Source organism: Pristiophorus japonicus, chromosome 5 (assembly GCF_044704955.1).
Source record: "Pristiophorus japonicus isolate sPriJap1 chromosome 5, sPriJap1.hap1, whole genome shotgun sequence".
Classification (NCBI taxonomy): Eukaryota; Metazoa; Chordata; class Chondrichthyes; family Pristiophoridae; genus Pristiophorus; species Pristiophorus japonicus.
The window spans coordinates 159,448,794-159,592,972 of NC_091981.1; the positions used below are offsets into that span (position 1 = coordinate 159,448,794).

Sequence of the window (144,179 nt, forward strand, 5' to 3'; positions counted from 1 at the left end):
ACAGATGGTGTTGCTCAGGTATAAAAGGCCAGCCATTTTGAGAGTCAGGCACTTTGCGCCTAAATAAAGCAGAGCCAAGGTTGTACCTTGCTTAGTTAAACAGTACTCAGTTTGAACCTTTATTGCATACATAACACTACAGAGATGGTGGCAACATCTACCATGACCAGTTCTGCGGTTGATGGTTGTTCACTGTTTGCGAGGAAGGTTTGATCCTTCAGATTGTACTGTGGGGTCCTCTATAAAGGAATCCATTCCATATGTTGCAGTTCTTCCAAGCATTTTGCCATCGGTCATCAAGGCTGAGAGGAGATTGCTGAACGGCTTTGGCGATGGTCCAAAATGGCCATTTAGATTTGAGACGGGTGGTGATAGGTTGTACAAGCTGGCCTGGATCGGCATGTCTTTGCTGGTGTAGTGGTTGTATTCTCTGGAGACTACATCTTCGCAGCGTAGGTGTGGTGGTGCGATGCTTGCAAGCAAGGGCAGCCTATGTGTTGGTGTCGATAATTTTCATAGTAGAATTTAGCTAGACATCAACCTTTTGACATGTGGATTTGATAGCTATACCGGAGAGCAGTACTCTGCTGTAGAGTACACCAAGAGAGTGCTGCCATCAGCTCCTCATGTGGATCCAGCTATATAAATGCAAATTGTTGTTACCTGACATTCTATCACCTTTGGGTGGCATACCATTTGGATACTGTTATGTATGGAGAAAGAGTCAGATTGAACACTGTGAGCTCAAAGTAAAGTGTGACCGTAGTCTTTTATTGCAGGTCTCCAGAGTGCCTTCTTCATGAGGCCATATGTTGGTGCCCCACAGACGGTGAGGAGGATCGCCCTTCGTTTGGCAGCGTTCTCTTCCCCATCTAGCTCGTTGGCTACAAAGTATTGGTCGAGTCGCTCCACAAAAGTTTCCCAATCATCTCCCTCCGAGAATTTCTCCAGGATGCCCACTGTTCTCTGCATCGTTGGGTTCGCTATCTGTATCTCGTCGCCAATTGTTACGTATGGAGAAAGAGTCAGACTGAACACTGTGAGCTCAAAGTAAAGTGTGACCGTAGTCTTTCATTGCAGGTCTCCAGAGTGCCTTTGCGACCTGTGAGGCCTCCTTAAATACCTGTGCTCTCAAGGGATTATGGGATCCCTTGGGACTCCAGGGGATGAGCCCTCTGGTGGCTGTACAGAGTAAATACAAATTCATATATATAACAACACTCCCACCACCCCCCCCAAAGTCAATAGTGTAACTATTTACAATGTGAGTTGATCTGGGGCCCTTCTTGCCCTGGTTGATCGTCTCGGTGTGAAAGCTGGTATTGTTGAATCACTTATTGGGTCCTGTTGGGCTGCTGTGGATGATGGGTTCTGCTTTGTGGTCAATCGTGGTGCCGGTTGCCACCGATGTGTATGTTGGGGGGGATCAAAAAAGGTAGGGTCCAAGGTGGGTTGCTCAGGATAGTCCGTAAATCTGAGTTTGATTTGGTCCAAGTGTTTCCGGTGAATGAGTCCATTTGAAAGTTTGACCCAAAACACCCTGCTCCCCTCTTTGGTCCCGACAATGCCGGGAAACCACTTGGGATCTTGTCCATAGTTCAATACAAATATAGGATCATTGATTTCAATCTCGCGTCACACATTTGCGCTATCATGGTATGCACTTTGTTGAAGCCGCCTGCTCTCTACTTGTTCATGTAGATCAGGGTGAACTAACGAGAGCCTTGTCTTAAGTGCTCTTTTCATGAGCAGTTCAGCAGGTGGGATCCCAGTGAGCGAATGGGGTCTCGTGCGATAGCTAAGCAGGACTCGGGATTGGCGAGTTTGCAGCAAGCCTTCAGTTACCCTCTTCAAGCCTTGCTTGATGGTTTGCACTGCTCTCTCTGCCTGACCATTGGATGCTGGTTTAAACAGGGCAGATGTGACATGTTTGATCCCGTTACGGGTCATGAATTCTTTGAACTCAGCACTGGTAAAACATGGCCCGTTGTCGCTCACCAGGACATCAGGTAAGCCGTGAGTGGCAAACATGGCCCGCAGGCTTTCAGTAGTGGCAGCAGACGTGCTAGCTGACATTATCTCACATTCAATCCACTTGGAATACGCGTCTACAATCACAAGGGACATTGTACCCAACAACGGGCCTACATGGTTGACATGTACCCTAGACCACGGTTTGGAGGGCCAAGACCATAAACTTAGCGGCGCCACCCTGGGTACATTGCTTATCTGCGAGCATGTATTATATCTGTGAATGCAGGACTCTAAGTCCACATCGATACCGGGCCACCACACGTGGGATTTGTCTATCGCTTTCATCATTACGATGCATGGGTGGGTACTGTGGAGGTCATTGATGAAGGTGGGTCTGCCCTTCTTGGGGACCACTACTCGATTGCCCCACAGAAGGAAGTCTGCTTGTATAGACATTTCATCTTTGCGCCACTGGAACGGCTTAATCTCTTCCTGCATTTCCACTGGGACACTGGACCAGCTCCCGTGAAACACACAGCTTTTGACTCGAGATAATAAGGGGTCCTGGCTTGTCCAGGATTTGATCTGCCGGACAGTGACGGGTGATTGCTCACTCGTAAATGCTTCCATAACCATGGCTAGATCTGCGGGCTGCGCCATTTCCACCCCTGTGGTGGGCAATGGCAGCCTACTGAGAGCATCGGCGCAGTTTTCTGTGCCTGGCCTGTGGCAGATGGCGTCGTTGTATGCGGACAACGTGAGCGCCCATTTCTAGATGTGGGCCGATGCATTGGTATTTATCTCTTTACTCTTGGAAAACAGGGATATAAGTGGCTTGTGGTCAGTTTCCATTTCGAATTTTAGCCCAGACATATATTGATGCATTTTCTTTACCCCATAGACACACGCTAATGCTTCTTTCTCAATCATGCTGTAGACTGTCAGCCTTAGACAGACTCCTGGATGCATTAGCAACCGGTTGCAGTTTCCCAAAATCATTAGCTTGTTGCAATACACACCTGACGCCATATAACGACGCATCACATGCTAGTACCAAACGCTTACATGGATCATACAATACAAGCAATTTGTTTGAGCATAACAATTTTCTCGCTTTTACAAAGGCATTTTCTTGGCTTTTGCCCCAAACCCATTTGTCCCCTTTCTGTTGTAAAACATGCAGTGGTTCTAACAGTGTGCTAAGATCCAGTAAGAAGTTGCCAAAGTAGTTCAGGAGTCCCAGAAATTACCACAGCTCCGTCACGTTCTGTGGCCTTGGTGCGTTCTCGATTGCCTCCGTCTTTGCGTTGGTGGGCCTGATGCCGTCTGCCGCAATCCTCCTTCCCAAGAACTACACTTCAGGCGCCAGGAAAACACACTTCGAGATTTTAACCTGAGCCCTATGCGGTTGAGTCGACTAAGAACCTCCTCCAGATGCTGCAGTTGCTCGACTGTGTTCCGACCTGTGACCAAAATGTCGTCCTGGGAGACCTCGGTGTGTGGGACCGACTTCAATATGCTTTCCACGTTTCTCTGGAATATCGCCACCGCTGATCGGATTCCAAGCGGGCAATTGTTATAAACAAAAAGACCTTTGTGCGTGTTGATGCAGGTGAGGGCTTTCGATGATTCTTCCAATTCCTGTATCATGTAGGATGAAGTCAGATCTAGCTTTGTGACCGTCTTTCCTCCTGCCAGCATTGCAAAGAGGTTGTCAGCCTTTGGTAGTGGGTATTGGTCCTGCATTGAGAAATGATTGATAGTTACTTTGTAATTACTACAAATTCTGATGGTGCCATCTCCCTTGAGGACAGGAACGATCGGACTGGCCCACTCGTTGAACTCGATCGGTGAAATGATGCCCGCTCTTTGCAGCCGGTCTAGCTCGATCTCTACCCTTTCTCTCATCATGTAAGGTATTGCTCTTGCCTTATGATGGATGGGACGCGTCCCCGGAATTAGATGGATCTGCACTTTAGCTCCTTGGAATTTCCCGATGTCTGGTTCGAAGAGCGAAGGAAATTTGTTTAAGACCTGGGCCCATGAAGTGTCCTCAGCAGGCGATAGTGCTCGGACATCGTCCCAGTTCCAGCGTATCTTTCCCAGCCAGCTCCTGCCGAGCAGCGTGGGACCATCGCCCGGTACCACCCAGAGTGGTAGCTTATGCACCGCTCCATCGTAGGAGACCTTTACGGTAGCACTGCCAATTACAGGAATCAGTTCCTTTGTGTAAGTTCTTAGTTTCGTGCGAACTGGAGTTAAGATTGGCTTTGAGGCCTTGTTGCACCACAATCTTTTGAAAGTCTTTTTGCCCATGAAGGACTGGCTCGCGCCTGTGTCCAGCTCCATTGACACCGGGAATCCATTTAGTTCAACATTCGGCATTATCGGGGGACAATTCGTGGTGAATGTGTGCACCCCATGTACCTCTGCCTCCTCGGTCTAAGGCTCTGGTTCGTCGTGATCCTCCGTGGATCTGTCCTCCTCTGCAACATGGTGGTTTGCAGGTTTAACAGGATTTGCAGCTCGCCTGCACACTCGTTGGAGGTGTCCCATTGTTCCACAGCCCTTGCAAACGTACCCTTTGAATCGGCATGAATACAAACGATGATCACCCCCACAGCGCCAACAAGGTGTTAATGGCCTTGCATTCATCACCCTTGATGGTGGACTCTGAGACATTTGCGGACGTGCAGCTGCAGGTATGTGTGACCTGCCCTGTGCGTTACAACTTGAAAACAACATCACTTTTTCACAGTATTTGTAGCAGCACTTGTGTGCTGAGAGATTTGCTTCGTACTGTCACTGGTGGCAATGAACGCGTGGGCTATCGCTACGGCCTTACTCAAGGTTGGGGTCTCTACAGTCAAAAGTTTGCGAAGTATGGTTTCGTGGCCAATGCCAAGTATGAAAAAGTTTCTGAGCATGTGCTCCAAATGTCCTTCAAATTCGCAATGTTCTGCAAGTCGTCTTAACTCGGCAACATAACTTCCTGGTCTTCAGACCTTTTGTAGGTGTAGAACCGGTACCACGCTATCAGAACGCTTTCCTTCGGGTTCAAATGCTCTCGGACCAGTGTGCACAAATTGTCGTACGATTTCTCCGTGGGTTTCGCTGGAGTGGGCAGATTCTTCATGAGGCCATATGTTGGTGCCCCACAGACGGTGAGGAGGATCGCCCTTTGTTTGGCAGCGTTCTCTTCCCCATCTAGCTCGTTGGCTACAAAGTATTGGTCGAGTCGCTCCACAAAAGTTTCCCAATCATCTCCCTCTGAGAATTTCTCCAGGATGCCCACTGTTCTCTGCATCGTTGGGTTCGCTATCTGTATCTCGTCGCCAGTTGTTACGTATGGAGAAAGAGTCAGACTGAACACTGTGAGCTCAAAGTAAAGTGTGACCGTAGTCTTTTATTGCAGGTCTCCAGAGTGCCTTTGCGACCTGTGAGGCCTTCTTAAATACCTGTGCTCTCAAGGGATTATGGGATCCCTTGGGACTCCAGGGCATGAGCTCTCTGGTGGCTGTACAGAGTAAATACAAGTTCACATATATAACAGATATCACCTTTAATTTAATTTGCTGCCTTGTTATTTCATTGTTAGCAATACTGAGCACAATTGAATCCCGAGTGTGCTCAATTTTGTATGACTGAAATTGAGAATTTTAAGTCAGTTCATAGAAATTTCAAGCAAATTATTCTAGTTTATTTTGCTTTCTGAGTGCCGTTTCTAAATGAAGTTACATTTTGGAACAAGATATTCATCACATCAATGTCTTTGTCATGTTTGTAACCTCACATAACTGTAACCTTTATGTAACAACACTGTACACTGTATACACCTGAGAAATGCACACCTTGACCACAGGGGGTGAACTTGTGGGAGACACTCCTCACCTGGTCATCCAGGTATATAAAGGGAGCGCCCACGCAGGGTCATCACTTCTCGGTCCTGTGGATAAAGATACAGGTCACAGAGTGACCTTGTCTCCAGTATGTGCCTCGTGTTGATTTGCTGTAGTGTGTAAGGACACAACAGTCTTTGTCATGTACGTACTTTTGGGATCACTAACCACTAAGTGGCGTCACTGTTGGAGGCCATTGGGCTGCATGCACTGGTTTGCAGCCCCAGTATAAAAGGCCAGACAGTTTGTATATTAGTCACTTTGGGCCTTAATAAAGCAGAGCCAGGTTATACCTGTTGGAGTTAAACAGTACTCAGTCTAACAGTTATTGCATACACAACAGTCTTGTTATTTTTCTGATCTTCCAACACAAATGTGAAAGCTTTTCCCATCCTTTCTCACTGTTGTCCCCTTAAAGAGTGAATGATTCCCTCTGTCACTTTACCCAAGTCGCCACTATTCACAATGCATCCAGAGTAGCCAGACTACTCCACTGTCCAGGCCATCACAGTTGAGCCTTATTTTGATGTTTTGCGATGTATTCTAGCAAAGGGCCACTGGGGAAACCTTGGTTACTTCACGGCTATAACCCAGGGCCCTGAAACTAATTAAAATGCCCCAGCCTGCGATCAACTAATGCTCCGAGACTGGCATGGAACCTCGGAACTTCTCTGCCACACACTATCTTGACCATTGGAAGAACAAATGTAAGAGACATTAATAAATGATGAGGATTTAGGTTGCTTCCATCCAGGGACGGCAGACGACGTACAGCTTTGCGACCGAGTGATGGTTTTACAATAGATCACAATCCGGAACAATTGTCGTGGTGGTCAAAGCGCAGGGGATTCTGTTCGGCGCCACACACCATCCGAGCGGAAGTTCCGGTGGCAACAACGGAAAGGATTTCCCGCCAAATTGCCGTTTGGAATTGAGCGGCTCGCCGGGTTCCAGAAGCAAGGACATGGCGGAGATCCTGGCTGTTCCGCGCACGCGCATCAACACCAGCATGGTCCCGGAGTTCACCGGGAAGGCGGTGTGCTTCGTGGGGAAAGTGCAGAAGGTAGGCGGCAGTCCGCGCCTCAACCACACAGGAGCTGTGCGGGAACCAGCCGGCCCGGGCCTCCCCTCCCCGCCTCACTCACTGTGCCTCACTTCCTCCCTCCCTCCGTGCCTCACTCACTCACTCTGCCTGTTCCTCTCCCTCTATTTGTGCCACTTTCTCTTTCTGTCCGCTTTTCTTTCTCTACATCTTTGCTTATCTTTTTCTAATTTTCACAATTATCAAATATGGAATATAATTCTAGTTATTTGAGTGGAGGCAAAATCTCAAATCATTTCAGAAACAATTGGATGCCACGATGTGGGGACATTATCATCTTTGGACCAATTGGACTATCATGGGTCAATTGATTTTTGTTAACTGTCGTTGTCTTGATATCTATAAAGATTGATCTCTTTGCCACTTTTTAATGTATATTAACCATTAAAAATTTTCTGTTTTTGAAAAACAGATTCACCCCACTGGGACCTCCTTTATTCTGTCAGATGGTGATGGGAAGAATGTAACAGTCGAAATGACTGATCCAGTAAGTAACTTTTAAAAATCTATGTATGCAAGATTTGTTCCCTGGAAACTGAGATATGATTTTATTTTCCTGAAACAGTCAAAATAAATCTTACTGGGAAATAAGTACTTAGACTGCATTATTTGGGAGCTGTTAATATGTTACCAGGTGCAAGTTGGTTTGTATTCCAATATTAACAGCTGGTGTAGGGGGAGGAGTATCAACAATGTGATAAGAATTGGGCCAATAGTATTACCTGGGACAAAAGTGTTATTTTCTTAATTTACCCACTCAAAATCTAGATGTGCCAATAAAGCACCGGAATTTGTTTTATATGATTGGTTAATCTTACTGTCATTCATAGAGTATGCCACAACTGTTTGTTCTATCCATCCTGTTCATTATTAATCAGCAGAAGTTTGCAGGCATAGTGTGGGAGTTCTTCATCATGGTGCATGCTGAGAGTTCGAGACCCGCAGTGTGATCTGCATAGTACAATTTGGCTGGTTGGTTGAGCCTCTTCATTCAAACAAGGTGTGGGTACACAATGCAAGTTGAGGAATGCAGCTCGATTCAAACATCAGGCCCCAGAGTATAAAACCTATTTGGAGATAGTATAATGATTTTAAAGGCAAATTTTAAAAAGGAAATTGCATGAAGGAAATCAGAAACTAAAATGTTGGAAATGCAGAGCAGGCCAGTCAGCATCTATATAGAAAAACAGATGTTGACTGACCTGATGTGTATTTCCAGGTCCAGGTCGGTGATTGGAGTGTGGGCAGATGTAGCAGGAGCGGCGAGGTCGAGGCGAATGAATGGCGAGACACTGTAGAGAGGGATGTGATTGGGGCCCAGGGGAGGAGTGAGTCTGTGCCAGGGGCAGCACGGTCCAGCCCACACTGCGATATGTGTGCGCTAGGTCCGTGCAGCAGAGCAGGTCTCCAGTCGTCTTGGGTAATCCTTGCCACTGGACCAAGACCTAGCTCTGTCAAGCCCGTGAGGTGGCTGGTGTGCAACGATCACCACACGTTATAAAAATCCACGCACAGGTATCTTCCACCCTTCAGGATGTAGTTCAGGACCTGGAACTTTAGGTCCTTCATTGGAACACCTGTGAACTTATCCTTTTTTGGCGTGGAAGCGAGTCATCCTCGTTTCGCGGGACCACCTATTATGATGTGTATTTCCAGCTTTTTCTGTTTTTTTTTGGACTTTCGAGCCTGTAATTTACGATTAACAGCGAAGCAAAGGTGTTCGCTGCTGGTCCAGAAGAAAGTGTCCCACAGAGATCTTGCGATCTTGGAGAAGTTTGCCTTTTTCAACATTCAAATGATTTCAACGTCCTGTAATGGGAATTCCTATGGCAATGCTGCTGTGTTGTCAACAAGCTGTCTAAGCAGCCAATAACATTGCAGAATTCTTGCACAGGAAACCAGGAAATGAGAAGCTGCTTTTATCTGGACTTTAAAAAAAATGTTCGAAGGAAAAATAAAGATAAAAGCTGAAATATCATGAAAAAACTTAAATAACATTTTAAAGTTTTTAAAAATTTTAATTTTTATCATAATAGAGAAATTTGACACAACAAATACAAAAATTTGTTTTTTGCGGTTACATAGATGAGCACTTTTGCATTAAACATCACAGCTACATAGATGTACTTGAGCAGTGGAATCAAATCTCAACAGTGCTGCATTGTGCAATTTAGACATAAATCTATTTTCAGACAATTTTCATAAACCAGTTACTCACTCGGAGGTTTTGATTGATTTTTGATTAGAATTATTGTTATGGTTGATGATTCTTAACACTGTCCCAGCAGTACAGCGGGACCTGGGGGTCCTGATGCATGAAACACAAAAGGTTAGTATGCAGATACAGCAAGTGATCAGGAAGGTCTTGGCCTTTATTGCAAAGGAAATGGAGTATAAAAGCAGGGAAGCCTTGCTACAGTTATACAGGGTATTGGTGAGGTCACATCTGGAATACTGTGTACAGTTTTGATTTCTATATTTAAGAAAAGATATACTTGCTTTGGAGGCAGTTCAGAGAAGGTTCACTAGGTTGATTCCGGAGATGAGGGGGTTGACTTATGAGGAAAGGTTGAGTAGGTTGGGCCTCTACTCATTGGAATTCAGAAGCATGAGAGGTGATCTTATCGAAACGTATAAGATTATGAGGGGGCTTGCAAGGTGGATGCAGAGAGGATGTTTCCACTGATGGAGGAGACCAGAACTAGGGGTCATAATCTTAGAATAAGGGGCCGTTCATTTAAAACTGAGATGAGGAGAAATTTCTTCTCTGAGGGTTGTAAATCTGTGGAATTCGCTGCCTCAGAGCTGTGGAAGCTGAGTCATTGAATAAATGTAAGACCAAGATAAACAGTTTCTTAACCGATAAGGGACCTCCAAACAGTAATAGGGATGTTGGGGAGGGCATCAAACAGGAAATTAGGGGTGCATGCAATAAAGGTGTAGCAGTTATAATGGGTGACTTTAATATGCACATAGATTGGGCTAACCAAACTGGAAGCAATACGGTGGAGGAGGATTTCCTGGAGTGCATAAGGGATGGTTTTCTAGACCAATATGTTGAGGAACCAACTAGGGGGGAGGCCATCTTAGACTGGGTGTTGTGTAATGAGAGAGGATTAATTAGCAATCTCATTGTGCGAGGCCCCTTGGGGAAGAGTGACCATAATATGGTGGAATTCTGCATTAGGATGGAGAATGAAACAGTTAATTCAGAGACCATGGTCCAGAACTTAAAGAAGGGTAACTTTGAAGGTATGAGGCGTGAATTGGCTAGGATAGATTGGCGAATGATACTGAAGGGGTTGACTGTGGATGGGCAATGGCAGACATTTAGAGACCGCATGGATGAATTACAACAATTGTACATTCCTGTCTGGCGTAAAAATAAAAAAGGGAAGGTGGCTATCTAGGGAAATCAGGGATAGTATTAAAGCCAAGGAAGTGGCATACAAATTGGCCAGAAATAGCAGCGAACCTGGGGACTGGGAGAAATTTCGAACTCAGCAGAGGAGGACAAAGGGTTTGATTAGGGCAGGGAAAATGGAGTACGAGAAGAAGCTTGCAGGGAACATTAAGGTGGATTGCAAAAGTTTCTATAGGTATGTAAAGCGAAAAAGGTGAGTAAAGACAAACGTAGGTCCCCTGCAGTCAGAATCAGGGGAAGTCATAACGGGGAACAAAGAAATGGCAGACCAATTGAACAAGTACTTTGGTTCGGTATTCACTAAGGAGGATACAAACAACCTTCCGGATATAAAAGGGGTCAGAGGGTCTAGTAAGGAGGGGGAACTGAGGGAAATCTTTATTAGTCGGGAAATTGTGTTGGGGAAATTGATGGGATTGAAGGCCGATAAATCCCCAGGGCCTGATGGACTGCATCCCAGAAAGTACTTAAGGAGGTGGCCTTGGAAATAGCGGATGCATTGACAGTCATTTTCCAACATTCCATTGCCTCTGGATCAGTTCCTATGGAGTGGAGGGTAGCCAATGTAACCCCACTTTTTAAAAAAGGAGGGAGAGAGAAAACAGGGAATTATAGACCGGTCAGCCTGACCTCAGTAGTGGGTAAAATGATGGAATCAATTATTAAGGATGTCATAGCAGTGCATCTGGAAAATGGTGACATGATAGGTCCAAGTCAGCATGGATTTGTGAAAGGGAAATCATGCTTGACAAATCTTCTGGAATTTTTTGAGGATGTTTCCAGTAAAGTGGACAAAGGAGAACCAAGTTGATGTGGTATATTTGGACTTTCAGAAGGCTTTCGACAAGGTCCCACACAAGAGATTAATGTGCAAAGTTAAAGCACATGGGATTGGGGGTAGTGTGCTGACGTGGATTGAGAACTGGTTGTCAGACAGGAAGCAAAGAGTAGGAGTAAACGGGTACTTTTCAGAATGGCAGGCAGTGACTCGTGGGGTGCCGCAAGGTTCTGTGCTGGGGCCCCAGCTGTTTACATTGTACATTAATGATTTAGACGAGGGGATTAAATGCAGTATCTCCAAATTTGCGGATGACACTAAGTTGGGTGGCAGTGTGAGCTGCGAGGAGGATGCTATTAGGCTGCAGAGTGACTTGGATAGGTTAGGTGAGTGGGCAAATGAATGGCAGATGAAGTATAATGTGGATAAATGTGAGGTTATCCACTTTGGTGGTAAAAACAGAGAGACAGACTATTATCTGAATGGTGACAGATTAGGAAAAGGGAAGGTGCAACGAGACCTGGGTGTCATGGTACATCAGTCATTGAAGGTTAGCATGCAGGTACAGCAGGCGGTTAAGAAAGCAAATGGCATGTTGGCCTTCATAGCGAGGGGATTTGAATACAGGGGCAGGGAGGTGTTGCTACAGTTGTACAGGGCCTTGGTGAGGCCACACCTGGAGTATTGTGTACAGTTTTGGTCTCCTAACTTGAGGAAGGACATTCTTGCTATTGAGGGAGTGCAGCGAAGATTCACCAGACTGATTCCCGGGATGGCGGGACTGACCTATCAAGAAAGACTGGATCAACTGGGCTTGTATTCACTGGAGTTCAGAAGAATGAGAGGGGACCTCATAGAAATGTTTAAAATTCTGACGGGTTTAGACAGGTTAGATGCAGGAAGAATGTTCCCAATGTTGGGGAAGTCCAGAACCAGGGGTCACAGTCTGAGGATAAGGGGTAAGCCATTTAGGACCGAGATGAGGAGAAACTTCTTCACCCAGAGAGTGGTGAACCTGTGGAATTCTCTACCACAGAAAGTATTTGAGGCCAATTCACTAAATATATTCAAAAGGGAGTTAGATGAAGTCCTTACTACTCGGGGGATCAAGGGTTATGGCGTGAAAGCAGGAAGGGGGTACTGAAGTTTCATGTTCAGCCAGGAACTCATTGAATGGCGGTGCAGGCTAGAAGGGCTGAATGGCCTGCTCCTGCACCTATTTTCTATGTTTCTATGGGGAGCAGGCAGGGAAGTGGACCTGAGTCCATGATCAGATCAGCCATGATCGTATTAAATGGTGGAGCAGGCTTGAGGGGCCGTGTGGCCTACTCCTGCTCCTATTATGTTCTTATGGCAGGTGAACTTGAGATGACAAGGGATTTGTCAATGGTGATAGACGTTGACACTAGAGAGTTTACTCCAAACTCTTGCAACCTGCATAAAGCTCAATCCATCTTCCAAATGCAGTAAGCAACAGCTGCTGAACTTGGAAAGTGAACAGCTGTGAGATGGGAGCTTTTATAGCATATTTGCAGCTGTCAAGTAATGAGATGATTCCATGATCATTCAACTCCCGACCTGCTTACCTGACGTGATTCATGAGCTACATAGACCCAATTGGGCGACCTGGTAAACTCTGAAGGCGAGTTCAAATAGTTGTTAATGTTATGTTAACAAGGTCATAATGACCTGAATTGCCTCCCTCGTGGCGGATCTGCTTTGCATTGACAGACCCGACATTTGGGAAAGGTGCGCAGCGGCGGGTTGACAGCGGGGTCCCTATCCAACCCACTACCGATCGAGCTCACTGACCCCTCCCACCCCCCACCCAAAAAAAATCCCCCCCCCCCCCCCGCAGTCTCAACCAGGAAGTGCAACTTAGAATATTTAATTCAACGTAAAATCATGTACAGAAAGCAAAATGAAGAAAGAAAGATGGGATTAAGAGAAAGAGATAAAAGATAGATTAAAAAAAAAGTAAAAAAAAAAAATTAAATCTCCAATAATTAAAATCTGAAGAAATGAGACTCCACACTTGTAAAAGTACATTTCCAGTGCCAGAGAGATTGTTCAGCAGTAATTAAAGACTTATCACACCATTAAAAATGTACTTACACCTGAATGGACAAGTCCTCTCTCTTTCTGGCATGTTTAGCCGGTATCTACTGGGTAAGTACTGAAAATTCATGCCCTTCATGTGTTCTAATGTTGAATCTATCAGCAAGGTTCTGTAATAGCACAGCTTCTGCAGGAGCAGGGCAAATCGGACAGAAACGCCCGCCCACATTTCTGCGTTTAACTGCGCATGCCTTAAGTTGCTGATGGCCTTACCATTATTATTACCACCACAAAATCCAGGCCAATATATACTGCATATTTCATTTCTTGATAATCAACTGTGAATTATTGATAGATTTAAACCTTTGCATTTATGTCCACAGTTATTCTCCTGTATGTGTTTTCAAAGAACCTGGCACACAGCAACAATTTGCACCTACTGTGACTTCCATTACTGGCATAAAAGTTGACTAAAAACAGAATAATTCCCCCTCGGCACCATTTTGTCAAAATTTAATACATCATAAAGCTCACTGAAGTTTTCAAAGCTGTTCTTGAATTTGGGAGAACCATACAACACTGACAAATGTTTTGAGTTACACATTTCTGTAAGATTACTATCTTATCCAGGTATCAATTATTTTCTGTACATGTATACAAGCAGATCAGAGTATGCATCAATAAAAACTATTTGGTGTTTTGAATCCTTTCTGCAATAGCACTAATCTAGGGATGGAATTGAGCCCTCTGTAATGTGTGCAATTAAATACAAAGTCCATTTTACCTAATTTTATGCTGTTACCTAGCTCGATGAAGAGTTGAGTGGAATCATTGAAGTGGTTGGAAAGGTCACACACAAAGCCACCATCAAGGCTGTTTACTATGCCCCTTTCCGAGAGGATAAGAACAGTTTTGGTATGTATAACATGAATCTGCTGTAAACCTTTACCAAAAGCTAGAATTTAACCTATTTAAATATGTGCAACTTGATTTTGTGTTTGTCTTGTAAGTTTTATTTTAATCACTTCATGTTGAGAAGATGGGGGAGAATTATTGGTGTCCTAATCATTGTCATATTCACAATAATCAGTGTTAAAGCTTCCCTTTGTTAGAACATTTGTTTTCCCCCCCAGATGTATTTTTTTATTGTAGCTAATCTCAATTCCTTCCATCCTTTGCATGGTTCTACCCCCCTCCTATTATAAAGAAAAACAAGGGACCTTTGTCCCCTCCAGTTTTGGTTTGACTTTTCTCTATCCTAAATTAGATTTCTATTTTGCTTGGTCCTGTGTCGTCCCCCGCCCCGGCCTCCATCTTGATCCCTTTCTGTTTGAGCGATAAGAAATACACATGTACACAAGATTGCTAGAACTGAAACGTTTAAAAAAAAAATTCACATTCCATAAGCATGTACAAGACCCATTTGATAAACTGCTGGATAAGGGGTCTATTCCCAAACATCTAGAGATGTTGGACATATGTGAGATAGGTTGGGGTTTCATCAACCCCTCACTGGAAGCTGCTGGCCTCTAACCTGTGTACATGAAATATTGCCTGTGGCAGAGCCGCCCACTGTATTGGTTTTAAAATGATATGGGATGTTGAAACAGTTTGGGTGGAGATAATAAGGGGAAAAAGTCACTGGTGGGCGTAGTCTATAGGCCCCCTAACAGTAGCACCTCTGTTGGTCGGAGTATAAACCAGGAAATAATGGGGGCTTGTAAATAGCAATAATCATGGGTGATTTTAACCTCCATATTGATTGGACAAATCAAATTAGTCAGGGTAGCCTTGAGGAAGAGTTCAAAGAGTGCATAAGGGACGGGTTCCTTGAGTAGTATGTAACGGAATCAACTAGGGGCCAGGCTATCTTGGATCTGGTCCTGTGTAATGAGATAGGATTAATAAACAATCTCCTAGTAAAGGATCCCTTTGGAATGAGTGATCATAGCATGGTTGAATTTCAAATTCAGATGGAGGGTGAGAAAGTTGGATCTCAAACCAGCGTACTAAGCTTAAATAAAGGAGACTGAAGGTATGAGGGCAGAGTTAGCTAAAGTGGACTGGAAAAATAGATTAAAGTGTAGGACGGTTGATGAACAGTGACATACATTTAAGGAGATATTTCACAACTCTCAAGAAAAATATATTCCAGTGAGGAGAAAAGGGTGTAAAAGAAAAGATAGCCATCCTAACTAAAGAAATAAAGGACGGTATCCAATTTAAAAACAAGGGCATACAACGTGTCCAAAACTAGTGGGAGGACAGAGGATTGGGAAGCTTTCAAAAGCCAGCAAAGACTGACTCAAAAAATGATTTAAGAAAGGGAAGATAGACTATGAAAGTAAAGTAACAAGAAATATAAAAACAGATAGCAAGAGTTTCTATAGGAATATAAAAAGGAAAAGAGTGGCTAAAGTAAATGTTGGTCCCTCAGAGGACAAGACCAGGGAATTAGTAATGGGGAACATGGAGATGGCAGAAACTCTGAACAAATATTTTGTATCAGTCTTTATGGTAGAGGACACAAACAATATCCCAATGGTGGATAGTCAAGGGGCTATAGGGGGTGGGGGGGAGAAACTTATCACAATCACAATCACTAAGGAGGTGGTACTCAGTAAGATAATGGGACGAAAGGCAGATAAATCCCCTGGACCTGATGGCTTGCATCCTAGGGTCTTAAGAGAAGTAGCGGCAGGGATAGTGAATGCATTGGTTGTAATTTACCAAAATTCCCTGGATTCTGGGCTGGTCCCAGCAGATTGGAAAACTGCAAATATAACGCCCCTATTTAAAAAAGGAGACAGACAAAAAGCAGTAAACTATAGACCAGTTAGCCTAACATCTGTAGTTGGGAAAATGTTGCCGTCCATTATTAAAGAAGCAGTAGCAGGACATTTGGAAAAGCATAATTCAGTCAAGCAGTCAGCATGGATTTATGAAGGGGAAATCATGTTCGACAAATTTGCTGCCATTCTTTGAGGATGTAACGAACAGGGTGGATAAAGGGGAACCAGTGGATGTGGTGTATTTGGACTTTCCGAAGGCATTTGATAAGGTGCCACATAAAAGATTACTGCACAAGATAAAAGTTCACGAGGTTGGGGGGTAATATATTAGTTAGCCAATCCTCTATCCATGCTAACAGAAAGTCGGGATAAATGGTTCATTCTCGGGTTGGCAATCAGTAACTAGTGGGGTGCCACAGGGATCAGTGCTGGTGCCCCAACTATTTACAATCTATATTAATGACTTGGAAGAAGGGACCGAGTGTAACGTAGCCAAGTTTGCTAACGATACAAAGATGGGAGGAAAAGCAATATGTGAGGAGGACACACAAAATCTGCAAAAGGACAAAGACAGGCTAAATGAGTGGGCAAAAATTTGGCAGATGGACTATAATGTTGGAAAGTGTGAGGTCATGCACATTGGCTGAAAAAATCGAAGAGCAAGTTGTTATTTTTTAAATGGAGAAAAATTGCAAAGTGTTGCAGTACAGTGGGACCTGGGGATACTTGTGCATGAAACACAAAAGGTTAGTATGCAGGTACAGCAAGTGATCAGGAAGACCAATGGAATCTTGGCCTTTATTGCAAAGGGGATGGAGTATAAAAGCAGGAACGTCTTGCTACAGTTATACAGGGTATTGGTGAGGCCACACCTGGAATAATGCATACAGTTTTGGTTTCCATACTTACGAAAGGATATGCTTGCTTTGGAGGCAGTTCAGAGAAGGTTCACGAGGTTGATCCCGGAGATGAGGGGGTGACTTATGAGGAAAGGTTGAGTAGGTTGAGCCTCTACTCATTGGAATTCAGAAGAATGAGAGATGATCATATCGAAATGTATAAGATTATGAGGGGGCTTGACAAGGTGAATGCAGAGAGGATGTTTCCACTGATGGGGGAGACTAGAACTAGGGGGCATAATCTTAGAATAAGGGGCTGCCCATTTAAAACTGCGATGAGGAGGAATTTCTTCTCTGAGGGTTGTAAATCTGTGGAATTCGCTGCCTCAGAGAGCTGTGGAAACTGGGCCATTGAATAAGTTTAAGACAGAGATAGACAGCTTCTTAACCGATAAGGGAATAAAGGGTTATGGGGAGCGGGCAGGGAAGTGGACCTTAGTCCATGATTGGATCAGCCATGATTGTATTGAATGGCGAAGCAGGCTCGAGAGGCCATATAGCCTACTCCTGCTCCTATTTCTTATGGGATGCTTGATTCCACCCGACAGCTGGGTAGCAATGTGTCATTGGTTGGACCACACCTGAGAACAGTTTCCTCAACGTTCCTTTGTCTCCGGTTGCCTAATGCATTCCCTTTACTTTTAACAGTTTCTAACTTTTTGTATACTTTTACTATGCATGCATTATGCTCTACCCTCCTGTATGTTGGATCTACTTTGGGCTCTCCACTTCAGGCTTTGAACCCTCCAAAATAAAATGCACGTTTGTGACTTTCCTCTTGCAGAGATCTGCGGTGGAAGTATTGGGGCAAACAGTAACTTGAACATTTTTTATTTAAAAAAAAAATATATATTTTCTACATAGAGCAACTGGGACAATTTGTATAAACAAAGTAATTCTCCTAGAAACCTTGAGTGCAATGTCTCCAGCTGCAGAAAGTCTTGGGTATGCTACTTCATAGCATTTGCTAGTTGGAATATGCAATGAACTTCAATTTTCCTGGAATCTTAACTCCCTCTTGATGCTTTTCGTCAAGTTGCACCATCACTGAAGAATAGAAAATCTACTTAACAACTGCCATTTTACATATATTTTATGAACCCTTTGCTATTACAGTTTATAGGCATGGCTTGTCTGTGACTCCAGCATGTTTGCATGCTATTGCAGAGAATCTTTAGCAATTGTGGTTACCAGACATTTAAAATGGTCACAGTTCCTGTAGGGAAAGGGTTAGAATTGTTTTTTTTTTTAAAACCGTATACTATACCAATAAATAAGTAATTGGAACTTGCACTGCTGCTATCACTGAGGTCACTTTTGATCTAGGTAATTCTCAATGTGCTAACTGTCTAAAATGCTGGATGGAGTTATAAATTCAGAAGGTTATTGGAGTGTTTCGAGTACATAATTCAATATTTCAGTTTAATCTAAAAAAAATTCAATCCTAAAGTCTCAAGGATGGTAGCCATTTAGTGATTGATTGCTACAGACCACTTAGGAATTGCTTGCTCCTCTGTCCAACATTTCTTTGGCCATATGTAATCCAGTAAACACTTCAGGCAGAATAATCTATAGGGTGCTCTGTTAAGATAATCCCTCCAGTGATCTGGAATTGGGAAAACAATACATGCTTAAATTTGTGCATGTAAAAAAAAAAGTTGGATTAAAGCTAGTTCCAATATAGCCACTTTTGTTTTTGTCATCGGTGTATCTGCATTTGAGTTGCACTTGCACTTACTTGGTATAATGAAACTATATAGCTTGCCACTCAACAGTGTTTTCCTTCAAAACTTAACTCCATCTAATAAAATCCAGGAGCCAACTGGTCCCATACAAGATAACTTAAATACAATGTTAAAAGGCAGGTACCAGATTTTGTCTGAATCTAAATTGTAAAATAGTCTGAATGTCTTAAAATCAAAAGACTCTGCAGCCAGCAGTGTGAATATTTGTGTATCTATAAAAATAATGGGCTAGGTGTGTGTTAAGGATACAAGTGCAACGTGTGTGGATTGTTTACTGCTCAAGTAAATGCTGAGCACCCTGAAGTTATTGTGATACGAGGCAATGGTTTGAATATTTCCCAAGCTCAGTTTACAGAAAAGGTACAAGTCAGGAATTCACTTGACATTCTAAGAAGAAAATATGTAAATGGGTATTTTTTTTATACCTCTTTACATTTAATAAGGCAGTTTGAAATTTAAATTTTCTGCCTCCACCATCATGTCTGAGATTGACCGGTCTTTTCTGAACTGAGCTTTCTTTACATCCAAATGGTACAGATTGGATGAGATAATATGACAGTAATGACAGAATGGCAGGCAGTGACTAGTGGGGTACCGCAAGGTTCTGTGCCCCAGCTGTTTACATTGTACATTAATGATTTAGACAAGGGGATTAAATGTAGTATCTCCAAATTTGCAGATGACACTAAGTTGGGTGGCAGTGTGAGCTGCGTGGAGGATGCTATGAGGCTGCAGAGCGACTTGGATAGGTTAGGTGAGTGGGCAAATGCATGGCAGATGAAGTATAATGTGGATAAATGTGAGGTTATCCACTTTGGTGGTAAAAACAGAGAGACAGACTATTATCTGAATGGTGACAGATTAGGAAAAGGGGAGGTGCAACGAGACCTGGGTGTCATGGTACATCAGTCATTGAAGGTTGGCATGCAGGTACAGCAGGCAGTTAAGAAAGCAAATGGCATGTTGGCCTTCATAGCGAGGGGATTTGAGTACAGGGGCAGGGAGGTGTTACTACAGTTGTACAGGGCCTTGGTGAGGCCACATCTGGAGTATTGTGTACAGTTTTGGTCTCCTAACTTGAGGAAGGACATTCTTGCTATTGAGGGAGTGCAGCGAAGGTTCACCAAACTGATTCCCAGGATGGCGGGACTGACATATCAAAGACTGGATCAACTGGGCTTGTATTCACTGGAGTTCAGAAGAATGAGAGGGGACCTCATAGAAACGTTTAAAATTCTCATGGGTTTCGACAGGTTAGATGCAGGAAGAATGTTCCCAATGTTAGGGAAGTCCAGAACCAGGGGTCACAGTCTAAGGATAAGGGGTAAGCCATTTAGGACCGAAATGAGGTGAACCTGTGGAATTCTCTACCACAGAAAGTTGTTGAGGCCAATTCACTAAATATATTCAAAAAGGAGTTAGATGTAGTCCTTACTACTAGGGGGATCAAGGGGTATGGCGAGAAAGCAGGAATGGGGTACTGAAGTTGCATGTTCAGCCATGAACTCATTGAATGGCGGTGCAGGCTCGAAGGGCCGAATGGCCTACTCCTGCACCTATTTTCTATGTTTCTATTCCAGTTAATAAACCACGAGGGCTTTGTAATGTCAAGAGATTTAGTGGCACGTGTACACTCGCAGCTTGATTATATTTGAATTCTCCTGTGTAAAATATTTTGGTTCTCTTTTTTTCTAAAATGTTATCTGGTAGAAAAGACATGAAGGGTTTGGAACCTGAAGATACAATATAGGACATTATATGCTGATATAGTGCCATTCAAAGAGCAGGGCGTTCTCTGTCTTCTGACTGACATTTCTTTCTCAACCAACACCACCAAAAATAGATTATCTGGTCATTCATTCACTGCTTGTTGGACCTGTTGTGCACGTTTGCCTACATAACTGTTGCAAAGCACTTTGGAACTTCCTGGCGATGTGATGAGGTGTTTAAATAAAGTTTAAAAAAATTTAATTTTGAGGTGCTGATCTCCACTATTTGGTTAATCAATAAATTGAAATTTAATGTGGTACAACTATCTGCGTACTTCCATTCAGGTGGAAAATACTTTTCCACTTTCCCCCTCTTTCCTTTTCTCTTTCTCCCTCCCTGACCGCTTGCTCCTGTCATCATGCCTCCTTTCATCTTTCCTCTCGGATACTCTGCCCTCCCAAATCCCTACCCCAATCCTTCATTACTCTTCGACCTTCCTACTCTCCTGCTGCCATCCCAGGCTTGACTCCGTCCTAGATAAGCCTACAGCTTCCCTCTGTGCTTCTCTTGGCATCCTACAAAGGGCCCATCAAGGCAATCGTCGCTGCCTCCTTGTGAGCAGCAACCCCAACTGCCCCATCCTACTCTCTCGCCGGCCTTCCCACTTAGCGCTGACCCTGTGGATGCAGGCAGTGGGGCAGCCATCACCGACCCTCTCCTCATCTCCCTCCAGAACGTCCGTTCGTTTGCAAACAAGTCCCTTCCCATCCATGAGCTTATCGTGGATGATGGCATCAACATCATGGCCCTGACGGAAACCTGGTTGAGAGGCGATGACACCTTATCATTAAATGAAGCCTCCCTGCCGGGCTATAATCTTCCACCACTTGCCCCGCTCAGACCACTGTGGTGGTGGTGGTGTGGCTCTCATCAAATCACACATTGATCTGTCCCCCTACTCATCTGGCATTCTTCCCCTTTGAGCATCTCACCCTTCCTTTAAAATTCTCGTTCTCTACCGCCCACCTAAGTACCGTATAATTATTGATATTTCTTCACTACTTTCCTCCCTCTGCCCCGAATGACTTCAGTCTCAGTGATTTCAACCTCCATCTCAATTTGTTATGCTCTCTTCTGAGTTCACTAGCCTCCTATCCTCCCTTAATCTCTCTCTCACCAACCCAAATTTACAGCCACCCTCTTGACCTTGCTATTCCCATCGTGTGAATCGCAGATAAGGCCATCTCTGACCACTTCCTTGAATCGCTCTCCACCCACAGCCCCCTTCCATGCCCCCCCAACCCTACCTCCTGTGTCCGCCCCTGAAAAAAAAACACTCCCGACTATCTTACAATGACACTTATGAACTCCCAACTGTCCAGCCTTTGGCCCTCCATTCACTTTGACATTTCTGCAGATACTGATCTACTCAATCACACCCTCACCATCATGATGCCCTAGTCCTTGTTAAAACAATTACTCTCTCTCACCCTGGCTGTTCCTCCTCGTTCCTTCCTGATCTTCGCTCCCTTAAGTCCAAGTGACACAGTCTTGAACGGATATGGCTGGACCACAAAGATCTATCGGATCCTGCTCCCATCTGCCAAAATTGCTCACTATTCCAGAATGATTCTGGAATGTTAAGATAAACCCCGGCTTCTATTCTACACATGGAAACCGCATATTTAAATCCTTCTGCCCAATCTCCACCCTCACCTCCTACAATAAGTGTGAGGAGCTCAAGGACTGCTTTGTCTCTAAGATTGAAACCATCCATTCGGCGGTCTCTGCCTCTTCCCTTCTTTCCACTAGCTCACCGGGCCAGACTTCCTCTAAGGATCCCCCCTTCCCCAACCCTGACCTCACATCTTTTTCCAGCTTACTCCGATCTCCCCTCATGACCTTTCTGAGCTCATCCTGTCCATCAAACTCACTTCCTGCTCCCTTAACCCTATTCCCACCAAACTGCTGATCACCCAACTTCCGTTTCTGGCTCCCATGTTAGCTGACATTGTTAACGGTCCCCTCTCCCTCAAATCTGCTGTCATCACCCTTATCGTCAAAAAATCAACCCTCGACCTCTCCGTCCTTGCAAATTATCACCTCATCTCCAACCTCCCTTTCCTCTCAAGTCCTTGAACGTGTTGTCGCCTTCCAAATCTGTGCCCATCTTTCCCGCAATTCCATGTTTGAATCCCTCCAATCCGGATGCTGTGCCTGCCAGTATCAAAATGGCTCTCATCAGTCACAAATGACATCCTTTGTGACAAAGGCAAACTATCCCTCCTCATCCTCCTTGACTTGACTACAGCCGTTGGCACAGTTGACCACTGTCCTTCTCTAAAGCCTCTCCACCGTCGTCCAGCTGAGTAGGACTGCACTTGCCAGGTTCCATTCTTATCTAACCGTAGCCAGAGAATCACTTGCAACGGCTTCTCTTCCCGCTCCTGCATTGTTACCTCTGGTGTCCCCCAAGAATCTACCCTTGGTCCCTCCTATTTCTCTTCTGTATGTTGCCCCTTGGCGACATCATCCAAAAACACAGCTTCAGTTTCCACATGTACGCTGACACCCCAGCTCTACCTCACTACCACTTCTCTCAACACCGACAGTCTCTAAATTGTCAGACTGCTTGTCCGACGTCCAGTTCTGGATGAGCAGAAATTTTCTCCAGTTGAATATTGGGAAAACCGAAGCTATTGTTTTCGGTCTCTCCACAAACTCTCTTACCTAGCCACTGACTCCATCACTCTCCCCAACTTCTGTCTGAGGCCGAACCAGACTGTTCGCAACCTTGGTGTCATATTTGACCCTGAAATGAGCTTTCGACCACACATCCGCAACATAACTAAGACCGCCTATTTCCACCTCCATAAACATTGCCCTCGTCTTTGCTCATCCCTGCCTTTGTTACCTCTAGACTTGACTATTGCAATGCACTCCTGGCTGGCCTCCCACATTCTATCCTACGTAAACAAGAGGTGATCCAAAACTCGGCTGCCTGTGTCCTAACTCGCCTGTTCACCCATCACCCTGTGCTCGCTGACCTATATTGGCTTCCGGTTAAGCAATGCCTAGATTTCAAAAAGCTCATCCTTATTTTCAAATCCCTCCACGGCCTCGGCCCCTCCCTAATAATCTCCTCTTCTCTCCCCTCCCCCAAAGTTGTCTGCGTTCCTCTAATTCTGTCCTCGTGAGCATCCCTGAATATAATCGTTCAACCATTGGTGGCCACAGCATAGAAAATAGGTGCAGGAATAGGCCATTCGGCCCTTCGAGCCTGCACCACCATTCAATATGATCGTGGCTGCTCCTGCAACTTCAGTACCCCATTGCTGCTTTCTCTCCATAGCCCTTGATCCCTTTAGCCATAAGAGCCACATCTAACTCCCTTTTGAATATATCTTAACGAACTCACCTCAACAACTTTCTGTGGTAGAGAATTCCACAGGTTCACAATTCTGAGTGAAGAAGTTTCTCCTCATCTCAGTCCTAAATGGCTTACCCCTTATCCTTAGACTGTGTCCTCTGGTTCTGGACTGCCCCAACATCGGGAACATTCTTCCTGCATCTAACCTGTCCAATCCCGTCTAAATGTTTCTATGCTCAAACTCTCCACCTATCTTTCCTCCTTCAAAACGCTCCTTAAAACCTACCTCTTTGACCAAGTTTTGGTCACCTGCAGTAATTTCTACTTATGCGGCTCAGTGTCAAATAGTTTTATCTCAATACTCCAGTGAAGCGCCTTGGAATGTTTCACCAAGTTAAAGGTGCTATATAAATACAAGTTGTTGTAATTATTTAGGCTCTACCGATACTTGGCTAGACTAATTGTTTCCTTCTACCGTTGTTTTTCAGATCTCAGCCTTTACAATGAAGCCCTGCACATCTTGCATGAATTTCCACAGTACTATCCATTTAGTGTTACAAGCAGCAGTTGATTTCCTCATTGTGAAGAATCAGTATGATTTGGAACACTATATGTACTATCCAATAGAACGCCAGTGTGATTTATCCTCAATTACTGGACTTAATTTTTGTTTTAATACATAGAAATTTACAGCGCAGGAGGCCATTTCGGCCCATCGGCTGCCATGGCCCTTGGTCAGCAGCCCTAAAGGTTACATATAAACCTATGAACAATGACGGAAAGGCAGAGCACCCAGGCCAACCAGTCCACCTCACACAACTGCGACACCCCTTATACTGAAACATTCTATACCATGTGATCTCCTGGGAGAGGCAAAAACCAGATGCAAACCCAAGCCAACTAATGGTCTGCTAACTTTGAAGTGAAAGATAAAAGTGCAATGTCAAAGTTTATGCTTTTATATATTTTCTAAAATGTTACAAAACCCATAATTTCAGAAATCTGAGTTTGTTGAATGATAAGCACCTCACTTCTCAATGCATCCAGCAGTTAGGAAGCTGCTAAAAAGAAATACTTCATTCCAAGCAGGTTTAAATGTAAGCAGACAAAAATATTATAAATTGGTTACTATATGCTATTTGTATTGGTACTTGTTCTTGCCCCTTAGCGTAGTTAGAATCCTAAATCAATGTTTGGCAAAGCATGTGATTTCTCCACGAGTAGTGAAGGAAAACAAAATGTAAGTCCTTTAATGGATTTAAAACGAAAACAAGAAAAAATCCTTTTGCAGAATTTTGTATTACAACTGTACAATAATTCTTGCCTTTTTGGAAGACATAACTACGCAGCATTATGCCTTTTGGCATATGAAAGAAAACAGCTAGTGCAAATTGAAGGTTGTAACACAATTAAGTTTAATTAGTGTAATTTTACTTGTATTTTGTTCCCTTATAGATGAGGATATTCAAATAAAATGTATGGAAAGTTAACTTTTTCCCTACAACTTGGTGTATATGGTCATCTTTTGCATTCTGCAAAGCAATATGGATAAAGTGTTCCTGTGTAGTGCTGTTATTTGCTTGCAATGAGTCAGGATGGGCTAAAGTGCAATACAGATGGCTTTAGTCATTTATCTCGTGACATTACTCAGAATATTTCATTTTCTAAATAGGGGTGTGGTGCCATGTATGCATGACATGACCACTAATGTCAAATTCTGTTTTTAACTACACCTAGATCTGTGATTGGTTCCTGGATGGCTGCAGGTTTGTGCTTCACAGCTATCCTTTGTTTTTTCTAGTCATCATTCCAGGTGCCGCTAGTGAAAGCTTTCCCCTTTGCTTGCAAAGTATTCAAAATTCAATTTTATTTTGAACTCATTAGAATGTTTTTCAGCTTTCTGAAATTTAATAATTTAAACACCAAACTTCGATTTGAAATTGATTTTTTTTTCTCAAACAACTTTTAAAATATATATATATAAACAATGCTTACACTTGAACTTTGCCCTGTTTCTGAAAAACAACCAAATAGATGGTGTTAAGGGGCTGAAAAGAAACACTTGCATTTATACTAAGAAAATGCACACTACAGAATCTGCCAACAGTCACTACTGTGCAAAAAGATCAAGTCCAAGTTCTGGCATTTGAAAGGCTGAGGGCTTCAAATGAACAGACAAATGACACCTTTGTTACTGGAATTTTTTAATGTCTTGTTACAAAAACCTTACTTTGGACATTAGAGAGATTTCAGTGATTGAGAAAATTTGGACATTGTTTTTCAAAAAGCATTTGGAATGATTTGAATGGCTCACCCTTTTTTCAGAATTGGTTGATTATCCTGAGCAATCATTTATGATTGGTTATTTCCAATAGGTGGAAGTGGCTAGCGTTTGTGATGGAGTAAGCCTGGTCCACAATTCTATTAGATCCATATGTAATGTGTACCTCAACTTCATTTACTCGCCTTTGATCGATATGCCTCGATACCCTTACTGAAAAAAAGTCTGTCGATCTCGGTTTTGAAAATTTCAACTGTCCGCCAGCCACAGCCTTTGAAAGAGTTCCCCTTTGTGAGAAAATTTTTTAAAATTGTGCCTCATTGTCCAGCAGAGACTTGGAAGTTTGTCTTGGCTGATGGAGGCGTAATTGAACCAATGACAATTAACTTTCAAGACTTATATAAAAAAACTTGAAGCAAAGCTAGTTAATATAAAGAGCAAAGATTAAAATATCCATTGAATAATGTACAAGACAATTTTTCATTTCTGAATCAAAATTCTTCAGATTTTTTTTAGCTGAATAACAAGGATATATGCTGATAGTGCCGATGCACTAGTTTATTGGACGTTACATGTTTTGAGTCGGAGGATATGGCACTTCTTTTTTTTTTAAACTTTCTTCTTTCAGCATCCCAACTACATAGTATATACTGCACAGGCTGTGTCCTCAGAGATCAGTTCTCAGAGATCAAGACTCAGAAGTTTTCTTCGGACCTCAAAATTATGGAACTCAATTTTTGCCTGCTACAATCTTCAAAAAACAAGTGTGGCATACTCATCACTATTTCACTCTCAACATTGATGGACGTCAGTCAGTCTTTCACTTTAGGTTTTTCATTGGAGATTTTTTTAATCAAGTTTACCCACATCAACTGATTTAAATTTAATTAATATAAATTTGGCTAAATTATTTTTAGTTGGCTACAAATTATACAGTGCCATTTTGAGATTATAATTTAGTGATGGACTACTGCTTAATCAACTTTTACTCGCATGAGTGACCCCCATCTCAAAGCACAGATGCTTACTTCATATTGTTGACATTATTCGATAGACAGGAAGAAAAATAGTAAAGAGCACAAAAAACTATATAACTGGGTCAAAGCTGTAGGCTTTTTTTATGCAGAAGGAAAATACTTTTGAGATATAAATGTGCATACTTTATTTACAAATTTATTGTGAAACCAATGAAAATAGAACACCTTTGGTTTTAGGCACACACACAGCAAATATCAAGCACCAATATGAACAGTAAATGCAGTTTACAAATTATGTGCAAGATGAGGGTTACATTTTTTACAACTCCCTTTAAAGTAAATTAATGGCTCAATATTTTTTGCACATTACTATATAATTTAATGAAGTTTCACTGCCAACACAGCCAAGGCCATATTAGATTTCACATAGTTAAATTGTCAAGTTCAATCTGATTTCACGCATTAATTAGCAGTTGCCTAAACAGTTATTGCTTCAATAAGCGACCATATTCAATATATTTACATGGAAATTAAAAGATGGTATGTTTCTATGTATGCTCTACTGAATTTAATAAAAGGTAGTGAATCACAGGAAGGGAGAATTTAACACAAATCAGTACTAATGTAAGAAACAGGGCTAGAGGTGACTGAGGCACTTTAGTAAGTGTACAGATATTCCTCTCTATGGCATTTAGGATTATGCGCCAATTCAGCAGGATGTAGAGAGAAACCAATCATATTGATGCAATAATACTCCAGTCTTTTACTTAACGCCAGGTTACATTGGCATATCCTCCTTGTACATCAATTCTAATTTCCTGGAATTGGAAAAAAACTGAAAAGAGAGTTTTGTCTAATTTTTACAATGTGAATCCAAGCAGTCTGTGTTAAAATCTCATTGAGAGCATCGCATTGTCGAGTTTTTCCCACACATGTTCTAGCTAAAATGGCTTTACTGCTGCAGACAATATAGAAATGAACCAATATTATAGTAGCAGGTTCAAGGACTGTTCAGTATCATCTAGCACATTTCCTGGATGATGCTCAGAATCCCAAGTCAGATCCTGGAACGTCTTGAAATGAACTGGATCAGCCCCTAAAACATGACACACATACAGGCTAATTTCTGCTATACCTGGGTATATCGTGCAGATCAAAATCATTCAGACATCAACTTGATGGAACAATTTATTTTTTCATTACTTTGAGAGCTACAAGTGCTCGGTAGAAGGTGGTACACACTGAGATTTTGAAGGATAATTAGAAAGCAGTATCTTAGATGCTTGTCTCTTTAGCTCTGGGATGTTTCTGCTGGGATTAGATTTCCTGTTGTATCCAACTGCATGCACTTACAGGTACACGCAGACACTGGGCACTCATGGTGATCCCTGTGGGGGGGACAATTACAAAAGCAATAGCAGTAAAGATTAGAATTGGAAATGGAAAGAAAGACAGACTTACATTTATATAGCGCCTTTAGCCACCGCCGGACATCTCAAAAGCACTTTACAGCCAATGAAGTAATTTGAAGTGTAGTCACTGTTGTAATGTAGGAAACGTGGCAGCCAATTTGGGCTCAGCAATGTGATAATGACCAGATAATCTGCTTTTATTATGTTGATTGATGGATAAATATTGGCCAGGACACCAGGGTTACACCCCTGCTCTTTGAAATAGTGCTATGGGTTCTTTTATGTCCACCCGACAGGGCTTCGGTTTAAAGTCTCATCAGGGAAGACGGCACCTCTGACAATGCAGCACTCCCTCAGTACTGCACTGGAGTGGCGACCTAGATTTTTGCGTGCAAGTTTCTGGAGTGGGGCTTGAACCCACAACCTTCTGACTCAGGCGAGAGTGCTACCTACTGAGCCACTGGCTGAAAGGGAGATATTCTACAAGACTGAAAAGATGGGCCTGAATTTGCGGTAGGAGGCTTCCCACGGACAAATGCCTCCGAACCTACTTGATGATTCCAGAGGTTCGTAGACTCGCGCTCCTGGGCCTCTGCGCATATGCATGCGTAAAGGCCCACGTATCCAAGGGGCGCATGCGATTTGCAAGTGCCCTGGGATCATGTGGGCCAGGCCAACCAATCAAAAAGGGGCATCCCCATTATGCTTATGGGGATTCCATTTATGTAAGGAATCCCCCAAGCATGAATAGGAATCCCCCCCCCGCAAAAAACTCAATTACACACCAGTTAAATAAAAATAAATTAAAATGCAATTAAATTAAACATTTAAAACAAAAAATAAATATTTTTCAGTTAAATAGAGCAGAAGGGATAAAGAGGATGAAGACTACAAGAATAAAAAGAAAAACCTAACAATCAATTTAAAGTCTAAATTAACCTTTTACCTTAATAAAACTAGTGGAAATATTGTTGAAAGACAATGTATTATCCAGCTTTGCACCTATGTCAACACTGGAGTACCCTTTGAAGTTATGAAGCAATCAAGTAGCTCATGCACTTGATTCCCAACCAAAAAGTTCAAATCTAAGTTTCTGGTTTCGCAGTATCCAACTAATTAAGTTTCCAACCAAACTACCAGATGAAACATTGCATAGAACAAGGCATTCCAGTATCGCAGGCGCCCCACCCCCATCCATCCCACTGCCCAAAAGTAATGATGTCAGTCTTGTGCCAGTTGCATCATAGAATGTAACAGCACAAACACAGTCCATTCAACCTAAAACTGCGCTAGTGCTTTTCCTCCATGTTTAATCCCACTTTCCTTTCTCTCTCTCCCCCCCTCCCCCCCCATACCTTTTAATCTCTTTTCAAGCAACTAATGCCCTTTAAGAGAATTTAAGACTGCTGCAAGAGGTTTCCAAATCTCTGTAAAGAGTTTTATGTCACCTCCGCTTTAAGTATTTTTATGATCATCTTAAATTTCTGTTCCCTCCTTATTGTCTTGCTGACCAGTGAAAACAAACCATCATTCTCAACAAACTCCACAAGAAAAGTGATCCATCCATGGCTAACTGAAGTAGTTCAGGATAGCATTAAATTGAAAGCAGAAGCATATAATGTTGCAAAGAATAGGAGTAAGCCTGAGGATTGGGAGAGTTTTGGAAACCAGCAAAGGGTGACCAAAAACATTGATATAAAAAGGGAAAACATAGACACAGAGAAAACTAGCAAGAAATATAAACACAGATTGTAAGAGCTTCTATAAGTATGTAAAAAGGAAGAAAGTAGCAAAAGTAAACATTGGTTCCTTAGAGACTGAGGCAGGAGAAATTACAAGGAATAAGGAAATTGCAGAAACGTTAAACAAATATTTTGTATCTGTCTTCATAGTACAATATGCAAAAAACATATCTAAAATGAGGGGGAACCAAGGGTCTAACGAGGGTGAGGAACATAATGTAATTAATATAAGTAGAGAAAAAGTACTAGAGAAACTAATGGGACTAAAAGCCGACAAATCCCCTGCACCTGACGGCCTACATTCTAGGGTTCTAAAAGGTGACTGCAGAGATAGTGGATGCATTGGTTTTGATCTTTCAAAATTCCCTAGATTCTAGAACGGTCCCAGTGGATTGGAAGGTAGCAAATGCAACACCGCTATTTAAGGAAGGAGAAAGAAAATGAAACTACAGGCCAGTTAACCTGACATCAGGAAAATGCTGGAATCCATTGTTAAGGAAGTGGTATCAGGGCACTTAGATAATCATAACACGATTAGGCAGAGTCAACATGGTTTTATGAAAGGGAAATAGTGTTTGACAAATTCATTGGAGCTTTTTGAGGATGTAACTAGCAGGGTAGATAAAGGGGAACCAGTGGATGTAGTATATTTGGATTTCCAAAAGGCATTCAATAAGGTGCCACATAAAAGGTTATTACACAAGATAAGGGCTCATGGAATCAGGTAATGTATTAGCATGGATAGAGGATTGGTTAACGGACAGAAAACACAGTTGGGATAAACGGGTCTTTTTCAGGTTGGCAGGCTGTAACTAGTGGGGTGCTGCAAGGATCAGTGCTGGGGTCTCAGCTATTTGCAATCTATATTAATGACCTAGATGAAGGGACATAGTGTAATGTATCCAAGTCTTCTGACGATACAAAGCTAGGTGGGACAGCTGCGAGGAGAACGTTGGTACTCAGAGCGATTTGGATGTCCTTGTGCAAGAAACACAAAGCTAACATGCAGGTACAGCAAGCAATAAGGAAGGCAAATGGCATGTTGTCCTTTATTGCAAGGGGCTTGGAGTATACGAGTAAGGAAGTCTTGCTACAGTTGTACAGAGTCTTATGGAGACCACACCTGGAGTACAGTGCATGGTTTTGGTCTCCTTATCTAAGGAAGGATATACTTGCCTTGGAGGCGGTACAATGGAGGTTCACTAGATTGATTCCTGGAGAGGTCTATCTTATGAGAGATTGTGTAGAATGGGCCTGTATTCTCTGGAGTTTAGAAGAATGAGAGGTGATCTCATTGAAACATACAAGATTTTGAAGGGGATTGACAGGGTAGATGCTGAGAGGTTGTTTCCCCTGGCTGGAGGGTCTAGAACTAGGGGTCACAGTCTCAGGATAAGAGGAAGGCCATTTAAGCAGAGATGAGGAGGGATTTCTTCATTGAGAGGGTCGTGAATCTTTGGAATTCTCTGCCCTAGAGGGCTGTGGATGCTGAGTCTCTGAATATATTCAAGGCTGAGATAGATAAGATTTTTGGAGTCAAAATCAAGGGACATGGAAATTGGGCGGGAAAGTGGAGTTGAGGTCGATGATCAGCCAAGATCTTGTTGAATGGTGGAGCAAGCTCGATGGGCCAAGGGGCTACTCTTGCTCCTATTTCTTAAATGTAACGGGGGAGGGGGATGGGCACAGGTTAGAAATCTATTCTGATTAACTAATTTCACCAAATATTTAGTAATTTCAGAGATGATATGAAATGGGGTAGCACAAAGGAGGAGTGTAATTTTTACTTCTGATAAATAATAACTACTGGGTACTTAGCCAGTTATATTTTAGCTATTACTTTTCTACTTGGCACAAAGATTTATTTTTCCATTTCTAGCACATCTTGTCTTTCAGTAATTGCTGAAACACACACCACCACCACCGATAATCTCTTTATATTAATACAAAACCCATATAATTTTGAAATGGCTAACAAAGTGCATCTGGCACAATTTAATAGCATCTAGCATATTTCAAGGAAAATAATGGGATTTCTCTATGGTGGCTTTAATATCTACATAGCTGCCAAGTTAAATTAGTCGTAAATTATTAATAGTTGATGCACATTACTGAGCCAATGATCTAAAATTTATTTCCATGTAGTTTACCTATTTCTGTACAACTAAACTCGTTGGGTCTAAGTGGCAAATCCAAATAATTGTAGTTGTTTGTAAAAGTCTGAGGCCAATTATAGCTGCTTTCAAATTTCTTCCTCCAGGTCAGAAGAATCCAGCATGAAATGGCAGGCTTTGACTGCTCATTTTTTTAAAAAGATTGTTATGCAGCTGTGAAAAAGTGCAAAGTCCGGAACAGACAAAGACAGATAAATGGTGCAGAACTCAGGGCCTCGCAGTAATGATGACATGCTGCATCAGAAAATGTTAGAATGCTGACTTTATCTCCCACTTGATTAGGAACTTGACAGTTCGGGGAACTGAACTTGCATTCCACCAGTTTATGCATTCGCAATCCAAAATAGTCCTGAATTGCTACCCAATTAATTTTGGAGAGGGTTACATAATTAAAAAAAAAACTTTAATACAGGTCCTATAGTATATCTCATGTCTGAGAACTATCAATTCTAAAAGTTAGTACAAATCAATAATATCTCAACTCTGCCTGCTATGTAGAAGTCACGTGGATATTGGACACTTACCTGAACCAGCTCAGCATATGACCAGCATGGCCTCCATGACGACAATTTTGGCACCAAGTAAACCAGTTATTGAACTGAGCCAATTTTTTATCTTTGCTGAGATCTACCTTCTCATCAGACTTTCCAGTTCCTATTCCAACAAAAAACATCCATATAGTTATAGTGGAAAAACAGCAATATGCATTAGAGTTCCAAATATACTATTAAAATACTTATCATTCAATGTTTTGCTCCACCTTACCTCCCATATTGTTCCCTTTCCTGACTTTTAGTTAAGAATTTGTCATTTATGAAGGTAATTAGATTTTGCTACTATGTCTATGCCACAAGTATTTCTTTTTTTAAATGCCATCTGTCTTATGGACATGTTTATTTCTCTCCTTTTAGATTGAGTTTGTTTAAAGTTGGTAAGAAAAGTTCACAGTGAAGACATTTTTTGTAAACCTGTTCCTTTTTGTTTACCATCACAAACAAGGTACAAATGGTGTTGATTGACATTGTTGACAAAAGTGGTGCAGGGATTTTCTTGCTGTTCTCCTCTCCCAGAGAATGGTTTGCAAACTTTGTCATGAAGTTAATAACCTTTGTACCAATAATTTAAAGAAAAATAATTACACAGCAAAGACAATAATGATTTCTGCATTTAATTTGTAATAAACCTGAGGATTTGTTCTAATATCAAGAGCTACTTATAATCCAAAGAGGCAAATTACTTAACACTGGGCAACAGCCAGTAAGATAGCAGCTGTATACACATTAGTTAAGGGAATTAAAGTAATTTAACATTGCAGCTCTGTACTGCATCACATTCAAAATTAAACATGTATTAATTTTGGAAAAGAAAACAAAGAGACTGGATAGAACACTCAGCTGGAATGTGCTACAAGGCATCATCTAAATTTGTGGGAGTGAATCTCAAGTAGTTTATCATTGACAACTCAACATGCTACACCCATGAATCATTACAAACATGAAGGTGATGGGTGCCACTTTATAAATGGTTAATTCTCGGGCTGGCAACCAGTAACAAGTGCCTGTGCGTGGATTTTTTTTACGTGTGGTGGTCGTCGCACACAAGCCACCACACGGGCTGGACAGAGATAGGTCTTGGTCCAGTGGCAAGGAGATTGCCCAAGACAACTGGAGACCTGCTCTGCTGCACGGACCTAGTGCGCACACATATCGCAGTTTGGGCTGGCCCATGCTGCCCCTGGGCCCCTGGCCCCGAACTCACGCCTCTCCTGGGCCCCGATCACATCCCTCCAGTGTCTTGCCGCTCCTGCTGCATCTGTCCACGCTCCAATCACCGACTTGGACCTTGCTGACGTCACTCTTCGCTGCTGTCGCCCCCCTGCACCAGCTCGCGCTATACCTTGTAGTGGCATGCCTCCACGCTGCTCCCTGGGCCGCACTGATGGTTTCTCGCAGGTCGGGGCCTCCACGCTGCTCTACAGGTGTGAGGCCACACCTGGAATACTGCTTACAGTTTTGGTGTCCATATTTACGAAAGGATATACTCGCTTTGGAGGCAGTTCAGAGAAGGTTCACTAGGTTGATTCCGGAGATGAGGGGGTTGACTTATGAGGAAAGGTCGAGTAAGTTGTGCCTCTACTCATTGGAATTCAGAAGAATGAGAGGTGATCTTATCGAAACATATAAGATTATGAGGGGGCTCGACAAGGTGGATGCAGAGAGGATATTTCCACTGATAGGGGAGACTAGAACTAGAGGGCATGATCTTAGAATAAGTGGCCACCCATTTAAAACAGAGATGAGGAAAAATTTCTTCTCTGAGGGTTGTAAATCTGTGGAATTCACTGCCTCAGAGAGCTATAGAAGCTGGGACATTGAATAAATTTAAGACAGAGATAGACAAGGAAATAAGGGGTTATGGGGAGCGGCAGAGAAGTGGACCCGAGTCCATGATCTGATCAGCCATGATCTTATTAAATGGCGGAGCAGGCTTGAAGGGCCATATGGTCTACTCCTGCTCCTATTTCTTAAGTTCTTAATTCTGTTTTCAGAGTCAGCGTCTGGTACTATAATGAACAATGACCAATGGCATGCTTCAGCAATTTCAATTGCTGTGATACCACATGATACTGGCACTGAAGCAGAGAAAGATCAGAAGATAGTTAAGAGAGTTTAAAAAAAAAATTATGAATAGCTTTGATAAGAGTGAATAGACTATTTCCTCTAGTTGGGAGTCAGTGACCAGGATTAACAATTTAAAATCGTTAACTAACTGAGGAAAGAGTAGGATAATTTTTTCAGAGATGCTGGAGCATGGAATGCCTTGCAGCAGACAATCAGTGTATCTTAAGGGAACATGAATAAATATCTGAAGCTGAGGAAGATACAGGGTTATGGAGGGAGAACAGGTTAGTGTGATTAGTTTGTATATTCTAGCAAGGAGTCAGCACAGAGATGGTCAGCTGAATGGCCTTCTGTGCTGTAAATTTCTATGGTTTAAGCTTTATTGTACTGCACGTTACAGTGGAACAGAAAGTGCATCAGTCATTCCCTGCATGAAGTGGTTTCTTCCTTCACTCTCACCCTCCCCCAACTGAGTAACTCAGAAGAGCTGGCGGGTGGACTTTGATCTCCTCCATGCTTTCCAAAACCAATTCTAATCCACGGATTTTCCACCACGTTTCACAGGGCAAGTGTATTGCTGGAGTTTCCATCCACATTGGGAAGCTTCAGACTTCCAATAATCTCAACTCAAATACGGTACAAGTTATTGAGTTGGTGTCTGCAATTACCAAGATCCAAGTATAGAATCATAGAAATTTACAGCACGGAAGGAGGCCATTTCGGCCCATCGTGTCTGCGCCGGCCAACCAAGAGCTATCCAGTCTAATCCTACTTTCCAGCTCTTGGTCCGTAGCACTGTAGGTTACGGCACTTTAAGTGCACATCCAAGTATCTTTTAAATGTGGCGAGGGTGCCTGCTTCTATCACCCTTTCAGGCAGTGAGTTCCAGACCCCCACCACCCTCTGAGTGAAGAAATTTCCCCTCTAAACCTCTCCCCAATTAGTTTAAATCTATGCCCCCTGGTTGTTGACCCTTCTTCAAGGGAACCAGGTCCTTCCTATCCACTCTATCCAGGTCCTTCATAATTTTATACACCTCAATCAGGTCTTCCCAGAGCCTCCTCTGTTCCAAAGAAAACAGACCCAGCATCTACAATCTTTCCTCAGTCAAAATTCTCCAGTTTAGGCAACATTCTTGTAAATCTCCGCACCCTTTCCAGTGCACATCTTTCCTGTAATGTGGTGACCAGAACTGCACACAGTACTCCAGCTGCAGCCTAACCAGTGTTTTTTTTTTTTTTTTTACAGTTCAAGCATAACCTCCTTACCCCATGGAAACAACATATGTTGCTAAATGACTGCTCCGATTTCTACTTTAATCAGACTGTTGGACGGTGTCTTGATACCAAGTACCAGCGGTTACCTAGACCAGTGGTTTCCAAACAGGGGTCCATAGAGACTTTCCTGGGATCTGAGAAATAATGCGACTACCGAGTAGGACCGACCTTACAGGATATGTGGTGGCTGCACAGCAAGCCCGCTTCTGGTGTATATAGTATATGCATGTACAATATATACAAATCAGAAGGGCGATTTGTTCCTTTTTCTCCCCTCATGTGACAGACAGTAAAAGCTTTTACCGATATATAAAACGGAAAAGAGTGACTGAAGTAAATGTTGGTCCCTTAGAAGATGAGAAGGGGGATTTAATAATGGGAAATGTGGAAATGGCTGAGACCTTAATCAATTATTTTGCTTCGGTCTTCACAGTGGAAGACACAAAAACCATGCCAGAAATTGCTGGTCACAGGAATGTGGGAAGGGAGGACCTTGAGACAATCACTATCACTAGGGGGGCAGTGCTGGACAGGCTAATGGATCTCAAGGTAGACCAGTCCCCTGGTCCTGATGAAATGCATCCCAGGGTATTAAAAGAGATGGTGAAAGTTATAGCAGATGCATTCGTTATAATCTACCAAAATTCTCTGGACTCTGGGGAGGTACCAGCGGATTGGAAAGCAGCTAATGTAACGCCTCTGTTTAAAAAAATGGGGCAGACAAAAGGCAGGTAACTATAGGCCGGTTAGTTTAACATCTGCAGTGGGGAAAATGCTTGAAGCTATCATTAAGGAAGAAATAGCAGGACATCTGGATAGGAATAGTGCAATCAAGCAGACGCAACATGGATTCATGAAGGGGAAATCATGTTTAACTAATTTACTGGAATTCTTTTGAGGATATAACGAGCATGGTGGATAGAGGTGTACCGATGGATGTGGTGTATTTAGATTTCCAAAAGGCATTCGATAAGGTGCCACACAAAAGGTTACTGCAGAAGATAAAGATACGCGGAGTCAAAGGAAATGTATTAGCATGGATAGAGAATTGGCTGGCTAACAGAAAGCAGGGAGTCGGGATAAATGGGTCCTTTTCGGGTTGGAAATCGGTGGTTAGTGGTGTGCCACAGGGATCGGTGCTGGGACCACAACTGTTTACAATATACATAGATGACCTGGAAGAGGGGACAGAGTGTAATGTAACAAAATTTGCAGATGACACTAAGATTAGTGGGAAAGCGGGTTGTGTAGAGGACACAGAGAGGCTGCAAAGAGATTTAGATAGGTTAAGCGAATGGGCTAAGGTTTGGCAGATGGAATACAATGTCGGAAAATGTGAGGTCATCCACCTTGGAAAAAAAAAAACAGTAAAAGGGAATATTATTTGAATGGGGAGAAATTACAACATGCTGCGGTGCAGAGGGACCTGGGGGTCCTTGTGCATGAAACTCTTTTAGAATTGCCTTTAGCAGAGGATGGTTTCGATCCATCGACCTCTGGGTTATGGGCCCAGCAGGCTTCCGCTGCGCCACTCTGTGGTACTTTACCATCCCAAAAAGTTGGTTTGCAGGTGCAGTAGGTAATCAGGAAGGTGAATGTAATGTTGGCCTTCATTACAAGAAAAATGGAGTACAAAAAGCAGGGAGGTCCTGCTGCAACTGTACAGGTTATTGGTGAGGCCGCACCTGGAGTACTGTGTGCAGTTTTGGTCACCTTACTTAAGGAAGGGTATACTAGCTTTGGAGGGGGTACAGAGACGATTCACTAAGCTGATTCCGGAGAGGAGGGGGTTACCTTATGATGATAGATTGAGTAGACTGGGTCTTTACTCGTTGGAGTTCAGAAGGATGAGGGGTGATCTTATAGAAACATTTAAAATAATGAAAGGGATAGACAAGATAGAGGCAGAGAGGTTGTTTCCACTGGTCGGGGAGACTAGAACTAGGGGGCACAGCCTCAAAATACGGGGGAGCCAATTTAAAACCGAGTTGAGAAGGAATTTCTTCTCCCAGAGGGTTGTGAATCTGTGGAATTCTCTTCCCAAGGAAGCAGTTGAGCCTAGCTCATTGAATGTATTCAAATCACAGATAGATAGATTGTTAACCAATAAGGGAATTAAGGGTTATGGGGAATGGGCGGGTAAGTGGAGCTGAGTCCACGGCCAGATCAGCCATGATCTTATTGAATGGCGGAGCAGGCTCGAGGGGCTGGATGGCCTACTCCTGTTCCTAATTCTTATGTATCTTATGTAATAGGTCTTGAATCACGAGAAATACTGATAAGACAGCAGGTTTTCTGATTGATCACACATTTTAAAGTAAACTGTTTTGAACTTAATTTGATTGTATACCTTGTATATGGGTGCAGAGTGCAACCTCTATTATCTGTATTTCAATTATCTGCCTTCATGATTGTCAAAATTTTCATAGGATAAAACCTTACAAGAGACATCAAAATTACACGTTTTTATAATTTATATCGTACTTGGCTTTATTTTCCTGCAGAAGGGTTTAAGGTACCGTATGTGTAAGACTGCAATATGGGGACTCAACATTCCGCCAATTTGCAGTTAAGAGTAGATAATTAATGTTTCACGGAATGTATGGGTATAATACAATATGGGATGTTTTCCTCCCACGGTTAAGCATTTGCACGTTGTGTGCATAATTACATGTGTATAATCAACACTTATAAAAGTGTTAGTAGACCAACACTATGGGCACATTTATAAGCAGGTGTGTATCTCCTCAGAAAAACGTGTTTAGTAAAGGGATACTTTAACATTAATGAGTGCATTGTTCACCGAGTACAGATATGTGTATTCTGCCAAATTAAGTTAATCTAGGGGTTAAGTCATGGCAAGAGAGCTCGGACACATGTCATGCTCCTCCTTTGCTATGTGGGAAGTCAGGGACGCTCCCAGCGTCCCTTACGATGACATGTGCAGGAAGTGTATCCAGCTGTAGCTCTTGACAGACCGCATTGCGGCACTGGAGCTGTGGGTGGATTTACTCTGGAGCATCCACGATGCTGAGGATGTCGTGAATAGCACGTTTAGTGAGTTGGCCACACTGCAGGTAAAGGGTACAGAGCCAGATAGGGGATGGGTGACCAACAGGAAGAGCAGTGGAAGGAAGGCAGTGTAGGGCTCCCCTGCGGTCATCCCCCTGCAAAACAGATACACCGCTTTGGTACTGTTGAGAGGGATGACTCATCAGGGGAGAACAGCAGCAATCAAGTTCATGGCACCGTGGGTGGCTCTGCTGCACAGGAGGGCAGGAAAAAGAGTGGGAGAGCAATAGTGATAGGGGATTCAATTGTAAGGGGAATAGATAGATGTTTCTGCGGCCGCAATCGAGACTCCAGGATGGTATGTTGCCTCCCTCGTGCAAGGGTCACGGATGTCTCGGAACAGCTGCAGGACATTTTGAAGGGGGTGAACAGCCAGTTGTCGTGGTGCATATAGGTACCAACTATATAGGTAAAAAACGGGATGAGGTCCTACAAGACGAATTTAGGGAGCTAGGAGCTAAATTAAAAAGTAGGACCTCAAAGGTAGTAATCTCAGGATTGCTACCAGTGCCACGTGCTAGTCAGAGTAGGAATCGTAGGATAGCTCAAGATGAATTCGTGGCTTGAGGAGTGGACATTGGAACCGGTTCTGGGGGAGGTGGGACCAGTACAAACCGGACGGTCTGCACCTGGGCAGGACCGGAACCAATGTCCTAGGGGAAGTGTTTGCTCGTGCTGTTGGGGAGGGGTTAAACTAATATGGCAGTGGGATGGGAACCTCTGCAGGGAAACAGAGGGATGTAGAATGGGGGCAGAGGCAAAAGATACAAAGAAGAAAAGTAAAAGTGGAGGGCAGAGAAACCCAAGGCAAAAAACAAAAAGGGCCACATTACAACAAAATTCTAAAGTGGCAAAGTGTGTTAAAAAGACAAACCTGAAGGCTCTGTGCCTCAATGTGAGGAGTATTCGGAATAAAGTGGACTAATTAACTGCGCAGGCAGCAATTAACGAATATAATATAATTGGCATCATGGAGACATGGCTCTAGGGTGACGAAGGCTGGGAATTCAACATCCAAGGGTATTCAACATTCAGGAAGGAAAGACAGAAAGGAAAAGGAGGTGGGGTGGTGTTGCTGGTTAAGGAGGAAATTAACGCAATAGTAAGGAAGGACATTAGTTTGGATGATGTGGAATCGGTATGGGTGGAGCTACGGAATACCAAAGGGCAGAAAACGCTAGTGGGAGTTGTGTACAGATCACCAAACAGTAGTAGTGAGGTTGGGAATAGCATCAAACAAGAAATTAGGGATGCCTGCAATAAAGGTACGCCAGTTATCATGGGCGACTTTAATCTACATTTGGACTGGGCTAACCAAACTGGTAGCAATGCGGTGGAGGAGGATTTCCTGGAGTGTATTAGGGATGGTATTCTAGAACAATATGTCGTGGAACCAACTAGAGGGCTAGCCATCCTAGACTGGGTGATGTGTAATGAGAAAGGACTAATTAGCAATCTTGTTGTGCGAGGCACCTTGGGGATAAGTGACCATAATATGGTAGAATTTTTTATTAAGATGGAGAGTGACACAGTTAATTCAGAGACGAGGGTCCTGAACTTAAGGAAAGGTAACTTCGATGATATGAGATGTGAATTGGCTAGAATAGACTGGCGAATGATACTTAAAGGGTTGACGGTGGATAGGATCACATGGATGAACTTCAACAATTGTACATCACTGTCTGGAGTAAAAATAAAACAGGGAAGGTGGCTCAACCGTGGCTGACAAGGGAAATTAAGCAGTGTTAGATCCAAGGAAGAGGCATATAAATTGGCCAGAAAAAGCAGCAAACCTGAGGACTGGGAGAAATTTAGAATTCAGCAGAGGAGGACAAAGGGTCTAATTAGAAGGGAGAAAATAGAGTATGAGGAAGCTTGCTGGGAACATAAAAACTGACTGCAAAAGCTTCTATGTGAAGAGAAAAAGATTAGTAAAGACAAATGTAGGTCCCTTGCAGTCAGATTCAGGTGAATTTATAATGGGGAACAAAGAAATGGCAGTTGAACAAATACATTGGTTCTGTCTTCACGCAGGAAGACACAAATAACCTTCCGGAAATACTAGGGGACCGAGGGTCTAGGTGAGGAGAAGGAACTGAAGGAAATCATTATTAGGCGTGAAATTATGTTGGGGAAATTGATGGGACTGAAGGCCGATAAATCCCTGGGGCCTGATGGTCTGCATCCCAGAGTACTTATGAAAGTGGCCCTAGAAATAGTGGATGCAAAGTGATCATTTTCCAACAGTCTATCGACTCTGGATCAGTTCCTATGGACTGGAGGGTAGCTAATGTAACCCCACTTTTAAAAAAAAAGGAGGGAGAGAGAAAACAGGTAATTATAGACCGGTTAGCCTGACATAAGTAGTGGGGAAAATGTTGGAATCAATTATTAAAGATGAAATAGCAGCGCATTCGGAAAGCAGTGACAGGATCGGTCTAAGTCAGCATGGATTTATGAAAGGGAAATCATACTTGACAAATCTTCTAGAATTTTTTGAGGATGTAACTAGTAGAGTGAACAAGGGAGAACCAGTGGATGTGGGGTATTTGGACTTTCAAAAGGCTTTTGACAAGGTCCCACACAAGAGATTGGTGTGCAAAATTAAAGCACATGGTATTGGGGGTAATGTACTGACGTGGATAGAGAACTGGTTGGCAGACAGGGAGCAGAGAGTTGGGATAAACGGGTCCTTTTCAGAATGGCAGGCAGTGACTAGTGGGGTGCCGCAGGGCTCAGTGCTGGGACCCCAGCTATTTATAATATACATCAATGATTTAGATGAAGGAATTGAGTGTAATATCTCCAGGTTTGCGGTTGACACTAAGTTGGTGCCGGTGTGAGCTGTGAGGAGGACGCTAAGAGGCTGCAGGGTGACTTGGACAGGTTCGGTGAGTGGGCAAATGCATGGCAGATGCAGTATAATGTGGATAAATGTGAGGTTATCCACTTTGGTGGCAAAAACACGAAAGCAGAATATCTGAATGGCGGCAGATTAGGAAAAGGGGAGGTGCAACGAGACCTGGGTGTCATGTTACATCAGTCATTGAAAGTTGGTATGCAGGTACAGCAGGCAGCAAATGGTATGTTGGCCTTCATAGCTAGGGGATTTGAGTATAGGAGCAGGGAGGTCTTACTGCAGTTATATAGGGTCTTGGGTGAGGCCTCACCTGGAATATTGTGTACAGTTTTGGTCTCCTAATCTGAGGAAGGATGTTCTTGCGATTGAGGGAGTGCAGCGAAGATTCACCAGACTGATTCCCAGGATGGCAGGACTGACATATGAGGAGAGACTGGATCGACTGGGCCTGTATTCACTGGAGTTAATAAGGATGAGAGGGGATCTCATAGAAACATAAAATTCTGATGGGACTGGACAGGTTAGATGCGGGTAGAATGTTCCCGATGTTGGGGAAGTCCAGAACCGAGGGGGGGGACACAGTCTTAGGATAAGGAGTAGGCCATTTAGGATTGAGATAAGGAGAAGCTTCTTCACTCAGAGAATTGTTAACCTGTGGCATTCCCTTCCGCAAAGAGTTGTTGATGCCAGTTCATTGGATATATTCAAGAGGGAGTTAGATATGGCCCTTACGGCTAATGGGATTAAGGGGTATGGAGAGAAAGCAGGAAAGGGGTACTGAGGTGAATGATCAGCCATGGTCTTATTGAATGGTGGTGCAGGTTCGAAGGGCCGAATGGCCTACTCCTGCACCTATTTTCTATGTTTCTATGAATAAATGTAGCTGAACATAGAATGAGTCTTAGCCACTACGCTGCAATTACAGAACAGCTAAACCATGGTATACAAGTGAAAATACAGATTACAGGTTTGTGAAAAACAAATCCTACATGTGTTCTAAATTTTGTATAAGTCCTCAGTAGTATTATAATTTAGATTGGGAGGGGGGTGGTCCATGATTACTATCCATTCGAAAAGGGGTCCTTCAATCAAAAAAGTTTGAGAACCACTGACCTGGACAGCTTGAAACCGGTGTTCCCATGTTGATAAGACAGAGTGCACAGCGGGGGAGGGGTTTACGACATCCTGGACAGCTTGTAACCTTTGATTTGGTTGGAGAACCACTAACACCATATTGGCTGAAACTTCGTCCCTGGTGTGGCATAGTAGAGCAGCTATATGATATTGATTTTCCACAGAAGTTGCAGCTCACAAACACCTGAAATATATATATTAACACACAACTGTGAACAGGAAATGTGAAATATCTTATAACATTAAAGTGGTTTGACTTTCATTTCCTAGCAAAGGTAACAAAATGTAAGACAACACCAAATTCAAGTGGTTAGAAACTAATATCACTGCTTTTCACTCCCCAAAACAGACTCACCAAGAATGGTAGTCAGATATTTCACAGCATTTTAAAGTTTGCATGCTTTTGAACAAAATGAATAGGAAACTAAAATTATGTATACATTGTTTCTTCATTAAATCAAGATACATTTACCTTGCATCAGAGTAACCACGTAACTCTTTACTGAGGGCCATGTTGTCATGTGTTTCCTTACATAGGGTTCACACTTGCAAATCCACATAGACAAATCAATAACATTCACTCTAGTTAGTGTTCATGTTTCCTATATTAACTAGCTTCTCAAAAAGTTTCTCTCCCCAGCCACAGCTCATGATCAATATTGTCCTCTTGAATGCATGCCCATTATTGAACAAACAAGGAGATTAGTTGACACCTTAGGTTCCCATACTGTCTAAGTTTCGATATACCCCACACAAATGAGATAAAAGTTTCCTCCTTGCTAACTACAAGGCAAATCAGCTTGGACAGTCACAAACCTGCTTCATGAATCCACAGCATAAAATTGCTCAACCATGATTCATCACAAACTTTCATTCTCATTCAAAGAAATCAAAAGGAGATTGATGTAAGAAAATAATTAATTCACACTTGATCAGTAGGGGGTGCTATTCTCAAATTGAGGATTAAGGTACTGTGCTGCAGATTGTTGGGGCAGAGAAAGATCTTTACTTTGCGCCTGGTCTGCCTTAAGCCTGACGTAGGCATACTCATCTAGCAAGTATCTTCCGTTGACCATACACAATTTACTTTCATTACAGACCTTGCTAAACCTTTCTTCATATTAAACGAGTGAAGTTTGTTTTTACTTCTCTCCAAAAAGGTAATTTGGAATACCCAAATCAACTTTTCTATAGTCCTACATGCCAAAAGTAGGAAAGCTTTCCACTGTTCAGCACTAGCAGCTTTCACTGTAATGAAGGCCCTCCCCAATGAAGATCACCATACCAGAGATGTGTAGATGTCCTGAAACCATAATTTGATGGGGATAGTGTGTGTCCAAGCTATGGTCAGGACAATAGACAATATGCATTCACATATTTCACGTCGAGTTATGCTGCTCACAATGCTGCTTGTTGTTCACTTTGATATGATTCAAATCTGTGCATGGTCAGTTGAACAACTAGTGACTGTCCTATTTGGACTAGGAGCAGGGTGGTATGTAAATTGGATCTCTTTCGAGTTAAGTTGTTTCTAAGATAATACGCCTGGCAATAAAAAGTATTGTATGTATATAGCACTTTTCACGACCACCAGACGTCCCAAAGCGCTTTACAGTCTATGGAATATTTTTTGAAGTGTAGGAAAAGCAGAAGCCAATTTGCGTACATAAACAGCAATGTGATAATGAGCAGACAATCTGTTTTAGTGATGTTGGTTGAGGGATATACATCGGCCAGGACACCGGGGATAACTACCCAGCTCTTCTTCTAAAGTGCTATAGGATCTTTTATGTCCACCTGAGGGGGCAGACGGGGCCTCGGTTTAACATCTCATCCGAAAGACGGCACCTCCGACAGTGCAGCACTCCCCCAGCACTGCACTGGAGTATCAGCCTAGATTTTTGCACTCAAGCCTCGGGAGTGGGACTTGAACCCACAACCTTCTGACTCAGACGAGGGTGTTACCAACTGAGCCAAAGCTGGCACTGGAAGATTTTAACCAAAACCGATCCTCCTTGGCAGGTCTGGAATACTCCACGGTGATAATGCCAATTGACCAGCCAGTCTGGCTCATGAAGTGGAGCCTGAAGAGGTACATTTGTCACTGGAAGCTGTATTTTTATCTACTCAGTTCCTGATTACCCTGCAAGCCAAAGCCCCAAGAGATAAGAGATGGTCCTAGTTGCACATGAGGGAAGCTTATGAGAATAGACTGGCAGCTAACATAAAAGGGGACCCAAAAGTCTTCTATCGGCATATAAATAGTAAATGGGTAGAAAGAGGGGTGGGGCTGATTAGGGATCAAAAAGTAGACCCACTCATGGAGGCAAAAAGCATGGCTGAGGTACTAAATGAGTACTTTGTATCCGTCTTTACCAAGGAAGCAGATGCTGCCAAAGTCAGTTAAAGAGGAAGTAGTTGAGATACTAGATGGGCTAAAAATTGATAAAAGAGGAGGTACTAAAAAGGCTGGTTGTACTTAAAAGTAGGTAAGTCACCAGGACTGGGATGTATCCTAGGATGCTGAGGGAAGTAAAGGTGAAAATTGCAGAGTTACTGGCCATAATCTTTCATATGTGCACAAATTGTTGAAGGTGGCAGGGCAGGTTGAGAAAGCAGTTAAAAAAGCATACGGGATCCTGGGCTTTATAAAGAGAGGTGTAAAGTACAAAAGCAAGGAAGTTTTGATGAAGCTGTATAAAACACTGGTCCGGCCTCAACTGGAGTATTGTGTCCAATTCTGGGAACTGCACTTTAGGAAGGATGTGAAGGCCTTAGAGAGGGTGCAGAAAAGATGATCAAGAATGGTTCCAGGGATAAGGGACTTTAGTTACGTGGATAGACTAGAGAAGCTGGGTTTATTCTCCTTAGAGCAGAGAAGGTTGAGAGATTTGATGGAGATGTTAAAAGTCTTGGTGTCTGGACAGAGTAGATAGAGAGAAACTGTTCCCATTGGCGGAAGGGTCAAGAACCAGAAGTCACAGATTTAAGTTGATTGGCTGAAGAATCAAAGGAGACATGAGGAAAAACTTTTTTACACAGCGAGTGGTTATGATCTGGAATGCACTGCCTGAAAAGATGGTGGAGGCAGATTCAATTGTGCTTCCAAAAGGGAATTGGATAAGTACCCAAAGGAAAAAAAAATTGCAGGGATACAGGGAAAGGGCGGGAGAATGGGACTAGCTGAAGTGCTCTTGCAGAGAGCCAGCACGGGCTCAACAGGCCAAATAGCCGCCTTCTGTGCTGTAACCATTCTATGATTCTTATCAAATGCTAAGCTGGCAAGCTACATGGTGTTAGCTGGTTGAAGTCCAGCAGTAACCTTGTACACACATAGACATCCCCATGCCTTTTGTACTTACCAATTTGTGCTCAAGTTCTCTGGTTCAGTTAAATGGGATAGGGGCATAGGAAAAGGAGAAGGCCATTCAGTGTCTCGAGCCTGTTCTGCCATTCAACGAAATCATGGCTGATCTGTATCTTACATCCATGTGCCTTGGTTACATATCCCTTAATACCCATGGCTAGCAAAAATCTATTCATCTCAGATTTAAAGTTTTTAATTGAGCCTGCACCCACTGCCTTTTGAGAGAGAGAGAGAGAGAGAGAGAGAGAGAGAGATTTCCACTTCTACCACCCTTTGCATGAGAAGTGTTTCCTATCTTCTGTCCTGAATGACCTTGCTCTGATTTTAAGGTTATGTCCCCTTTTCCTGGACTCCCCCACCAGCAGAAAATGTTTTCTCCATCTACTCCATCAATTCCTTTCAAAATTCTAAAACCCTCAACCAAAGCACCCCTTAACCTTCTACATTCCAGGGAATACAAGCCTAGTTTATGTAATCTCTCCTCATAAATTAACCCCAGGAAACATTCTGGTGAATCTGCGTTGCACTCTTTCCACTATATCCTTTCCAAGGTGCGTTGCCCAGAGCTGTACTCCAGATATGGTCTAACCAGGACTCAGTGTAGTTGTAGAATGTCCTATGGGGGGGGGGGGGGGGGAAAGAGCGTGTGAACTCCATAACAAAAGGAAATTATTTATGTTTGCTTCTCAGCAGTTTGCTTTTGGAGATTTGTGGGCATTTCTATCCAATACACAGCTAACAAAAAAATACATGCATACCAATGAACATCAGTACAATGGAGAGCAATGCTGTTCGTTTGTAATGTAAAGAGTCATACTAATAACATCTCAATAGAGCATATTGTTTGTTATTCAGACTACAATAAATGCTCCAAGTGAACCATAAACAGTCACATTTTCCAAAAAGCTTTTACATTAAGTGTTTTGTAAGCACAAATGATATTGGTCACTTTTTTCAGTTTTGCCTGTCCCAGCCCAATTGCATTCTACAATGGGAAATGGTAAAAAAATCATAGTTCTCTCCAGGTCCACTGTTAGGATCAATCTGATCAATCAATAGTGTGGCAATTTTCAATATCTCTGAACTCTTCAAACATTCTCATGAAAACTGACAACATTAACTGAAACAGGAAGATTTATTTTTTAGGAATTAAGTCCTTTAAATGATTGAGAATGTGTGGCATAACACTACCATCAAAGATAATCCAATAGTTCAGGGCACAGATTTCTTGACATCTATTGGGAGTGCTGAACAGGTTTAATTCCCACTTTGCTCCAGTTCTCATCTTGCCCATATTGCTGGGGGAGATGTGCCAAATCCTAGGCTACTCTTGCACATGAACAACTGAAAGTTGAGTTGTGGAGTCCTGGCAGCTGGTAGCTACTCAGGCACAGTAGATACTGTCTTAGGAAAACTAAACGGCAGAGGATAAAATAGCAGGATTCATAAAGAAATATAGATAAAACACTATTCCTGACCAATACATACAAGTATTCTTCTAATTACACGAGTACTCCTCAGTACTTTTTCTTCACTCTCATACTCCTCCCCTGTAGCAAAGCTAATTCTTCAGAAAATATTCTACTTAATTCCATTAATCAATTTTGTAAGAATAAAAGTGTTTATTAATTGATTCTGTGTATGTATAAATGTTAAAAGTATAGATTATACGGGAAGGCCCGTCTGTTGAAACAAAAGGAATCAAAATGAAAGCCCCCACAGATGCCACATGGCTTTTGTCCTTTGTCTTAATTGGAAAGACATTTTAGCATAATCTAATCAAGAGATGGGTGGGCTAGTCCAAACAGCCACATATGTGAGGAGAGCCAATAAGGAACTGCCCTGGAACCAAAGTCCAATCGTGAGGCTTTCTGAGGAACAATGAACTTTAGGAGTATAAAGGACCCTGCAGCAACTTTTCGCTCTCTCTCTTGGGAACACACGGCACAAGATATTCCTTCTAAGACTAGCTGAAATTGCAAGCCGTGTGTTCAAACCAGCCAGCCACAGGGAAGTAATTGCTTGTTATTATAACCTAATTGTAGCTCTGTTATAAGATAACTGATCACCGTTGATAATGTGCATGTGTGTATGTTTTTAATAAACTGTGCCAATTGTTTTGAAAGAATCGTCTCACTGTCAAATGTAAGCCCAGAGAGATTTAGAAATCTGATATGTTCTGCTTTGCTGAAGTTGTAATATGCAATGTTTAAGTAAGAATGTTCATGCATCAGTAAGCCACATACTGCTATTATATTAAGAATGTTAACTGCATATACAATAACATTTCACGGCAGTAACATTGGCTAGATTTTCCAGCAACAGCAAGATCAGCAACATACACTGTATATTTTGCCGTCTAACGTGCGGATTATGTTGTTGATAATTTACTCGATATTTTCTTGCATTTCTAATTAGAATTTGCCACAGCAGCGAATCAGAAGTGGCACAGCTAATAGCCAATGTAAAAGTGCCAAGTGGTTCGTGTGCATACTGAGCTGTGTATGCATAATTGAGTGGACCCTGGCTCTGAATCCTGCTTCCAGCAAGACGACTGGAACCAGAGTGGGTCTCAAACTCAGGCCACTTAGAAAGTTTTAAAAGTATTATTCCTACTGAAATGCCATTCTTTCATTTTCTTGCAGCAACTCCGAATCCTCTTCTGCATTCTCTGACCTCGTTTTAAACTTATGCTTCTGCTCTTGGAGCCCTGTCCAATTATGCTTATTTTTAAATAAAGCTGGGAGGGTGCAGGCAGGCTAGGCACTACTCCAATTCAGACTACAAACTGGAACCATAAGAGCAGGGCGAGAGCGCTCCAGGCATGGCACAGGAATATCTTGGACAGATGACTACAATTACATATTGGAAACTATTGTACTTAGTGTTGTACTTGTAAGAAAACAGCACACTCATTTACAAGTCCCATCCTACAGAAGAAAGTACTGGAGGTCGATAAAACATTAGAGTCCAGAATTCACAACTACCTTAGGGTTTCTGGAGAAATGTAATAATGTATATTAAAAGGACAGGAGAGAGAACATCAGGGCCATCAAGCACACCCTATCCAGATACAGTGCAATCACATACACCATCTACCCACCACCCATTTACCACGCAATCTCCATTGAGAAGCAACAAAACAAAAGGAAAAAGACTACAGCTAATTAGGAAAAACATGAAAAATTTCTCTACAACTCCATAAGAGAATCAAACAAAGCTCGAGACAACGCAATAGCCCATTACTCATCCTCATCCCTCTAACAACTTACCTTCTCTAACCAGAAATGTCCTTGAAGAAGTGTTACAATATAAAGCTGGGCATGCCAGGGTACAAGTGCGGATAGGAATGCCTCACAATATGCCCATGCAGCAATGCCAACTGAATGGATAACTGTAACAGTACTGATCAGGTAATATGTCAACCTCCCAACTATCAAGAATCCTAACCGAAAGTCCCCTTCTGTTCATGATAATGTTCAGTCTAACTCTTTGATCAGTGTCAAGTTATTCATGGAAAGTCTTTCAATCTCCATTTGTACCATGCATGATGTGTGACTTCCATGAGCAGAAATTTTCCAGCAAGGCCATTCTGATCATATATAAAGCTCTACTGCTCCCTGCAGGTGAATCGCTTCACAGTAGACACATACCAGCATTAAAACAGAGTTCATTAATCCGTTACCAGAAGTTAAGCTATTTTTTTCTTCACTAAATTGTAATACGGGTTGAACCTCTCAAAACCGGCACTCTTTCATTCGGCAACCTCCCCTGTCTGGCATCATTCTCGGCCCCGGGACACGGACACACACATACATACACAGAATGCGGCCGGGTCGCTGAAAGCAGTGTTGTCAGCATCAGCCTTCGTCGACGTTTAATACAGCAGCCGCTTTCTGTTCTTTAAATCTTTCCTCTTCTCTCCGGCCAGGTTTTCGCCGCGAAGGGCCAAATTGCGGCGAAAACCCGGTCGCAAAGTCGTCAAAATTGTAGCCCTAAGTATTTGGTAAACAATTATTTTTGACAAAATGTCAACCTTACAAAAAAAAAGCAATAAACACAAAAAAAATACCAGTACTAACAAATTTATCTCGAAAATGGGTCCTGGTTTGAATTACTTCAGTACAATGGAATTCTACAGTATTGGAAACAAAAACTCCATGATGAAACAAATAGTAAACATGGATACAGTTAAGTGTCAGCTCAACTTAAAATAGATGCATCCAACTTGGATTCAGAGTAATTAAAAGATTCATCAGAAATACAAGCTCATTCTGTTTTTTCCCCAATTAATTAACACCTAAAGCAAGTTGCATATTTCCACTGACCACTATTCTGAAACAAACTCGTTTAATAGCATTTGATGCTAGTTTTTAAAATTGGTGTCTTAGTGAATTTCACAAAATAAAGAGTCATGAATTAAATGTTATATTAACATATAGTAGAATTAATTACCCAGTATCCCTTGTAAAAACAACTAACTATTAGTTTAGGAATACATTAACTTCATATCTTTCAGTAGGGTAATATGAAATGACTTTGCCCTAACTGGACAGTGTAAAATTCAAGTACTTTGCTTATCCCTAGCCATAACTATTACTGAATGACACTGCTTTAGATAGATTATGGCAGAGATTATTATGCAAGTGTAGGTAATCTAACAGTAAAATGATGAATGCTGACAATGGCTTTTCAAACTGATTATCTAAAATAAATGTTGATAGTTCTATAAACATGAATAAAAACAGAAGTTTAAATTAAAGTTTAAAAAGTCTAAATACAACTAATCCATGAGTCAATGGGTAGCACTCTTGCCTGAGTCAGAAGGTTGTGGGTTCAAGTCCCACTCCAGAGACAAAACAGGAGCAGGAGCGGGAGGATCGAGAGGCCCATAAAGGGGCCCGAGAGTCGGAAGAGCCATAGGAGCAGGAGTGGGAGGATCGAGAGGCCCATAAAAGGGGCCCGAGAGTTGGAGGAGCCAGCTGGTGCTGGGACAAAAAGTTAAACAAAAATCAAAATTGAAGTGTGACGTCACAGCCAAGCGGGTAAGTGATTGGCTGGTGGATTGGTGAGTATTTTTCTTTTTCCTTATCAGTAGGTAACCTTTGGCATTGTTGCCAAATTAAATTAATTTAAGGGTTATGTCATGGCAGGAGAGCCCAGACCCGTGTCATGTTCCTCCTGTGCTATGTGGGAAATCAGCCCAGTGTCCTTGATGACTGTGTGTGCAGGAAATGTATCCAGCTGCAGCTCCTGACCGACCACATTGCAGCACTGGAGCTGTGCATGGATTCACTCTGGTGCATCCGCGATGCTGAGGATGTAGTGAATAGCACGTTTAGTGAGTTGGTCACACCGCATGTAAAGGTTACAAAGGCAGGTAGGGAATGGGTGACCATCAAGCAGAGCAGGAATCGGAAGGCAGTGCATGAGTCCCCTGCGGTCATCTCCCTCCAAAACAGATACACTGTTTTGGGTACTGTTGGGGGAGATGGCTCATCAGGGGAAGGCAGCAGCAGCCAAGTTCATGGCGCCGTGGGTGGCTCTGCTGCACAGGAGGACAGGAAAAAGAGTGGGAGGGCTATAGTGGTAGGGGATTCTATTGTAGGGGGAATAGATAGTCGTTTCTGAGGTCGCAACCGAGACTCCAGGATGGTATGTTGCCTCCCTGGTGCAAAGGTCAAGGATGTCTCAGAACGGCTGCAGAGCATTGTGGAGGGGGAGGGTGAACAGCCAGTTGTCGTGGTGCATATAGGTACCAACGATATAGATAAAAAGCAGGATGAGGTCCTACAAGCTGAATTTAGGGAGCTAGGAGTTAAATTAAAAAGTAGGACCTTAAAAGGTAGTAATCTCAGGATTGCTACCGGTGCCACGTGCTAGTCAGAGTAGAAATAGCAGGATAGTTAAGATGAATACGTGGCTTGAGGAATGGTGCAAGAGGGAGGGATTCAAATTCCTGGGACATTGGAACCGGTTCTGGGGGAGGTAGGACCAGTACAAAATGGACGGTCTGCACCTGGGCAGGACCGGAACCGATGTCCTAGGGCGGAGTGTTTGCTAGTGCTGTTGGGGCGGGGTTAAACTAATATGGCAGGGGGATGGGAATCTATGCAGGGAGACAGAGGGAAGTAAAATGGAGGCAGAAACAAAAGATAGAAAGGAGAAAAGTAAAAGTGGAGGGCAGAGAAATCCAAGGCAAAAATCAAAAAGGGCCACATTACAGCATAATTCTAGAGGGACAAAGAGGGTTAAAAAGACAAGCCTGAAGGCTCTGTGTCTCAATGCAAGGAGTATTCATAATAAGGTGGATGAATTAACTGCGCAGGCAACTATTAACGAATACGATATAATTGGGATTACGGAGACATGGCTCCAGGGTGACCAAGGCTGGGAACTCAACATCCAGGGATATTCAACATTCAGGAAGGATAGACAGAAAGGAAAAGGAGGTGGGGTAGTGTTGCTGGTTAAAGAGGAAATTAACGCAATAGTAAGGAAGGACATTAGCTTGGATGATGTGGAATCTGTATGGGTAGAGCTGCGGAATAGCGAAAGGCAGAAAACGCTCGTGGGAGTTGTATACAGACCACCAAACAGTAGTAGTGAGGTTGGGGATGGCATCAAAAAAGAAATTAGGGACGCGTGCAATAAAGATACAGCAGTTATCATGGGCGACTTTAATCTACATATAGATTGGGCTAACCAAGCTGGTAACAATACGGTGGAGGAGGATTTCCTGGAGTGTATTAGGGATGGTTTTCTAGATCAATAGGTCGAGGAACCAACTAGAGAGCTGGCCATTCTAGGCTGGGTGTTGTGTAATGAGAGAGGACTAAGTAGCAATCTTGTTGTGCGAGGCCCCTTGGGGAAGAGTGACCATAATATGGTAGAATTCTTTATTAAGATGGAGAGCGACACAGTTAATTCAGACACTAGGGTTCTGAACTTAAGGAAAGATAACTTCGATGGTATGAGACGTGAATTGGCTAGGATAGACTGGCAAATAATACTAAGAGTTGACGGTGGATAGGCAATAGCAGACATTTATAGATCATATGAACTTCAACAATTGTACATCTGGTCTGGAGTAAAAATAAAACTGGGAAGGTGGCTCAATCGTGGCTAACGAGGGAAATTAGGGAGAGTGTTAAATCCAAGGAAGAGACATAAATTGGCCAGAAAAAACAGCAAACCTGAGGACTGGAAGAAATTTAGGATTCAGCATAGGAGGACAAAGGGTTTAATTAGGAGGAGGGAAATAGAGTATGAGAGTAAGCTTGCAAGAAACATAAAAATTGACTGCAAAAACTTCTAGATATGGTAAGAGAAAAAGGTTAGCGAAGACAAACGTAGGTCCTTTGTAGTCAGAATCAGGTGAATTTAGAATGGGGAACAAAGAAATGGCAGACCAATTGAACAAATACTTTGGTTCTGTTTTCACTAAGGAAGACACAAATAACCTTCTGGAAATACTAGGGGTCCAAGGATCTAGCGAGGAGGAACAACTGAAGGGAATCCTTATTAGTCAGGAAATTGTATTAGGGAAATTGATGGGATTGAAGGCCGATAAATCCCCAGGGCCTGATAAGTACTCTGGGATGCAGCCTAAGGAAGTGGCCCCAGGATGCATTGGTGATCATTTTCCAACATTCTATTGAGTCTGGATCAGTTCCCAAGTAGCTGATGTAACACCACTTTTTAAAAGAGGGAGATAAAACAGAGAGTTATAGACCAGTCAGCCTGACATCAGTGTTGGGGAAAATGTTGGAATCAATTATTAAAGATGAAATAGCAGAGCATTTGGAAAGCAGTGACGAGATCGGTCCAATTCAGCATGGATTTATGAAAGGGAAATCATGCTCGACAAATCTTCTGGAATTTTTTGAGGATGTAACTAGTAGAGTGGACAAGAGAGAACCAGTGGATGTGGGGTATTTGGACTTTCAAAAGGCTTTTGACAAGGTCCCACACAAGAGATTAGTGTGCAAAATTAAAGCACATGGTATTGGGGATAATGTATTGACGTGGATAGAGAACTGGTTGGCAGACAGGAAGCAAGAGTGGGAATAAACGGGTCCTTTTCAGAATGGCAGGCAGTGACTAGTGGGGTGCCGCAGGGTTCAGTGCTGGGACCCCAGCTATTTACCATATACATTAATGATTTAGATGAAGGAATTGAATGTACTATCTCCAAGTTTGCAGATGACACTAAGCTGGGTGGCGGTGTGAGCTGTGAGGAGGATGCTAAGAGGCTGCAGAGTGACTTAGACAGGTTAGGTGAGTGGGCAAATGCATGGCAGATGCAGTATAATGTGGATAAACGTGAGGTTACCCACTTTGGTGGCAAAAACATGAAGGCAGAATATTATCTGAATGGTGACAGATTAGGAAAAGGGGAGGTGCAACGAGACCTGGGTGTCATGGTACATCAGTCACTGAAAGTTGACAAGCAGGTACAGCAGGCGGTGAAGGCGACAAATGGCATGTTGGCCTTCATAGCTAGAGGATTTGAGTATAGGAGCAGGGAGGTCTTACTGCAGTTGTACAGGGCCTTGGTGAGGCCACACCTGGAATATTGTGTTCAGTTTTGGTCTCCTAATCTGAGGAAGCACGTTCTTGCTATTGAGCGAGTGCAGCGAAGGTTCACCAGACTGATTCCTGGGATGGCAGGACTGACATATGAAGAGAGACTGGATCGACTGGGCTTATATTCACTGGAGTTTATAAGAGTGAGAGGGGATCTCATAGAAACATATAAAATTCTGACAGGACTGGATAGGTTAGAGGCAGGAAGAATGTTCCCGATGCTGGGGAAGTCCAGAACCAGGGGTCACAGGATAAGGGGTAAGCCATTTAGGACCGAGATGAGGAGAAATTTCTTCACTCAGAGAGGGTTGTTAACCTGTGGAATTCTCTACCGCAGAAAGTTGTTGAGGCCAGTTCGTTAGATATATTCAAAAGGGAGTTAGACAAGGCCCTTATGGCTAAAGGGATCAAGGGGTATGGAGAGAAAAGCAGGAATGGGGTACTGAGGTTGAATGATTAGCCATGATCTTATTGAATGATGGTGCAGGCTCGAAGGGCCGAATGTCCTACTCCTGCACCTAATTTCTATGTTTCTATGACGCTCCAGTGCAGTATTGGAGGAGTGCTGCACTGTCGGAGGTGCTATCTTTCGGTTGAGATGTTAAGCCGAGGCCCTGTCTGCTCTCAGGTGGATGTAAAAAAATCCCACGGCACTATTTCGAAGAAGAGCAGTGGCGTTATCCCTGGTGTCCTGGCCAATATTTATCCCTCTAACATCATCACAATCATTATCACATTGCTGTTCATTACCAGTTGCATGATAGCAAAGAAGTTAGGATTTGGTGAATCAAATGTCCATGTTCCTGCCAGCTTCTGAAAAACCACTGTGTATAATATAGTTTGGCATGTGATAGGGGAATACCGGACAGACCCCCAAACCTTAGTACTCTTAATACAACCCAAAGCTCACTTTTCCTACACCTATGGCCCTTCACATGTCTCTGGATCTCAAGTAAAAGCCCCCCTTTGTGGAATGTTGCCAAAACTAGCATTCATGCTGCTCCTTCTATTTTGTCTGAGATGAAACAAGGGAATGAAATTAGGAGGCAAGGCTATCCCGTTATTTATTGACCAAGGGCTCTATTTAAATTTCAGACAGTTCTACTTTATCCACACCTTTTTCTGTAGGGCCTCTTCCTACAATTGCCTGGGAAGGCATGAAATCAGAGGTACAGTGTGTTGAAAGATTCCTAAAAGTGGCCCTTGGGTAACACACTGTTTGACATTACGACCACGAAAAGAATTTTGTGAGCAACATCACAGTTTCCTGCTTTCAACAGGTTTCCACTCATCTACTGTTCAGGGATTTGTTGAAATTCAATGAAAAAAGGTATAAGATATTATACATGTACAATTATGCTTTGTGTGCATGCACAGGCCAACATCCTCAGCATTGAAGCACTGCCCACACTTAATCAGCTCTGCTGGGCAGGTCACATAGTTCGCATGCCAGACACGAGACTTCCAAAGCAAGCGCTCTACTCAGAACTCGTCCACGGCAAAGGAGCCAAAGGCGGGCAGAGAAAACGTTACAAGGACACCTTCAAAGCCTCCCTGATAAAGTGCGACATCACCACTGACACTTGGGAGTACTTGGCCATAGACCGCCTTAAGTGGAGGAAGTGCATTCGGGAGGGCGCTGAACTCCGAGTATCGTTGCCGAGAGCATGCAGAAATCAAGCGCAGGCAGCGGAAGGAGCATGCGGCAAACCAGGCTCCCTGCCCACCCTTTCCCTCAACGACTATCTGTCCCACCTGTGACAGAGACTGTGGTTCTCGTATTGGACTGTACAGCCACCTAAGAGCTCATGCTAAGAGTGGAAGCAAGTCTTCCTCGATTCCGAGGGACTGCCTATGATGATGATGATTCACAGATAGTTGTTAAGCCATTACCTTTTTTTCATTTCTCTTTAGTGCAAGCTAGCCAAAGAATGTTTGAAACAGTTGGAGGACACTGCTGCTCTGTAGAATCTGTGGAATTCAGATACCTAACCTATATGCCCAATTTCTTCTCAGAACTATAAATTGGACCAGAATCCAATTTAAAATGCAAGAATTTGCCAAGTTTAGTTAACAAGTTACTGATTTTTTTTATTTTATTCTTTTAAATTCATTTTTTCTCTACATGAAACCAACATTTTTAACAGAACTATATTGTTCAGTTTATTGAAAACCCATTTACCTGTGCAAGAGGTTTTGAAAATGGGTCCAACTTACTCCTATGGATGTCAAATTCAGCCCTCTTATGCCAGAACCTCCAAGCATCAAGTAGGTTCCTGTAATTCTCAATCCAATACTGGACCCTGGGATCTTTCACAACATCACTCGGGAAGCCCTGAGAATGTTAAAAGAATATAAACTTTATTTAGAAATTCATAATACTCTCTGAAATCACATCTTTTAAAAGAGATCAGAAATGATTTGTCTAGATAGTTGCCAAAGGGGATGGACAACAACTTAACATTACGCATAACCTTTGTGCAAAATAATGTATTCTGTCTATCCATAGGTCTTGAGTTATGATGACATTATTAAATAAAATGAACAGAGTGTTTCAAGGCATTTTGCCAATTTTTAAAAGCAATTTTCAATAGGTGATGTACCTTGTCGAAGTAAAGCAAACAGGAGACCACGTTACCCTGCTTGAATTACACCTCCTTTCAACTACTATATCCTTGCTTCAATTATATCTCCTTTCAACTAATCATACAGTAACACTAACTGATTACTGGTCAATCAAATCAATAACCATTTTACAATTAAAATAATTATTACTCCCTTCTTTGAATTGCTATGCAGAATTCATTCATGCTTCTTTAATCAGGATAGGACATATTGTGGGGCAGACAAATCAGTTGCATATGGAAGAAGAAGAATAGACTCCTTGATATTAATTCTCTTTCTTCACTGCAATTAAGTATTCTGATTAAAACGATCAAGTTTTTATATTGTTATTAGTATGAAAGCTATAATTTAAACTGGGTCTTTAAATTGTAGGAGCAACAACACTCAACAGTCTGGTGGTAGACATATACCCTTTCATAGTGGTATCATAAGAGAACAAGTCAAGGTTGAAGAAAGGACATTTAGCTCATCCCTATAGTACTTCAACTCACCCAGCCTAACATTTCTCTCCTCGCACCGCCCCCATAAATGCCTTTGGTTCAATGTCCTTACATGGTCAAAATGTTTAGTACCCATTGGATAAAGATTTTTTTTCTAAAGTCTCATGTAGAATCTCCAACTACAAAGTTAAGAAAATAAGTTTGTTTGAAAGTGCAGTCATTGTCACATTTTTTGTTTCATCTACCTGCAACATACAGAAACTTGCTGTCTGTACATCACCAGTCCGATCTACATAGCTTTCCATTAGGTCAATGCCATCCTTTGTCAGGCCCGTTAATAGAATTCCCTCGAGGTTTCCAGCTTCTTTCATTTCATTGGTTAATTTGTCAATATACCGAAGGATCTAAAGATCAGAATTATTTGTCAATACAGTATATCAATGGAGCTAAAGAACAGGATCATTTCAATTTTTGCATTGGACAGTTACATTTGAGCAACATGCGAGACAAGACCAACATATTTGGGAAAATAAATAAAAGTTATTAGGCCTGAAATTGGTGGACATACCGCCCAAAATCACAAAATTGATTGAAAAATACCAACATACCGCCTGGCAGGAAATTCATCAGCGACTTACTGCCAGGCGGTATGCATACCGCCCAAAATTGCCAAATTGATGACTTACCGCCGACCCTGCAGACCACCCTGGAAAAGGAGGTTTTAAGTCAATCTTCACCTGTGAAATATTTTTTTATCCGTCACCACCGCCCAACCCCCCCCCCCCCCCGTCTCTTTCCTCTCCGCCACAGCGATCTCCTACCCGCCCCCCGCACACAGCGATTTCCTACCACCACCCCCTCCCCACAGCGATCTCCTACCCCGCCCCCCCCCCACAGTGATCTCCTACCCCGCGCCCCCCCCCCCCCACAGCGATCTCCTACCCCGCGCCCCCCCCCCCCACAGCGATCTCCTACCCCGCACCCCCCCCCACAGCGATCTCCTACCCCGCCCCCTCCCCACAGCGATCTCCCACCCCCCCCACACAGCGATCTCCTACCCCGCCCCCTCCCCACAGCGATCTCCCACCCCCCCCACACAGCGATCTCCTACCCCACCCCCCCACAGCGATCTCCCCGCCCCCCCCTCACAGTGATCTCCTACACCCCCCCCCACAGTGATCTCCTAACCCCCCCCACCCCACAGCGATCTCCTACCACCCCCCTCCCCACAGCGATCTCCTACCCCCCCCCCCCACAGCGATCTCCTACCCCGCCCCCCCCACAGCGATCTCCTACCCCGCCCCCCCCCCACAGTGATCTCCTACCACGCGCCCCCCCCCCCCACAGTGATCTCCTACCCCGCGCCCCCCCCCCACAGCGATCTCCTACCCCGCACCCCCCCCACAGCGATCTCCTACCCCGCCCCCTCCCCACAGCGATCTCCTACCCCACCCCCCCACAGCGATCTCCCCGCCCCCCCCCTCACAGTGATCTCCTACACCCCCCCCCACAGTGATCTCCTAACCCCCCCCATCCCCACAGCGATCTCCTACCCCGCCCCCCCCCCCACAGCGATCTCCTACCCCGCCCCCCCCCCACAGCGATCTCCTACCCCGCCCCCCCCCCACAGCGATCTCCTACACCCCCCCCCACACACAGCGATCTCCTACACCCTCCCCCCACATAGCGATCTCCCCCCCCCACACACAGCGATCTCCTCCCCCCCCACACAGCGATCTCCCCCCCCCCCCACACAACGATCTCCTCCCCCCCACCCACACAGCGATCTCCTTCCCCCCCCCACACAGCGTTCTCCTTCCCCCCCCCACACAGCGTTCTACCAACCCCCCCCCCCCACAGCGTTCTACCAACCCCCCCCCCCCCCCCCACACAGCGTTCTAACCCCCCCCCCACCCCAACAGCGTTCTACCCCCCCCCCCCTGCGATCTGAAAAGGACTCATTGTTCGCACACCGCCGGCTGCACTCTGCCGAGAAAAAAACTGATGAAAATCGTGCATACTCCGCCCCAGCAGTACCCGGCGGTATGAAACGACATATCACCAGCATACCGCTGAGAAGTGGGCGGACGACCAATTTCGGTCCCACTGTGTTCACGATTTCCCCATATTGTGTATCAAACATACTGTAGCAATTATTGTTTAGTAAATGTAAGCACATGAAGTTCATTAACATATTTAGATTTTAAAAATTTTACATACTTCATGTCCACAAACTTTACTTCCTCGGTTATGCTTTTACAATGAAAAACCCACGCCAACAATCCACAATGCAAACTAGCTGTGTAAACATTTATAATCAGATAATCCCCCATGGCATTGCAATAAATACCCTTACAGTAGCTGAAAAGCTTTATTTCAACGTTCTCAAAGAATAATATAAAATAAAATGGTAGACAGAAGCCATTACAATAACATGTGAGATTTTAAATATAATTGGAGAAATGGAGAACTTATTTAGAACAAAATGTGTTTTTGACACCATACAGGAAAGTTGAAACCAACACAAACCACATATATCACAACTCTCAGACAACAAAAGGATATTGATGAACATTACTGCCTAGTTAGGTGAGCTGCACTGAATTAATAAATCAAACAAGTAGCAGGCACCAGTGAATTAATAAATTCATAGAGTAGCAGGCAACAAATAAATAAAGACAGTAGTGAGTAGTGAATTAAGTGGAGAAGTTTGCAGTGAATTAATAAATACATAAGGCTGGATTTTCGGCTTTCTCAATTTCGGGGTGCTAATTGCGGCGGAGTGGTAAAGATACCGCCTGAAAATAGTTTGTGCCTTCGACTGGAAAATTCAGCAAAAAATTAGGATCCATGATTGTCGATGTTAAATCAGGCGTTACACAATGAACCCTTCCTATTTTTCTCTTTGCAGTCAAAGTACTCACACAACAGGCGAGAGCAGCTGCACACAGGCAGGGGACCACCTCAAATCCTAGATTTGACAGATATCACGAGTGTCTGTAATCATTGGAGCACTAAGCTCGGGCAGTTGCCGGGGGCAATGCTGAGCCGCCTTTGGGCAGTGAGGGTATGTAAATGGATTATGCGACTGACTTCATTGAGATGTATTATGAAGTGGCGGGGGGGCCTTAACATGTACCTTCCTCCTATCACCCTGTCCCCTCCCCTGCTGCTAACTACACGTCTGTTCTTTTGTGCTTGCAGAAAACAGCCACAATCTTGCCAGCCTTCCCGTGAGGCATCTACATCTGATCATGGGGAAAGATGACGACGCTTGCGAAGACACTCAAATGCTTGAGCCGCAGAGCCCACCAATTGGCCCCTTGGAAGAGACCACTTCTGGGGACGAGGCCAATTTCCAGGGATTTGAGTCGTCGAAGACTCCTGGTCCCAGTCGCCTACAGCAATGCGAAGCGAGGGGGGAATCTAGCAGGCCAGTTCTCTGGAGGGCGAGTTGGCAAAGTAGGTCTGCTCAATGACAGGCAGACATGGAACTGGACTTGGTGGAAATGTCTAGGGAAACCACAGGAACGCACTGTGAGCTTATGAGTTTATTAGGACGGATCCCAGAGAACATCGAAAAGCTTTCTGTGACTGTTGCAGAGACAGCATCACGCATAGTCGGTGTGACTCAGGATTCCAGCGAGGCAATCATTGCCCACTCAGAGGTTGGTGGCCTCTAGCAGCGACAGTTAAGTTAGAGAGAGTGTGTGGCACGTGCCCGGCACGTGCCCTTGATCACGGCGCTGCATCGATCGAATCGCAGGCACAGGCTACGCTGCTGCTTGGTGATGTGATGTGGTCGATGACTGGTGCCAACCTTGGTGTTCCCCACTGTCCAACAGGGAAGTTACGCGATGCCGAAGTAAGTTGTGGAGACACATTGTGCTCCGGGTGTTGAGGCCCAGGCCCGTAGAAGTCTTAGTGGCTCCCAGGAAATGGAAGGTGCTGCCCTTCCTCAGGATGACTGCATTCCGATCCCACCACTTTCTCCAACCGTGCACCATACACGATACACACCCCAGTCACCAGTGACTGCTTCCGCTGATGATGAGACAGCAGCAGTCTGCAGCCAGGCCTTCCTGGCCAAGAGCTGCTCCAGGGCGTCGTCATACGCCATCTGCACTGTCTGACCCCCTAATACAGCAGCCCTCAAGCAGCCTTGCAATAGGCACTGAGGCCTCAGTGAGGGGAGGCGGGAGGCAGCAGGCACGGCCGGGGGATAAAGGGAAATGCGGTGAAATGTCAGGGCAAGTCCCATTAAGGGGTGGCACAACCTTGTGCAGATGCATTGGTATATAATGACGACACCTGTAAATAGTTGTTCTTGATAAATGATGACCAGAAAGTGGTTCTCCCTGGATCAGGAAGGTGGTTCTCCTATGCTTTTTGGAAATAGGATGTGGGTGGGGGGCCTGACCTGTCCACCTCCATGGCACGAACCTGGTATTGCAGTAGTTCCAGGAACGGTGCTTTGGCTCTCGGCCTTTTGGCTAAGAGCAAAAACATTGGCGCAGAGTGATCCTTGAATGGGCCCAAGGTGACCTCTGGCGTTTGTGATCTGACAAAGAATTGGAAAGATTGGCAACGAATAAAACATTTAAAAAAAATGAACTTGTTGTTCACTGACTTGTTGCAGAATGCTGTTTATTGTTTAGTTTTGTTTTGTTGGTTGATTGTATCGTTTGGTGTTGCTGGGGGGTATTGTTTATTACCAGTTTTTATAAAAATGTTCCTTTGACCCTTTGCCATTGTGTCATGTGTCTCATTCCAAAATTCACTGTAGAAGAGCCATTATGGTGGCAGAGAGTCACAAGTCTTAGCTGCATCCCCAGCTTTCCCATTCAAACAAACCAGCTGGCGTATTGTGGCGCTTGCTCTGGCAGCATTTCCACGCTGCCTCCCACGTGGATGGGGTGGCTCTGCAATCGGTGCCTCACCGGGCTCCTCTTTGTCGTTCTCCTCCTCCTGAGGTGGGCCTGCAATCCCCATTGGCAATGCCTGGCCCTTCATGATGGCCAAGTTGTGTAGTATGTATCATACCACACCACAATAAATTCGAAGACCTGTTGAAAGGAGTATTGAAGGCTACCTCCCAAGCGGTCCAGGCATCGGAAGCATTGCTTGAGTACCCCAATTGCCTGTTCAATGATGTTGCGGGTGACTGCATGGCTGTCATTGTAGTGCTGCTCGGCTTCTCTGGTGGGGTTGCGGAGGTGGTCATGAACCAGATGGCTAGGCCGTATCCTTTGTCCCCGATCAGCCAGCTGTGCCCTTGCCTTTGTCACTGAAACATTCGTGAGACACTGCTCTTACTCAAGATGAAAGCATCATGTGTGCTCCCTGAATAGTGGGCATTCACTGCCAGGATGCGCTGATTGTAGTCGCACGACAACCGCATGTTTAGGGGGTGGTATCCTTTTCGGTTCCTGAATACCTCTGCATTGTCGAATGATGCTCACAAGGCGATATCTGTGCAGTCAATGGCTCCTTGAACCCTCGGTAAGCCCACAATTCTGCCAAGCTCAAGCCCTCCTCTCATTCTGGCTGTCCCTCCTCATAGGGAACCTCATGAAGTCTATTCTGCGGGCAAAGCCTTTGTTGCGTGCCGAATGCAACAATGTTCAGCGTGTTGAGAGATGCTGCATATGTCCCCTGCTGCTGCCTGGAAGGATCCGGAGGCATAGAAGCCATCACCACCAATCACATCTTCCCCTTCCCTCCCCACATTCTGAAGGGACCATTCCGCAATCACCCCAGTACTCTTCCGCTTCCCACGGCAAGCACAGGAGATGCAACACCTGACCTTTTACCTCCTCCCTTCTCACTGTCCAGGGCCCCAAGCATTCCTTCCAGGTGAAACAGCGATTTACTTGTACTTTTTTCAATTTAGTATGCTGTATTCATTGCTCACGATGTGGTCTCCTCTACATTAGGGAGACCAAACATAGATTGGATGACCGCTTTGTGGAACACATCCATTCAGTCCACAAGGGTGACCTCGACTTTCCAGTCGCCAGTCACTTTAATTCTCCGCTCCACTCCACTCCCACTCTGACCTCTCCGTCCTCAGCCTTCTATACTGTTCCAATGAAGCTCAAGGAACATAAGAACATAAGAATTAGGAACAGGAGTAGGCCATCTAGCCCCTCGAGCCTGCTCTGCCATTCAACAAGATCATGGCTGATCTGGCCGTGGACTCAGCTCCACTTACCCGCCTGCTCCCCATAACCCTTAATTCCCTTATTGGTTAAAAATCTATCTGTGATTTGAATACATTCAATAAGCTAGCCTCAACTGCTTCCTTGGGCAGAGAATTCCACAGATTCACAACCCTCTGGGAGAAGAAATTCCTTCTCAACTCGGTTTTAAATTGGCTCCCCCGTATTTTGAGGCTGTGCTCCCGAGTTCTAGTCTCCCCGACCAGTGGAAACAACCTCTCTGCCTCTATCTTGTCTATCCCTTTCATTATTTTAAATGTTTCTATAAGATCACTCCTCGTCCTTCTGAACTCCAACGAGTAAAGACCCAGTCTACTCAATCTATCATCATAAGGTAATCCCCTCATCTCCGGAGTCAGCCTAGTGAATCGTCTCTGTACCCTGTACAGTTGCAGCAGGACCTCTCTGCTTTTGTACTCCATCCCTCTCGCAATGAAGGCCAACATTCCATTCGCCTTCCTGATTACCTGCTGCACCTGCAAACTAACTTTTTGGGATTCATGCACAAGGACCCCCAGGTCCCTCTGCACCGCAGCATGTTGTAATTTCTCCTCATTCAAATAATATTCCCTTTTACTGTTTTTTTTTCCAAGGTGGATGACCTCACATTTTCCGACATTGTATTCCATCTGCCAAACCTTAGCCCATTCGCTTAACCTATCTAAATCTCTACACAACCTGCATTCCCACTAATCTTTGTGTCATCTGCAAATTTTGTTACACTACACTCTGTCCCCTCTTCCAGGTCATCTATGTATATTGTAAACAATTGTGGTCCCAGCATCGATCCCTGTGGCACACCACTAACCACCGATTTCCAACCTGAAAAAGACCCATTTATCGGGCCCGACTTTCTGCTTTCTGTTAGCCAGCCAATTCTCTATCCATGCTAATACATTTCCTCTGACTCCGCGTACCTTTATCTTCTGCAGTAACCTTTTGTGTGGCACCTTATCGAATGCCTTTTGGAAATCTAAATACACCGCATCCATCGGTACACCTCTATCCACCATGCTCGTTATATCCTCAAAGAATTCCAGTAAACTAGTGAAACATGATTTCCCCTTCATGAATCCATGTTGCATCTGCTTGATTGCACTATTCCTATCTAGATGTCCCGCTATTTCTTCCTTAATGATAGCTTCAAGCATTTTCCCCACTACAGATGTTAAACTAACCAGCCTATAGTTACTGCTGCTTTCCAATCCGCTGGTACCTCCCCAGAGCCCAGAGAATTTTGATAGATTATAACGAATGCATCTGCTATAACTTCCGCCATCTCTTTTAATACCCTGGGGTGCATTTTATCAGGACTAGGGGACTTGTCTACCTTGAGTCCCATTAGTCTGTCCAGTACTACCTCCCTAGTGATAGTGATTGTCTCAAGGTCCTCCCTTCTCACATTCCTGTGACCAGCAATTTTTGGCATGGTTTTTGTGTCTTCCACTGAGAAGACCGAAGCAAAATAATTGTTTAAGGTCTCAGCCATTTCCACATTTCCCATTATTAAATCCCCCTTTTCATCTTCTAAGGGACCAACATTTACTTTAGTCACTCTTTTCCGTTTTATATCTGTAAAAGCTTTTACTATCCGTTTTTATGTTTTGCGCAAGTTTACCTTCGTAATCTATCTTTCCTTTCTTTATTGCTTTCTTAGTCATTCTTTGCTGTCGTTCAAAATTTTCCCATTCTTCTAGTTTCCCACTAAACTTGGCCACCTTATACGCATTGGTTTTTAATTTGATACTCTCCTTTATTTCCTTGATTATCCACGGCTGGTTATCCCTTCTCTTACCGCCCTTCTTTTTCACTGGAATATATTTTTGTTGAGCACAATGAAAGAGCTCCTTAAAAGTCCTCCACTGTTCCTCAATTGTGCCACTGTTTAGTCTGTGTTTCCAATCTACTTTAGCCAACTCTGCCCTCATCCCACTGTAGTCCCCTTTGTTTAAGCATAGTACGCTCGTTTGAGACACTACTTCCTCACCCTCAATCTGTATTACAAATTCAACCATACTGTGATCACTCATTCCGAGAGGATCTTTTGCTAGGAGATTGTTTTATTATTCTTGTCTCATTACACAGGACCAGATCTAACATGTAAACATGTAAGTTATGCTGTGGGAAAGGGAGCAGCCGACATAACGACCTTGTTCAAGAAGGAAGACAAGAATAAACTGGATATCTCGAGACCAGTGAGTCTAATATCAGTTGTGCGCACTCTCCTAGATCCACAATTCGAGATAAAATTAATAAGCGTTCAGAAATGCGTGGGTTGATCAAGGACAATCTGCATGGATTTGGTAAAGACAAGTCCAAGTTATGTTTCACAAACGAGGTTTTTGAACTGAGTAAAGAGTATATAATAGATGTGGCATTTTTGAATTTTCAATAAGCTGCGTTCAATAGCTGTCTCAAGGGGCTTATTAGGAAAATTCAAGCACGTGGTATAGAAGAGGAAATGTAGCAAAGTCAGTTGACGGACAGGAAACAAAGGGTATGGGTAAATGGGTTTGGTTGTGACTGCATAAAGATTGGAAGTGGTGTACCCTAGGGATCACTTCCGTGTCGATATTTGTTGTCAGTCAGAAAGTCTTCGATGAGCTGACTCACAAAAGACTTTAGAAAAATCCAGGCTCAAGGCACAAGTGGAAATGAGAAAAGTTGCATGATCGACAGCGATCAAAGATTTAGGTTGAAATGCATGTTGCTTGGACTGCAGATGGGTTAGAAGTGGAGTAATAGTGCTGGGTCAAGAGATTGCTTAATTATATTGCTAGGTCATGAGTACAAGTCAGAAGCGGTCATGCTAAAATTATTTTCCCGGGTCTGATTGCACCTCGAGTAATTTGTTCATTTTAGTCACCAAGACATCAAGGAAACATGAAAGTGGTGTGGAAAAGAACCATGAAGCCAATTAATAGCATCAAACAATTGAGTTATGGATAAAGACAGAAGTTATTTAACCTTGAATGGAGGTGATTGAAGGGGCTTTATAAAAGTAGAGAAGACATTAATCCAGAGTAACTACTTCACTAGAACAAGAGGGCATAGATTAAAACCAAAGAGAAAGTTAGGTATGCCAGGGAGAACTTCTTCACAAAAATAATAATTTTCTAGACTGGCAGTGGAAGCAAAAACCTTTAACTCATTCAAGAGTCAGTTAGGCAATGAAAGAAAATAATGCGTTTTTTAAATTCTGGATGGATCAACTAAAATGGGCTGAATGAACTCAAACATCTGTATTTGTCTAGTATACCTAAATGATAGTAGACTCAAGTGAAAACAATGGGACTCATATCTAACTCGACTGTTGTCATAGTAGAATAAATTTACATGAAGTCATGTTACCCATTTTTCATTTTAAACCACTTATGGTGATAATTTGATTATAGTTGCAGTTGTTCATGGTTACTGTTGGACATTACCACAGGAAGAATAAAACACTAGAATTAATTTAAGAGTGCAGGAGGAGAGATGGGTGTGGAAGATAAGGGCTCCCTGGAGCACAAGTACTTCTTAGCTTATTACATGACCCTCGGGCTTTGGGCTATGCTTCTAGAGGACAATTTGCACTAATTTGAAGTAATGAATTTCATTACTGAAACAGGACACTTTCAGCTTTTAAATCTCTACTTCTGCTCTCCCCCAAGATAATTGGTTTAAATCTTCCAAATGAGTCATAAACAGATCATTTGTTACTTGTTCAAAGAATGACGCTTGAAGCTATCATTAAGGAAGAAATAGCGGGACATCTAGATAGGAATAGTGCAATCAAGCAGACGCAACATGGATTCATGAAGGGGAAATCATGTTTAACAAGTTTACTGGCATTCTTTGAGGCTATAACGAGAATGGTGGATAGAGGTGTACCGATGGATGTGGTGTATTTGGATTTCCAAAAGGCATTCGATAAGGTGCCACACAAAAGGTTACTGCAGAAGATAAAGGTACGCGGAGTTAGAGGAAATGTATTAGCATGGATAGAGAATTGGCTGGCTAACAGAAAGCAGAGAGTCGGGATAAATGGGTCCTTTTCGGGTTGGAAATCGGTGGTTAGTGATGTGCCACAGGGATCAGTGCTGGGACCACAACTGTTTACAATATACATAGATGACCTGGAAGAGGGGACAGAGTGTAGTGTAACAAAATTTGCAGATGACACAAAGATTAGTGGGAAAGCAGGTTGTGTAGAGGACTCAGAGAGGCTGCAAAGAGATTGAGATAGGTTAAGCGAATGGGCTAAGGTTTGGCAGATGGAATACAATGTCGGAAAATGTGAGGTCATCCACCTTGGAAAAAAAAACAGTAAAGGGGAATATTATTTGAATGAGGAGAAATTACAACATGCTGCGGTGCAGAGGGACCTGGGGGTCCTTGTGCATGAATCCCAAAAAGTTAGTTTGCAGGTAATCAGGAAGGCGAATGGAATGTTGGCCTTCATTGCAAGAGGGATGGAGTACAAAAGCAGGGAGGTCCTGCTGCAACTGTACAGGGTATTGGTGAGGCCACACCTGGAGTACTGCGTGCAATTTTGGTCACCTTATTTAAGAAAGGATATACTAGCTTTGGAGGGGGTACAGAGACGATTCCAGAGATGAGGGGGTTACCTTATGATGATAGATTGAGTAGACTGGGTCTTTACTCCTTGGAGTTCAGAAGGATGAGGGGTGATCTAATAGAAACATTTAAAATAATGAAAGGGATAGACAAGATAGGGGCAGAGAGGTTGTTTCCACTGATCAGGGAGACTAGAACTAAGGGGCACAGCCTCAAAATATGGGGAGCCAATTTGAAACCGAGTTGAGAAGGAATTTCTTCTCCCAGAGGGTTGTGAATCTGTGGAATTCTCTGCCCAAGGAAGCAGTTGAGGCTAGCTCATTGAATGTATTCAAATCACAGATAGATTTTTAACCAACAAGGGAATTAAGGGTTATGGAGAGCGGGCAGGTAAGTGGAGCTGAGTCCACGGCCAGATCAGCCATGATCTTGTTGAATGGCGGAGCAAGCCCGAGGGGCTAGATGGCCTACTCCTGTTCCTAATTCTTATGTTCTTATGTAATATAATGGGCAGCTCTGAACCACTGCAGTGCTGGATTGATCATGATCGGGGTCCAGTGGAAGAAGGTAAGATTTCAGATCCCTTGATGGTTTCCATTTCAAAGCTAAAGTGAAATCTAAGGCCTGCTCAGAGTTGACTGCTCTTCTGTTCAGTCAGTCAGTCAGATTCTCCTTAATAGTTCACTTGCTTCCAAGGCAGAGAAAAAAAGATTTTTTTCTTTCAGAGGCTGCGTGTTACAAATGGTTATGATCTGATAGCCATTACAGAGACGTGGTTGCAAGGCGACCAAGGCAGGGAACTGAATATTCAGGGGTATTTGACAATTCGGAAGGACAGACAGAAAGGAAAAGGAGGTGGGGTATCACTGTTAATAAAGGATGAGATCAGTGTGTTAGTGAGAAACGATATTGGCTCAGAAGATCAAGATGCTGAACCAGTTTGGGTGGAGATAAGGAATAATAAGGGGAAAATGTCACTGGTGGGCATAGTCTATAGGCCCCTGAACAGTAGCTACACTGTTGGATGGATTATAAATCAAGAAATAATGGAGGCTTGTAAAAAAGGAATGGCAATAATCATGGGCGATTTTAACCATCATATTGATTGGACAAACCAAATTGGCCAGGGTAGTCTTGAGGAAGAGTTCATAGAGTGTATCTGGGATAGTTTCCTTGAACAGTATGTTGTGGAACCAACCACGGAGCAGGCTATCTTAGATCTGGTACTGTGTAATGAGACAGGATTAATAAACGATCTCCTAGTAAAAGGATTCTCTAGGAATGAGAGACCATAACATGGTTGAATTTCAAATTCAGTTGGAAGGTGAGAAAGTTGGATCTCTAACCAGTGTCCTAAGCTTAAATAAAGGAGACTGCAAAGGTATGAAGGCAGAGTTGGTTAAAGTGGACTGAGAAAATAGATTAAAGAATGTGCAGTGGCAGACATTTAAGGAGATATTTCATAACTCTCAATAAAAATATATCTCAATGAGAAGGAAAGGCTGCAAGAGAAGGGATGACCATCCGTGGCTAACTAAGGAAATAAGGGATGGTATCATGTTGAAAATAAGGGCATACAATGTGGCCAAGACTAGTGGTAGGCCAGAGGATTGGGAAACTGTAAAAGCCAGCAAAGCACGACTAAAAAAATGAGAGAGAGAGAGGGAGGATGAATTATGAAAGTAAACTAGCACGAAATATAAAAACAGACAGTAAGAGTTTCAACAGGTACATAAAAAGGAAAAGAGTGGCTAAAGTCACCTAGAGGATGAGACTGGGGAATTAATAATGGGGAACAGGGAAATGGCAGAGACTTTGAACAGATATTTTGTATCGGTCTTCAGAGTAGAAGACACTAAAAACATCCCAATAGGGGATAATCAAGGGGCTACAGAGAGGGAGAAATCACTATCACTAAAAAAGTACTACTCGGTAAAATAATGGGACTAAAAGCAGACAAGTCCCCTGGACCTGATGGCTTGCATCCTAGGGTCTTGAAAGAAATGGCTGCAGAGATAGTGGATGCATTGGTTGTAATCTACCAAAATTCCCTGGATTCTGGGGAGGTCCCAGTGGATTGGAAAACCGCAAATGTAACACCCCTATTTAAAAAAGGAGGCAGACAGAAAGTAGGAAACTATAGACCAGTTCGTCTAACATCTGTCGTTGGGAAAATGCTGGAGTCCATTATTAAGGAAGCAGTAGCAGGATATTTGGAAAAGCATAATTCAATCAAGCAGTCAACACGGTTTTATGAAAGAGAAATCATGTTTGACAAACTTGCTGGAGTTCTTCGAGGATATAACGAGCAGGGTGGATAAAGAGGAACCAGTGGATGTGTTGGATTTGGATTTCCAGAAGGCATTCGATCAGATGCCACATAAAAAGGTTACTGCACAAGATAAAAGTTCACGGGGTTGGGGGTAATATATTAGCATGGATTGAAGATTGGCTAACAGAAAAGAGAGAGTCAGGATAAACGGGTCATTTTCCGGTTGGCAAATAGTGACTAGTGGGGTGCCGCAGGGATTGGTGCTGGGGCCTCAACTATTTACAATCTATCTTAATGACTTGGATGAAGAGGCCGAGTGTAATGTAGCTGATGATACAAAGATGGGTGCGAAAGCAAATTGTGAGGAGGACACAAATAATCTGCAAAGGGATATAGACAGGCTAAGTGAGTGGACAAAAATGTGGCAGATGGAGTATAATGTAGGAAATGTGAGGTTATCCACTTTGGCAGAAAAAAATAGAAAAGCAGATTATAATTTAAATGGAGAAAAATTGCAAAGTGCTTCAGCGGAGGGGGACCTGGGGGTCTTTGTGCATGAAACACAAAAAGTTAGTATGCAGGTACAGCAAGTAATCAGGAAGGCAAATGGAATGTTGGCCTTTATTGCAAGGGGGATAGAGTATAAAAGCAGAGAAGTCCTGCTACAACTGTACAGGGTATTGGTGAGGCCACACCTGGAGTACTGCGTGCAGTTTTGGTCTCAGTATTTAAGAATAAACTTGCATTGGAGGCTGTTCAGAGAAGGTTCTCTAGGTTGATTCTGGAGATGAGGGGGTTGACTTATGAAGATAGGTTGAGTAGATTGGGTCTATACTCATTAGTTTAGAAGAATGAGGTGTGATCTTATCGAAACATAAAATAATGAGAGGGTTGGACAAGTTGGATGCAGAGAGTACATTTCCACTCATAGGGGAAACTAAAACTAGGGGGCATAGTCTCAGAATAAGGGGCTGCCCATTTAAAACTGAGGAGGAGAGGAACTTCTTCTCAGAGGGTTGTAAATCTGTGGAATTCTCTACCCCAGAGAGCTGTGGAAGCTGGGTCATTGACTATATTTAAGGCAGAGATTGACATTTTGAGCGATAAGGAAATAAAGGGTTATGGGGAGTGGGCAGGGAAATGGAATTGAGTCCATGATCAGATCAGCCATGATCTTATTAAATGGCAGAGCAGGCTCAAGGGGTCAAATGGCTTATCCTTGCTCCTATTTCTTGTATTCAAGTCCCATTCCAGAACTTAAGCATGTAACCTAGGCTGACACTCCTAGGTTGCAGTACCGAGGGAGTGCTGAATTGTCAGAGGTCTTGACTTTTGGATGAACAGTTAAACCAAGTCTCTATCTTGATCAATATCCCACCAACAACAATGAAATAAATGATGTGCTGGTAATGGCTTCTCCGTTTGAGGTACAGTGCACACAAAGTAATTAATTCTATGTGAAATGCTCATACATTTCTGAAAGATAAAGATATGATAAGATTCCATATAATTAGTTCAGAAGAAATGGTTTGCTATTAAAAAAAAAAGCTACGTGGAGAGGAGGGGGAAGAAATAATTTGAAAAGTGGAAAATGACAATATGCCAGTCATGAATAACACCGTTGCCAAACTGGGAATGCATCAGGTGGTGAGGGAGTAACCTACTTGGCCATATCTTCACTAACCTACCTGTCAGACATTTCTGTCTATGACAGCAGTGATAGGAGTGACCACCGCACAAATCTTGCAAAGTCAAAGCCTTGACTTCAGTGAAGATACCCTCCATTGTGCACTATCATTGTGCTAGGACAGATTAAGGACAAATTTAGCAGCCCAAAACTGTAAATCATCACAATCTGTAACTTCATAGCCAAGCATATCCTTCATTTCTTGATCAAAGCCAGAAGATCGACTTTGGTTCAATGGTGCAGAAAGGAGCATCATAATCAAGCATACTTTAGAATGAGGTACCACCTGGTAAAGCTACAACATAGGCCTACCTGCATGTTAAACTTCAGGGCTAAGTGGTCCCACATCCAATGGTAAAGAGCAAAGCTTTGTAGGCCCTACCACATCAAGTCAAGAATTGAGGTACACAACCAGGCATGCTAACAGGAGATTGAGGAAGCTCCATAATTATCTTCATCCTCAACTATAGTAGAGCCCAGAAAAAAAATCAATAAATTTTAAATGGATTCAAACTGTGTATTATCATCTTTACACTTACCTGGGTGTCATTTAGAAACATATTAGCGAAGGCCACTCTGTCACGTACAGCTACACTGCTCTCATACTAAAGTGAAAGATGAAAAAATTTTACCATTTGACAAAATAATTGGTTTACAAAAATGTTAATGGTCAAAATGATAAACATTAATGATAGGCGAACAGAACTTACCAACACACCATCATATGACCCTGGTTCACTAGTCAGAAAGGCAAACATGACACATAGATAAGGATTATTTAGCTGCAGCCTCAGAGTGCTACACATTTCTCGCCACAGAGAATTCTTTTCATCTGTGTAACCAGACAGTGCCATTGCTACAACATTCAGATTCAAATCTCCTGCAAATCACAAAGGATTCATTATAAGTCACCTCTTTCATTTATGTTTATTCAAAAAGAAAATCTACACCTAATAAAAGCTTTGTCCAAGCTCATCTGAAAAATACTCCCCCCTCTCAAATCCAACTTATTAACTATCTGACCTCCAAATTAGGGCTGTCATTTTTGCCACAGATCTGCTTTTCGGTGCACAAAGAGATCTTGAGTGCCAAAGCGAACAAATATTGGGATTGAAAATCCATAACCTTCCAGTGCACTCCTGGCAAATCCAGCAAGAGGTCTTGACACACCAGGTCCTAGCCTACCTCGCCCGCTTCTGTAATGCTTTTTTTGTGCTGGAGTCTCCACCCATTCAAACAAGAACACTGGTGTTAGAAGCGACAGCTGGGGAGGGCCCATCCCTGACTTAGCAAGACATTAATGGGACTGTAATTGAGTGAAAGCAAAAGTAACATCCAATGAATGTAAGCCCACGTGGAGATTCCAGGTCTGAGTCATAGCCTGGACCCCCAAAAGACTGAAATATTTTTGCCTTTATTTTTCAGCCTCTGGCTGATGGGCACATTTCCAGGATCTTTGAGGGTTTACCATCCACCACAATGCAGTCTCCGTCGTCTGGGACTGCCCAAGTTTCACTCCTACTTGCATTAGTGCCCACTGAGCATATTTGTATGAGGTGAGCTTCCCCTGATTCTGCACTCTCTGGTGGGGGTCAACACTGGAGGCCACTTGTGTCAGGATCCTGGGCTGTGGAAACACAAAAATCAGCTAACTCAAGATAGAGTTTAAAACAAAATTAGGGTGTATTTTCAGATTAATAAGAAAACAAATTATAATTTCACTTTGGGGTCTTCTTTTACGAAATTATGAGTGTCAGCACTCTCATCTCGGAGTCAGAAGGCTGTGGGTTAAAATCGCACTCCAGATACTTGACCACATAATCTAGGCTGGCACTTCAGTCCAGCACTGAGGGAGTGCTGTAGGATTGGAGGCGTTACCTGATTTATGTGGTGGGAGTCTATTAATAATATAATACACAAATATTGCTTTCAAGAAGGATTCTAAGGGGTAGAGTTTCTGCTCTGGGCGCAATTGGCAATCTGGGCGCAAATTGCACTTGAAATTGTGCTAGTTTTACAAAGTAAAGTTATGGCTCAAGCTTCCACTCAAAGTCATTTACATAATCAAAAAAATAAAATCTTCCATGCACCAGTGCAATCGGGAAGCGCAACACAATGTAATTGTTTATTATTTGTCCTTGCATTGAAAACATTCATTGATGTATTTAAGAGTGGTAACCTGATGCAGTTTTATTAATGCAGCTGAAAATGGGTTTATTATAAAAAAAATAAACATTTTTAATAAGTGTTTATTCCACCTATGAGTAATCTGATTTCAAATCACTGAAAATTACTTTAAAAATTCTATACTGAACCATTTACTAGTTTCATTGGTGTACACTAGTCAGTTTCTTACCAATTTAAATATTATTTTTTGATATTTAAAAACTTGTAATACATGCCTACTAGAGCCTTTGTGCCTAAAAGAAATATTAGCTTAATTTGAAGAGCCTCCGCGAACCGTCGCAAACTCGCCATTCATATTATTTAGATCTGGAGGCGTGGTCATTTTTGAGGGCAGGGCCAGCTTCCAACACAATGTTTTTAAACCAACGTTATAGATGGCCGTAACTTGCGCTTAAAATTCCGCAATATTTTACGTGATTTGCTCAATTTCAGGCGAAAACTAGTGGAAACTCTAGGCCTATAGCGTGACAAAATTTCTAAAACCCATGCCACAGGAGAGTATTTATCCTCATTTGGTTACTCAAAGCAGATGAACGCTCATTCTCGTTTCCCCTCACTGAAAGAAATAAATACAAGATGCGTCACATAAATTGTCTTGTGTGTGTAATGATCGATTAGTTTGAAACAATGTAAAAACAGAAGAATAGTATACCTTTCCCCAAAGCAGCTCCCTTGTTAAGAATCTCTATAGCTCTTCGAATGTCAAGGTTAAAAAGTGCAACAGCAGCAGCTCGTTCCCATTCTTCTCCTTGCTCTAATGAGTTCAGGAAGGGACCCACATCAATCTCTGGTCCCTTCTGGATCCAGCCACAAAGTTGCAGAGCCAAGCATCGTTCCTCACTCTGGTATCTGATAACATCTGTCTGTCGATCACACCCAGTCCAGCTGTGCCTATAACTCTCTGTTTTTCTCTCTGACAAAGGAATAAATGTACACAAAAAATTGATATGGTGCTTCACAATGTTTTAACCTTGTCTACTTAATTAACTCATCCATGCTTGTTATCTCCAGACTCGACTATTCCAATGCTCTCCTGGCCAGTCTCCCACCTTGCACACTCTGTAAACTTATCATCCAAAACTCTGCTACCTGTATCCTAACTTGCACCAAGTCTCATTCACCCATCATCCCTGTGCTTGCTGACCTACATTGGTTGCTGGTCCAACACCTCAAATTTAAAATTCTCATCCTTGTGTTCAAATCCCTCCATGGGTTTGCCCTGTCCTATCTCTTTAAACTCCTCCAGCCCTACGTCCTTCTGGGCTCTTGTGCACCCCGATTTCCTCTGCTCCACCATTGGTGGCCACCCCTTCAGCTGTCTAGGTCCCAAGCTCTGGAATTCCCTCCCTAAACCTCTCAGTCTCTCTACCCCTCTCTCCTCCTTAAAACCTATCTCTGACTCAGCTTTTGGTCACCTGTCTTAATATGTCCTTATGTTGCTCAGGTGTCAAATTTTGTCTCATTACATTTCTGTGAAGCGCCTTGGAACGTTTTACTATCTTAGACGTGCTACATAAATGCAAGTTATTATTGTTGAGCTAGATAACTCATCATGCAATAATGGGCTCTGCTCGACACTAAGTGCAAAACTTGACTGTAAGAACCAATACTTTTTCTGATTGTACAAATGAAATAAAAGGCACATGGGCAAAAATTTGGAAGATGGAGTATAATGTTGGAAAATGTGAGGTCATGCACTTTGGTAGAAAAAGTCAAAGAGCAAGTTATTATTTAAATGGAGAAAGATTGCAAATTGCTGCAGTACAGCGGGACCTGGGGGTATTTGTGCATGAAACACAAAAGATTAGTATGCAGGTACAGCAAGTGATCAGGAAGGCCAATGGTATCTTGGCCTTTATTGCAAAGGGGATGGAGTATAAAAGCAGGGAAGTCTTGCTACAGTTATACAGGGTATTGGTGAGGCCACACCTGGAATACTGCGTGCAGTTTTGGTGTCCATATTTACAAAAGGATATACTTGCTTTGGAGGCAGTTCAGGGAAGGTTCACTAGGTTGATTCCAGAGATGAGGGGTTTGGCTTATGAGGAAAGGTTGAGGAGGTTGGGTCTCTACTCACTGGAATTCAGAAGAATGAGAGGTGATCTTATCGAAACATATAAAAGATTATGAGGGGGCTTGACGGGGTGGATGCAGAGAGAATGTTTCCACTAATAGGGGAGACTAGAACTAGAGGGCATAATCTTAGAATAAGGGGCCACCCATTTAAAACTGAGATGAGGAGAAATTTCTTCTCTCAGAGGGTTGTGGATCTGTGAAATTCGCTGCCTCAAGGAGCTGTGGAAGCCGGGACATTGAATAAATTTAAGACAGAAATACAGAGTTTCTTAAATGATAAGGGAATAAGGGGTTATGGCGAGCAGACAGGGAAGTAGACCCGAGTCCATGATCGGATCAGCCATGATCGTATTAAATGGCGGAGCAGGTTCGAGGGGCCGTATGGCCTACTCCTGCTCCTATTTCTTATGTTCTTATGAAAGCCCAAATATTCAATTTGATTGCTTGAATCTCAAGATTTATGAGCGAGTCCCAGGATGATCATCACACTGCCTCACTTGTGTCAAAGAGGAATTTTTCTAGGATGGTTCTGGATCCTGGAGTAATGCAATTTTGCCCCTGTTGAAGGAGTGTGACATAAAATACATCACTTGAGAGAAAGAGTTGTGGTTTTGATTGTGGATAATGTTGAAAGAAAATGTTCCATCCGTGTAAATGAGCATAACACAGCACATTTGGATAGTGCCAGTGGATGGAAGAGATCGGACATTGTATTCCTGAAACAAGGGGCTCAATTTTCCCCAGTGATTTGCGCCGTTTTTTTTGGAGCAGGCTACTTTTCTTGGCTTAAATTAAAAAAACCAGAGTCCCCAATTAACTTGCACCAGTGTAACTCAGTTAGTTACGATTTTTTTTAGATTAGTTTTTTTTTCAGCCAAAGGGGGCGTAACTTGTCACCCACGCCAATTCTGGCCATTGAGGCAAGTTTGGCCAGCTGAGAGTTACTCCAGTTCTGCTTAGGCCAGCGTATGTGGCCTCTGCAGAAAAATCTGGAGAGTTAAAGGAATTGTTGCAGGTAAGGAAATCGGCGCTGGTAAATGCAGCAGATGCAGAGGTGCAGAGAGTCAAGAGTCAGAGGCCATTTTTTGGGATGTCGGGCGGGGGAGTGGACCAGCAGGCAAGTTGCTGCACTATATTTTATTATGTTTTTAAATTGATGCAATGTGTTGCGAGCTGGCTGTATGTTTCACTTTGCAGCCTCAGCTCGCATTGTGTCCCGAGTTACCATGGCAGCCTGATCTTTTTGATGCACATCAAGGCTCCACCCCCAAAACTAAAGGACAGGTTAGACCACACCAAAATGAAGAAATCCAATGGGGAAACATAGAACATTTTTTTTGTGGCTTACTTAGGCCCCCAAAAAACAGGCATAATTCTTCAAGTACGCCAAAAAAAAGCTTTGGAGAAGATTGAGCCCAAGGTTTTGAAAGATGGGATATTTATATCTGGAAACATGCAATATGGGCAATTGAAGCCTTTTAAACTACATGTGGGTAGGCAGACTGCTTAAATTCTATAATATATATAAAAACAGACAAAGCACCATCAAAATATGCTTCGTCTGAACTCTGATTTTAAGTAGGTACCCAAATAACATCATCTTTTCCCACATGGTTACATTCAGCCCCTCAAGTTGCCCCCACATAACAGACAAACATTGCCATAGACTCCACTATCTTATTACTCTCTGGTATATTCACCAGGAGATATGCTTACCCTGACATAAACAGACCATATCCAGCTAATATTTAGGTCTCCCTCCAGATAACCAGACAGGCATATTTGTCCCTCCCTTAAAAACATCCAGGTTCTTTTCTTTGAAATCTAACTCTTTTCTCATATGCACATGGTAACTGAAACTGTTTACAAAAAATACAGGTATTTGTAATTATTTTCTTTACAAAAAAAGATGCAAACCATTTTAGCTATTAAGAATCAATAAAAATTATATTACATAAAATTGGCATTTCCAGAAAACAATGGAAACTGTAGTGTATGAATTATAAAGTCACAAATTAGTGATACAAAAATATAGTATCTACAAATGGAGAAACAGAAAAAAAGCAGAGGAAAATAACTTCTGAAGTTGTAAATATTCTATTAAACATTCACAACTTGAGAACGTATTAGAATACCAAAAACTAGGAAAATGAGGGCAATATGAAAATACTTTTATAACATATACATTATGCCCATTTTATATTAGTGTAGGTCTCACATCCTCAAAGTTTAATAACAGATCTATAATTAAAGCTATGGCTTTATTACAACATGTTCCAGTTAGAAGTTTTATTAAAGAGTAACAGCTCCCCATCATTTTGGCTGATTGCTAGTAACACTTAGATAATGCAGAAACAGAGTTATTGTTATCCTCTAATCTGCATTGGTGTAGATTTCAGGCAATGAAAACAGAATCACAGAAAACAGAAGGACTCTTGAGGTACTACTTATACCAAAAATATATATATCTAACGAAACTGGAAGTGAGTTTGTCCTTGAGTGATGTAATAGCCAATCAAAAACAAGTTAAACTTCTAAAGCAGAAAAATGGGACTGTTAATTCAGATACAAAGGTGTGTTAAAATGTTTATATTTCTAAGTTTCTTTGCTGCAGACCTGTTACAAATCAAATAGGAAAACCTTATATTTTAAAAAAAAAATTGTTGCTGCTATATATAGCTGAGTTATGCAGTTTCTGTTTTTGGATAGTTAAAATTCAAACACTTTGTGTTCCTGATCCAAACCATTGCCCAATTAAGAAACCCGATGTTTGGATTGGAAATTTGTTTCAGTCCACTTGAACTTAAATTCTGCATTCTCATGCCTTTTAGTTATCTAATAACATTTGGATCAAACTACAAGCATCTGCACCAGAAAAAAAAATTACAAATGGAGGGAAACACACCAATTAATTCATACTCACCTGCAATTGATTTCACTATTGTTTTGATGCCAGAGTATACAAGAGGCACTTTGTTCACAGGTGATTTCTGTTCTGCATCTTCAGCATATTGTTTCATGAGTGATTGTAAATATAGGAAAGCAACATGAAGGGAAAAATAGCTTGTAGTGGCTTTTGCCTGCTTTAATAGCAATTGACACAACGAGGATCTATAAACAATGTCATCATGCTTCAGCAACTCTTAGTAATATACCACAACCTTGAATTTTCCACAATCTGAACATGCACTTAACCAAACCTACAATATGCAATTCTGTAATCAAACAGCCATTGTCTTCATTACTCACCATCTGGTGGTTGAGCACATTAGTTCAGAGGCAGCTCCTGGCCAGTTGTATACATCACCTTGTTCAATAATTTCAATTAAGAAATAAGTTTTGATAATGTGCAACATGAAAAATCTTTCTCATCCACCAGGATTGGATCCCCCATCCTAAGCACTGCATCATTCTCCTCACCGTCTCCCTCCCCTCAACACACATGCCTTTCCATCCATTGTCAGCCTGCATGAGAAATTGGTGGCACCCATAACCACGACCCCCAATGACCCCCTCTCCAATGCTTCCACACACCATCACTGCAATTCCAGTGCTGCCACACCCAAAACCCATCCTTTCAACAAGATCCCTCTCCCACTCTCCTCAACCTGGCCTGCCCTTTCCCAGTGCTCCCACATTCAGTAAACACCCTCTTCATTCTTTCATACCCCTCAAAATGGCTTCCTCCCAAACCCCAGAACCACCCACAGACCCTCACGACTGCTACACACAGTTCCTACATCCTACCCGCAAGATCTTCCCCTTCATCCTGTACTTTTAAAAAAAAAAGATAAAATAACTGCAGTTAAAAAAAAAGTTATAAGTAAAACTGAAACTAATTTATAGTTCCAAATATAGACAATTCTGTTAGCTGAGCCTGAAAATGTTGCTAACGCTCCTAAAGAACTCTAATAAAAGCACAATTGGACTTATTCAAATCATTGTAAATCAGTGGTTCTAATCTTGCATTGTATGCTACAACAGCCTGTCTGGCAATTCACCACAAACAATGCTATGGAAAGCTCATTATCACAGACTATATTTCATATACTCTATGTACGTAACTCAATGTCATGTTAATAACCCATCCTCGGGGACGAAAGGGAAGACCGAGCTGAAGCTGGAATTTTAAAACCAGAGTTCCCTACTGCATAACTTAAAGCACTAACTGCATCATGACATCACATCTGCCTTATTTCAGTGGTAAGTTCATCCAGAAAATACATTGTGGTGGACTGAGGTCACAGCACAATGGAGCATGCCAGCAAAAACTACTCAGGCAATCACACTGACCCTTTACCAGCCAACACCAATCTTGTCGTAAGTGGCAACCCTACAAGGTAAACTGGCATAAGATTTTAGCCAATTAATAATGCCTGCCATCTTGGTTATATATAGCAGCTGAAATTATGATGGGCCCTTTACACTGATGCAAATGTAGCAGGGAGAAACTCCTGAACACCAAACATGAAGACCGCTGACCCAGTCATAATTTCCAGAGATGGGATTCATTTAAGAGATTGGGGGGGAAGGAGCATGTGCTGCAGAGACAGAAGTGATGTTGGTGTACCCCACTGGGGCCTTCCTATGACCTCAATGGAACACACACCAGCTCTTAGTGGCAAGATTTCCACTGAGATCTTAAAAGGATGCAATGGGTAGAAATCCAAGACATGTTCCCACCCCTTGACGTAGTAGTAGGTAGCCATATTCCTCACCACCTTCCACGCACAGAATTTACTGCATTTTACATGGGTGGAATCCACTGGACCTGGGTTCCAACCCAAGTTCTGTCCCCATCAAGCAATTCATCCACCCTCTGCTCTGACCCTGGATTGGAATTTCAGGGCCTTTGTAACTAAAAGCTCAACTTCACCATCTTATTTAATATTTAGAAGTTTTAGATTAAATAACTTGGGAGGAATTGAAACACTCCCTCAACAACTGTTCAGAAACCCTCGCACCTGAATAGAAATTCCGTACAAAACAGCCTGCCTGATAGAAATCAGCCACAGTGGGTGCTCTGGCTACAAAAGACCAGCTCAGGCAATATGTTGAGGAACCAACTAGAGGGCTGGCCATCCTAGACTGGGTGATATGTAATGAGAAAGGACTAATTAGCAATCTTGTTGTGCGAGGTGCCTTGGGAAGACTGACCATAATATGGTAGAATTCTTCATTAAGATGGAGAGTGACACAGTCAACTCAGAGACTAGGGTCCTGAACTTAAGGAAAGGCAAGTTTGATGGTATGAGATGTGAATTGGCTAGAATAGACTGGCGAATGATACTTAAAGGGTGGACGGTGGCTTGGCAATGACAAACATTTAAAGATCACGTGGATGAACTTCAACAATTGTACATCCCTGGAGTAAAAATAAAAACAGGGAAGGTGGTTCAACCGTGGCTAACAAGGGAAATTAAGGATAGTGTTAAATCCAAGGAAGAGGCATATAAATTGGCCAGAAAAAGCAACAAACCTGAGGACTGGGAGAAATTTAAAATTCAGCAGAGGAGGACAAAGGGTCTAATTAAGAGGGTGAAAATAGAGTATGAGAGGAAGCTTCTGGGAACATAAAAACTGACTGCAAAAGCTTCTATAGATATGAGAAGAGAAAAAGATTAGTGAAGACAAACGTAGGTCCCTTGCAGTCAGAATCAGGTGAATGTTATAATGGGGAACAAAGAAATGGCAGGCCAATTGAACAAATACTTTGGTTCTGTCTTCATGAAAGACACAAATAACCTTCCGGAAATACTAGGCAACTAAGGGTCTAGCAAGGAGGAACTGAAGGAAATCCTTATTGGTCAGGAAATTATGTTAGGGAAATTGATGGGATTGAAGGCTGATAAATCCCCAGGGCCTGATAAACTGCATTCCAGAGTACTTAAGGAAGTGGCCCTAGAAATAATGGATGCATTGATGATCATTTTCCAACAGTCTATCGACTCTGGATCAGTTCCTATGGACTGGAGGGTAGCTAATGTTACATCACTTTTTAAAAAAGGAGAGAGAAAACGGGGAATTATAGACCGCCGGTTAGCCTGACATCAGTAGTGGGGAAAATATTGGAATCAATTATTAAAGATGAAATAGCAGTGCATTTGGAAAGCAGTGACGGGATCGGTCCAAGTCAGCATGGATTTATGAAAGGGAAATCATGCTTGACAAATCTTCTGGAATTTTTTTTGAGGATGTAACTAGTAGAGTGGACAAGGGAAAACCAGTGGATGTGGTGTATTTGGACTTTCAAAAGGCTTTTGACAAGGTCCCACACAAGAGATTGGTGTGCAAAATTAAAGCACATGGTATTGGAGGTAATGTATTGACGTGGATAGAGAACTGGTTGGCAGACAGGAAGCAGAGAGTCGGGATAAACGGGTCCTTTTCAGAATGGCAGGCAATGACTGGTGGGGTGCCGCAGGATTCAGTGCTGGGACCCCAGCTATTTACAATATACATCAATGATTTAGATGAAGGAATTGAGTGTAATATCTCCAAGTTTGAAGATGACACTAAGCTGGGTGACAGTGTGAGCTGTGAGGAGGATGCTAAGAGGCTGCAGGGTGACTTGGACAGGTTAGGTGAGTGGGCAAATGCATGGCAGATGCAGTATAATGTGGATAAATGTGAGGTTATCCACTTTGGTGGCAAAAACATGAAGGTAGAATATCTGAATGGCAGCAGATTAGGAAAAGGGGAGATGCAACGAGACCTGGGTGTCATGGTACATCAGTCATTGAAAGTTGGTATGCAGGTACAGCAGGCGGTGAAGGCAGCAAATGGCAGGTTGGCCTTCATAGCTAGGTGATTTGGGTATAGGAGCATGGAGATCTTACTGCAGCTATACAGGGCTTTGGTAAGGCCACACCTGGAATATTGTGTTCAGTTTTGGTCTCCTAATCTGAGGAAGGACGCTCTTGCTATTGAGGGAGTGCAGCAAAGGTTCACCAGACTGATTCCCGGGATGGCAGGACTGACATATGAGGAGAGACTGGATCGACTGGGCCTGTATTCACTGGAGTTTAGAAGGATGAGAGGGGATCTCATAGCAATATATAAAATCCTGACAGGACTGGACAGGTTAGATGCAGGAAGAATGTTCCCGATGTTGGGGAAGTCCAGAGCCAGGGGTCACAGTCTAAGAATAAGGGGTAAGCCACTTAGGACCATTTAGGAGATGAGGGGAAACTTCTTCACTCAGAGTTATTAACCTGTGGAATTCTCTACCGCAGAGAGTTGTTGATGCCAGTTCATTAGATATATTCAAGAGGGAGTTAGATTTGGCCCTTACAGCTAAAGGGATCAAGGGGTATGGAGAGAAAGCAGGAAAGGGGTACTGAGGTGAATGATCAGCCATGATCTTATTGAATGGTGGTACAGGCTCGAAGGGCCAAATGGCCTACTCTTGCACCTATTTTCTGTGTTTCTATATGTGTCAGGTTTATTTTTGGTCTGGTCTCATTATCACTATTCCCTGTTCCCATTCCTCAGCGCTTTCAAAGCAATTAGAAAGCTTGACAAGCAGGGTACAAGTACTGAAGATCGAACAGTCACATACATCACTAAATGTTTCTCCCACCCCGTTCTCCCCCCGCCCCCCCATCTCCCCTGCCGCCTCCCACCCCCCACCCAGGCTGGGGAGATCAAATGTAACAAGGCTGCTTTCTCACTAGGAAAATGAATGGGATACTAAACAATTTACATTTTAAATACAATTAAATAGTAGGGGAAAGTATTTTAAATTGAAAGTACATTCCAATTCCAAAATATTCCACCCCTTTGAAGTCCTATCTGCCCTGGATGTAAAATATCCCGTGGCTTTATTCGAAGAAGAGCAGGGGATGTCTTCAGTATCCTGGCCAATATTTATCCCTCAACCAACGTCACTAAAAAAAAAGATCTGGTCATCACATTGCTGTGTGGGACCTTGCTGTGCGAAAATTGGCTGCCGCATTTCCCTACATTACAACAGTAACTACACTTCAAAAGTACTTCATTGGCTGTAAAACGCTTTAGGATGCTCTAAGGTTGTGCATGGCGTATTGGAGTATTTGGCTTGCAGACAGCCCATTCACAAGTGTTTCAGCAGGGAGAGAAAACGGTCATCTGAATGACTTGATTAGTAGCACTAAACAGCTTATATTGGAAATTAATAATGGGATCGAGAAAGATCAATATAAATATTATTGCCAGGGGCTACACCAGAAACAGTAACCTATCTTTCCCTGTCAAATGATGGATGTGTTCTGTACTTTCAGCGCTTTTTATTGAAAGTTTAAAAAAAAATCTCTTCAGCACCATAAAATGCAGTTTCTATTGATTTTACTGGACTATTTTTTTTTTTAAGTCTTTAAACTGAATTGTTTCAATATTATGAGCAATGCAGGTCATCAGTAGCAGTGCAAACAGGATGCTTATTGCTATGAATTAGGATAACCATACCTACTAAACTTCATGTGAGTTATTCTGCCAGTTACCCTGGGGAAAAGGCATAATTTTATACTCCTGACTTAGACAGACAAATGAAAAACCGTCATCTCAAAATATAGCACCAATTCCTCCAGATCAGCTTGTGGAAATTTACTTTCTAAGTTACATTTTCTGTTAAATGTACCCTTTTGTAATAAAATAAAATGGAGTCTCAGTTCTCCCAGAAGCCCCTGCATCAGACAGTTTGCTTCTGCATAAACATACTAACCTTAACTGATAGCTAATTAAAGAAAGGCAGGAACCATCTGTGTGAGCGAGGGAACCTTGAATTTACCCTCCCTAACAGAAAGAATGTCCTGTTAGAATTATACTCCCCACTAATAACTGTCGCTGTGCAAAACCTTAGAAGTATTAGATAAAGGCTGTATAGATATGTAGAGAATTAAAACAAGGATGTAATGTTAATTAAATGATTGAAGAACTCCTTAACAGTATTTGCTGACCACAAGGGCAGAACTGATACACGTGATGGAACCATCATTTCTTTGTTTGTTCTCCTGTATAAAGATAATGTGATTTTGTATCTCTGAAGAAGTCTTCGCTGAACCTTTGACTTAGTGAGACTTTTCCTTGTAGCAAGTAAAACTATTAAAGGGACATCTACGAAGCTGTTTGTGCCAGAGTTTCATTTTTTTTTAAGTTAAATTGAGAGTCGAGATTTCGGCAAGCTGAAGTGATAACCGATAGGGAGTTCAGTCACTATTCCAAGGAAATGCGGTTACGCTCCGGGTAGCCAGGAGAAAATAGATGTAGTGAGCTCAGGCTGTGCAGATTTACAATGTAATTTGTGGCAGGGTAACAGCAGTGCAACACCCACTTACAATTTGGTTTTTCAGATGTTAAAAATAGGTTCACAATATTCAGTGACATGCGAACATAGGAATGGCTAGATGAAAAAAGAGCACGGTCCATCTAGCCCGGCTTCTAAAACCAGGTAGTCGCGTGATACAAGATAATGGAGTTGTTGACTAATCATAGCAATCAATGCTTATCAATTAGTGGACAACAGACCGAGTTCTACTACCAACAGCCTAATAAGTGATATACATGCTTCAAGCAAACGAAAATAGAAACATCACAGGAAAGTTTCATTGACTTTTAAAAATAATTCACACTGAAAAATAAATTGTTGCACAGCAAAACAAAAATTAAAAAGTTACTTTATGCAAGTTTTGGTCTTCTTAAAAGAACATTACTGCAAGATTTATATTACTTCCTCAGCAATTATTTTTTAAATTTAAATCTTTGATGAAACCATTACCTTATTACTCATAATTTTAACCAAAAGGATATAATGCAGAGTATACCATAAAGATTTTAGCTGTGGGTCGTCATCTTCAGCCAACAAATGATTTCTCCACACTTGCTCAGTGTCAAGTCCATATCTTGATAGTGCCCGTTGCCTCATTTTTGTGGCAACATCCTTCTCTCCAGAACTAGCTTCCCCCTCTTCACTGCAGTTATATAGGTGTCTGCCACATGCCCACATCAGAGAAGTAGTTGGACTCCACGCCAGTGATATTCGCTCAAAGACAGTGAAGTCTGACATCAATCTGTTAGATGTCACCACAACCATACGATTCTGATTTGTCGGATGCCAAGCAAATGAGGCTATGTAGTTTTCACATGGCTGCACACTCCTTTCTATTATGGTGGGCTCAGTTTCATCCCCAATAGGTGTTGGGGTATGTTGCATGTCGTACAGACGAATTATATTACTATCTCTAGTCAAAGTAGCCAGTAAACCAGTTCTAGTTGGACACCAAGCTACTTTTGTTAGTGGTTTTGGTTGCTCCGTCAGAGTCAGCACAGGCTTTTCAAATTTCCGCAAGTCCCAGATTGCCACTTGACCTTCAAAGTAAGATGCTACACGGTCATGGAAGTGAGGGTCAACAGTTACACCCTGAACAGCCTTTGTATTGACAAACATTTTCTGGCTGGTGTTTCTCAGGTCAAAAATTGCAAGATTGCGGTGCATACCTGCTAATAGCAGCTTTTGATCTCTTGGAAGCCAGCAAAGGGAGAGGCTTGCATCATTTTGGCCTAGCTCATACAATGGCTTTGTTACGACAAGGCCAGCATCTGTATCACCAGCAGAAAGTCGAACCTTCTCTGCTGGGACTGCTATCTCTGGTGAATATTTGCTGCTGATATCCCAGATGAGTACTGAGAAATCTGCCCTGTGTTTGTCCAGTCCAGCAGCAAGCCAGTTACTGTCCACAGGATTCCAAGCTAATGTATTACACTGACGAGCATGCTTTGGAACAAATTCCTTTCCTATCAAATCTCTGCATTTAGAATTGCGATCTTGACCAAGGCTAGTAAGGACAACCCGTCCATTGGCTTGACCAACGGCAAGTAAACACTCTGGGTCATATTTAGGATACCAAGTCACACATTTCATATAGGGGGTGTCGGAGTTAATTGCCAGCAACGTGGCTGTGGTGTCCTCTGAAAGCCTCAAAGAACCAGCTTTAGCTTCTAAATTTCCTACTGATTCAGTACGATAAAGGCAAAGTTCAGAGTCACAAACAACAAATCTGTCCACATGATGAGGAGCCCACAGAATGTCAGGCTTCGAACCACTCATTTTCTACCAGTTTGCACAAGGATTAATTCCAAATGTTTTACTATCACTTCAGTTGATCAGCTTGATTGAAGGGAGACACACATACAAGCCTCACTTTGTAACATTGTGAATCTGTGAGAAAAAAAAATAGAATTGCTTTGGTTTATTACAAAATTGTGATAACCTATTTCTTCTTAGCTGCAGACAGCTCAAGATTAAGAATGACATAAGAACATAAGAAATAGTAGGCCCGAGTCTGCTCCGCCATTCAATAAGATCATGGCGGATCCTCTACCTCAATTCCACCTTCCCGCACTATGCCCATATACCTTAATATCTAAAAATCTATCGATCTCGGTCTTGAATATACACAACAACTGAGCCTCCACAGGCCTCTGAGGTAGAGAATTCCAAAGATTCACAATCCTTTGAGTAAAGAAATTTCTCCTCATCTCAGTCCTAACTGGCCAACCCCTTATTCTGAGACTGTGACCCCTAGTTCCAGACTCCCCAGTTACTACCCTGTCAAGGCCTGTAAGAATTTTATATTTTTCAATTATTTCATCTCGCGGTCTTCTAAATTCAAGGGAATATAGGCCTAGTCTCCTCAATTTCTCCTCATAGGACATTCCCCCCATCCCAGGAATCAGTCTGGTGAACCTGTGTTGCACTCCCTCTAATGCAAGCATATCCTTCCTTAGGTAAGGAGACCAAAACTGCACACAATACTCTAGGTGTGTCTCACCAAAGTCCTACATAATTGCAGTAAGACTTCTTTACTCTTGTACTCCAATCCTTTTGTAATAAAGACTAACATACCATTTGCTTTCCTAATTGCTTGCTGTATCTGCATGTTAACTTTCAGTGATTCGTGTACAAGGACAGCCAGGTCCCTCTGAACACCAACATTTCCCAGCTTCTCACCATTTAAAAATATTCTGCTTTTCTACTTTTCCTACCAAAATGGATAATTTCACATTTTTCCACATTAAATTTCATATGCCATGGTCTTACCCACTCATTTAACCTGTCTATATCCCTTTCCAGCCTCCTCACAAAATTACTTTCCCACCTACATTTTTATCAGCAAACCTGGATACATTACACTCGGTCCCCTCATCAGTCATTAATATAGATTGTAAATAGTGGAGGCCCAAGCACTGATCCTTACGGTACCCCACTAGTTACAGCCTGCCAACCCAAAAATAACCAGTTTATTCCTACTCTCTGTTTTCTATCTGTTAACTAATCCTTAATCCAGGGGTTGCAGGAACAGAGACACTTGCTGGAGTATGTATGTACACAAATCTTTGAAGGTTGCAGGACAAGTTTATTCCTTGGCTTTATACATAGAGGTAGAGAATACAAAAACAAGGACGTCATGCTAAATCTTATAAGTTACTGGTTAGGCCTCAGCTGGAGTATTGTGTACAATTCTGAGCACCATATTTTAGGAAGGATGTCAAGGCCTTGGAGAGGGTGTAGGAGAGATTTACTAGAATGATACAAGGGAGGAAGGACTTTGTTATGTGGATAGACTGGAAAAGCTGGGGTTGTTCTCTTTAGGACAGTGAAGGTTAACAGGAGAATTAAGAGGTGTTCAAAATTATGAAGGATTGTGATAGAGTAAATAAGGAGATACTGTTTCCAGTGGCAGAAGGGTCAGTAACCAGAGGACACACATTTACAGTAATTAGATAAAAGAACAAGAGGCAAGATGAGGAGAAAAGAATGAGGAAAGACACTATTTATCTCAACTTGACACACTTCCAAGGTATAGTAATCTAGTGGATATTGCACTGGACTAGCAATCCATTGGTTGCAAGTTCAAATTCCACCAGGACAAGCTCTGAAATTGAATTTAATAAATCTAGCACGAGAAAATAATCACAAAAGCTGCAGCATGTTGTAAAACCCCACTCATCCACTAATGGACAACTAAACTTCATCACCAGTTTCTTTCAAATTATTTTCAAACAACACAAACTGTTAGAGATAAATGTCTTTTCTACTGTTAAATATAAACAGATTACTTATAATTTGAACATAAATAAAATACAAGCAGATGGATGAGTTTTTTCTGTCTCACATATATTTCCTGTTTTAAAAATCATTCGACATGAACTAATAAATCATTTGAAATTTGTCCTCAAGCTTTTCATAAAATGTTGAAAAACAGCAAGCAGATATTACTGGAAGCTAAAGAGAATCATTCTCGCATTTGAACTGATAAAATGCTACTGATGCAGTCGAAGAAATTAACCAAACTGCATACCTGTACTAAGACTGCAGGATCTTCCTTAAGCTAGCAGAGCACAGCTCTCGGCAAAAGTAAGGTTTTTGAGAGAGTGTGGAGCATTCAAGTAAAAGCTTTAATAAAGATGCTAAAAGACACAACATGGAATTCAATGGATACATTTAATTATGCTTTTGTGAAATGTGATTTTCAATGTTTTATTTAACTTAAAATCTCACCAGAGGTTTTGGTTTCTGAAGGAATAAACGCAGACAACAGTTTTTTATTGAAGTGTTTTCACTCATTCAACTGGTTCATTTTCTGTATTATTTATTGGAAAATTTTCCTGATAGGTCATTCCTTATGATCTGGTCCTCAGTAGTTTCCCATTAGCAGTTTTCTAGCTGCTTTCCTCACTTTTGATTCATATGTCCCCTAGCTCTTCAATTTCAATTGGCTGCAGTTTTACTTTTGAGCCAATGAAGTAGGGTGCAAAGGTGTCACAGCAGGAAGCAAGTGTGACACATAGGAAGTTCACACTAGACACAGGATTTTTAATATGGTATGACCATACGTAATTAAATGTTCTGTGTCCAGTATGCACTTCCTATGTGTCACACTTGCTTCCCTTTTTCACACTTTTGATATGATTAAGTTCATATCCCTCACTTGAGACACGTGGAACACTCAGAACGAATATCCATATAGCTGCAGCTTATAGTAAAAAAAACTGTACAAGATAAAGACTGATTTGCAGCATAACAGCAAATTGCATTTATATAGTGTCTTCAACATAGTAAACCATCCCATTGCACTGCACAGGAATGTAATCAAACATAAATTGACACCCAGCCAAAGGAGGAGATATTAGGACAGGTGACTAAAAGCTTGGTCAGAGGTAGATTTTAAGGAGTGTTTCTTTTAAATAGAAGAGAGAATGGTGGTGTGGTTTAGGAAGAGAATTCCAGAGGTTAGGGCCTCGACAGCTGATGGCATAGCCGCCAATGGTGGGGCAAAGGAAGTGGGGATTCACAAGCCAGAGGAATGCAGAGTTCTCAGAGGGTTTTAGGACTGATGGAGCTTAGAGAGATAGGGATGGACAAGGGCATGTAGGTATTTGAAAGAGGATGAGAATTTTAAAATTTAGGTGTTACTGGACCACGAGCCGATGTAGGTCAGCGAGCACAGGTTAAAAGGTGAACAGGACTTGGTGCGAGTTAGGGTATGGGCAGCAGAGTTTTGGATGAGCTCAAGTTTATGGAGATATGGGAGGACGGCCAGGAGAGCATTGGAATAGTCGAGTCTGGCAGTAACAAAAGCATGGATGCCGGTTTCAGCAGCAGATGGGATGAGGCAGAGGTGCAGATAGGCAATGTTAGAAGAGGTCTTTGTGATGGAGAGGATATGGGTTGGAAGCTCAGCTCAAGGTCAAATGGGATGCCAAGGTCATGAACAGACTGTTTCAGCCCTAGAAAGTGACCAGAAAGGGGAATTAAAAATCAGTGAGGAAATGGTTTGAGTTACTGAAGTAAAATGCACAGTAAAGCTCCACCGCAAATTGAAGCTCTCTCCGAGTCATGTTCCAATGCCAAAGGGGCTAAATGCAAATTGCAATGAACAGCAAGGTAATGAATTCAATCATATTATCTGAGCAAGATACAAACATGCTATGAAAATGGATACCTACAAGGTATGCATGATGGAATAAGGAAAGCAATAGGTGCTTCAGTCAAGAGGACTGCACCATTCAAATTCCTCAATAGAAGTCTCAACCCTGAAACAGGAAGTCTAATAACTCCTCTCGAACACAAAGGCCTCAATTTTAATACTTTGGTGGGTGGGGAGAGGGGCTTGGAAGTTGTTGGGAAAACCGGGAGAGCCAGGTTTACCGCAGGCCCTGCCGAATTTAACGGCGGGCCTGATTTGCATTGGAAACCTCTATTTCCCCCCTGGCTGGCTGGTTGCAGGTAGGTAGGCCTGTAGCACTATGCCACTGAGAGGAGGGTGGGATCGCGTCAGGAGATCACTGTTGGGGCCAGGTGCATCCTCGGAGGGCCGGAAGATTGGGGGGGCGCCGGAAGCACATCGGAGCTCCTGTAGTGGCTGATCGGGGGGCTGGGGCTGGCTGATTACGCTGCGGCCGGAGGAGCATATGAGGAGTGGGGGAGGCAGACGGCATCAGGGTACTGGAGGAACATAAGGTGGCAGGTAACTGGAGGTCTGGGGGAGGGGTCTCCGATCGCAGGGGGTATGTTAGGCAGGGAAGCTGGATCCAGGAGGCATGTATAAAGGCATTTACCTCCTGGTTCCAGCAGTCCTCGCCTTACTTTAGCTGCCAGGTTTCACAAGGCCTGCAAAACCCAACCAGCCACTGTTAAATCTGAGGCACGCTAGCCTCATTGTAATATTTAAATGGGAGACACGCCTCCTGGGATCAATTTGATTGCCCGCGCCCCCATCCCACCTCCGGTAAAATTGGTAGTCGGGTGGTTGGAGGCGGGTCCTGGTCGGGATTTCGATTTTTAACACTTTAACTTCCCATAAGACCCCAACCCACCCGTTATTTTGAGTTAAAATTCCATCTTCAGCAGCTTGGTCAGTGAAAACCTTCAAGACCATCCTCCACCTCCGTCCTCCTCTTCTACAGAAAGTAAATCCCAATGGAGCACCATTTTTCCTCATAACACGGCTCCCTTAAGTTCAACAACCCGCCTCATAGCCCTGCCCTGAACTCCCTCAAATAAATTCACATTTCTCCAGTAACATGGAGACCAACAACTGAACACCATGCTCCAGATGCAACCCTCACCAAGACCTGATACAACTTCAGCATCACCTCCTTAGACTTTGAAGTGATGCCCTGCTCCGCCCAAGCTGTCCATCAAGAATTTAATATATTTCTGTCACTGCCTGCAAGCACTGAGCTGCCCATGCTACCGGCCTGTTCACCAAAAGCCCCAGATCATTTTCCTCCCCTTTCCTCGAGCACTTTACCATTTCATATGTAATCTAAATTCTTGCTTTGACCTAATCTCATTATTTTACACTTTCCCAGTTGAATTCCAGCTGCCATCATTGCCCGTTGCTTAAACCTGTCAAGGTCCCTTTAGATAATGACAGTGTGAGACCACCACCGCAGGTCGGGGCTATAAATAGAGTTGGAGCGCCGGGCCTGGAGCATCGTGGGCAAAGGTGCGGCGAATGAGGCTACGGAGTCCAGGGGCAGCAGGAGCCTGCCCACACTGCGATATGTGCGTGCACTCGGTCCGTGCAGCAGAGCAAGTCTCCAGTCGTCCTGGTTCAACCCTTGCCACTGGATAAAGGCCTAGCTCTGTCAAGCCCGTGTGGTGGCTGATGTGCAACGATCACCACACGTTTTTAAAAAATCCACGCACAGGCATCTTTCACTCCTTCAATTGGAGTTCAGGACCTGGAACATCGGGTCCTTCATTGAAACATCTGTGAACTCATGTGGAATCAAGTCATTCTCGTTCGAGGGACCGCCTATGATCATTGATATCAGATGGAAAATGGACATATTCCAAAGGATCCTTTCTTTAGAGAACTTGCAGATGCTTCCAAGGCCACTGGGTCGACCTAGCCTCTGGTTCAAAGAGGCTTTCCAGAGGGATTTCAATGTTTTATTTTATTTATTTAATTAATTTATTTTAACATCGATACCACAAGCTTGGACGATGTGGCTAACAACAGGCAAGCCTGGACGGCTGCACTAAGGAGCCAAAGAGAGGTGGCTCAGAGGAAAGAGAAGAGCGCATCAGGTTTCATCATCTGACTCCATGACTTATCTCTGACCACCTACGGCAAGAACAGGCGCTCGAGAATTGGACTCTTTAACCACTCACGTTGTTGCAGCATTTAAAAATAACTGAACTGCTTTGGCATTTACACCATCATCTTTCAAGATGGATGTCATAATTAAATTATATATCTGAACAATCTACTTTAATCACATCCAGACTGGGCAGCCACCCACAGAGTGCCTGGCCATTAAGGCAAACTTATTGTGTAAGTTCAGCTGAATTTGGTTGAGAAGTTGAAGCACTTTACCTGCTTATAACATACAAAAGTTACGTGTGTGTGATACTGAAAAAAAGTGTTGAATTTAGATACCCTAGAGAGACCCAACTACAAAACATACACTTCCTATCCCCAAATGCCATGTCTCACTTTTTGTGCAATCGATTTATCGAATGCAGATCTGCATGATCCTGTTCAATTAGATTTACAAATCTAACTGGGTTTAATCCAATTTTTTTTCTGTTGATCTGCCAGGTACCCAAGATTTTTAAGGTCACAAACCAAGCTACTAAAAGGTCTAAATATATAGAATTTCTGTTTGCTCGCTGCAGCATGCACTCACATCATAAGTGCACATCTCACTGAAGTCCAGAGAGCTTAGCTGTAGACTAATGGAACCACGGCTTACAATATCCCTTGGTATACACAGGGATACTGCTAGGTTAATCAGTTAAAAGTGCATAGTTTACCAATACAGTCTACTGGTAAGCTAGTCGCTGCTTGTCCAGTTAGGACCACACTATCCAGTTGCAGGGTCATCTGCAGCCAAGTAGGAAGAACCCAGTCACCACCATCTCCCTGCCCCCACCATGACAGAACTATCCCTCCAGTTTCTATGAGAGTCAGAGTGGATAGTCACATAAACAGTGCCCCGGAGTAAGAATGAATAAACTTGCACCGTATCATTTTTTCAGGACATCCCCATAGTTTTGAAGTGCAGTAACTGTTAGCCTGCACTTCAAAACTGTCTGGTTCAGATATTCGATCACTGAGTCTGCCAGAGAGAGTGGACTTAGACCGTAATTTCCATCCCCATAACTCACTTTGAAGCAACTTTGACAACACAGATCCCGCCTATCAAGGAAGGAAGCCACAGCTAAGGGACACATCACATCCTATGGTGATTTCACCACTTAAGAGGTGCATCATCATCTTCATAGACGGTCCCTCGAACGAGGATGACTTGCTTCCACACGAGTTCACAGATGTTTCAGTGAAGAACCCGCTATTTCAGTCTTGAACTCCAATTAAAGTGATGGAAGATGCCTGTGCGTGGATTTTTTTTAACGTGTGGTGACCGTTGCACATCAACCACCACATGGGCTTGACAGAGCTAAGCCTTTATCCAGTGGCAAGGAGTAACCAGAACGACTGGAGACCTGCTCTGTGCATGGACCTAGTGCACACACATATCGCAGTGGGCTGGCCCGTGCTGCCCCCGGCTCTACTGGGCTCTGTACCCTCATTGCCGCATTCCTCCACCCACGATCTCTCGCTGCTCCTCCACCCACGATCTCTCGCCGCTCCTCCACCCACGATCTCTCGCCGCTCCTCCACCCACGATCTCTCGCCGCACCAAACATTCGTCGAACCTCCGCCACAATCGCTCGCCGAATCTCAGCCACGACCTTCCCACTCCTCCGCTGTACCAGGGCCCCGCCAATGTTCTTGCCCACGCTCCAAACGGTGACCTGGGTTTTGACCTGGTATCATCTTAGTGTCACAATAACATCACATGCTGGGGAGGCACAATGTGCTTCAGCCAAACTTACCTCATCACACTTTGTGCTTCAGATCAAATAAAACAAGGCTTGTCAAATGGTTTTCATGAAAGTAATGAGTACTCGGGGTTAATTGGGTGCTGTCTGTACCTCTCATCCCTACAACTTGGGTTCAAATCTAGCCACACTGCCCGATGAAAGCCTCCTTTGTGTAATAGCTGTTAGGGATACAGAGCTTCAGTAACAGTTGAAACCCAAAGTAGATAGTGAACCTGTGATATACTTTTTCATATCTGCCCCTCTAGTAATGCTTTTCAATCAGTAATCATCTCAAGAATCGGATACCTCATCAATTTTATGATGGACATCAACCTACAGCGTGATGGAAGGACCGACACAGGACAGCTTATGTTGTGCCAGCTATCTTGATGTTCTAAATGCCCAAGACCAATAACAACTTGCATTTATATAGCATATTTAACATAGTAAAACATCCCAAGGTGCTTCACAGGAGGAACAAAATTTGACACTGAGCCACACAGAAATATCAGGACAGGTGGCCAAAAGCTTGAGCAAAGAGATACATTTTAAGGAGCATCGCAAAGGAGGAGAGATGGAGAGGTTCAGGGAGGGAATTCCAGAGAATGCTGCGTACCAAACTTGCTCATTAACTATTTAATTCAAGACTTCAAGTGAGACTTTTACAAAGCGCCATGTCTGCCATGATACTAACTCCACCCTGACAGTACACGTGACAGGTTGGTGTTACCAGAGCTCTTACTTCCAGCAGCCACTTTTCCTTTTTGCCACAAATCAACCTCACAGCTTGGTGCTGGATCTTGCACATGGGCTGGAGGAAGTCCTGCTGGGTACATGCTTAGAAATTCTGAACCACGGAGAACTGTTTTCACACATGTTACATGCTACGAGCTTGGTGTATATTCATACTTTATCATTGACGAACAACAGATGTGCCTTTCGTCCCTGCTTGCATGATCCTAAAAAACCAAGTAGAACATAAGAAATAGGAGGAGGAGTAAGCCATTTGACCCCCTCGAGCCTGCTCCGCCATCCAACAAGATTATGGCCGATCTGATCATGGACTCGACTCCACTACCCTGCCCGCTCCCCAATGCCCTATCGCTCAAAGATCAGTCTACCTCTGCCTTAAATATATTCATCGACCCAGCCTCCACAGCTCTCTGGGAAGAGAATTCCACAGACCTACAACCCTCAGAAGAAATCCCTCCTCATCTTAGTTTTAAATGGGCGGCCCCTTATTCTGAGTCCATGCCCCCTAGTTTTAGTTTCCCCCTATGAGTGGAAATATCCTCTCTGCATCCACCTTGTCGAGCCCCCTCATTATCTTATATGTTTCGATAAGATCACCTCTCATTCTTCTGAATGCCAAATGAGTATAAGCCCAACCTACTCAACCTATTTTCATACGTCAACCCTCTCATCTCCGGAATCAACCTAATGAACCTTCTCTGAACAGCCTCCTATGCATGTATATCCTTCCTTAAATACGGAGACCAAAACTGTATGCAGTACTCTAGGTGCGGCCTCACTAATACCCTGTACAGTTGTAGCAGGACTTCTCTACTTTTATACTCTATCCCTCTTGCAATAAAGGCCAACATTCCATTTGCCTTCATTTTATCCATCACTGATATGAATCAACATTTGGAACAGATGCCCCATGTATCATTCAACCCATAACTGAGATTCTTGGGCTATCCAAAGTCGTAGTGCCACATTTCCACTAGTTAAAGATGACAGGCAAAGCACACTAGGTCTCCAAGTGAGTGCACCAATAACACATCTGCAAAAAGTAGCACGCTATCTTTGAAATGCCTGCAACAGACAAATTGAACTTTCGGCCTGCTTCTTCACAAGGACAGCGTGAAAACTTTACAAAAATTGATAAAAGGAATGGCCATGAGTTGCCAGTGCTTTGTGGTGCTCTGCGATCCGAAAACAGTGTCAGTTTCCGCATGTACACTGACGACACCCAGCTCTACCTCACCACCACTTCTCTCAACCCCTCCATGGTCTCTAAAATGTCAGACTACATCCAAATTTTCTCAAATTAAAATATTGGTCAGACTGATGTCACTGGTGCAGAGGGACCTGGGGGTCCTTGTGCATGAATCCCAAAAAGTTAGTTTGCAGGTGCAGCAGGTAACCAGGAAGGCGAATGGAATATTGGCCTTCATTGCGAGAGGGATGGAGTACAAAAGCAGGGAGGTCCTGCTGCAACTGTATAGGGTATTGGTGAGGCCGCACCTGGAGTACTGCGTGCAGTTTTGGTCACCTTACTTAAGGAAGGATATACTAGCTTTGGAGGGGGTAGAGAGACGATTCACTAGGCTGATTCCGGAGATGAGAGGGTTACCTTATGATGATAGATTGAGTAGACTGGGTCTTTACTCGTTGGAGTTCAGAAGGATGAGGGGTGATCTTATAGAAACATTTAAAATAATGAAAGGGATAGACAAGATAGAGGTTGTTTCCACTGGTCAGGGAGACTAGAACTAGGGGGCACAACCTCAAAATACGGGGGAGCCAATTTAAAACTGAGTGGAGAAGGAATTTCTTCTCCCAGAGGGTTGTGAATCTGTGGAATTCTCTACCCAAGGAAGCAGTTGAGGCTAGCTCATTGAATGTATTCAAGTCACGGATAGATAGATTTTTAACCAATAAGGGAATTAAGGGTTACGGGGAGCAGGCGGGTAAGTGGAGCTGAGTCCACGGCCAGATCAGCCATGATCTTGTTGAATGGCGGAGCAGGCTCGAGGGGCTAGATGGCCTACTCCTGTTCCTAATTCTTATGTTCTTATGTTTTCAGTCCCCGCCACAAACTCTGTTCCCTAGTCACTGACTCCATCCGTCTCCCTAATATCTGTCTGAGGCTGAACCACACTGTTAACAACATTGGTGTCATATTTGACCCCGAGATGAGTTTCCGACTACATAACTGCAGCATAACTAAGACCACCTATTTCCACCTCCAACATCGCTTGTCTCTACCCTTGCCTCAGCTCATCTGCTGCTGAAACCTTCATCCATACCTTGGTTACCTTTAGACTTGACTATTCCAATGCACTCCTGGCTGGCCTCCCACATTCTACCCTACATAAATTTGTGGTCATCCAAAGCTCACCTGTCCATACTCTAACTTGCACAAAGTCCTGTCCACCCATGGCCTACATTGGCTCCCAATTAAGCAATGCCTCAATTTCAAAATTCTCATCCTGGTTTTCAAATCCATCTATGGCCTCGGCCCTCCCCATCTCTGTAATCTCCTGAAGTCTCACAATGCCCCCCCACCCGGAGATATCTGGACTGCTCTAATTCTGCCATCTTAAGCATCCCTGATTATAATCGTTCAACCATTCGCAGCCGTGCTTTCTATTGCCTAGGCCCTAAACTCTGGAATTCCCTCCCTGAACCTCTTTCCTCCTTTCATCATAGACAGTCCCTCAAATATGAGTTCACAGATGTTTCAATGAAGGACCCGATGTTCCAGTCCTGAACTCCAATTGAAGGGGTGGAAGATGCCTGTGCGTGGATTTTTTTTAAACGTGTGGTGACCGTTGCACATCAGCCACCACACGGACTTGACAGAGCGAGGCCTTTATCCAGTGGCAAGGGTTAACCAGGACGACTGGCAACCTGCTTTCCTCCTTTAAGTGCTCCTTAAAGCCTAACTCTCATCTGCTCCAATTTCTCCTTATGTGATCGGTGTCAAATTTTTTTCTTACAATAGTCTTGTGAAGCGGCTTGGGACGTTTTACTACGTTAAAGGCGCTATATAAATTCAAGTTGTTGGTTAGCAGGAGTTAGGGATATCCAACATAAATGCTGGGGGCGGGTGAGAAAGGCTAAGCCCCGCCCCTGATGATTGACACGCGCCATTCAGGGTTCACGGCCATCTCTCCGCCAACTGTAAGCACCCCTCCCCCACAAACTCCCCTCCCCACAGCGGGGCCACACACCGCGAGCCCGTCAGGCAGTGATTGCCGCTTAAAGGTCGGCGGCACTCAGCCACCCCTTTCATTCCCTTGCTCGGCACTCGGCTGCTGGACCGGAGCCCGCAGCCCAAGGCCGACTGGTTTCCGCAGCCCGACCGACACAGCTTTCCTTCCGTCCGTCGGGCCTGAACGAACCATCGCCGTGTCGGCCACTTGCCGCACGCAAAGGACCGCACTCACACCAACTCCCTCCACAAACACTGGGTGATTGACCCCCTATTACCGGCCGAAGCCCCGATACTCACCCAGCCGGCACCTCTAGCGTTAAACCAGCTCCATCCGGAAAAAACCCAACCTAGTTGGCATGACAGCGCATGCGCGCTCCCCTTACTCCCACACCTCCCCTCGCGGGCGCCGTGTTTGTTCACGTGACGCCTGACGTCTCAGCAGACTGTTGTCTGCGATTTGGAACGGCAGTGCTGCTGACAGTGTTGACAGGACACAATTGGTGCAATTGGTCAGCATTGGGAAATACTAAAGATGGAAATCTGTGATCAGCAAATTGAAACATTATTTAAAGCAGAGTTAGTGATTATCACTCCGAATATGTGATACTTGTCAGATCGCCAAGGGCAGCAAGGGTTATGGGGAGCAGGCAGGGAAGTGGAGTTGAGGCCAAGATCAGATCAGCCATGATCTTATTGAATGGTGGAGCAGGCTTGAGGGGCCAAATGGCCTACTCCTGCTCCTATTTCTTATGTTCTTATGTAACATGTAGACTGCCCCACTCCAACATGTAGACTGCCCTGCTTATACATTTCACTTTTGCAATGTACAGTAGATTTTTTATTTACCTCTGTTGACCTCCTTTGTACATTTGTGATATTATGCTGTGAGAAGCTCCACTTATCCAATCCCCACCAGTCCTGATGAAAGGTCATTGACCTGGAACTTTGTTTCTCTGACGGAAATATTCAGCCTGACCGGAGTATTTCCAGCATTTTCTGTTTTTATCCCACCAGTCCTGGGTCATTTGAAAGCATACATTGTGGTAGTTTCTCTGAAAGCTAATGCACTTTACATTTTTGTTGGAAAGGAACACTTGCATTTATATAGCCCTTTTCACAACCTCAGGACATCCCAAAGTACTTTGCAGCTAATGACGTACTTTTAAAGTGTAGTCATATTGTAATGCAGGAAACGTGGCTGCCAATTTGCGCACAGCAATGTCTCACAAACTGCAATGTGATAATGACCAGATATTCTGCTTTAGTGATGTTGGTTGAGGGATAAATATTGGCCCAGGGAGGACTCTCATGCTCTTCTTCAAAATAGTGCAATAGGATCTTTTATGTCCAACTCAGAGGGCAGGCAGGGCCTCAATTTAACATCTCATTGAAAGATGGCCCATCCAACAGTGCAGCACTCCCTCAGTACTGCACTGGAGTGTCGGCCTATATTTTGTGCTCAAGTCTCTAGAGTTGGATTTAAACCCACAAACCTTCTAACTCAGAGGCGTGCATCCTACCAACTGAGCCAACAGCTGACACCTACATAGGCCAGAAGGTTTTATTTTGAATCCCTGGCATGCCAACCTACAAAACTCAGAAAAACTAATGAACAGATTCAAAAATCTGAAAAAGCCCCCGAAAAACTAATGTTAAGATCTGGATTCCCCACCAGATAGGGTCTGACCAAGGCTCTGCACAACTGAAACATAACTTCCTCGTTTGAATTCCAAACTTTTTGATATAAAGGTCAAAATTTCATTTGCCTTTTTGATTGCTTTTTACACCTGTGCACTAGCTTCTAGTGATTTGTATACAGGGACACCCAAATCCATTTGCTCATCCTCAGTTATGGTCTCTCACAATTTCCTAGGTGGTCTGAAGATATGCCCTCCCAGGACATTTTGATTTCGGACACTTTGGTACATTTTCCCAAGATTTTAAAGTGTACCATAAAACAGTATTTAAAGCCATAAAGAATTTATTCTAGAATGGTCATTTAGTAAATAATTAAGCTGCATTTAATAAAGGATCCAACTATTTGTACTAACTATTTGGCCGCCGTGTCTCTGAGTGGCTCTCCATTATCACATGACATATTGCTGATTGATCCCCTTGGAGGATAAGCCACACCCTGAAGTTTCTCTGGAATGTGTAACTGGAACCACCCAGCCCAAGTTCTCACTGACTTTGCAAATTATAATTTGATCCTTTCTGACTTCTGAAGTCTTAGAGGGCAGATCTCGAACAACTCAGCAGCAGTCTCCCAAGTTCCAGCCGAAGTCCCTTACCCCAGCGCAAGTGCATCCTTCCCCTAGCCAAAGTCCCTTACTCCAGCGAAAGTGCTGCCTCCCCCAGCTGATGTCCCTTACCCCAGCAAGGGCATGACTTACTCCTGCCTGCCCGCCATAGATGGGGCACTGTATGCGGTTTACTGGGTATGAAGTGAATAGTCAGTGTAATGACTTCTGGATTTCATCCACTCCAACAATGTCCCGTGTAACACACACACCGAGCTTTCCAAGAAATCGGGTGTGGGTGTAAAGGGTGTGGAAGAACGTGATCCGTCTTCCCTGAGATCTCTCTCTCCCCTCCGATCCCCCCACCTGTGTCTTTCCCCCGCGCCCCCCCCCAACCAGGCTCTCTCTCTCTCCCCCACCACCACCCCACACCCACCACCCCACACCCACCACATTGTCTCTCTCCCCCCACCCCCCAACAACCCACCAGCCTCTCTGTTGGTCCCTTAGAAGATGAAAAGGGGGATTTAATAATGGGAAATGTGGAAATGGCTGAGACCTTAAACAATTATTTTGCTTCGGTCTTCACAGTGGAAGACACAAAAGCCATGCCAAAAATTGCTGGTCATAGGAATGTGGGAAGGGAGGACCTTGAGATGATCACTATCACTAGGGAGGTAGTGCTGGACAGACTAATGGGACTGAAGGTAGACAAGTCCCCTGGTCCTGATGAAATGCATCCCAGGGTATTAAAAGAGATGGCGGAAGTTATAGCAGATGCATTTGTTATAATCTACCAAAATTCTCTGGACTCTGGGGAGGTACCAGCGGATTGGAGAGCAGCTAATGTAACGCCTCTGTTTAAAAAAGGGGGCAGGCAAAAGGCAGGTAACTATAGGCCGGTTAGTTTAACATCTGTAGTGGGAGAAATGCTTGAAACTATCATTAAGGAAGAAATAGCAGGACATCTGGATAGGAATAGTGCAATCAAGCAGACGCAGCATGGATTCATGAAAGGGAAATCATGTTTAACTAACTTACTGGAATTCTTTGAGGATATAACGAGCATGGTGGATAGAGGTGTACCGATGGATGTGGTGTATTTAGATTTCCAAAAGGCATTCGATAAGGTGCCACACAAAAGGTTATTGCAGAAGATAAAGGTACGCGGAGTCAGAGGAAATGTATTAGCATGGATAGAGAATTGGCTGGCGAACAGAAAGCAGGGAGTCGGGATAAATGGGTCCTTTTCCGGTTGGAAATCAGTGGTTAGTGGTGTGCCACAGGGATCAGTACTGGGACCACAACTGTTTACAATATACATAGATGACCTAGAAGAGGGGACAGAGTGTAGTGCAACAAAATTTGCAGATGACACTAAGATTAGTGGGAAAGCGTTTTGTGTAGAGGACTCAAGAGAGGCTGCAAGGAGATTTGGATAGGTTATGCAAATGAGCTAAGGTTTGGCAGATGGAATACAATGTCGGAAAGTGTGAGGTCATCCACTTTGGGAAAAAAAACAGTAAAAGGGAATATTATTTGAATGGGGAGAAATTACAACATGCTGTGGTGCAGAGGGACCTGGGGGTCCTTGTGCATGAATCCCAAAAGGTTAGTTTGCAGGTACAGCAGGTAATCAGGAAGGCAAATGGAATGTTGGCCTTCATTGCGAAAGGGATGGAGTACAAAAGCAGGGAGGTGTTGCTGCAACTGTATAAGATATTGGTAAGGCCGCACCTGGAGTACTGCGTGCAGTTTTGGTCACCTTACTTAAGGAAGGATATACTAGCTTTGGAAGGGGTGCAGAGACGATTCACTAGGCTGATTCGAGAAATGAGGGGGTTACCTTTTGATGATAGATTGAGTAGACTGGGTCTTTACTCCTTGGAGTTCAGAAGGATGAGGGGTGATCTTATAAAAACATTTAAAATCATGAAAGGGATAGACAAGATAGAGGCAGAGAGGTTGTTTCCATTGGTGGGGGAGACTAGAACTAGGGGGCACAGCCTCAAAATACGGAGGAGCCAATTTAAAACCGAGTTGAGAAAGAATTTCTTCTCCCAGAGGGTTGTGAATCTGTGGAATTCTCTGCCCAAGGAAGCAGTTGAGGCTGGCTCATTGAATGTTTTCAAGTCAAAGATAGATAGATTTTTAAGCAATAAGGGAATTAAGGGTTACGGGGAGAGGGCGGGTAAGTGGAGCTGAGTCCACGACCAGATCAGCCATGATCTTATTGAATGGCGGAGCAGGCTCGAGGGGCTAGATGGCCTACTCCTGTTCCTAATTCTTATGTTCTTATGTTCTTATGTTCTTATGTTCTCTCTCTCTCTCTCTCCCCCCGCCCACACCCCACCAGGCTCTCTCCCCGCCCCCACACACCCCATCAGGCTCTCTTTCCTGCCCCACCCCCAACACCAGGCTCCCTCTCTCTCGCTCTCTCTTACCCCCCCCCGCCCAACACCAGGCTCGCTCTCTTCCCTCCCCCACCCCCCCATCTCAGTGGGTGCCTCAGTCGGAGGCTGAGGGCTCGGCGGCTTGCGGCTCAGCGGGAGGCTCGTGGCTCAGTCAGAGGAGAATGAACGTGTTCGGGGCCCCACTTACAGTTGGGGGGGCGGATGCGGAGTCGAGAGGACGCATGCACAGAAATCGCTGGTACAAATTTTGCTCGCGGGGCGAGGGAGAGTCGGGAGGACGCATGTGCAGAAAACGGTTAGTACAAATAGTTACTCTGTTTATTTAAAGGTGTATGCTTTCTATTATTATTCATACTTCCCTACAAATAATATTGCATGAAATTGCTATTGTCACACTAAGCTGCAACTCTTTTGTGAGATCTTAGAATCCACCAAGAAAATTTACTTTCAGACCATAGCTTTGGGGTAATTTACATTCAGATTCAGTAATCATAGAATCATAGAATAGTACAGCACAGAAGGAGCCCATTCGGCCCAAGTCTGCATCAGCTCTTTTAAAGAGCCATTCAGTTAATCCCACTCCCCCGCTTTTTTCCCCATAGCTCTGCGATTTGTTCTCCTTCAAGTATTTATTCAATTCCTTTTGAAAGCTACTATTGAATCTGTATCCAGCACCCTATCAGGCAGTGCATTTCAAATGCTAACCACACATTGCGTAAAAATGTTTTTCCTCATCCTGCCTCTGGTTCTTTTGCCAATCACCTTAAATCTGTGCCCTCTCATTATCATCCCTCCAGCCATTGGAAACAATCTTACTTTTTACTCTATCTAAACCCTTCATGATTTTAAACACCTCCATCAAAGCCTTCTACTCTAACGAAAAAAAGCCCAGCTTCTCCAGCTTATCCACTTAACTGTAATCACTCATCCCTGGAACCATTCTAGTAAATCTCATCTGCATCCTCTCTAAAGCTTTAATGTCCTTCCTAAAGTGTGGTGCCCAGAATTGGACCCAATACTCCAGCTGGGGCTGAACTAGTGTTTTATATAGTTTTGTATAACTTCCTGGCTTTTGTACTCTATGCCTCTATTTATAAAGCCCAGGCTCCCATATACTTTATTAACTACTTTGTTAACCTGTCCTGCCACCTTCAAAGACCTGTGCACAAACACCCCCAGGTCTCTACTTCTTGCACCCCCTTTAAAATTGTACCATTTAGCTTGTATTGTCTTTCCTCATTCTTCCTACCAAAATATATCAACTCATACTTTTCTGCATTGAATTTGATCTGCCTTGTGTCAACCCATCTATGTCCTCTTGAAGTCTATTACAATCATCCTCACTGTTTACTACACTTCCAAGTTTCTGCAAATTTTGAAATTGTGTGCTGTACCACCAAGTCCAAGTTATCAATGTATATCAAACAGCAGTGGTCCTAGTACTGAATCTTGGGAAACACCAATGCATACCTCCCTCCAGTCCAAAAACAGCCATTCACTATGACTGTCTGTTTTCTATCCCTTAAGCAATTTTTTATCCATGCCTCTTCTGCTGCTTTTATCCCTTGGACTTCAATTTTGCTAACAAGCCTAATATGTGATACTTTATCAAACTCCTTTTGAAAGTCCATATACAAAACCTCAACTGCACTGCCCTCATCCTTCCTCTCGGTTATCTCATCTGCCCCACAATCATCAAGATCCACGACAAGACCTTGGACAGCGTGGACAACTTTCCATACCTTGGGAGCCTCCTGTCAGCGAGGGAAGATATCGATGACGAAAGCCAACACCACCTTTAGTGTGCCAGAAGAAAAGAATGTTTGAAGACCAAGATCTCAAACCCAGCACCAAGCTCATGGTCTACAGAGCAGTAGTGATTCCCGCCCTCCTTTATGCTTCAGAGACATGGACAATGTACAGTAGACACTTTTCTAGTACCTCCTCTTTATCTATTTATATCTCATCTATTATCTCAGAAACCTCCTCATTTATCGTAACTTTGGCAAAGTCCTCTTCTTTGGTAAACACCGATGCAAAGTTCTCATTTAGTACCTCAGCCATGCCTTCTTCCTCTACCAGTAGATCTCCATTTTGGTCAATCAGCCCCACCGCGCCTCTGACAACTCTTTTACTGTTAATATGCCTATAGAAGACCTTTGGATTCCCTTTTACGTCAGCTGCCAATGTATTCTCATTCTGTCTCTTTGCCCCTCTTATTTCCTTTTTCACTTCTCCTCTGTACTATTTATATGCAGCCTGATTTACCCTTGTATTATCAAGCTGACATCTGTCATACTTTTCCTGCTTCCTCCTACTCTCTAACTCCTTCATCATCCAGGGAGCTCTGGCTTTGGTTGCCCTATCTTTTCCCTTTGTGGGATGTACATAGATTGTACCCAAACCATCTCCTCTTTAAAGGCCACCCATTGCCCCATTACAATTTCCTGACAGTCTTTGACTACAGTTTACCTGGACCAGATCACTCCTCAGTTCTCTGAAATTAGCCCTCCTCAGTTAAGTATTTTTATTCTAGAGTGCTTCTTGTCCTTCTCCATAACTAATCTAAACCTTCCAATACTATGATCACTATTCCTAAGATGCTCCCTGACTGTGACATTCTCCACTTGATCCACCTCATTCCCAGGATTAAATCCAACAATGCCTCCTTCCTCGTTGGGCAAGAAACATACTGATCAAGAAAATTCTCCTGAAACACTTCAGAAATTCCCCCCCTTCTCAGCCCTATTTTATAAGGATTTTACGGTGGGCAATGATTGGGAGGCCTTCACGGAAAGGCTCGAGTACTACTTCACAGCAAACGACCTGACGGGGCACACGGATGCACTGAGAGAGAAGCGTAAGGCGATATTGCTTTCCAGTTGTGGCGATGAGGTTTACTGTCTCGTCAGGGATTTGCTGGCACCCGAGAGCGCCAGGGACAAGTCATATGAGGAGCTGATTGCACTCATTCGTGACCAACTGAAACCGAAGGAGAGCATCCTCACGGGCCAGCACAAATTCTACCACCACTGCAGACCTGAGGGCCAGGATGTCACCAAATTTGCTGCAGACCTCAGGAGACTCGCGGCGCCGTGTGATTTCAGCACACACTTTGACGAGGCGTTGCGGGACGTTTTTGTTATGGGGACTGGCCATGAGGGTCTCCTTCACAGGCTGCTATCCACTGAACCTACAGTCAACCTGAAGCAAGCCATCACCATCAGCAGGGCATTTATGACCTCGACTTGCAGCACCAAGCAAATGATCCACACAGTCTCGAACCCGGCAGGCACTGTCCACAGGATAGCGCCCACCATGGACAAAACTGCAGAACGTGGCTTTGACCAGGGCAGAGAGCACGGACCTCAGGGTCCTGGAACACAGAGACTGCCGAGGGGGGCTAATCGAGTAGCACCATGTTGGCACTGCGGAGGAAGCCATGGGGCTCACCGGTGCAGGTTTGCGGAGTATACATGCAATACCTGCCACATGAAAGGCCACCTTCAGCTTATGTGCAAAAGAAACCTGACTCACCGTGTGGCTGAGGAGATGGTAGATGATCCACTATCCAGCGAGGAGCAGGCAGAAGAAGATGAGGTGCTTGGACTATACATGTGTACCGACGATTCGGCTCCAGTGATTATGGAGGTCAAGATTAACGGAGTCCCAGTGAGTATGGAAGTGGACACTGGATCGGGTCCGTCGTTGATGAGTCAGAGAACTTTTGATAAACTGTGGATCAACCCAGCTGCACGACCCAAGCTGGTCCCAGTCACGGCAAAGCTGCGTACCTACACCAAGGAACTGATACCTGTTCTTGGCAGAGCGGATGTGTAGGTATCTCACGGGGGAGAGACGCACGGTTTATCTTTGTGGGTCATTGCAGGCGATGGACCAATGCTACTAGGTAGGAGATGGATGGGGAAGGTCCTTGGGAGCTGGGAAGACTTCATTCCTCCACAGACCGCTAATCCCCGGGTTCCCAAAGAACAGCGCCGACCGAGCTGGAGGAGAAAGAAGCCATACACAGATGAGCAGACCCTGGAAGAGCAGGCGTTGAACGGCAAACCCATCGACGGGCGCCAAATCGAGAGGGGAGGGGGGCCGTGCGGAGAAAAAGTCGGGCGGTGGTGGTGGTGGCTACGGCGGCCGCAGGAGAGGCGGCAGTTACTGGGACAATAGCGGCAGAGGAGGCCACGGCGGTAGAAGAGGCTACAGCGGCAGAGGAGGCTACGGTGGCGGCCGGCATCACTCGGGAGAACGCGACAGCTACTCGGGTGGACATAAGAGCCAGAGCAGCGGATACAGCAGCAGTTACGGAGGCCACAGGGACTATGACTGATCGAATTGTTCTTGGCTGCTGCTTTCGTCGCTGGAGATTTCTTGGCGGCTGATGCTTTCTTGGCTGCTGGCTTCTTCACCTTCTTTCCCCTGGGGATCCGTCATAGCGATTTTGAGGGAGTCTGAGGCGCCCGTGCCCTTGATCTGCTTCGGGGAGCCATTCATCACATTTCTCTTCTTGCTGGGAGCCTTGGTTTGAGCGGCGGCGGCAGGAGGAGCCGATCCGGCGACTGCAGTATCAGTCAGGTCCGCGACTCGTTCTTGCCCTTTTTTCTTTTTTTTCTCTCTTTATCCCCTCTATCTCTTAACTGCAGCAAAACGTCAGGCCAGCGAGCTCAAGATGGTGGCGAGCCTCGTGGCTGCAAAGAACAAAAGCAAGCAGTACAAAAAAAACTAAAATGGCGGCGTCCAAGGGAAGCCTCGTGGGAACCACAAGATGGCGTCTTAAAAGGGAAATGCACCCGGGAGCCTTAAAAGGGCCTTACACCATTGGCAGTCCCCACAAAAAGACTTTTGTAAGGCAAGAGCGAGTCTAAATGTGTAATGTGATTTGTATGATGTAGTGATTTAGGATAAGAGTTGATATTTTGATGCTGAATGGTTACTGTGTTTAAAATGATGGATATGAATGATTTACGAAAAAAGTTAATACCACGAGGTACAAATAAAAGGGTTAATGGGTCCGTGACTAACATGCCTAAGGGGCCAATGCGATTTCTGAATTTATGTGATTCATGTAATGGTTCAGCGGCTGCAGATGAGCCGCTAAGGCGACTACTGAGAACAGAGGCAACGCACTCTGTCTCTGCCGATACGCTGTCTCAGCATAGCCATCACCTCGGGCAAAAAGGGGCAGTACACTGCCACCGCACCTCACCTAGTGGAGCTGGGATTAAATAACTGTTCAGTGCACCTTTTGACATAACATCTGTACCATATATCATACATACCATACAAATGTACTGTCTATGTACACCTGCTTTCTGTTGGAGGTTACACTCGTGTACTTTATCACCCATGTCAGGACTGCAAATACCACGTGCTTGCACCGGATCGCAAGCATAATCTCTACATAGGTGGGGGAGAGGGAAGTGGATGGTCATGGACTCACACTCACAAACCAACCAGGACGAACAAGGCCTGGAAATGGCTTTTGGAACTGGGGGGGAGTGAGATGTTATGTATTGTCCAGGTACATTAAATGTATAAGTACAATGGTGCGCCACAGAGGGCGCTGTGGTGGGAGACCTGAAAGTATCTGCAAGACTGAGTATAAAAGCTGCCCACCACACCTGAAAGGCACTCTGGAGTTACACAATAAAGGACTAAGGTCACAACAGTTACTACAACATGAGACCGTGTGGAATTAGTGATTTGAGTGCTACATACATTACAGTTCCTGTATCTCCTTCCCACTATTTGGTGGCCTATAAAAAACACCAAGGGCCCAAACTTGGTGGAAGCCAAGGCTCACCCAAGCACTGCCCAAATGACAGCCGGTGGCCGCCGAGAAACCGGGCGGTACTTTTCCAGGAAGATCCCTCTAAAAGAGATGGCAGTACTGCCCGATGGCCAAATAATAGCTTACGGCGTCAATCTGGGCGGCAGCGGACGGGAGCTCTCAATCTCGGCGGCAAGTGCATTCCTCGCCAAAGTGCCGCCGAAGATTGAGTCGAGCCCAGGGAGGGGAGAACACGGAAACATAAAATTATTCACAATAAAAAAAACCACCATAACACCTTCAGGGGACCCCAAACAGGTAAAACGCTGAAAAAAAATTAAATATAAAAATGTCACTAACCTTTTTTTGCAGGTCTTCTTACATACCGTCGGGGTTAGACCTGCCTCCACGCATCGGTCCTTCCCCCTGCTGCTGCCGACTCCCACCCGCACCAATATGCCAGCTCGGTGGGCGGGAGGTCACTTACGCGACTTGGCCGTCATCAGGCATCAGCGGGCGGTTCCCGGTAGTACTCCCCTCCCGCTGGATGCAGATCTGGAGGAAACTGTCACTGAGGGGAGAGCGGTGAAAAAACTCAGCGGCAGCCCGTGGCACCAATTTCGTCCCCCAAGTATTCCTCTTTATTTTAGTGGCGAATGATTCACCATTGCTCTCTATGAAGAAATGCAACCCCCACATTTCATACAAAAGTTACTATGCAGGGAAAAAGAATCCAAATAGCGAATCCCTTCAACCCCTGTATTTGTAAATACGAAACAGTTCCACTGATATGGTTACTATTTCACTGATCCCCTGCTGTTAATTCACCACTTCACCTCATAAACTCCTGTCTTTGAGTTGATTTAGGTGTGTGTTGTTTAATAAGATTGACCATTCCAATATTTACAGATGTTGAGTGTTTCCAGCAGCTTCTGTTTTTATTTCAGATTTCCAGCACCTGCAGTATTTTGCTTTTTGTCACATTATATTGGGTATAGAATACTAATTTTAAGTAATCTTGATTTTATATCACTTAGATTGGCATTTACTGGCTCTATACTTCAGTCTGTGAATAACCACCTCTGAAACGATACTATTTAAAGTCAATAGGAAAACTTCCAAGTATAGGAAATATGTGGCTGCTCAATAGAATACTTTACAGGGTATGTGTTAAGCAACATGATTTATTATTCATACATTGAAATACACACTCAGAGACATTTGCTGGTATAAGTGTTTCTGTCGCTGATTTCATAACTAATACATTTTCAGTGGAATAAAGTTCTGTCATGCTGTGCTTGTGGATAGCAGTAGTCTCAGAGTGTGAGCTCCAGCGATACCTCTGTGAACTGGTAATTCAAGTCCATTTGATATCATTATTTCTTTTTCAGACATCCTGCCAGATTCTTTTGTATTGAGAGATCAGGTTCAGCTGCTCAGAAGTCTCTTCTATGTTAATTTTTTTGTGAGTCAATTTTTATTTCTTGAAAGCCCTCCCTTCTTTGGCTTCTGGCAGTCCTGTTCGATGTCCTTTTCTTCCTATGCAACCTCCTCGTGCTTTAGGAGGAAAGTCCTTCCAATCCCTCTTCACCAGTTTATGGAAGCAGCAAGCTTTTCTTCCTTGTGATATCATGCAGAACACAGTGAGGGGTACAGTAATTCTTGAGAACCTTACTGGGCTATTTTGCAAAGCCCCACCAATTTTCTCCAAATACCTTAAATGAAACTTCAGGATTCCTATGGTCTGGGGTTCTAAGTTGATATTTTTAGAACTAATAGCTTGTTGGTTGAAGAGAGTTAACAACTAAGCTAGACTGTGCCTGACATCTTTGACCGTGCTGGAATTTGTGGGGTCAATGTGAGGACACGTCATTTGCATGAGTCAAGTGAATGGCCTCAGACTACATGCACATCTCTAGCTCTTTGGTGCTCAACTGCCCCATATCCATGGAAACCTGCCCAATCATCCACCCTGGAGATGGCCAAGGACCCCAACCTCTGCCATGATTTTCTCAGCCCCCGAAGCAAGAAGATCAATTTACGTAAATTAAAAAATTATGACATTTTTGTGGGTCCAGTCCACTTGCCTCACGTCGACCCCAATGATGGGGCCCACATACGTGTGTGGAGGTTGGTACAGCTCCATTCGCTTAGGATACCAGATGCCACAGTAATGTTGGGTCCCCTTTCAGGCTCAAGTTGAAAATTTTGGCTTAGGGAATCCCCACCTCTGGCCAACATTTGCCGGGTGGGGCCGGCAGTGTTGGGACCAGAGGTTCTTCCCCCTACAAGGCACCCAGAAATGGTAGAGACAAACTGCAACCAGAGTAATTTGAGAGCCAAATTAGAGGCACCTCCAGGGTGCCTCTACTACCTGACATGCTGTAGTTTGAGCTTGCAGACCATAGAGAATCAATCAGTGTGCAACGCATTGATTAGCAAGTTATAGCTGCAACAACTAAAAGTGTACCTTTTCTCAGACTTTAACAATAGTTATGATTTGTGTTATGTCATTAGATGCTGTGATAATGAATCCACGAGGCAACGCGTTGTACTTGAACTGTAGGGACCTTAGTCCTTTATTGATAACTCCAGAGTGAGGATCACACATGGTGGCCTGCCTTTTATACTAGGCCAGGCACACCTGTACAGGTAACCTGCAAGTCTCCCACTGCGGTGCCCTCTGGTGGCACACCTTGTAATAGTGCAAGCAGTAACCATGTAGGATACATGACATCACTCTCCCCCAAGTCTTTAGTGTAAATCGCCTCTGCATTGACTGTGCTCTGGGCTTAGCTCTATCTAGTTGACCCTTGGCGGGTCATTTCTATCTTGGGTGAGTGGTTGGTGTTTTGTTGGCAGTAGAGTGCTGGTGATTTCTGTTTGTGTGTGTCCCTGACCATTCCATTCTCTCCCCCACCACATATAGATTATGCCAGAGGCTCATTACATTCATATACATTCAAGTCCAGAAAAAAAAAGCTTGCATTACATTTGTGGTTCAGTTGTGAGGCAAGTACATTCGACTGGTGAGATACATTATTGATATGTACTGGGGATTGGGTACCGATGCGTAAGGACAGGCTAGTTCCAGAACTGCTGGATGGTGTCCCTGCAGTCTGGTGGCGGCGCGGTGGCCAGTGTTGGCAGTGGGAACCCGGTTGGCTCAATTTGACTGCTCTCGGGGCTGTTGCCATTGCTCCTAGTGTCGGGCAGGTTCACAGATGCCTGTGACCTCCCTGTCCTTTCTTTGCGCCCTGGGTCGCTGCTGCTCCCTGAGGAGCAGTCGTCTAGTAGTGCACAGGAAACTGCTGACTCGCTAGCCTGGGCGTTGTTTGGTTTGGGATCCTGGCTGGTCCTGGTCCCCTTTGGGAGAACTGTTGCAGGTGACCCTTCGTTCCCGGGTATGGCCTTGGTGGTGATGGGGTCTGGGGGCTGCGCCTTAGCACAATTTGCTCTTTCAGGCTCGTGGCGATTGGTGCCATTGGGTGCATGAGAGGTGGAGTCGATCGGGGCAGGGTATCGATACCGGTGCCATTGCCCTCCTGAGATCGCTTGCTCTGCAGCTCATATGTATTGGCTGCTTGTGGCCACACTCCATGGTGCATAACTCTGGTCCCAGGGACGCAGGCTACAACATTGGGTAGCTCGCTGGACCTGTGTGCTCCTGATGGGTGTCTGCCCGCTGCATTGACTGTGTGCAGTTGAAATCCTACATCGCACAACGTTTCATTACTCATTGTAAATAACCCGTAACTCTGATCGCGATCGCGCGCCTTTTCTTTGCTTATTGCATGTACACAACGCTGATCATCAATTTCACATTTTACATCTAACTCACAGTTGCTCTTACATTATTTGAAAATGTGGAACTGTCCCTTTAAGTGTGGTGGATTGCAGACCTCCTTTAAGAGAGCCTTGCTATCTTTACCCCAATCCTCTTCTCCGTTTGGTGCCATGTGTTGCTCCATCAGCACTGCACCTCGTGGTCTGGCCACCGCCATCTTTTTCTTCAGCATATCATCTCGTGGTTTGGGCACCATCTTTCCTCCATCCACGATGTTGACTGCGGTGATCCTCTTCTCCCCGGGTTCTGCCACCGAAGCTGGGAAGTCGCCTTTGGATCCAATTTTCTGTCTCCAGAGTCCTGCCACTGGAGCCTGGAGGGCGTGTTCGGGTCGTCTCAGCTGGATCACCTCCACGCAGTTGTGCTGAGCGGTCTGTGCCTTGGGTGCTGTGCTGGTCTGCTCTCTGGTGCCAGGTCCACCCTCAAGTGAAGGCTTGCTTTGCCTCCGAGCGCGGAGGACGTCGATCGCTGGAGGGATGAAGTTTCCCCACTTCCAATGGATCTTCTCCATCCACCTTCTTCTGAGTAGCGTTGGTCCATCACCTGCAACAATCCACAGAGGTAGCTTGTGCACCACACCATCATGGAGTACCTTTACATCTGCACTACCAACGACTGGGATAAGTTCATCGGTGTAGGTGCGCAGCTTTGCCTGAACCGGGACCAACTTGGGTCGTTCAGCTTGATTGTCCCATAGCCTCTCAAAGCCTTCTTGATTCATTACTGACCGGCTCGCCGCGTGTCCACTTCTATCTATCTCGACTTCCATCCTCAACGAGGAACACTCGGTGGTGCAGGTAAACATGCTATATACCTCATTGTGGGGCTGAGCTGCCTCTCTGCCTATCGTTTTATAATCCGCGCTGGATTCATGGCCATCTGCAGACTCTTCATCAACACAGTGAGTCATATTTCTCTTACACATTCGCTGGAGATGGCCCTTTGTGCTGCAGCCTTTACATACATAGTCTTTAAAATGGCACTGGTGAGCCCTGTGATTCCCTCCTCAACGCCAGCATGGAGCTACTCGACTAGCCCCCCTCGGCGGACTCTGAGTTAAGGGATTCGGGGGCCTGTTCTCTCTCCCCTGAGAAGGTTCGTGTTCTACAGTCCAGCTTCTACAAGGCGCCAATCTGTGCACAGTACTTGCCGGGTTTGAGTCCTGAGGATGAGTCATCTGCCGAGAGCCGCGGGTCGAGGTCATGAATGCCTAGCTCACAGAGATGGCCTTCTGCAGTGTGACTGTGGTATCCGCAGACAGTAGCTTATGAAGAAGGCCCTTATGGCCATTTCCAATGACAAAAATGTCCCACCGCGCTTCGGTGAGGTGGTTGCTGAAATCACATGGTGCCGTCAGCCTCCTGAGGTCTGCAGCATATTTCGCGAATTCCTGGCCTTTGGGCCGTCGGTGGCTGTAGAACTGGTGTCTGGATGTGAGGATGCTCTCCTTGGGCTTGAGTTGCTCTTGGATCAGCATTACGAGCTCCTCGTACGTCTTGGTCATTGTCTTCGCTGGTGCCAGCAAGTCCCTGACGAGGCTATAGACGGTGGGCCCACAACTGGTTAGCAGAATAGCTCTGCGCTTATCAGCCAGTGTGACCGGGTTGTCGCCTTCCAGGTCGTTTGCTGTGAAGAAATGGTCGAGCCTTTCCACAAAGGCGTCACAATCATCACCATCGGCAAACTGCTGCAATGTACCAAGGGTAGCCATTTTCGCGTGAAGGTCCGTAATCTCGTCGCCAATTGTTATGTCTTTAGATGCTCTGATAACGACTCCACGAGGCAGTTGTACTTGAACTGTAGGGACCTTAGTCCTCTATTGATAACTCCAGAGTGAGGATCACACATGGTGGCCTGCCTTTTATACTAGGCCACGCACACCTGTACAGGTAACCTACAAGTCTCCCTGCAACTGTGGTGCCCTCTGGTGGCATATCTTGTAATAGTGCAAGCAGTAACCATGTAGGATAAATGACAATTTGATTTTGACAAATAATTTTAAAACATAAAATGATCAGTTAGTTTTTTTAAATTATTTTGAAAGAAATTGGAATATGAATTTTTATGAGGTAAGCTTTGACAGCAAATCCATTTTCATGCACATCAGAAAGAAAGGCTGCGATGCCAGCCGAGAGAGAGACACAAGGTCCCGCTTAAGCAATTGCGGGGCTTTCTCCTGATAACAGGCAAGTGGGAGAGGCACAGAGTGTTGAATGGTTGCTGTATCTGCTCTATTTGTTTATACTGAAAATTTAGAAACAAAGGTGCTATAAACAGATTTCTTCATGCAGTTGCAGTATCTATTTGCATAGCTCGGTATAGTGGGTGAGGAAACCATTGATTATTTTCCAGGATACATCCAAAAGACTCAATTCACTGGGCTCAATTTTCCCCAGTGATTTACGCCGTTTTTTTGGCGCGCGCCACTTTTTTTGGCCTAAATTTTAAAATCTAAGTTTCCCCAACGATTGTGTGCTAGCGTAACTCAGCTCATTACTGTTGTATTCCTGACACAGATGAGGCTGCACACAGGGAGGTTAAAGTAACAGTGACCTCAGTCTTTATTAAGACACTCCAGAGTGAGGAACAGGCCTGAGGGGTCGGCTTATATACAGTGCTCCCAAGGGATGCTGAGATCCCTTGGGACTTCAGGGGATGCACTTCCTGGTGGTGGAACATGGGAGTGCATGCTTTACAGATACACAACATCACTCCCCTGCAAAGTCAAAGTGAAAACTATTTACAAGATGAGGTGGTCGGGAGCCTTTCTTTCCCTGGTGGACCACCTCGGTACAAATGTCTGTTCTGGTGTGTTGGCTGTGCCCTCGCTGGGCTGTTGGGTGTGATGGGTTCGATTTCCTGGTCCGGGGTGGTAACCTTGATCCTTTGGGTGTGCGTTGTGGGCGCGAAAAAGGTGGTGTCTGCTGTGGGTTGTTCAGGGCAGTCTGTGAACCACAGCCTCGTTTGGTCCAGGTGCTTTCTGCAAATTTGTCCATTGTCTAGTTTGACTACAAACATTCTATTCCCTTCTTTAGCTGTCACCGTGCCCGCGATCCATTTGGGACCATGTCTATAGTTTAGCACATACACAGGATCGTTCAGATCAATTTCCCGTCACACAGTGGCGCGACCATCGTTTACATTTTGTTGCTGCTGCCTGCTCTCTATCTGATCATGCAGGTTGGGGTGAACCAGCGAAAGTCTGGTTTTAAGTGTCCTTTTCATGAGTAGCTCAGCCGGGGGCACCCCTGTGAGCGAGTGGAGTTTCGTGCAGTAGTTGAGCAGTACTCGGGACAGGCGGGTTTGGAGTGAGCCTTCTGTGTCTCGGTTAAGGCTCTGTTTGATTGTTTGTGTCATGTATTCAACTATCATTGTAACCCATGTATAAGCTGACCTAAGTTGTACACCTTGAAAACATTGACCACAAGAGGGTGAACTTGTGGGAGACACTCCTAACCTGGACTTTCAGGTATAAAAGGGGAAGCCCCACCCGCCTTCATCACTTGAGGTCTTGGTAATAAAGGTAACTGGTCACAGAGTGACCTTCTCTCAAGTATGTGCCTCGTGTGCATTTATACTGCATAGTAAGGACATATCATTGGCGATGAGAAACTGGGATTTAAACCACGCGAGCATGGCCATTAGCAGCACAGAAGGGAGGTACTGTGTTGGAGATGATTGGTACGACTTTATTGAGAGACTACAGCAAAGTTTTGTCACTAAGGAATGGTTGGGACAGGATTTGGCCGAAAAACGCAGGGCTCATCTCCTGACGGTTTGTGGATCCAGAACGTACTCCCTGATGAAGGACCTTCTAGCGCCAGAGAAGCCGGCGGACAAGAAGTTCGAAGAGCTCAGTAAGTTGATTGGGGAACACCTTAAACCGGCATGCACATGGTGAGACACCGGTTTTACATGCACCGGCGGCGAGAAGGGCAAAGCATTCCAGACTTCGTGGCAGATCTCCGGCAACTGGCGAGCCTATGTAAGTTCCCAGATGCATGCAGAGCGGAGATGCGAGACTTTTTTATTGAGGGCATCGGGCACGCTGGGGTTTTCAGGAAACTGAGTGAGACCAAAAACTTGACTTTGGAAGCGGCGGCTCTGATAGCCCAGACATTCATCTCAGGGGAGGAAGAGACCAGAATGATGTATGACAAAAATCTTGGCTCAAATGCGGCAAAATGACCAGGGAGTCAACATTGTTAATGCGGCAGACAAGGGCAATCGGATATGCCCCAGCATGTAGTCGAACCCAAAGCGGGAATTCAACAGAGACAATGGCTAGCTGAATGGCGATTCATGCCATCGCAATGGACAATGCGGCCAGCAATGGGACCATCAACACCTGTTAATGGTGCACTTAAGAGACAGTCAGAGATGATCGACTGGTAATGGACCTTTTGTTTCCAACAATGGGGCCTCCAGCTCATGCTGGAGGTATGGAGGCAAACACCCAGCCAGAGCTTGCAGGTATCAGCAATATACCTGCAGAAACGGCAACGTCAGCGGTCACTTGGCGCATATGTACAGGAAGCCTGCAGCCAAGTTGATGTACGAGGAGAACGGACCCAATGTAAGCCCTACGAGGCCAAATGAATACTGGGGGAAATCGCTGGAAGCTGAAGTTCAGCGGGTTCATGTGGAGCACATATACAGTTCATATACCAGGACGCTACTGATAATAATGAAAGTGCTCCTCAGTGGCATCCCAGTATCAATGGAGCTAGACACGGGGGCCAGCCAGTCCCTGATGAGTATCAAACAGTTTGAAAGGTTGTGGGTGTCTGTAGTGTCCCTGCACCTTACTACAAATTCACACAAGGCATGGATATATCAGACACGGTCACTCTGTGACCTTCACCTTTATTGCCAGGACCAAGGAGTGCAGACCCTGGGTGGGACCTCCCCTTTTATACCTGGAAATCCAGGTGAGGAGTGTCTCCTGCAAGTTCACTTCCTGTGGTCAGGGTGTGCATTTCTAGGGTACAGATACAGTGTACATGAGTTACAGTTACATGACTATGTCATTGCAAGATGGTTAAATACATGACACCACCTCCCCCCTTAAGTCTTTTTGTTAAGTCTGTCAGGTGGTCGACGCTCTCTCGTGGTGCGCCGCAGTTGTGGCTCTGGTGGCTGAGCCTTGCCACGCGTCTCTGTCACTTGAGGTGATTCCGGCTTGTCCGGCCTGGCCGCAGGGACTATGCATGCTGAGGACTGTCTTTGTTGCTCGTCCGCTGGCAGTGGTGTGGGTGCCATCTCATGCTTTTCTTCAGGTTCCGCCATGTCTATGCTGAATCTTTTCTTTACTTGGTCCAAGTGTTTGCGGCATATCTGCTCATTGTTAAGTCGACCACCATGACTCTATTTCCTTCTTTGCGAATTACGGTGCCCTCAAGCCACCTGGGTCCCAAAGCATGATTAAGTGGAAGTGGAGCTGAGTCCACGGCCAGATCAGCCATGATCTTGTTGAATGGCGGAGCAGGCTCAAGGGGCTAGATGGCCTACTCCTGTTCCTAATTCTTATGTAAGAACAAATACCGGGTCATCTCTTTCTATACACCTCCTCCTTGAGTTTCGATCATGGAGCTCAGTTTGGGACTGGCATTTGCCCTCAACAATGTCTGCCAGGGCTGGGTGAATGAGAGACAGCCGCGTCTTGAGCGTGCGTTTCATGAGGAGTTCCGCTGGCGGGACTCCCGTGAGCGAGTGCGGGTGGGACCTGTAGGCCAGCAGGAGGCGCGATAGGCGGTATTGAAGGGAGGGTCCTTGGATGCGTAGCATGCCCTGTTTTATGACTTGGACCGCACGTTCCGCTTGTCCATTGGAGGCCGGCTTGAACGGTGCTGTCCGGAGGTGCTTGATACCATTGCCCGACATAAACTCCTGGAATTCATGGCTGGTGAAACACGGGCCATTGTCGCTGACCAAGATGTCCAGCAAGCCATGGGTCATGAAAACCGTACGCAGACTCTCCATGGTGATGGATGTCGTGCACGAGTTCAATATGATGCACTCAATCCACTTCGAGTATGCATCGACAACGATCAGGAACATTTTCCCCATGAACGGGTCCGCATAGTCTATGTGAATGCGTGACCATGGTCTGGTGGGCCAGGGCCACGGGCTGAGTGGGGCCTCCCTGGGGGCATTGCCCAGCTGGGCACACGTCGTGCACCTGCGAACCCAGTGTTCCAGGTCTGAGTCAATCCCCGGCCACCATACATGTGACCGGGCAATGGCCTTAGAAACATGGAAACATAGAAAATAGGTGCAGGAGTAGGCCATTCGGCCCTTTGAGCCTGCACCGCCATTCAATGAGTTCATGCAACTTCAGTACCCCATTCCTGCTTTCTCGCCATACCCCTTGATCCCCCTAGTAGTAAGGACTACATCTAACTCCTTTTTGAGTATATTTAGTGAATTGGCCTCAACAACTTTCTGTGGTAGAGAATTCCACAGGTTCACTACTCTCTGAGTGAAGAAGTTGCTCCTCATCTCGGTCCTAAATGGCTTACCCTTTATCCTTAGACTGTGACCCTTGGTTCTGGACTTCCCCAACATTGTGAACATTCTTCCTGCATCTAACCTGTCTAAACCCGTCAGAATTTTGAACGTTTCTATGAGATCCCCTCTCATTCTTCTGAACTCCAGTGAATACAAGCCCAGTTGATCCAGTCTTTCTTGATATGTCAGTCCTGCCATCCTGGGAATCAGTCTGGTGAACTTTCGCTGTACTCCCTCAATCGCAAGAATGTCCTTCCTCAAGTTAGGAGACCAAAACTGTACACAATACTCCAGGTGTGGCCTCACCAAGGCCCTGTACAATTGTAGTAACACCTCCCTGCCCCTGTACTCAAATCCCCTCGCTATGAAGGCCAACATGCCATTTGCTTTCTTAACCGCCTGCTGTACCTGCATGCCAACCTTCAATGACTGATGTACCATGACACCCAGGTCTCGGTTGCACCTCCCCATTTCCTAATCTGTCACCATTCAGATAATAGCCTGTCTCTTTGTTTTTACCACCAAAGTGGAACCTCACATTTATCCACATTATACTTCATCTGCCATGCATTTGCCCACTCACCTAACCTATCCAAGTCACTCTGCAACCTCATAGCATCCTCCTCGCAGCTCACACTGCCATCCAATTTAGTGTCATCCGCAAAATTGCAGATACTACATTTAATCCCCTCGTCTAAATCATTAATGTACAATGTAAACAGCTGGGGCCCCAGCACAGAACCTTGCGGTACCCCACTAGTCACTGCCTGCCATTCTGAAAAGTCCCCATTTACTCCTACTCTTTGCTTCCTGTCTGCCAACCAGTTCTCAATCCACGTCAGCACACTACCCCCAATCCCATGTGCTTTAACTTTGCACATTAATCTCTTGTGTGGGACCTTGTCGAAAGCCTTCTGAAAGTCCAAATACACCACATCAACTGGTTCTCCCTTGTCCACTCTACTGGAAACATCCTCAAAAAATTCCAGAAGATTTGTCAAGCATGATTTCCCTGCTGACTTGGACCTATCATGTCACCTCTTTCCAAATGCGCTGCTATGACATCCTTAATAATTGATTCCATCATTTTACTCACTACTGATGTCAGGCTAACCGGTCTATAATTCCCTGTTTTCTCTCTCCCTCCTTTTTAATAAAGTGGGGTTACATTGGCTACCCTCCACTCGATAGGAACTGATCCAGAGTCTATGGAATGTTGGAAAATGACTGTCAATACATCCGCTATTTCCAAGGCCACCTCCTTCTGTACTCTGGGATGCAGACCATCAGGCTCTGGGGATTTATCGGCCTTCAATCCCATCAATTTCCCCAACACAATTTCCCAACTAATAAGGATTTCCCTCAGTTCCTCCTTCCTACTAGACCCTCTGACCTCTTTTATATCCGGAAGGTTGTTTGTGTCCTCCTTAGTGAATACCGAACCAAAGTACTTGTTAATTGGTCTTGTTCATTAATACGATGCCAGGGTGCTCGCTGTGGAGTTCCCTGACAAACGCTTCCCTTCCTTTCTGGGGCATGACTCCCCAGCTGCCCCATAGCAGGCAGTCGGCTTGGATGGAGAGCTCATCCATCCGTCTCTGAAACGGTCTGACTTCCTTGGGGCACGCCCTGTGTGCGGGTGCCCAATCCCCAGTCAGGACACATTTCTTTATCATGGATAGGAGGGGGTCCCTGTTGGTCCAGTGTTTGATCTGGCGGCTGTGATGGGGGAGTCCGCAGTGTCAAAAGCATCAATGGCCATGACCATCTTGGCGTTCTGCTCCGACGCCCCCTCGGTGGTGGCCAGTGGGAGCCTGCTGAGCACGTCAGCGCAATTTTCGGTGCCTGGCCGGTGCCGTATGGTGTAGTCATACGCAGCCAGTGTGAGGGCCCAGCGCTGTATGCGAGCTGACGCATTGGCGTTGACAGCCTTGCTGTTGGACAACAAGGATGTTAACGGCTTGTGGTCCGTCTCTAGCTCGAACTGTCTACCAAAAAGGTACTGGTGCATCTTTTTCACACCGTAAACACACGCGAGTGCTTCCTTCTCGACCATGCTCTATCCACGCTCTGCCTGGGAGAGCGACCTGGAGGTGTAAGCCACCAGTTGGAGTCGGCCGTCATCATTACCCTGCTGCAACACACACCCAACCCCGTAGGATGACGCTTTGCATGTTAAGACCAGTTTTTTACAGGGATCATACAAAGTCAACAGTTTGTTGGAACACCACAGGTTCCTCGCCTTATTGAAAGCCCGTTCTTGACAGTCCCCCCAAAACTATTCACAACCTTTACACAGGAGCATGTGTAACAGTTCCAACAATGTGCTTAAGTTCGGCCGAAAGTTCCCAAAATAGTTCAAAAGTCCCAGGCATGATCGCAACTCCGATGTGTTGCCGGGCCTGGGTGCCCGGCGGATCACCTCCGTTTTTGATTCAGTGGGCCGGATCCCATCTGTGGCAACCCTCCTGCCCAAAAACTCGACCTCTGGGGCCAAAAACACACACTTGACCTTTTTCAGCTGCAAGCCTACCTGATCCAATCGGCGTAGCACCTCCTCCAGGTTTTGGAGGTGTTCTTCGGTGTCTTGACCCATTATGAGAATGTCGTCTTGGAATACGATCGTTCCAGGAATGGATTTGAGTAATCTTTCCATGTTTCTCTGAAAGATGGCTGCTGCTGAACGAATGCCAAACGGGCACCTGTTGTAGACAAATAATCCCTTGTGCGTCGTGATAGTGGTCAGTAGCTTGGATTCTTCAGCCAGTTCCTGAGTCAGGTAGGCCGAAGTGAGGTCCAACTTCGTGTACAGCTTGCCACCTGCCAGCGTGGCAAAAAGGTCCTCCGCTCTCGGTTGATACTCGGTTGATGATGTCTTTGTAGTCGCCACAAATCCTAACCGAGCTATCTGCTTTGAGGACGGGAACGATGAGACTTGCCCAGTTGCTGAATTCAACGGCAGCAATTATGCCCTCTCTGAGCAGCCTGTCCAGTTCACATTCAATTTTTTCACGCATCACATACGGCACCGCTCTGGCTTTGTGGTGCTCTGGTCTGGCGTCCGGAGTGATGCATATCACTACTTTAGTGCCCTTGAACGTTTCGACACCAGGTTGAAACAGTGACCCGAATTTTTGCAGGACCTGTGAGCATGAACTTCACTCCACGGATGAAATGGCGTGCACATCCCCACATTTCTAATTCATCTCAGTTAGCCAACTCCTCCCCAAAAGCGCGGGGCCATTTCCCGGAACGATCCAGAGTGGCAGCCGGTTCTGTAATCCATTATGTGTTACCACCAAGTTTGCACTGCCCAGCACTGGGATGATCTCTTTGGTGTACGTCCGTAGCTGCCTCTCAACGCATTCCAGTTTGGGCCTGCTAGCTCTGTGTGGCCATAGTCTCTCAAATTGTTGGGCGCTCATGAGTGACTGGCTAGCTCCCATATCCAGCTCCATGTGCACCAGGATGCCATTCAGTAAGACTTTCATCATCATGGGTGGCGTTTTAGTTTATGAGTTGTGGACGTCAGCCACATGAACCTGCTGAACTTCAGCATCTATGGCTTTACCCCAGGCCTCATCCTGCATTGCAGACCCCTCGTCTGGTTCCTCTGTCTTGCAGATTAGCCTCGCTACTGCCTTTTTGCACATACTGGCCAAGTGTCCGCTGACGTTACAAATCCTACAGGTATATTGCTGGAACCATCAGCTTCTCGCAGTGTGTCTACCACCGCACCTCCAGCATGAGCTGAAATTGAGATTGCTGTTAACAAAAGGACTATTACCAGGCATTCCTCTCTGATTGCCCATTTGGCTGTTTCTAAGCACTCTGATGGTGGGTGCTAATGGTCCCATCGCGGGACGCATTGTTCCTCGAGATGGCGTGAATTGCCGATCCCCTTTCCATTGTCCTTGTTGCGGGCCCACCCTAGAGCCTGTTGCTGCCTGGGCGGTTTCGAAATGCCCTTGCCTGCCTGCGGGGTCCCGAGCCGCGTTCACCATGTTAACTCCCTGGTCCGTCGCCACGTTTGGACCAGGGCTACGTGCATAAATTAGCTTGATCTCCTCTTCCCCTGCCATAAAGGTCTGAGCTACCAACGCCGCCCCTTCTAAAGTCAAGTCCTTAGTCTTTATGAGCTTCCTGAAAATGCCGGCATGATTAATGTCCTCAATGAAAAGGTCCCTTAACATCTCCCCCCAGCAAGCATCGGAGAACTTACAGAGACTGGCCAAGCGCCGCAGTTCCGTCACGAAGTCCGAGACGTTTTGTCCCTCCCGACGCCGGTGAGAGTAGAACCGGTGCCGGACCATGTGTACGTTACTCGCCGGCTTGAGATGCTCACTGATCAGCTGGCTGAGCTCTTCAAAAGACTTGTCCGCGGCTTTTGGGGTACGAGCAGGTCTTTCATCAGCGCATACGTCTGTGGTCCGCAACTGGTCAGAAGATGCGCCCTCCGCTTGTCAGCCGCTGTCTCTTCCAGCCAGTCCTTTGTGACAAAGCTCTGCTGGAGTCTTTCCACAAAGTCGTCCCAGTCCTCACCCACACAGTAACGTTCCTCTGTGCCACCGGTGGCCATCCTCGTGGTTCGGTGATTCCCGTTTCTCGTCGCCAAATGTAGTATCCCTGCACCTTACTACAAATTCACACGAGGCATGGGTATATCAGACACGGTCACTCTGTGACCTTCACCTTTATTGGCAGGACCAAGGAGTGTGGACCCTGGGTGGAACCTCCCCTTTTATACCTGGAAACCCAGGTGAGGAGTGTCTCCCGCAAGTTCACCCCCTGTGGTCAGGGTATGTATTTCTAGGGTACAGGTACAGTGTACATGAGTTACAGTTACATGACTATGTCATTGCAAGATGGTTAAATACATGACAGTGTCCAAGGCCAGGAGGCCAAAATTATTGCCGATTGACGCACAGCTACGGACATATACAAAGGAGATCATTCCGATGCTAGGCAGCGCCACGGTAGTCATGACCCACAAAGATTCGGAGAACAGGTTGCCACTCTGGATTGTCTCGGGTGATGGTCCCGCACTACTGGGGAGGAGTTGGCTTGCTGTCATGAACTGGAAATGGGGCGATGTTAATGCAATTTCTTCTGTGGAGCGAGCATCATGCTCACAGGTCCTGGACAAATTTGACTCATTATTTCAACCCGGCACCGGCACTTTCATGGGGCCAAGGTAGTGATTCACATAAACCCGGACGCCAGGCCAGTACACCACAAGGCCAGAGCGGTGCCGTACGTGATGCGGGAAAAGATAGAATGCGAACTGGAACGCCTGCTGAGGGAAGGCATCATCTCGCCAGTCGAATTCAGTGACTGGGCGAGCCCAATCGTGCCGGTGCTCAAGGCTCAAGGATGGGTCGGTCAGGATATACAAGGCCACCATCAATCGGGTGTCACTCCAAGACCAGTACCCGCTACTAAGAGCGGAGGACCTCTTTGCGACGCTACCTGGTGGCAAACTTTTTTCAAAATTGGACCTGACCTCAGCTTACATGACCCAGGAGCTGGCGAGTGAATCGAAAAAGCTGACCACCATCATGACACACAAGGGGTTGTTTGAGTATAACAGATGTCCATTCGGGATTCGTTCGGCCGCTGCAATCTTCCAGCGAAATATGGAAAACCTCTTCAAGTCGATTCCAAGGACGGTGGTTTTTCAAGACGACATCCTCATCACGGGTCGCGATACTGAAGAACACCTCCACAACCTGGAGGAGGTGCTACGCAGACTGGACCGGGTATGGCTGTGACTGAAAAAGGCGAAGTGCGTCTTCTTAGCTCCAGAGGTAGAATTCCTGGGGATGAGGGTAGCAGCAGACGGGATCAGACCTACTGCATCCAAAACGGAAGCGATCGAGAGAGCACCCAGACCCCATAACATGACGGAGCTGCGTTCGTTCCTGGGGCTCTTGAACTATTTTGGTAACTTTCTTCCCAAATTGAGCACAGTGTTAGAGCCGCTACACGTGCTCCTACGCAAAGGTCGCGATTGGGTCTGGGGGGACAGCACGAAAGGGCTTTTGATAGAGCATGCAATTTGTTATGCTCCAACAATCTGTTAACTTTATATGACCCGTGTAAGAAACTTGTTTTAACGTGCGATGCGTCATCCTATGGGGTTGGGTATGTGTTGCAGCATGTGAATGCCAATGGTCAGTTACAGCCAGTAGCTTATGCCTCCAGAAGTCTGTCCCAGGCAGAAAGGGGCTACGGAATGGTAAAAAAGGAAGCACTAGCATGTGTTTATGCAGTAAAAAAAAATGCACAGTACCTGTTTGGCAGGAAATTTGAGCTGGAGAAAGATCACAAACTCCTAACGTCCCTTTTGGCCGACAACAAGGCTATAAATGCGAATGCATCGGCCCGCATACAGAGGTGGGCACTCACATTAACCGCCTATGACTACACAATTCGGCACAGACCGGGCACTGAAAACTGCGCCGATGCACTCAGCAGGCTCCCACTAGACACCACTGAGGGGGCAACTGAGCATGATGCTGGGATGGTCATGGCTGTTGAAGCTTTCAAAAGCGAAGCCTCACCTGTGACAGCCCCTCAGATTAAAGTCTGGACAAATAAAGTCCCGCTACTGTTTTTATTTAAGAAATGTGTCCTGAATGGGGACTGGGCAGCCACGTACGGGGCATGTCCTAAGGAATTTAAACCATTTCAAAGGCGCAAGGATGAACTCTCGATTCAGGCCGATTGCCTACTATGGAGAAACCGAGTAGTCATGCCCCAGGTGGGCAGAGAGGTGTTTATCAGAGAACTTCACAATGAGCATCCGGGCATTGTCATGATGAAGGCAATTGCCAGCTCACACGTTTGGCCTTGCCAGGGATAGATGCAGTCCTGGAACTTTGTGTTCGCAGGTGCAACACGTGTGCTCAGCTGGGCAACACGCCCAGGGAAGCTCCCCTTAGCCCCTGGTCCTGGCCCACCAAGCCATGGTCACGCATCCATGTGGACTATGCAGATCCTTTCATGGGAAAAATGTTTTTGGTTGTAGTAGACGCCTACTCCAAATGGATTGAGTGTGCCATTTTAAATTCAAGCACATCCTCTGCCACGGTAGAAAGTCTACGGGCAATGTTCGCTGCCCATAGTCTACCGGATGTCTTGGTCAGCGACAATGGCCCGTGCTTCACAAGCACTGAATTCCAGGACTTCATGGCAGGCAATGGAATCAACCATGTCAGAACGGTACCATTCAAGCCGGCCTCAAATGGCCAGGCAGAACGAGCAGTGCGGATAATCAAACAGAGGATACTCAGAATCCAAGGGGGTTCCCTACAAAGCCGCTTATCATGCCTCCTGTTGGCCAATAGATCCCGACCACACTCGCTCACAGGGGTTCCACCCGCAGAGCTGCTAATGAAAAGGACGCTCAAAACCAGGTTATCCCTTATACACCCCACTATGAAAGAAATTGTTGAGAGCAGGCGTCAGTCACAATGTGACTACCATGACAGGAATGCGAGGGCGCAATGTATTGATGTCAATGACCCTGTTTTTGTCCTTAATTACGCTGCAGGGCCCAAATGGCTTGCAGGCACTGTGATTGCCAAAGAGGGGAATAGGGTTTTGGTAGTTAATCTTACCAATGGACAAATCTGCTGCAAATAAGTGGATCCAACTAAAAGGAGGTTCAGCAACCCCATAGAAGAAGCAGAGGAAGTACACGACGTAGAGTTTACTCCACCACGGGTGACCGAACACCGGAACCAAATGGAGGAGAGCCCAGTCACTGTGGGCAGTCCGGACAGGCGTGAGGCACCGCAAACAGCAGACACTCAGGCCAGCGCCCAACAACCGGAGCCCCAACTGAGGCGCACTAAAAGGGAGCGTAAACCACCAGAGAGACTTAACCTGTGATCTGAATAAGACTTTGGGGGGGAGGTGATGTCATGTATTCAAGTATCATTGTAACCCATGTATAAGCTGACCTAAGTTGTACACCTTGAGAACATTGACCACAAGGGGGTGAACTTATGGGAGACACTCCTAACCTGGACTTTCAGGTATAAAAGGGGAAGCTCCACCCACATTCATCACTTGAGGGCTTGGTAATAAAGGTAATTGGTCACCTTCTCTCAAGTATGGGCCTCGTGTGCATCTATACTGCATAGTAAGGACATATCAGTTTGTACTGCCCTCTCTGCCTGCCCATTGGAGGCTGGCTTAAACGGGGCCGAGGTGACATGTTTAATCCCATTGCGGGTCATGAATTCTTTAAATTCGGCACTGGTGAAACATGGCCCGTTGTCACTGACCAGTATGTCAGGCAGGCCGTGGGTGGCAAACATGGCCCTCAGGCTTTCAATGGTGGCAGTGGCGGTGCTTCCCGACATTATTTCACATTCAATCCATTTTGAAAAAGCATCCACCACCACCAGGAACATTTTACCGAGAAACGGGCCCGCATAGTAGACATGGATCCTTGACCGTGGTCTGGAGGGCCAGGACCACAAACTTAGTGGTGCCTCTCTGGGCGCGTTGCTCAACTGAGCACACACGCTGCATTGCCGTACACAGGACTTTAAGTCAGAGTCGATACCGGGCCACCACACATGGGATCTGGCTATCGCTTTCATCAATACTATAACTGGGTGTGTGCTGTGGAGATCTGAGATGAACGTCTCCCTGCCCTTTTTGGGTAGCACTACGCGGTTACCCCACAACAGGCAGTCTGCCTGAATGGACAGCTTGTCCTTTTGCCGCTGGAATGGCTTGATTAGTTCTTGCATTTCAACGGGGATGCTGGCTCAGCTCCCATGCAGTGCACAGTATTTTTTACTAGCGACAGCAGAGGATCTTGGCTAGTCCAAGTCCTAATCTGGCGGGCTGTGACAGGTGATTTATCATTTTCAAACGCTTCCATGACCATCAACAAGTCTGCGGGCTGTGCCACCATCAATAAGTTTGCAGGCTGCGCCATTTCCACCTCCGTGGTGGGCAGTGGTAGCCAATTGAGAACATCAGCACAGTTCTCGGTGCCTGGCCTGTGGCGGATGGTATAGTTATAGACTGATAGCGCGAGTGCCCACCTTTGTATACGGGCTGAGGCATTAGTATTTATCCCCTTGTTTTCAGCGAACAGGGATATGTGATCGGTTTCCAGCTCAAATTTGAGGCCAAACAGGTACTGATGCATTTTCTTTACCCCGAACACACACGCTAATGCCTTTTTATCAATCATGCTGTAGGCCCTCTCGGCCTTAGACAAGCTCCTGGAAGCATAGGCGACAGGTTGCAACTTCCCCGTAACGTTAGCTTGTTGTAATTCACACCCGACGCCGTACGACGACGCATCACATGCTAGCACAAGTCTTTTACACGGGTTATACAATACAAGCAGCTTGTTGGAGCATAAAATGTTTCTGGCTTTCTCAAAAGCAAATACTTGTTTTTTTTCCCCATACCCAGTTCTCATCTTTACGCAATAACACATGTAGGGTTCTAAGAGGGTGCTTAACCCTGGTAGGAAGTTACAAAAATAGTCCCAGGAACGACCGCAGCTCCGTGACATTCTGTGGCCTGGGCGCGTTCCTGATAGCCTCTGTCTTGGCGACTGAGGGCCGAATGCCATCCGCAGCGATCTTTCTCCCCAAAAACTCAATTTCTGTTGCCATGAAATCGCATTTTGACCTTTTCAGCTGCAGCCCTACACGATCCAGTCGCTGGAGGACCTCCTCCAGGTTTTGTAGGTGCTCGACGGTGTCCCGACCCTTGACTAATATGATGTCCTGAAAAACCATTGTGCGTGATACCGACTTGAGTAGGCCCTCCATGTTTCTCTGGAAGATCGCTGCAGCCGACCGAATTCCAAACGGGCATCTGTTATAGATGAACAGTCCCTTGTGTGTGTTGATGCAGGTGAGGCCCTTCGAAGACTCCTCCAGCTCCTGCGTCATGTAGGCCGAAGTCAGGTCGAGCTTGATGAACGTCTTGCCTCCTGCCAGCATCGCAAATAGGTCATCTGCCTTAGGTAGCGGATGTTGCTCCTGTAGCGAGAAACGATTAATAGTTACTTTATAATCGCCGCAAATCCTGACCGTGCCATTACTTTTGAGTACTGGAACAATTGGGCTGGCCCACTCGCTGAATTCCACTGGGGAGATGATGCCCTCACATTGCAGCCTGTCCAACTCGATTTCCACTCTCTACCTCATCATGTGAGGTACCGCTCGCGCGCCTTGTGGTGAATGGGTCATGCCTCTGGGACCAAGTGGATCCGCACCTTCGCCCCAGAAAAGTTTCCAATGCCAGGCTCAAAAAGAGAAGTAAATTTGTTAAGAACCTAGGTTCATGAGGCCTCATTCACATGTGATAGCGCTCGGATGTCATCCCAGTTTCAGCGTATTTTGCCCAGCCAGCTCCTTCCAAGCAGTGTGGGGCCATCGCCCGGGACAATCCAGAGTGGCAGTTCGTGCACCGTGCCCTCGTTGGTGAACTTGACCATGGTGCTGCCCAGGACAGTGATTACCTCTTTGGTGTACGTTCTCAGTTTGGTGTGGATGGGGCTCAGGGCTCGTCTGAGTGCCTTGTTGCACCAGTCTCTCAAACATCTATTTACTCATGATGGATTGGCTAGTGCCAGTGTCCAGTTCCATGGCTATGGGTAAGCCATTCAATTTTACAGCTAGCATTATAGGTGGACATTTCGTCAAAAATGTGTGCACCCCGTGTACTTCAGCATCTGTCTCCTCTCTCTGAGGCTTGAAATTGCTTTGATCCACCATGGACCGATCTTCCTCTGCCATGCTCTCTTTTTTGCAGCGCTTCTCTCTCCGTCCAGCTCGTTGGCTACAAAGTACTGGTCTAGCCGTTCGACATAGGCTTCCCAGTCCTCACCCTCCGAGAACTTCTCCAGGATGCCCACAGTTTGCTGCACCTTTTTGTTGGATTCGTATACTCGTCGACAGTTGTTGTATTCCTGACACAGATGAGACTGCACACAGGGAGGTTAAAGTGACCGTGACCTCAGTCTTTATTAAGACACTCCAGAGTGAGGAACAGGCATTAGGGGCCGGCTTATATACAGTGCTCCCAAGGGATGCTGGGATCCGTTGGGACTTCAGGGGATGCACTCCCTGGTGGAACATGGGAGTACATGCTTTACAGATACACAACAATTACGATTTTTTTAGGTTAGGTTTTTTTTGCGTCATGGGGCCATAACCTGATGTCTATGCCAGTTTTTCTACAATTATGCAAGTTTGGCCAACTTAAAATTCTCCAAGGATGGCGTGCTTGACCACTCACAAAAAACCTTCTGGGCACTTAACAAAAACCAGCGCACATCAAAAAATCGGCGCAGAAAAATGCCAATGTTTTTCGTCGAAGTTTTGGAGGGAGTCAAGAACACTTAATGTGCATCATCAAGCTTACATTTTTCCAACTGAAAATGCAGAAAATGGAAGTTTCATGCAATTCTTCAAGCTTGGATTTTTTTTAAAGTGCCATGCCATCACCAACCATCTCCAAACCGGTCTCGAGGGTCGGAGCGTCGGCCGGCAGAATTGGTTCCTCTCCCAAACACAGGCTCAGGGCTCGGCTTGAAAAGAAGCCCGGGAGAGAGGTGGGGCTGTGTGGAAGCTGAACTGAAGGGATGAGAACCCTTACACTATGCCACTATGCATCAAAAGAAGCCCAGGGGGCTGTGGTGGGGGTGGAGGGGCAGATGGAAGCTGAACTGAAGGCATGAGAAGCCTTATATTATGCCACTGTGCAGCAAGCAGCATGAAATTAAGCCAGGAGGGGCGGAGCGTGTTTCCTGATCTAAGCAAGCCTATTGCGCATGCTCAGACCTGGATGTGGTCCTTACTAGGGCGTCGACCTTGAGGAGAGAGACAGCAAAGAAGCTTGTCCTGCTTGCCGTTTTGAGCTTCTTGCAAAGGTACAATTTAGTCATGGGGGCAATACTGACAATGCCATACCTCGTGCAAGTCTTCTGCATGATGGTGCTGCGGAGGAGACAATTGGTTTGGCGTCATCGCATGAGGAACCTCAGAGCATGTAGAATGATGGGCAGGAGGCCTTACCCACATCGGGTATATCGAGACAGGCATTCATACCTGCACCTGAGTGATGCAGACTGTGGCTGAAGGCTGTGTTTCACAAAAAAGTTGTAACTGAGATCTGTGAGTTAGTGAAAGCAGACCTAGAAGTGCCAAGAGGACTGCTTTGTCAGTTGAAGTGAAGGGTGCAGCTGCACTTTCATTCTATGCATCTGGATCGTTACAGACGACAACTCGGGATGTATGTCCCATTTCTCAATATGCAACACATATCTGCATTCGGCAGGTGACTGCTGCACTAGAAATGACTACATAAAGTTCCCCATGACCACCCAGGCAATGCATGAAAGAGCTATCGGCTTCTCCAGGATTGCTGTCTTCCCAAAGGTACAGGGCTGCATTGATTGCCTTGCACCTTTGGAGGATTCCGAGATGTACAGGAACAGAAAAGGCTTCTACTCCGTTAATGTGCAACTCGTCTGTGATGACATGCATCACATCATGTCAGTTGATGCAAGATACCCTGGGAGCACCCACGATGCATTCATCCTATGTGAGAGCACTATATCTGCCATGTTTCAGCAGCAGCCAGAAGGGCAGAACTGGCTACAGGGAGACAAAGGGTACAGCCTCGCCACTGGCTCATGACCCCCCTACGCGTAACCCGGACGGAGGTTGACCGGGAATACAACAAAAAATAGAGTATGAAAGTAAACTTGCAAGGAACATAAAAACCGACTGCAAAAGTTTCTACAAGTACGTAAAAAGAAAAAGATTAGTGAAGACAAATGTAGGTCCTTTACAGTCAGAAATGGCAGAATTTATAATGGGGAACAAGGAAATGGCAGAACAATTAAATAAATACTTTGGTTCTGTCTTCACGGAAGAGGACACAATTAACGTCCCAGAAATGCTAGGGAACCAAGGGTCTAATGAGCAAGAGGAATTAAAAGAAATTATTATTAGTAAGAAAAAAGTGCTGGAGAAACTAATGGGTCTGAAAGCTGATAAATTCCCAGGGCCTGATAATCTGTATCCCAGAGTACTAAAAGAGGTAGCCATGGAAATAGTGGATAAATTGGTTGTCATCTTCCTAAATTCTATCGATTATGGAACAGTTCCTGCAGATTGGAGGGTGGCAAATGTAACCCCACTATTTAAAAAAGGAGGGAGAGAGAAAACAAGGAACTACAGACCGGTTAGCCTAACATCAGTGGTAGGGAAAATGCTAGCGTCTATTATAAAGGATGTGATAACGGCACACTTAGATAATATCAACAGGATTAGACAAAGTCAACATGGATTTATGAAAGGAAAATCATGTTTGACAAACCTGGAGTTTTTTGAGGATGTAACTGATAGAATAGATAAGGGAGAACCAGTGGATGTAGTGTATTTGGATTTTCAGAAGCCTTTGATAAAGTCCCACATAAGAGGTTAGTGTGCAAAATTAAAGCATATAGGATTGGGGGTAATGTACTGGCATGGATTGAAAATTGGTTAAGTGACAGGAAACAGAGAGTAGGAATAAACGGGTCTTTTTCAGAGTGGTGTGCAGTGACTAGTGGGGTACCACAGGGATCAGTGGGCCCCAGCTATTCAAAATATATATAAATGATTTGGATGAGGGAACCACATGTAATATTTCCAAGTTTGTAGACGACACAAAACTAGGTAGGATTGTGAGTTGTGAGGAGGATGCAAAGACGCTGCAAGGCGATTTAGGTAACTTGAGTGAGTGGGCAAACACATGGCATATGCAGTATAACGTGGATAAATGTGAAGTTATCCACTTTGGTAAGAAAAACAGAAAAACAAAGTATTATTTAAATGGTGAAGCTTGGGAAATGTCGATGTATAAAGGGACCTGGGTGTCCTTGTACACCAGTCATTGAAAGCAGCATGCAGGTGCAGCAAGCAGTTAGGAAGGCAAATGGTATGTTGGCCTTCATTGCAAGAGAATTTGAGTACAGGAGCAAAGATGTCTTACTACAGTTATACAGGGCGTTGGTGAGACCACACCTGGAGTATTGTGTGCAGTTTTGGTCTCCTTACCTAAGAAAGGATATACTTGCCATAGAGGGAGTGCAGCGAAGGTTCACCGGACTGATTCCTAGGATGGCAGGACTGTCGTATGAGGAGAGATTAGTTCACTAGAGTTTTCACTAGAGTTTAGAAGAATGAGAGGGGATCATCTTTGAAACGTATAAAATTCTGATGGGGTTGGACAGACTGGATGCGGGAAGGATGTTTCACTTGGCTGGGAAGACTAGGACAAGGGGGTCACAGTCTCAGGATACGGGGTAGGAAATGTAGGACCGAGATGAGGAGAAATGTTTTCACTCAGAGGGTGGTGAACCTGTGAAATTCTCTACCATAGAAGTCTGTGGAGACCAAGTCACTGAATAGATTTAAGAAGGAGATAGATAGATTTCTAGACACAAAAGGCATCAGGGGGTATGGGGAAAAAGCAGGAATATGGTGTTGAGATGGAGGATCAGCCATGATCGTATTGAATGGCAGTGAAGGGCCGAATGGCCTCCTACTGCTCATATTTTCTATGTCTGTGTCGCACATTACGACACGCAGCATAATAGAGAGGACCACTGGCACTTTGAAACAGCGTTTCCGATGACTGGACAATTCCGGAGGCTACTTGCAATAAACCCCTGAGATTATCGGTCCGTTCACTGTCGTATGCTGCATGCTGCATAACTTAGCCATCGTGAGGCAGCAGCAGCTGGTAGTAGAAGACCCACCTGAGGTGAGAGTGATGATGAGGAAGAAGATGCAGATGATGAGGAGGATGAAGACGAGGAAGCCAAGCAACTACTTGAACCCGGAGCACGACGGTGGAGGAGGGCGGGCCTTCTTGCCCCTTTAACGATTGCTCGAGCCTTGCGCCAGCAGCTCATCCATGAACGTTTTGCTGCCTGAAGGCTCAGCGGCAACTATTCCAAATGGACCATGTTTACTGTTTGGACCTGTTCCGTAATGTTGTGTTAATAGAACAAATAATGGAAATGATTCCTCTTTAGTTCAAAAAGTTGTGTTAATAATGGAACAAATAATGGAAATGATTCAGTTATAATTTAAAAAATATTTAATTCAAAAGTTTAACAATTTGTACTTAACTTAACTTTAATAAAAATATTCTTGTATCAAACTTTAAAGTTTTCAGTTAAGATCACTTGCAAACTTTAACATCACTTACAAACTCTAAGATCACTTAAAAACTTGACGATCACTTACAAACTTTTAAACTTGTAAATTTACATAACTTACAAAAAACTTTTAATTTGAGAACAGTTACAACAGTAACAACAATAATAATAACATCAACAGCAGCAGCAAAGAAAGGCTGCACTCATCTCTCCTCCACCTTATTCTAAGACCGCCCGCTGCACTTGATCTTGTTGACTCCGCCCCTGCCCACAGGCGGTGGCGCAGCGTTTCTCGGGTTGATACCAAACTTATTCTTTCGAACATCTCAGGTAATGCGCACTTCTTGATTTGTGGGGGGGGGGAGGGGTGGGGGCAGCAGCTGGTAATGTGGAAGGCCCGGCTTGGGCCTCTTCAGAGCTGGCCTGGGGATTGGAGTGGGACTGGCCGTTGATTCTGTCAATGGTCACGGGGTTGTTCCCTTGTTGCAGCAGCTAACTCCGACATTCCCTCCCTCGTGTGCCCTGACAGTGCGTCAACTACCTGCAACATTCCCTCCCTCATGTTCGCCGACAGCGTATCAACTACCTGTGACATTCCCTCCCTCATGTTAACCAACAGTGCATCAACTACCAGCAACATTCCCTCCGTCATGTTCGTTGACAGCGCATCAGCTACCTGCGACATTCCCTCCCTCATGTGCACTGATATTGTATTTGTTGCCTGAGACATTCCCTCCCTCATGTTTCTGAACAGTGTTCCCATTTTTTGTGAGTGTTGTTACTTCTTCCGACAGTCCCGATACCTCATTACTCACCCCACTGATGGTTTCCAGGAGTGATCGTGTAAGGTCAATGCTCTTCGCACTCATTGCCATCATCTGAACCACATCTGTTAGATCCTGCACTTCAGGAGTGTGCTGCCGAGCTCACCTCCCCCTCCTCACCCTGGGTGTGGCTCGCTGCATCTCACTGGGACCCGCAGCCTCTTTAGGGGTGGTGTGGGGGCCAGGTTCATTTCTGACCTTCTGAGCATTTCGAATCGCTCCCGCTGCCTTGATTCTAGACTTTGGATTTATTTAGGGATGTGACAAAGTGTGGCAGACAACTGGTTTTGGTGCAAGAAACTTTGATTTTTATTCAAGAAAGAAAAATACAATATTTAATGTATTCTTACAATCTCAAAATGGGGAACACTTTAATACACACACAAGAAGAGATACAGCAGAAGAACACCTCCCACGTCCCACTCCCTATCTCTAGCTAAGTTAGACTCAAGGACAACAGGGATAATGCTCACCAATCCTTCCTTTGACCGTTAGGGCTGTTTCGCAGTTTCGGGATTCGCTGGGTTTTATAGGTTCTGCTTGCCATACCCCGAACGTAGTAGAGGACTTCTTGCTGTGTTTTCTTCAGTTGGGGTGTGTCCGCTGATGCGGTAGGGCGTGTTTTGGATCTATGGGGTAAGTACTCACTTTTCTCTTGTAGAGGTAGGGTTTTGGGTTACTTTAGGTAAAGTTTTACCTGTTTGTAGATCAGGAACAGATTGTAGAGTGGAAAACTTTTGAATCTCCAGTTTTCTTCCGAGTTGGTTCTGGTCGAAATCTGTCGGTCGCGGTGGCTCAATATTACCAAGTTGGTTGTTGGTAATGGTTTGTTGATAGTTTCGTGAGGCTCTTGTTGCCGCAATGTGTCCGATGATGTCCAGGGTCGCTGAAGACTGACATCTTCTGCCTTAGCTGTGATGATCTGTAGTAACCTGTGATGACCTACTGACTGTAAAACAGGGCCTCAATTATACTTTGAGAGGCCTCCTAATCTATGTGCCAAATCAAGCCTGGTTCTTTGTTTAAGTTTTGGCGGGCTCGTTAATTTTGGCAGGCTCGTTAATGGTAACTTGATTAAAAATGTGTCAATTGTTGAAATTATCTTTTGGTTTTGAGTCATAATTGTTAAAATTAGTTTCTGGTGTCGAGTTGTCTGCCTGGGTCCGAGCTTTCTATGCAGGTCGGAAAGGTGATTAGCATTATGCATGTGTTGCATGGGTTCTGTGCTTGGGCTGAAACTGTACTTCTTTGGGTCAATTGTTGAAATATAAATGTTTTCTAGGGGGCAGGTTTGAGTGTAAACAGTTCCCCAGACAATTTGATTAGCTCCAATATCCAAACTGGCTTTACAGAGGTTGGACCCATCCCTGGTCTTGCAACCTTTTCCTCACAGACCCAACATGCACCTTTTAAAATCCCGAATTTGGTTAAAATTCATAGATTTCTTCCATATGCATTTTAGGATCCCAAACTTTCTACTTAATAGTCCCAAATCGAATTTTCATTTCAGTGAATCCAAACACTGGGGAGGGGGGTTTCCATGAATTTTGGAATCTTACAGTCTCCCATTTGACACCCTCGCCACAGAGTTTCATCCTAAGTGAACACAATTCCTGATTCCCGAGAGCCAACCTTCCCCTGTAATTTACCTAACTAAACCCAAATGTATATTTCCTGTTGAAATGTATTGCTATTTACAGATAAATTCAGTCATTAGTTACATTACAGCATAGAGGAGGTCCAACGCCCCTCCATTACTCCAGTTTCACAAAAAATACACAGTAAAACACACATAGTACAAACTTTTTACAACACTTGACCTCTGCGTTTTTACAGCAGGTGGAATCTAAACCGGACCTCACCAGTGACTGCGATATTTCTGCTGTGTCCTATCATATTTTTTGTTTCCCTCCCTGATACAATCCTTAAGTTCAGCTAGGGCTCGTCCAGCACCCTCTGGTGCTGGGACCGACGACCTCTGCCTCTCACCCTGCAGATCATACACCATAGATAAAGTATAATCGCGAGCTGGCAGATAACTAAAACCGTGGGAAGCTATTCTGATCCCAGCAGGGACCTCTATATTCCTGAAAATAGCCCACCAGGGTGGAACAGTGATCTCCGAAATCTCGCCCCCTATCTCAACTGCTTTTTGTTCTAGAGTATAGAAATGTTTTTGTGATACTTCTACAGCTTTCAGTAGGGTGGTAAGATGTTCGGGTAGAGGGGGGATTTCCTAACCAAAATGTGCGACATAGTTTTGCAGGTTTGTTATATTGTCACTTACAGTGAGATGAACAGTGGAGGGTTCGGGAATGGGGACAATCCGTTCCTGGGCCACTTGAACTTCTGCCTCCGGTTTAAAACAGAAACTGCTGTCACTCACCGGACACCAGAAGTGTTGCCCATGCTGGTTGTGGGGTGCACTGGTGGTGACACAATATGTCCCACCCCCTATGTATGTTACCTGTGGAGGGACATGGTCCTGTGCCATTAACTCCATGGTACAGTTGATAGGCTGTGCGCCAGCAGCTTTAAACCCACACTATGGTTTAGAATAGGCGTTCAAGTGCTGGGGGCACAGTATTGTGTGTGCACCCCGGCTCCGGCACCCGGAGAGGTCAGTACCTGTCATAGCGAGCTCCCACTTTATGACGTAAGGTGGGACCACTGTGAAACGAACATGTGCACCCCCTTGAATGACCCCAATGTTCTCCACCCTGTATACTGGTGCGGGTCGGGCTGTTCCACCCATGACCGGCATCCTAACTACTATTCCCAATATAGTGTGACTGGAATGCCCGCAATCCACTGGGACAGGGTAGGCTTCAGAAGCTAGATGGAGCTGACACAGGCTTAGCGAATTACTAAACGGGTGGAGGGTTGTGCGGTGCTTGTTGCTGATCCAGGAGGGGACTAAACCTTGCTTTAAATCCTTCAGGTTGTTATGGCCCTCGCCCAACAACCATGCCCTGTACAACACACACACCTCATTTCTTGCAGCCTGGTCCGAGGCATTCCTATCCTCCCGTATGAGTGCATTTGCTGTTTGTGCGTGTCTTTCCAGCTCAGCAATAATTTCTTTTCAATGGACTGTCATAGCCTGGTCCTCGTGTAGCTCTGAACCTACCACAGGGTTCTCATCCCTTCGGATCTTCTGTAGTTGTTTTTTTAGACCATTTATTTGCGTTTTCAGTTCTATATCGTCCATGATATTTATCACAGAAGATCCTGTATTATATGCAGTAAAAATGTCGTTCCAGGTTCCCTTCCTTTGTTTCCCCATGCCCCTAGTGTTCCCAGAGTACAGGGTGTGAAAATCTGCTTTGTCTACGTTACCAAAATCTAACTCGTAAAATTTCTTGAACATTTCTCTGTGTAGGGCCTGGTATAGCTGCTCCGTTTCCTTCGGACACCATGCAGGTAAGTGTACTTCGGTAAGGTTTAAGATGACTGAAGCTACTGCATAGTGTACCCCCTGGTATAGTACCTTTTTGGTCGGTACTAACACTAACCCATTCCCTGATCCCTTGGTGGTGGTAGGACACCTCTCTATCACTGTCCGTACTGTCGGAGTCGTGGGCAGGGGCTTTCTGGTGCGTGCTATGAGTTCGGTGGTATTGACTGGAAGCGGGGAATGTGGGGCCGTACACGCGTGCAGGCTGGAATTCCACCCCATCCCCTTCCCGGCATCTTGCAATTGCCCGGCGAAGGCGATCGATACGGCTGCGGGACAGACCCTCTCTGATGAATTTTGGTGGGCTCGATTAAACATATGTCAATGGTTGAAATTATCTTTTGATTTCGAGTCACAATTGTTAAAGTTAGTTTCTGGTGTCGTGTTGTCTGCCTGGGTCCACGCTTTCTATGCAGGTCGGAAAGGTGATTAGCATTATGCATGTGTTGGATGGGTTCTGTGCTTGGACTGAAACTGTACTTCCTTGGGTCAATTGTTGAAATGTTAATGTCTTCTAGGGGGCAGGTTTGAAGGTAAACAGTTCCCCAAACAATTTGATTAGCTCCAATATCCAAATTGGCTTTACAGAGGTTGGACCCACCCCTGGTCTTGCAGCCTTTTCCTCACGGACCCAACATGCACCTTTTAAAATCCCAAACTTGGTTAAAATTCGTAGATTTCTTCCATATGCATTTTAGGATCCCAAACTTTCTACTTAATAGTCCCAAATTGAATTTCCTTTTCAGTGAGTCCAAACACTGGGGGGTTTCCATGAATTCTGGAATGTTACAGCTCGGACGGTGGGGCCCTGGGTGTGCCTTGCTGCATCCCACTGGAACCCCCAGCCTCGGACTATATTAAACCATGGAAAGTCTCAACACTCGTAGCACTCAGGAAAAGGGCATCCACCTCAATGGGCGGCACCTGCATCTCCTCCAAAGTGAGTATAACAGTGGGGGCTTCATCCATGCCCACCCCTTCACTCCCATGCTCTTAATCTGGAAGGTGGGATTGGAAGATATTCTCCCCTTCAGGCTCGTCCGCATCTGAATCTTCTTCTACAATGTCAGGTCTGCAAAGTATAACAGAACAGACAAATGGTTAGCAGCAGAGGAGGGGGCAGGGTGGGTGACATGAGTAGGCTCACACAGCGCAGGCAGCAGGCTGATTTGATGGACCACAATGAATGATAGCACATTCCATCAACTGAAGCGTAGCTGATGGGGACATCCCCATGAACCGAAGCATGGCTAGTGTTATGTATTGTCCAGGTACATTAAATGTATAAGTATAAAGGTGCGTCACAGAGGGCGCTGTGGTGGGAGACCTGAAAGTACCTGCAAGACAGAGTATAAAAGACTGCTCACCACACCTGAGGGGCACAATAAAGGACTAAGGTCACAGCAGTTACTACAACACCAGACTGCGTGGATTCAGTGATTTGAGTGCTACGTACATCACATTGGCGACAAGGACACGGACGAACTTCACGCAACCATGGCTACTCTGGGCTCGCTAAAGGATTTTACGGTGGGCAATGATTGGGAGGCCTTTATGGAAAGGCTTGATTACTACTTCACAGCTAACAACCTGACGGCGGACACAGATGCAATGAGAGCGAAGCGTAAGGCGATATTGCTTTCCAGTTGTGGCGATGAGGTTTACTGTCTCGTCAGGGATTTGTTGGCACCCGCGAGTGCCAGGGACAAGTCATATGAGGAACTGATCGCACTCATTTGTGACCAACTTAAACCGAAGGAGAGCATCCTCACTGCCCAGCACAAATTCTAACACCATTGCAGGCCTGAGGGCCAGGATGTCACCAAATATGCTGCGGACCTCAGGAGACTCGCGGCGCTGTGTGATGGGCCGACGCTTCTCGGCAGGAGATGGATGGGGAAGGTCCGTGGGAGCTGGGAAGACTTCATCCTTCCACAAACCGCTGTCCCCCGGGTTCCCAAAGAGCAGCGCCGACCGAGCTGGAGGAGAAAGAAGCCACACACAGACGAGCAGACCCTGGAAGAGCAGGCATTGAACAGCAAACCCATCGACGGCCGACAAACTGGGGGCGGCCGTGCGGAGAAAAAGTTGGCTGGCGGTGGCGGCGGCTATGGCGGCCGCAGGAGAGGCAGCAGTTACTGGGACCAGAGCGGCAGAGGAGGCCACGGAGGCAGCCAGCTGCAGGACATGCGCCTGTGACACCTGGACGTTGTGTGATGGGCGAGAGTGGGCCCAGCGAGGGCGAGTGCGAGGGGCAGCTGCTCCACACCAACCTCAGCCGGCTCTACCAATACGGTGGAAGAATCTGGTGAACAGAACAAGAACGAGCTGTTATGCTTGGTGCTAGGCAATTACGTAAATTACAAGAGGTCTGAAATACTCCCTACTGGGCAGGTGGGAAGATTTAAAGACGGAGCGCTGATTCTGAGTGACAGTGATATCAAGAGATATAATTCTGGAGATTTCTTGGCTGCTGGCTTCTTCACCTTCCTTCCCACTTTCCCCTGGGAATCCGTCGTTGGGGTTTGGTTGAGCCCGAGGCGCCCGTGCACTTGATCTGCTTCGGGGAGCCATTCCTCTTCTCGCTGGGAGCCTGGGTTTGAGCGGCGGCTGCAGTATCAGTCATGTTCGTGGCCGTTTTTCCTTTTTTTTTTCTCTTCTTTATCCCCTCTATCCCTTCTTAACTGCAGCAAAACGTCAGGCCAGCATCAGGGAAGTCTTGTGGGAACCACAAGATGGCGTCTTAAAAGGGAAATGCACCTGAGAGCCTTAAAAGGGCTTTACACCGTTGGTGGTCCCCACAAAAAGACTTTTGTCAGACAAGAGTGAGTCTAAATGTATAACGTGATTTGTATGATGAAGTGATTTAGGATAAGAAGTGATATTTTGATGATGAATGGTTACTGTGTTTAAAATGATGGATATGAATGATTTACGAAAAGAGTTAATACCCCGAGGTACAAGTAACAGGGTTAATGGGTCCTTGACTATAACATGCCTAAGGGGCCAATGCGATTTCCAATTTTATGTGCTTCATGCAATGGTTCAGCGGCTGCAGACGAGCCGCGAGGACGACTACTGAGAACAGAGGCAATGCGCTAGTTGCGATACCCTGTCTCAGCACAGCCCATCACGTCGGGCAAAAAGGGGCAGTACACTGCCACCGTACCTCACCCAGTGGAGCTGGGATTAAATAACTGTTCAGTGCACCTGAAACCTTTTGACATAACATCTGTACCATGTATCATATGTACCATACAAATGCAATGCCTAGGTATACCTGCTTTCTGTTGGAGGTTATACTCGTGTACTTCATCACCCATGTAAGGACTGCAAATACTACATAATCTCTACATGTGGGGGGGGGGGGGGAAGAGGGAAGTGGATGGTCATGGACTCACACTCACAAACCAACTAGGACGAACAAGGCTGAGGTTACCGGCAATGGCTTTTGGAACTAGGGGGTGGAGTGAGATGTTATGTATTGTCCAGGTACATTAAATGTATAAGTACAGTGGTGCGCCACAGAGGGCGCTGTGGTGGGAGACCTGAAAGTACCTGCAAGACAGAGTATAAAAGGCTGCCCACCACACCTGAGAGGCACCCTGGAGTTACACAATAAAGGACTAAGGTCACAGCAGTTACGACAACACCAGACCGTGTGGAGTCAGTGATTTGAGTGCTACATACATCACAGCTAGCCCGCGCAGTACTTAACATTTAGCAAAGCCAGACTGTGGAATTTGCAG

At 44.7% G+C, this 144,179-nt stretch overlaps 2 protein-coding genes across 5 annotated transcripts; one reads left to right on the forward strand and one right to left on the reverse strand.

The window, feature by feature from the left end:
- The first annotated feature begins 6,737 nt into the window (after window positions 1-6,737).
- On the forward strand, window positions 6,738-25,255 carry rpa3 (replication protein A3). Of its 2 annotated transcripts, none has more exons than XM_070881036.1 (4): window positions 6,738-6,936; window positions 7,388-7,462; window positions 14,042-14,150; window positions 24,240-25,255. In XM_070881036.1, exons 1-4 carry the CDS (start codon window positions 6,838-6,840, stop codon window positions 24,320-24,322), a joined length of 366 nt encoding a protein of 121 aa, XP_070737137.1. In that variant the 5' UTR covers window positions 6,738-6,837; the 3' UTR covers window positions 24,323-25,255. The 2 variants fall into 2 exon arrangements, with proteins under 2 accessions (XP_070737137.1, XP_070737135.1); XM_070881034.1 differs by lacking the exon at window positions 6,738-6,936 and adding an exon at window positions 6,950-7,277.
- Window positions 25,256-27,169: 1,914 nt separating this feature from the next.
- mios (missing oocyte, meiosis regulator, homolog (Drosophila)) lies at window positions 27,170-111,033 on the reverse strand. 3 transcript variants are annotated; one of them, XM_070881039.1, is made up of 12 exons: window positions 110,948-111,033; window positions 106,545-106,598; window positions 87,112-88,519; window positions 80,249-80,347; window positions 75,902-76,162; window positions 73,773-73,942; window positions 73,602-73,667; window positions 58,568-58,726; window positions 57,440-57,592; window positions 43,281-43,485; window positions 32,862-32,991; window positions 27,170-28,397 (listed from the first exon to the last, which is right to left on the reverse strand). In XM_070881039.1, exons 3-12 carry the CDS (start codon window positions 88,406-88,408, stop codon window positions 28,301-28,303), a joined length of 2,637 nt encoding a protein of 878 aa, XP_070737140.1. In that variant the 5' UTR covers window positions 88,409-88,519; window positions 106,545-106,598; window positions 110,948-111,033; the 3' UTR covers window positions 27,170-28,300. The 3 variants fall into 3 exon arrangements, with proteins under 3 accessions (XP_070737140.1, XP_070737139.1, XP_070737138.1); XM_070881038.1 differs by lacking the exon at window positions 106,545-106,598; XM_070881037.1 differs by lacking the exons at window positions 106,545-106,598; window positions 110,948-111,033 and adding an exon at window positions 100,446-100,527.
- Window positions 111,034-144,179: the final 33,146 nt, after the last annotated feature.

Excerpts from the sequence above, each read along its gene's own strand:
- rpa3 (XM_070881034.1), top strand. The coding sequence starts at position 7,164 with ATGGAATATAATTCTAGTTATTTGAGTGGAGGCAAAATCTCAAATCAT. Across the intron at positions 7,278-7,387 it reads GACCAATTGGACTATCATGG|ATTCACCCCACTGGGACCTC; the intron begins GTCAATTGATTT and ends TTTGAAAAACAG. Across the intron at positions 14,151-24,239 it reads AGAGGATAAGAACAGTTTTG|ATCTCAGCCTTTACAATGAA; the intron begins GTATGTATAACA and ends GTTGTTTTTCAG.
- mios (XM_070881038.1), bottom strand. The coding sequence starts at position 88,408 with ATGAGTGGTTCGAAGCCTGACATTCTGTGGGCTCCTCATCATGTGGAC. Across the intron at positions 73,943-75,901 it reads GGGAGCTGCTTTGGGGAAAG|GAGATTTGAATCTGAATGTT; the intron begins GTATACTATTCT and ends TGTGATTTGCAG. Across the intron at positions 57,593-58,567 it reads CAAGTTTCTGTATGTTGCAG|GGCTTCCCGAGTGATGTTGT; the intron begins GTAGATGAAACA and ends TAACATTCTCAG.